Source organism: Ursus arctos, unplaced genomic scaffold (assembly GCF_023065955.2).
Source record: "Ursus arctos isolate Adak ecotype North America unplaced genomic scaffold, UrsArc2.0 scaffold_5, whole genome shotgun sequence".
Taxonomy (NCBI): Eukaryota; Metazoa; Chordata; class Mammalia; order Carnivora; family Ursidae; genus Ursus; species Ursus arctos.
Genome location: NW_026623067.1, coordinates 38,908,300 through 39,030,195, shown reverse-complemented (window position 1 = coordinate 39,030,195; position 121,896 = coordinate 38,908,300). Strand labels below are relative to the sequence as shown.

At 49.6% G+C, this 121,896-nt stretch overlaps 4 protein-coding genes and 2 long non-coding RNA genes across 14 annotated transcripts; 2 read left to right on the top strand and 4 right to left on the bottom strand.

The window, feature by feature from the left end:
* Window positions 1-224: 224 nt before the first annotated feature.
* Window positions 225-17,156, bottom strand: RNF14 (ring finger protein 14). Of its 6 annotated transcripts, none has more exons than XM_048220735.2 (9): window positions 17,074-17,156; window positions 14,260-14,431; window positions 12,527-12,696; window positions 11,313-11,464; window positions 8,036-8,563; window positions 6,940-7,168; window positions 4,307-4,479; window positions 3,209-3,339; window positions 225-1,652 (listed from the first exon to the last, which is right to left on the bottom strand). In XM_048220735.2, the coding sequence occupies exons 3-9, from the start codon at window positions 12,678-12,680 to the stop codon at window positions 1,595-1,597; spliced, it is 1,425 nt and encodes a 474-aa protein (XP_048076692.1). In that variant the 5' UTR covers window positions 12,681-12,696; window positions 14,260-14,431; window positions 17,074-17,156; the 3' UTR covers window positions 225-1,594. The 6 variants fall into 6 exon arrangements, with proteins under 6 accessions (XP_048076692.1, XP_026354817.1, XP_026354818.1 ...); XM_026499032.4 differs by having other exon boundaries at window positions 17,036-17,139; XM_026499033.4 differs by having other exon boundaries at window positions 16,970-17,096.
* A 10,128-nt stretch (window positions 17,157-27,284) lies between these two features.
* PCDH12 (protocadherin 12) lies at window positions 27,285-41,421 on the top strand. Its single transcript, XM_026499042.4, has 5 exons — window positions 27,285-27,487; window positions 27,959-31,236; window positions 34,301-34,398; window positions 36,339-36,490; window positions 40,564-41,421. The coding sequence occupies exons 2-5, from the start codon at window positions 28,357-28,359 to the stop codon at window positions 41,037-41,039; spliced, it is 3,606 nt and encodes a 1,201-aa protein (XP_026354827.1). The 5' UTR covers window positions 27,285-27,487; window positions 27,959-28,356; the 3' UTR covers window positions 41,040-41,421.
* LOC130542716 (uncharacterized) lies at window positions 36,005-40,469 on the bottom strand. The gene is made up of 2 exons (XR_008957451.1): window positions 39,003-40,469; window positions 36,005-36,248 (listed from the first exon to the last, which is right to left on the bottom strand). It is a non-coding gene; the product is annotated as an uncharacterized LOC130542716 (long non-coding RNA).
* Window positions 41,422-46,776: 5,355 nt separating the features above from the next.
* Window positions 46,777-60,380, bottom strand: DELE1 (DAP3 binding cell death enhancer 1). 2 transcript variants are annotated; one of them, XM_026499043.4, is made up of 13 exons: window positions 60,188-60,380; window positions 59,407-59,521; window positions 59,189-59,312; window positions 56,937-57,084; window positions 55,832-55,993; window positions 55,487-55,575; window positions 55,289-55,385; window positions 52,503-52,645; window positions 51,518-51,676; window positions 51,320-51,412; window positions 48,908-49,073; window positions 48,134-48,373; window positions 46,777-47,359 (listed from the first exon to the last, which is right to left on the bottom strand). In XM_026499043.4, the coding sequence occupies exons 1-12, from the start codon at window positions 60,216-60,218 to the stop codon at window positions 48,135-48,137; spliced, it is 1,566 nt and encodes a 521-aa protein (XP_026354828.1). In that variant the 5' UTR covers window positions 60,219-60,380; the 3' UTR covers window positions 46,777-47,359; window position 48,134. The 2 variants fall into 2 exon arrangements, with proteins under 2 accessions (XP_026354828.1, XP_057162942.1); XM_057306959.1 differs by lacking the exon at window positions 51,320-51,412 and having other exon boundaries at window positions 60,188-60,357.
* Window positions 60,381-87,664: 27,284 nt separating this feature from the next.
* PCDH1 (protocadherin 1) lies at window positions 87,665-114,388 on the top strand. 3 transcript variants are annotated; one of them, XM_026499045.4, is made up of 6 exons: window positions 87,665-87,863; window positions 95,850-96,700; window positions 99,835-102,030; window positions 107,254-107,473; window positions 108,492-108,530; window positions 109,685-109,758. In XM_026499045.4, exons 1-5 carry the CDS (start codon window positions 87,824-87,826, stop codon window positions 108,515-108,517), a joined length of 3,333 nt encoding a protein of 1,110 aa, XP_026354830.1. In that variant the 5' UTR covers window positions 87,665-87,823; the 3' UTR covers window positions 108,518-108,530; window positions 109,685-109,758. The 3 variants fall into 3 exon arrangements, with proteins under 3 accessions (XP_026354830.1, XP_026354829.1, XP_057163191.1); XM_026499044.4 differs by lacking the exon at window positions 108,492-108,530 and having other exon boundaries at window positions 109,685-114,388; XM_057307208.1 differs by lacking the exons at window positions 87,665-87,863; window positions 108,492-108,530 and adding an exon at window positions 92,726-94,399 and having other exon boundaries at window positions 109,685-114,388.
* LOC130542748 (uncharacterized) lies at window positions 90,034-93,663 on the bottom strand. The gene is made up of 4 exons (XR_008957526.1): window positions 93,582-93,663; window positions 92,500-92,600; window positions 90,706-90,788; window positions 90,034-90,463 (listed from the first exon to the last, which is right to left on the bottom strand). It is a non-coding gene; the product is annotated as an uncharacterized LOC130542748 (long non-coding RNA).
* Window positions 114,389-121,896: the final 7,508 nt, after the last annotated feature.

Here is a 121,896-nt window from a genome sequence, read left to right as displayed (position 1 = left end):
TAACTTTAGTTCTTATATAAAATGTGCAAAATGAAAGCTCATGAACCATATGGTTCAAAAATATGGGCACTAAAACCTAAGTTCAGTCACGAGTCTGGTTAAGGGAGGAGGTGCTGTTTCATGACTTTTTTCTGCTCACTTTAAGAATATGTGTTACACGCCGTACAGTTTTTAAAAATGTGATCAGTTGCCTTGGAGACAGAATAGCAGGCACTCTGCTCTAATTATAAGACAATTTTTAAATTACTTTTATTTTTAAGATTAAGCAGCCTCATTGACAATCCAGAAACAGTCCTCGCTGACTCTGGATATACACACACATAAAATGGTTAAAAGTGATTCCCCAGTTTTCAATGACACTTTGGGAAAAAAGAACATGTTCACAGCTGCAGCTGTATCCCTCTGTCCTCTTTTTCAAAAAAGTCTTATTTTGCTACCAAGCCATTCACCAAACCATAAGGAAAGACAATTTTTCAAAAAGCCATCAAAACCCAGAAACAGGGATCTAGGAATTAAAATTATCCCCCCAAACAGTGCTGTTACAAAAAAAGGGTAGGAAGCCAAATTTCCGTAGCTCATTAGAGAAGACCTTTAAAAAGAATCCAGAAAATGAGGACTGGAACTACAATGGTGTGGAGTTCAAAATGGAGGTAATTAAAGAAAGTACAGCTTGTTCAACTTGGGAATATATTAGGCTTTCTCTTACTCCAGCAGAAATAAAAATATGAGCTGCTGGAGTTAATATTAAAATCGTCCTTACTGAGGGAAGGCAGGGTAAGAGTGAAGGGAGAGAAGACAGAACAAAAGGTAGCAAAGACAAGTCATCTTGAATCTAGGCTCTACGGCCCAGAAGAGCTGAATGGGACTGAAACTCTTCTGGGCCAATATCATTAAATTCTAGACTTGGCTCAAAACCAGTGGACTGCACACCACTAATAAATACCAGGTGACCCACAGTGTTTATGGCATTAAAAATATTTTTTAAATTATCTATAAATTTCTATTCTGAAAAGCAGTAGATCCAAATGACACTGGGCCATCCAATCAGTTACAGAGTAAAGGGCTTCCTCCAAAGAAAGAATTAACTTGGCAGAAACGTAGGTTCAAAGGAATGTAACACGGAGTTAATGAGATCAGGCTCTCAGTACAATTTTAATAAGGCTTCTTTCTACCCACCCCAGTTATAAGGAGCAGTACTGAGGGGACTCCCACATAATGCCTTAGAGGGATGCTTTCAGATAAAAAGGTCTGTAAGTTTAACTCTTTACTCCTCTCCTCACCTAAAGCTTGGGGAAGAAAATAAATATTTACTTTTTAACTATTCAGAGCTTTGGGCACACTGTAGTATTTAATATTCTCTAGTTTTCATTTTCTGAACCTTTGGCTTATAATTTTCTCTATCTTAAATTGAAAAACATATGAATGTGCCTTAATCAGTAGTACCACACGAAAATATAAACCTTGCTCTTCCACATCTTCTACAAAGGAAGAGTGAATTAATGGTACCCTAAATATCCTGCAAAGTTATCTTGTGTACTAGACAAAAGATTAGGGCAAACCATTCCACTTCCTTATCTTGAGTAGGAGGCGTTAACTAGTCTTCAATCTCATCTTCCCAAATATCTCCATTAACATCCACAGCATGGAACAACCTGGAAGCATAAAATAAGGTACATTTGTAGGCACCTGGGAAACACTTTATCATCTCTTTCTTTCTCTCAAAATTACTCTCTCTACTCTTCTGAAAACATTGTGGATCTTTTCCTTTCCTTTAATCACTACACTGAGGAGGGCTGAAATACGGCTCCCTCTGAACAAGCTGTCTTAAAGTTTACAAGAATAGCCCTTTCAGATCCAGACAAACTCTCTAGGGCCAAGGATTAACAATAATTGGAAATGGGTATCAAAAAACTGATACTCAACGTGTACAGTAAATGGAATTAAGCCAGGACTGGGGAAGTCAAGCAAGCTAGAAGGGGAACTCTTCCAAACCACCGTAACTCTGTTACATATGAATCACTCTACTCTCTGCTTCGTTGTCCTTGCACGCTCCACTGGTATAATGTTTTATAGCTGCCAACTTGTTTTCTTTCCCTATGTTACCTAAAATTGATGCAATTTTCAACATTAGATTTACAGCAGTTCACAGACAGAGCTTGTTTCTTCAATTTCTCTTATAATTTAGTAACACCAGTGATTGTAGATACTAGACAGATGCCTCTTCACAAAGGTCATCAACTAATGCCAAAATCAGAGCTGTTGAAAAACAGGATATTCACACTGTGCCAAGAAATCACCCCAGAGATTACTTACTAACAACAAAAAAGAAAACTGACATTTACAATGGAGCAAACAATAGAATTGACCGGCATACTAACGTGGGACAACCAGACATTATGGATCTACTGTGTTACAATATAAGGTACACATCACCCCTCAGGAAGTATTCTTGTCAAAAATGTAACTCGAAATCTATTCACACTGAGTCTAGAGCTAACTTCCAATTTACAGGAACTAGAGAGGACAGAGAAACTAACTAAAAGACAACAGGGAGAAGCAAAACTCTAGAAAGTACGATGTTCTCTACAGTACGAGTGGCCTGGACTCTCTCAAATGTCAATGTTCCCCTCAACAGATACAAAAAAAGGTGGGCAAAATTCTTGTATATTAAGAGACTGAAGAGACAGAACCAAGTAAAATGTCTGAACTTGATTATATCCTGGTTCAGTAAAAGAGCTTTAAAAGATTTTCTAGGGATATTTGGGAAGTTTTAAACATGTTTATTAGATGATAGTATGCCTTCGTTGTTAAATTTAAGTATTGCTGTTATGTAGAAGAATTTTCTTATCTTAGGAGACAATGTGGAAGTATTGAGAGATAAAGCATCCTATCTCCAACTTAGGATCAAGTACTGGAAAACAAATATGATAAAATACTATCACTTGTTCATTTTGGTAGACGGTATTCTACTAATCATACTCTTTCAACTTTCACCTCTTCTGTAGGTTTGAAAATTTTCACTATAAGAAGTTGAGGAGGATAAAAAAGAAAATATCCAGGTAACATATTTTTCGTCATAAACTCACTTTCTAGAAAATATAAAAGATCATATATGTGAGAAAATGTGTAAGAGAATTCTCTAAATAAAGTGGTCTACAAATGAAGTACCAAAAATTGCTGCTGAGACCAGGGGATGATGTATACATACCGGTTAAAACACGGGGAAGCAGGATCAGTGAAATGTTTATAAGGGTTTGCTCTAGAGAGAGAACCCATGCAAATCCAGCAGAAATATTGCATACAGCCAGTACATGTCATCTTGTTACACCCATCTAATTTCTGGTGGAAAAGATAGAAAGAGAATAATATCAAGGCTATAAAAGCAAAAGAGAAAAGCACATGCCAAAAAGATCGAGTACAACCGTCCCCTAGACATCTTTTTCCCCAGGCAGGCTTGAGTTATACAGGTAACATACTTTAACTATTAAATGCTTTCCTCTGTTGCTTTACAAGCAAAATACAGAAAATATTTGGCAGGTGTACCTACAACTAGATACTTTCCCAAATCTTTTCTGATAAACAGTAGATAGAAACCAAACATGTATATTATAAGCTGAACGTGTAAATTAATATTAAAATGTTTGGATTTAATATGTGTGACTTTAAACTTTTTACACAAATCTAGGTAAACATTTGGTACCAAGTCCTCCATTGTAACACAGGGCTGAAGCATGGCTGACGTGCTTAAACAGAATGCCAGTTTCCTTATAGGGTAACTGGGGAATCACCACCAGCTCCAGTTCAGACATAATGGATTGGAATAGGAGAACCAAATGCAAAGATAAATTCCGACTTTAAAATATATTACGATTTTGCCAAGAAGCAACAGATTTAAATGTCTATTTTGGCTCAGATTAATAGGAAAATGTCTTCATTTCCTAAGTTTATGCTTCGTAAGCAAGTGTGTTAAATTCCAAGATAAATAGTTCTAAGAGGTCAGGCTTGATTTTTTTTTTTTAATCATGTAGAGGAGTTAAGAGTTACTTGTAGCTCCAATAGGCTTCCTCATGACCCATTCAGTTTTGTTACGGATACAATGTGAGAACAATTTTCACTCCATGAAAGCATTTTAAAAACCTAAGTCTACATATACTGAAGATCAAAAACAATATTTAGTAGTGAATTTGCATTTTACAAGTAAGAAGGTTTAATAAATGTGTTTTCTTAGTCATAAAATTAATAGGCTTGTTAAAGCAACCCTAACAAGCCTGTAAGTCTGTCTGCCAAGTCGGGCCCGAACCTTTACCTCTATGGGAGTCCCACAGCACGGGCAGCTCTTTGAGTTCTTTTCTAGCCATTCCTTACTTTCCATCTCTTCCAGTGCCTTCTGAATCACCCTCTTACCATACCTCTGTTCCAAAAATCTTTTATTGGCCTCATCTGCTTGCAGGTACTCATTTCGTAAGTCCATTAATTTCTCTGGAAAGTGAAATGGAAAATTAACTTTTAAACAACTTTGCAAAGCTATCTAAAAACCATTAAAAAATGGTCATAACCTTTGGTTATTCAATAATGCTATTACGGGAACTTTAATCATGAGGAAATAATCCAAAGTACAGTTATATGCATGGAGTTGCATATAACAATGGCAAACAAATTAAATGTCCAAGGGAATAACCACGTGTGAAAGAGCCATTTAATGACATAATATTTAGTTATTAAAAACTTATGAGATGGCTACAACTCAATTAAAATACTCATTACAGAATCCAGAAAAAGGCAGATTTAGGTTATAAGTAGGTAAAAATGACACGTGTACAAATGACAAAGAATGTAAAAGAACGCTCCGGCCAGAGAAGCTGGACTTGCACAAGGTGTTGGAACAAGAGGTCATCTTTTTTGCTGATTCTGACTTACTAATGTTGGCACGTTTGTGCAACTAGTAGCACACAGTTAAAGACTGACTTAGCTAAAAGACACAAAGGTTGAAAGAGACACTGATTTTCCACGAAGTCAGCATCACTCATCATTTGACAGTAACAAGGCCTAACAAATAAACAAAAGCATCTTTGGCTCAAGAGCAAAGACTGTTCAATTCTGTAGATAAAAAAAGTCAGTGACTACAATTTACCACCCGCGGGTCCTGCAAAGTTCCTCCAGTCAACCTTTCCCCCGATATTCTTCAATCTCGCTGCACTGTTCTATTGCTTCACTCAGATGCAGGACAAAGATTATCACTCTAATGTTCTCAAAATAATTGTATTTCATACACTTTACATAGTAGTATCTAATATGTATATAGAGATATACCGATACAGATAGATACAGAAAGAGATTCTTAATTTTGCTGAAGCCCCCAAGCTTCTTTGATTTCTTCCACAAATGCTATGAAACACCTGATACGTGCTTCAGCCTCTCAATGATAAGGTTATAGAAGTCTAAAGCAAAGGCTTCTATTATACTCTGGTAAATTCTCCATCCCATCTGCCCATACGCACTACAAGACTCTGTTCTAGGCAACTGGAAGAATCTAGTCGTTTTCCTCTTAGGGCTACTTTGTTGGAGATAATAACACTCTGCTAACAGGAGCCATTAGTAACTATCCTAATAATGGCATTAACAGCTACCATTTGCATTTTACACAGATTAGCCTGTTGTTCTCAAACTATCCATGGTAAAGGGCCAGTTTTTTCCCCCACCACTCTGTCAAGGACCAAAACTTTTGCAAAATACAATCAAATGAATTATTAGGAAAATTACAAAAAGAAAGAAATATAAGCTTAAATTTTTATTAGATCTGACATAAAATTACTCTGTGAAATCGCTCTAACTTTCTAGCCCTGACACTCCATTTCTTTCTTTATCTTGTCACAGACCAGTGTAACAACAATACAAGTTTGGAGTAGCACTACGATAGTTTATTTGATCCTTAAAATAACCCTATGTAATAGCTATTATCATTACCCCTGTTAGTGTAAGAAAGACTAAGTCATCAAAGTCCAGTTAAACCGAGGTCAGAGGGCTGGTTTCTCAATCCTTATTTAGAACAGAATTACAAACAGCTTTCACCTCCCGTGCCCACTTCAATAAATGGTGGCTCTCTGAAGCACTAAGGGTTGAGGAAGATTCTGAGGCTTTCCTGGACTCAATGATAAAGAACTTGATGACTGATCAGACATATGTGCCATGGTTTGGGGCGCCTGGATGGCTCAGTCGTTAAGCATTTGCCTTCAGCTCAGGTCCCGGGATCGAGCCCCAAGCCCCGCATTGGGAATCCCTGCTCAGCCGGAAGCCTGCTTCTCCCTCTCACATCACCCTACTTGTGTTCCCTCTTTCACTGTCTGTCAAATAAATAAATAAAATCTTAAAAAAAAAAAAAAAAAGACATACGTGCCATGGAAACAAGAGTGGCAGCTAAGACAGTCTGCACTGGCCAACCAGGAGCTGCATTATCCCATGTTCATAGATGGAAATTACCTTGCCATTTCTTCTGTCGTCTTCCCCCGCCCCAGCTATCTCCATGGCTTGTTTCCTTAGTTCCTTCTAGTCTTTATTCAAACTACTTTACCACTGAGGTCTTCCCCTTTATTTCCCTAAGTAAAATCCCAAGCTTCAGAACATTTCATATCCTGTCCTTGCCTTACTTTTCTTCCTCCATAGCACTTACGACCATCTAATATTCTTATTATTTCATTTGCCTGTCTCCACCATTAAAATTTAATTTAAGTTCCATAAGGGTATTTGGTCACTACCGTATCTCCAGAGCCTAGGGCAGTAACTGAAACAAAAGTATCTGTTGAATTAACATTTCTAAATTATAGGATTAAAGAGTTCAAGCTTTTTCTTGGGGTTGTGTGTATGTGTGTGTGTGTGTGTGTGTGTGTGTGTGTGTGTTTGTGTGGAGGGCAGGAGGATCGAGTTCACACAGTTACAACTCACCTGCAGTTACCTTACATGGAGAGACGCCGTGGTAAGTCAATCTGCACAAGGTACAGAAGGCAAAATTGCAACTGGAGCAGATGCCCATGGTGCAGCCAGGCTCCTGCATCACAGGCAACTGGCAGCACGGGCGGGGACAGTACACCACGTCCGCCATCAGGTCCAAGGTGGACTGGAGGAGAAGGCGGTCATAACGGGCAAACAACTCTGTTTCCACTAGCTCTTTGACCTGGAGGGAAATAGAAAACACATAAATGTGAGGATTTCCCAACCAGTTCTGATTCTGAGGAGATCCTTAAAATGCTGGTGCTAACTAGATGCACATGAACTAAAACTCTCTTACTTCAAAATCAAACCAAATGTGGCCAAGTCTATACCTGGACTGAGAGGGTGGCTACATGGTCTACACATGTGTCAAAGCTAAGCCAACTGTACACTTTAAATGGGTACATTTATGGCTTAATAAAGTTGACAAAAAAAGAAATGTCAAACCAAGTATGCTGTCCCTGATTCTGTTAACCATTCCAAGGAATATGCCCTTCGGATCCCAGCCTCACACAAAGGCAGGCTAGTGATTCTCCAAGGTTGATGGGATCCCCTTATATAAACTAAGTAAATCACCAGAATACTTTACAATTACTTTTCTGACACTCATCCCTGCCAAGAACTGCTCATGCCCAGGCCAGCAGAGGAAGCATTTACATTTGGTTCAACAGCTGAGTTAAGACCACGGCATTCTTGGGGCACCTGGGTAGCACAGTTGTTAAGCGTCTGTCTTCGGCTCAGGCCGTGATCCTGGCATTGTGGGATCGAGCCCCACATTAGGCTCCTCCACTGGAAGCCTGCCTCTTCCTCTCCCACTCCCCCTGCTTGTGTTCCCTATCTGGCTGGCTGTCTCTCTGTCAAATAAATAAATAAAATCTTAAAAAAAAAAAAAAAAAAACCACGGCATTCTTGATGGATACACTGAAACTACTTGCGGGCGCGCCCTAAGGCCTCAGGCTGCCCTGATGAGCCCTAACAAGAGAAGTTCCTGAGAAGATGCTCCCTGGTGAAAGAGAATCAGGAGGCAGCTGTGAGCAGAGTAGAGGATTACCTGACCAGGAGTGGCCACCGAAGGGCACTTGGGTTCTGGGCAGTTGAGGCACTGAACTTGGCCATCTCTGATCTGGATTTCAAAGTAGTCCTTTAGACAGGCTTTGCAGTACACATGCCTGCATTCCAAGAAGTACATGCATTCACTACCCAGCTTCTCACAGAAACAGATATTGCACAGGAACAATTTACTGTTAAAGCATTTGATCTGCTGAGCTTGATCGAAGTCCAAGATTTCCTGGATCAGACTCGACAGTGATTCCACATCCTGCACAGCTCTCTCATCCACAGCCTCCTCCTGGTCTGCATCCGATCCAGCAGCTCCTCCAAAATCTAGCTCTGTGTTGGGAGAGGCCTGAGCCGTCCTTCTCTGCATCTTTTTCTGAGAACCCATCTTGAGCTCAAAAGGAGAGACGATATTCAAGTATGCCAGGGTCTCTTCCTTAAGAAACTGCATCCAAGCAAACAGGACCACACTGCCACGGTGTTCTTCCCACAGGTTGTCTAAGTGCTTGCAGAGAGCTGAGAGCTAGGAGAGAGCACAGGAGGGTGCTGGTGAGTGTGGAAAGGTGAAGATACTGTCAACTCCTCACTTCTCTTGCAATCTTTTTAACTTCTAAGTTAAACCCTTACAATTCCTAACATGATTTTTTTACTGCTGTGCTAAACTGCGCTGCAAAGAGCACCGATATTCTTAGCGGAGCACTTCTTACACTATTCAGCAACGTGAGTCACAGCAGAACACACAGTCAGAAGCTAAAAGTAACCTGAAAACGAGAGAAATGGCAAGACTATAGGTTTACATATGAGCCACTGAAATGGAGGATATTTTGTCTTTTCTTTGTTGTTTTAGTATTGCTATGTATCTCATGCAGGAGAAAGAGATGGAGCTCTAAAATGAACTACTTCTATTCCTTTGGAGTCCTAGTCCTGGAGGTACCCTGCATAATGTTAGAAGGAGAGCAGTTTAAAAATCTACTCCAAGTTCTTAATTCTAACTTTTCCAGTCCTATCAAAAAGCCAACTCATGTGAAAGAATCACTAACAGAATCCAACCTCAGAATCCTTGTTAGTCAGATTTACAAGCTGGTTTTAACTAAGCAATCTGGGCTTACATGAGATCCTGGTTAATGGAGGAAGACAGAATGATATGGAACCTGGACATGATTATAAGACCTCAACATGGTTTTGCTGCCATAGGGAAAGCTCACACTTCCTAAGCTAAGCAACCAAAGTTTAAACGACTTCGACTTTTCCTCTTTAGAGGTGGTTTGTTCAATTTGAAAGGGAAATATAAGAGGATTTTCCATTAGAAATGTGAAATATTGGTAAGTAGAGCTCAGGAATTAAGGAGCTTTTCTTTTTAGCTAAACATAAAAAATAAGCCTTCCAGATGCAGACAAATTGTGTAAATTTAAACAAGTGAAAAAGGACCACATTTTCTATTCCTTGCTCTACGTACGGCCATTCACCAAACCCTACATAGGCACAAACATAAACACTTCCTGAACTTAAAAACCTATTGTTAAATATCATGCAAAATACTTTTTCACATTTACATGAATATGCTTCTAAGATCAATCATACTTCTGAGAAACCTGCTGAAATGTGTAAAATGTAATAAATACTAAAAGGGGAGCTCTGACTAGTATTTGAGCCACGAAGTCCAATGAAGAAGCCATTCTCCTCCATCCTCCTTCCTTTTCTAGCCCCTTCTCAAAAGAGGCAGCTGGGGTGCAGGTGAGGTTGGGGGAATTGAAAGAGGAAAAGAATAGGAGGAGACTGTATATGTATATATAGTGGGAGAAACATAATGGAAAATACTATGAGGCTAAACTCACTTCCCTTTTCTGAACCAACCCTGATACAGGGAAACCCAGGACCATGTGTCAACTTCACTATCAACAGGTGAGATTCACAATGACAAGGAATCAGGGCCCAGCAAACAACAAGAATTGAACCAAGAAGGAATATAAGGCCAATTAAAACGTCAATTATATGCACAAGAATTTATCTGATAAAGAATCCTACTGTAATTTCAGCTCTAACACATAAAATAATGAACAACTCTCCTCTCCCCACACTCCCAAAAGCCAGCAGGAAGTCAATGCTACTTGGCTGGAATCTGAAACTGCAACCACACACTCAGTGAATCTGTCCTTGTTTTGTTTTCTCTCTGGAGAAATGAGATTATCAATATCTAAATAATTCAGTCAACTCTCTGTGATCTAAATGTCAAACAGCCTTGATATTCTTGGGCAAATAATCCACTGTCTTGCATGTACTGCCTCGGGCACAGATATCGGAATGTTAGGTAATATTCCTTTTTTATTTGACATGTCTTATCCTTTTTCTAAATTAATTTTGTTTTTAAACCACAAGCTGAATTTTACAAACGCACTCTCATCTGAAAGATTAGACTGGTCAGTGGGGTGGAATGAAAACTCCATGATCAAAAGGGAAAAACTGACAAGCTGTTCCTTAAGGTGAAGTAACTCTGACAGCTTTTGTCTTAATATACATCAGCCTATCAATCTTCATCATGATTTCTAGAAAAGTAGCTGCTATTGATCCATTATCTATCCCAGAGTACTTTATATTAGCTTCAAGTCATATTTATGTCTCAATCAAGAGCCGAGGTTGTTATTAGAAAAGGATATGTAAGCTGGAGGAAACGAAGGCTTCATGATACGAGGTTCCTGAGAGAGGAGATGTAGGAATCATACACATTTCTATTTGTGTGTATTTACATCCATGGGAGACTAGTCAACAATTATTTGTTATTAATACACAGACCTCTAAAAATAAAAGCACTTATTATGGTTACTTAGGAAATGTGTTTATTCTAACTACATCAGCTCAACTTTAGTCCTCCTAATTTCAGTTAAATCTTTCATTTAAGGAATGGATAAGAAACTAAGAAAAAAAAGTAATACCAACATCTAAGGAGAATTAGAAGGACCTTATCGTCTCTATTACAATGCAAATTAAATGGGAAAATAGCAAGATCAGGAAAAAATATATATACTTGATTAAAAATTATTCCTACTGCAATTCATAGTGATTAGTCATCCTAATCATTGCCATTCCTTTCTAAAACATCAAACATTTCCAATTCATTAACATTAGGATTCATGAAGGCAAGGGGGAAAAATTACAAAATCAAAGCCATTTGTTCTTCATGCAATGAATTCAAGATCATCAAGGTAGTCTTCAATTAAAGATGATTTTTTAAAGTTTCTAAAAATGGATAGGAGAAATTAAGTTTCGGGTCTAACCTGAGTTGGTGACAGCCATTTGCCACTAAGTGTGAATGAAGGTGGGGAGGAGGATGGATAATCTGGTGGCAGTTCAAAGTTCAGCACAAGTGGAGGCAGAAAGCAAATGGTGTATTCAAAGCCACCATTCTGGAGACACTCATTTGAATTGCCTGAACCAAAAACAAAGATTAGAAAGAATCAGTTGGTCAACACTTGAGTGTCCATTACTGTTGAGCGGTGCTCAAGAAAGACTAATGCTTTAGTTGAGGGTATAAAAACCCTCCCCCAAAGCACTTTCTATTTCCTAATTTTCACTTCATAGCCACCACCTTAAAAAAAATCTTTCATAAGCTCTTGAGAAATATACTAAGCACCATGAAATTTCTAATGAAGACACATAACTTATTCTCGTATACACTTCTGAGCACAAGTCCTAACACTAATAAGCAAGTAAAACACAATGTTTTCTTTTGTTGTTGTTTTACAGTAGATGATTACAGACGCAATCTAGAGAAAAGGATGTTTATTTCTATTAAAGAGCCATGACCTACTTAGAGCAGCATGTGCCAACCATCTATGAATCATAGTTGGGAGAATTTGTGCCAACACAATGATCTCAGGCTTGAGGGCAAGATACAGCACACACCACTCTCACAATCAAAGTTTCATTTTAAATTATCACACTTACTTTCTTTACTCAATGCCTTTATAGTGGAAACTTTTTGAGAAAGTGTGCACCGAAGTCTTCTGTGAACATTTGTATCAAAAGCAGCAGTTTTTTGTTTTTTTCTGAAGCAAAAGGTCACAGAGTAACAGCATATGTCACAGGTTTATGGTAGTTGAAATGATTCTGGAAACCAAATAGTATTAACAACCACCACGGTACTTTAAAACTTTCCAAGCGTTTTCACATACATTATGTCATTTTCTTTTTTATTATCCCTATTTAACAGCCAATGACTCATAGCTGATAAACTGCTAGTTAGAAGATTAGAATGCATGAAATATGCAGGATAATATCCCAATTCAGTGGTCAAAAGGCGAATCAAATTGAGAACTATTTATCCTCAGTCCAATTTTCAATTAAAACAGAAATATGTGTTCAATCTGTAATACTACCATCTACCACTAATGCCTATAGATACAAGATGACAAATAATTTAGGGTACACTAAGAAATTAAGAATAACCTTTATTTAGCAAAATCTGTTTAAGGGAATATTATTAACTAACCGCTCACAAATATCTTGAAATTTTGTGGCAAGTCCAAATAGATCCTGGTTTCTCCACCTTGGACAGACTCTGCTTTTCTAAATTCATCTCCATCATAAATACTCGCCAGGGCCAGCAATTCATCCTCCTGAGCTTCTCGATCTTCTGACGACATTTAATTTTCTGAGGAGCTGAAGACAATCATTCAAATTAGTTAAGAATAGAAAAGGCACAGAGTTTGGAAAACTCTAGTAGTACAAAAAAAAAAGTAAAGTTCCTCACAAACAACTGCAAAGAATTAATCAATATTCTCACTTTTCTGCTACTAGAAATGACACATCTAATATTCCAGCAGCTTTGCAATAATGACAGCTTTTTCAAAAATGATGGTTGTGGGGACGCCTGGGTGGCTCAGTCGGTTAAGCCTCTGCCTTGGGCTCAGGTCATGATCCCAGGGCTCTGGGATCGAGTCCCAAATCAGGCTCCTTGTTCAGCAGGGAGCCTACTTCTGCCTCTGCCTGCCGCTCCCACCTACTTGTGCTCTCTCTCTCTGGCAAATAAATAAATAAAATATTTTTTTTAAAAATGATGGTTCTAATTGCTGACTTCATCAGGTAGCTATCACTGATTCAGAAAAAAAAGCACAATTTAAAAAATTTTTTTAAAAAGTACAAATCATTGGGGCACCTGGGTGGCATAGTCAGTGAAGCTCCTGACTCTTGGGTTTCAGCTTAGGTAGTGATACCAGGGTTGTGGAATCGAGCCCTGTGTCAGGTTCTAATGTCAGGGTGGAGTCTGTTTGAGTTTCTCCTTCCCTCACCCTCTGCCCCTGCTGCTCAAGCTCTGTCTCTCTGAAATAAATAAATAAATCTTTAAAAAAGGGAAAAAAGGACAAATCACAATTTTGACTTGTCCACGAAACCTAGCAAAGTGCCTTGTTCACAGAAAGATTAAAGTATATGTGATATACTTCCTAAAAATCAATGAATTTCTTAAATGCACAGAAATCTCTAAGGCAGGTTTTCTCAAGCTCGGTACTACTAACGCTTTGGAACAAATCATTCTTTGCAGTGGGAGGCTGTCCTGTGCCCCACAGGATGTGTACCAACATCCCTGGCTTCCACCTACTAGATGCCAACAGCATGCCCCCCAGGGGTGCAGCGGGGGGACCACTCCCAGTTGAGAACACCCTGTTCCAGAGAACATTACAGGGACAGATACTATAGGAGAGGGTTAGATAACTGAGAAGGCAGCAAAGGAGCATTAAATTTTTCAAGTACCATACTTTGTCAAAACAATTTTAAGATTTACCATTATTTCAGGCAAAACTAAGAATAAAAATATGCTGCAATTATGATATAAAATCGATGCTTTTTAAGCACATCAACTGAAAGATGCACCACAATTTCAGATAATGTATATGTGGAAAAATATGTTATGAGAATCTATGAAAATTACTTTATTAAGGCAACAACAAAAAAATTACAGTTCTGTCAATTAAAATACTGGACCATAACTGGATTTGCAAATATGCCCCCTCTCAACTAAAAAAAAAAAATTTTAATTGAAATGCACACAACCGAAAAGTTAGGACATTATAAAAGGTGACACTACAAAATTTGAATAAGTTCATTTAAAATGACTCCGTTTCCAAAAAATATTTTCTTGCCAGCAGCTGATCACGGTTCTGCTTCAGCAGCCTCCCTATCCGAAACAGAACACAGGGACATGTTCCCATTCAGGTAAGTCAGTACCTGTTAGTAACAACCAGAAGAAAAGGATATTAACAATGCAGTCTGTTTTTCAGTTCAGAATCTGGAATTTATGCAAATCCCATTTATCCTCCAGAAGGTGGAGATGAGACCAAGCTGGATAAAAGGCCAAGATCTGGAACTCATACTAGATATACTATAGAAATCCTGCCATCTGCAGAAAAAAAAATACAAAAGATGGTGTTAAGACTCACTCTCCAAATTTAAATTCTGAATTTGTTATTACCACTCACGGCAAACACATCTTAACACACAGTCAAGGCCAATCTACGGCTGCATATTACTTTCTCTAGGAGAGCCTAACTGAGCCACGTGGTTAAAGGGGTACGTGCATGTACCCAGCAATGAGACAAGCCTTATCTGACCGCCTTCAGCCCTGGGAGGAGCCGAGGTGGAATACCAAGGTCATATGTGACGTGAGCACACCAAGTCCCATAACAAACATCTAAATATTTTCCTGGGTTTGCTTTTGTTTTTGTTTCTTCTTTCCTCTTCGGCTTCTTCTATTTCTTCATTTCCTATCCCCCTCCAGTATTTCCTCTCACCTGCTAATGAATTAATCGTGCTAGGGACCCTCAACATTAGGTCAACTTAATCATGAAAGCAAGATATTTAAAACAAAACAATAAAAGCATGCACATGCACGCATGCATACACACTTTTATTTTTTTTTAAAGATTTTATTTATTTATTCAACAGAGATAGAGACAGCCAGCGAGAGAGGGAACACAAGCAGGGGGAGTGGGAGAGGAAGAAGCAGGCTCATAGCGGAGGAGCCTGATGTGGGGCTCGATCCCAGAACGCCGGGATCCCGCCCTGAGCCGAAGGCAGACGCTTAACCGCTGTGCCACCCAGGCGCCCCCTGCATACACACTTTTAAGTTCTATTCTGGAAGTTTTAGAGCCAGATTTCTCAACTGGGAGTAAGGCGGAAGGGGAGGGTGGTCCACAGATGGATTACAGAGAAACCTAAGAACACTATGAAATTATATGCAAAAATATTATATGAAATGGTAATTTTTAAAGCAGATTCTCAGATGTGTGACTCCCAAAGAAGCTAAGAATGAAATTCAGAATCAATTTACATGTATTGAGCACCTACTGTATATTGTATGAGGCCCTTTCACATTATCTTATTTAATTTTAAACAATTTACCATACATAGTACGTGGTGATAACATAATTAAGTTTCTGTTTCTTCCTGTAGGAAGATTTATAAACGGCGTGAAAGATGAATTTATGATTCTGGTTTTAGGTTTGTGCTCTCCATCTTGTCTGCACATTAGAATCACCTGGAGAACCACGTTTTAAACTCTCAATACCCAGGCCATATTCTAGAGCAATTAAATCAAGCATCAGTAGTTATCCAAGCTCTCCAGGTGATTCTTAAGTGCAGCTAGGATTAAGAAACTCTACTCCAAGCAGTGTTTCCAGTAAACAGCTCCTCATGACCTACCCTACCAGACCCCAGCTTCTACAGCTGCCACTTTGTCCCAGTCCCTTAATTCACATGGCAGACCCACATTTCATTTTCATTTTATCCACTCAGCCTTCAAGAGCCACGTCCAAAGCCCCTATTCTATGTAGAAATTTTCGATTACATGTCAAGTCTTTAAAAATCCAGCAAACTTTTTTTTACTGTAACTTTCCTATGACATCATCACATCCCACTTTGCATCATTATAGCATGCTCTGAACTTGGACCACTGGACTGCATTAGCTCCTTAAGGGCAAGGATAAAATCTTTTGCATGTGTGCGTTGTTCTCAGCATCTAGCAGTGCCATCAGTTTGACACTGAGGAAAAAAAAGTAACTGAATGGGTATGAGATGCAGTGTGCTGAAACTGGGGACCAGAATCGTTAAGTTTCAGTGACTGCTCTGCCACATCCCACCAGAAGAAGGATTCACAGTAACACCAAGAAAAGTAACACTTACTGGGCTCTTAGTGTGTGTCAGGCATTGTGCTAAGCCCTTTAAATGCATTAACTCCTGTTAAATTCCCACAACCCCATGAAGCAAGTCCTCTTACTGATTCCATTACACAGATGAGAAAAATGACAGTTTAAGTCCCTTTCAGGCCCAAGGTCACACCGCTAGTATATAACTAAATCTGAGTTCAGACCACTCTCTTTCTTCATCTGTAACCCAGGAACAAGAACAAACCCCGGCGCCATCAGATGAGAGACATCAAGTTTAATATTAGCCTTGGCAAACGGGAGCCTGCTACACTAGGGAGGGAAGCCCTCCTCCGCCGGGTTTCCCTTGGGCCTGGGAAAATCCTACTCATTCTCCCAGGCCACACCGTGCCAACTGCAGAGCTGGGGTCAGCCCGGGCTCCGGAACCAGCCCGCCGCCACGGGTGCCTCCCCCTCTCACCACCAGGCGTGCTGAGTCGTTGTTGGTGCGACTCACCTACAACCCGGGGGCAAGCCCCAGCCTTGCTACCTGCCCCAGCCCTCGGACACAGAGGGCGCTGTACGAACGTGGGAGGTGTGAGCCGGCCCCGGGCGTCCCCAACGAGCAGGGCCTGGACCTTCCCCTTCCTCCTCTGAGCTCCCCAGGGGGCTGGGATCTCAGCCGGGCCCGGCTGGGGACGCCCCGTCCGGGATTTGGGGGGCTCGGGCCCACTGAGCAGTCCCAGCCCGGCCGCTCTTCGCTGCCTCGCGCGCCCGGAACGCGGTCCACACCGTACCTTCCGGCCACCCCTCCGTGCCGGGCCCGAAAGTTCCGCCCTCCGCCCCAGCCCTGGTCCCCTCACCGCCACCGCCGCGCCAGCCTACAGACGCCCGGCTCAACCTGCGCTCTGCACCGCCTCTTCCGTGTTTGGAGCTGTCAGCTGAGCCGGGTGGATCCGGCTGGGGCGGCCCGGGAAAGGGAGGGTTTTGCGCAGCCGCCGTGACCGCCGCGGTCCCTCGGCCGCCCCCTGAAGGATAAAGGCGGCGTTGCCGGCGCGGCCACCGTCACCACCCCGCAACACCCCGCCCTGGAAATTGAGTTGATACAAATGCAGATTCTGTGCCCAGGGGGCTCCTTTCAGTAGTTCTGGGATGGGCCCGGGAATTAAAATAGTGGTCTATCCAAGACAGACACTCCCGTAACAATCCCACATCGGCTCCTCCTCGTAGACTAAGCAAGCCTCCCCCATCCCACATTCTTTCTCAGAAATGCTGCCCATCTTCGTGCTACCTCCTCTCTGAAAGCATTTACCCATTGTTCATATTATAACTAATAACTACCACTTTTATGGAGCAGTTAGGATGCTTCAAGCACTTTGCTAAGTGATTTATGTACATTTTCTCTTTATCTTCACCATAACCTTATGATCTTAGGTACTATTTGTTATTCCCACTTTATTAATGAGGAAATTGAAACGTTCAGGAACTTACCAAAGGGTACATGATTATTGAGGGGCTGAGCGGGAATTAAAATTACATGCCCCCTACCTCACATCATATGCATAAATTAACTCAAAACGGATCAAAGACCTAAATGTAAGAGCTAAAACTGTAAAACTCTTAGAAGAAAATGGAGTAAATCTTCATGAATTTGGATTAGGCAACAGTTTCTTAGATATGAAACCAAAAGCACAAGCAAAAGAAAAAAATAGACAAATTGGACTCAACACAATTAAAAACGTTTGTGCTTCAAACACACTATCAAGAAAGTAAAAAGGCAACCTACAGAATTGGAGTATTTGCAAATCAGTTATCTAATATTCAGGATATATAAGAACTCCTGTAACTCAACAGTAAAAAAGACAAAAAAAAAACAATTTTAAATGTTTTTAGGTTTTATCCATGTTGTAGCATGGGCAAGGGATCTGAATAGACATTTCCCCAAAGAAGATAGACAAATGGTCCAGAAGCACATGAAAAGATGCTCAACATCATTAGTCATCAGGGAAATGCAGATCAAAACCACAAGGAGAAAGCACACTCACTAGGATGGCTATAATAAAAAGACAGATAATAACAAGTATTGGTGAGATTGGGGGAAATTGGAACCCTCATACACTTCTGGGAATGTAAAATGGTGCAGCTGCTCTGGAACACAGTCTGAGGAATTGAACACAATTCCTCAAAAAGTGAAACATAGAGTTACAGTAAGACCTAGCAATTCTACTCCTAGGTGCATACCCAAGAGACTTGAAAACATATGTTCACACAAAAACTTGTAAACAAATACACAACTACATTTGTACATTTGTACCTAAATTATTTGTGTATAGTATACATAAATATTCACTACAGCAGCAGTATTCACAATAGCCAAAAGATAGAAACAACTCACATGTCCATCATTGGATAAATGGATAACCAAAGATGGTACAGCCATACAATGAAATATTATTCTGCTATGAAAAAGGAGTGAAGTACTGATAAATGCAACAACATGGATGAACCTGAAAAACATTATGCCAAGTGAAAGAAGTCAGACACAAAATGCCACATATTGTATAATTTCTGTTATATGAAATGTCCAGAACAGGCAAATCCATAGGAACAGAAAGCAGATTTGTGGCCACTGGAGGCTTAGGCAGGAGTGCATGGGGAAGTGACTGCTAATGGATACGGGGTGACTTTTGGGGGATGAAAATCCTGTGGAATTAGATAGTGATGAAGGTTGCACAATTTTGTGACTATACTAAAAACCACTGGGCTGTACACTTTTAAAGAGTGAATTTTATGATATGTGAATTATCTCAATAAGAAAATTTTAGGTAGTCAGCACTTAAGTGGGATGCTGAAATGTTGGCCCTGGTTCCTGGGAACCATCAAACTAATGTACTCCTAATGATCTAATAAGCTCCTGTGTCCTCTTAATCATATACTTCTCCCGCAAGAAAAGCAACTTGCAGAGTTAGGCCTCTAATCCAAGCCTATAGGATTCTGAAGGTCTTTACCACCCACTGCTGTCCAGGAAGGATTGGCTTCATGGGTCAGCCACCTGTGTAGTCCAACAGGGCCCTGTTCTCAGAAAGCCTCAGACTTAGAAGGCCCCTGCTCCTGGTCTAATGCTCTCCTATGGCCATCTTGAAATTTTTATTTTCGAACAGGAAGCTCTCTATTTTCATTTTGCACTGGGCTCCATAAATTATGTAGCTGGTCCTGCACCCAGGAGAGAAGAAAAACCAAGTGGGTAAATCAAGACATTGAAGGGGCTTACCTGACTGCCACAGAGGGAAAACTTTTGAGATGCAAATACTCCTAATTTCCCATATTGTCACAGACCACAGCCAAACCAGAAACATACTCCTTAAAGACGCAAAGATGGAAGAAGAGTCTCTGAAGCCATTCACTAATACCATAATTCATGTTAAGCAAAGGAAGTAAAACCAAGAGCAAAATGTATGGCAACCCTACCTCTGAGTGTTCACAGGTGAGACCATGAATCCTGCCAGCGACCTCCCAGATGCAAAAAGTGAGGGAGCCTAAGAACCAGCTCGGGAAATTCTCACAAATTGGAGCAGGGGGTGAATTATGACATCATGTCATGACCTCATGTCAGAGGTCACAGGATGGAGGGAATAGAAGAGAGAATTTCAAAGCTGTGTTAATAATTTGGACTAAATATTCAGAGTCCAGTTTTGAGGTCAGGAATGGATAAAGAGAGATTTCTAATGAATTTTGGTTTTAGACTCCATAAAAATAATAGACTTTTGTGTCTTCAGTTTTATGTGCCCATATAGGTTTTTAAATTGAGCTTTCCCCTTGTGCCTAGCCCTCCACTGTGCTGAGCACTTTACACGCATTATCTCATGTATTTTTTTATTTTAGGGCTTTTAAAAAAGATTTGTTTCTTTATTTGAGAGAGAGAGCATGCAGGTGCAGGGAGGGGCAGATGAAGAGAGTCTTCAAGCAGACTCCCCACTGAGAGCAGAGCCTGACATGGGGATCGATCTCACAACCCATGAGATCATGACCTGAGCTGAAACCAAGAGTCGGACACTCAACTGATGGAGCCCACCAGGCACGCCCATGCATTATCTCATTTAAATACCCAGGATCTCATAACTGAGGCAATTTTGTCTCCCCATTTTACAGATGAGGAAAGTGGGGTACTCACGGGTGAAGTGATTTGACTGATGTCATACAGTGGTGACATACAGGATTAGGGCCAGCTCCTCATCAGTTTGACGCTCCCCTGTAGACTATTAGAGAATTGGGTTCGTTGTAGCAGAAATGCAGATAGAACAAAACAGTTCTTGCCTTAAGAATTAAAGGGGAAAACCTGAAGGAAGTCAGGATTAGCTTTTATGACAGAGGAATAGGTGAGAATGAGAATACAGAGGGAAGGAAAGAGACTCACCTCTATGGCCTGTCCCCAAGCACAGTAGATGATGGAGCCTCAGGCTAGAAGAGGATGGGATGTGTGACCTCGATGAGAGGTCAGGACTCATGTATGGCTGGACCGTTGAGTGGAGAAGCAGGAGTGAGACCGAGTCTGCTGGTGATTGGAGGGACCAGCAGCCTTCTCTCAGTGCCTCTACTTGTTCCCATCTATCACCGGGCCGCCAGTGGTTCTTACAGAGACTTTGCTGAGCTCATCCCACCTGCTGGGGGTTCACAGTCTCCTTTTCAATGGCTACCATTCCTGAGCAGCCCTGAAACAAGCCTTGACACCCAGGTGGGTAGCAGGGAGGAAGGAAAAGCCCCGCCCCAACTCTGGGATAGGTGTGGACAGTGGCGAGCCCCACTCTAAGACACAAGTGTCACTGAACTCCCACTAGCATCTTGTCACTGTGTGTTCGCTCACCATGTAGATCTCAAAAGGTTTCTCATCATCACATGGGAATCTGAAAAATTGTTTTTTCTTTCCAACGGGGTCTTCAAGGTCAAAAACAAATTAGGAGCTACTACACTAAAAGGACAATTATAAATAACTAAACCTAAAAGGGCTACCCCCACGTCAGGCCTTACTGTAAATGCTGTGTATTGACTACACTAAACCTTACAGAACCTGAAAACATAGTTAACACCATCATTGTCATTCCTATTTTAAAACTAAGGAAGCTGATAACCGAGCAGGTCAGTGACTTTTCTCTGTCACACAAATGCTCTGAACCCAGGCAGCAGCAGCCCTGAGCCCACATCCTTAACCCCAATGCGATGCTCAGATCAAGTTAATGCTTTGCTTAAGGAAAATGGTTAATTGGGTGTGTGAGGAGAAACAGATCACCTGTGTGACCAGCTTCCCTGGTCAGGGCAGCTCAAATAATACCTCAGGTCATCCCAGGGTTATATAAAAACAGACGCCGAAAGAGGCTTGAGGTGGCTGACAGCATAAAATGTTTTCTGTGCTTCTGATGCAAGGTGAAATTTGATTTACAATAATAGGCACAGAATGATCATGTTTATACTTGCAACCTGGCATTTTATTATTATTCCCCTGAATAACAGTGAAAAGAGTTCTGTAACCCCAAGGTAACACGGCTCTGTAAGAAGGAAAGAGGGCTGAGATTTAGCAGCAGCTGCCATCATCAATCAGTGTGTGGCTGTTTCTCTCAGGGCTCCAGGCTCAACTCCTGGCTGTCATAAACTTATAAAGGGAAGCCCCATGAGAATTTATGTAACGATGGGAAGACTCATTTTCCTTCCTGCAAGAACCTTTCTGAAGCAAGGCAAGAATTAGGCTGATTAGATTCTATGTGAAGAAAGAAAACCGAACCAATGGTTTAGAGGAAAGGAAAATGTGGGTCAACTTCAGCTACTTCCCTTGCCAAAAAAACTGACCTTGTAAATAGAGAAGAACACGCTGAACGCCACCAGATAAATGACTGACTGGATGACCAAATAAGTTAATGAATGAGTGTGATCCAGGCTTCCCCAAGGGTGGTTCTGTCAGTGTGAGAACAGTTCGATCCTGGAGTCACCCAGAAATGCTGAATACATAACAAGGCCAATCAACACAGTCAGCTTCTGAATATTCATGCACAGACGATGCTCCCAGTCAATGTTTGATTTGGGTGTTCACTGATAGATTTTCAAATTCACTGTGTAAATCAAAATTCTAAAGAAGAAGGAAAAGGAGAAGGAGGAGGAGGAAGAGAAGGAGAAGCAGGAGGAAGCAGAGAAGGACGAAGAGAAGGAGAAGAAGGAGGAGGTGGAGAGGGACAGAAGGAAGAGGAGGAAAGAAAACAGAAAAACAGAAGAGAAACTCGTGTTGAGAGTATATTACTTCTGAGTAGGATTACCCAGTAAAAATACACTAAAAAAATTGTCATTGTTTACCTAAAATTCAAGTTTAACTGGCCCTCTATTTTTTTTTTAAGGTTTTATTTCTTTATTTGACAGAGAGAGAGACAGCCAGCGAGAGAGGGAACACAAGCAGGGGGAGTGGGAGAGGAAGAAGCAGGCTCCCAGCGGAGGAGCCTGATGTGGGGCTCGATCCCAGAACCTGGGATCATGCCCTGAGCCGAAGGCAGATGCTTAACGACTGAGCCACCCAGGTGCCCCTGGCACTCTATTTATTTATTTGCTAAATCTGACAACCAATTTCTGGGCTGATAACCCTATGGAGAAGAGAAGGTTGAAGACAGTATCTGGGGACATGTCCATCCCTGGGAGTCAGAAGGAAGGAAAACCAAAGGCAGAATCAGAGAAGCGGACAGAAGAGTCTGCAGAAGTATGGGGGGGGGGGGTGGTAACCAGCTATGCACAGAGCTTCTGCTGAGCAGTGACACAGGCATGAGGGAGAGGCGGCGACTGGGAGGATGTTCAGTAAGAAAGACCTGATGGCTGTAAAGGTTTTGGCCCTCACAGAGTTGCGAGTAGTTCTAAGAAGTTCTAAATCAGTGGTTCTCAACGAGATCGGGGTGGAGATGGGGCGCATGTCAGAGTGTCTTGTGTATCAGAATTAAAATCTATATGCTGGAGGTAGCCCACTTTCCCTCCAAGGTTGGGGAGAAAGACAAAACATACGGGTAACCCTTAGCAACTCAGAATGTGATGTGGGCCAGTTATGGTTACTAAAGCACAAAATAAATTCTGAGTCTCTTCTTGTGTTTTTCTTGAAAATCATGAAGGAGATCCATGGTTCGCAACGATTCAATGGCAAACCCTCGTGTTCACATTACTTCCTTCACGGCCTCCCACCCCGTTCTCTCGTGAACCCCCTCCATAATCTTCTCAGCCTTCATCAATCCCCCTCTCCTACTTTCCTTTTTATTATGCAGTTCAATTAAGGCTCTCTTTTCAGAAAAAACTTCCAATCGACTTCCCCAACTCTGGCCCAAATGAAAGCGGAAGCCTTTTTGAAGGGAGGGTTAGGGGAACAGAGCTGGTAGTTATAAAATTCTCTTTGGCAGGGTGGGAAGGGGGAAAGTATGAATTTTCTTGCTCTGTCCCTAGTAATTGCATAAGTGATGCTGATATCTGGCCCTTTTGAGAGCTACCACTCTTAAGCAAGACAACCAAGAGGCAGAGCCTTTTCATTTCTTGAAAGGCTCAATTTTTTGGCAGATTTCCACCTACAAAGTACATTTTTCTTTCTGCACCGGGCCCAGAAAGAGGTGTTATTGTGTGGGAGTGCACAACTGTCATCTGCCCCAACAAAGACCACAAAGTGCCACATCAGGAGCAGGTGACCCATCTACCTGAGTCTCCCAGTCAGGATTCCTGGCCAGAGGGGCTCTAATTTCAACAAGGCCTTGCTAAAAGAAAGAGGCTGACCTTGGGTGGTCCTGTCACTCTCCCAACAGGAATGATCCCGCACAGGACAAAGCTTCTGAGCTTCACAAGTTGCCCTGGTGATTGCTGGTGACCACGAGGAGCCCGGGAGGTGGCTAGCTAGCTGAGCAGCATGCTCCTAGTGTGGGGCATCATCCTAGCCTTCATCCAGCCGACCTGGGAGTCCCCCCAAGGGTCAGAGTCCCACCTTGCTGGTCTTACCCCTCGAGGATCCTCAGGATGCCAGGCATTTTGAAAAAACCCTGACCCAACCCCACCCCTCCCACTTCATCCCCCACCACTTCCCCAAAGCCAAGGGCCCAAGTGTGAACGACCTCCAGGTTGGTGGGAAGCAAGACTTCCAAACACCAGCCCTGATCCCGCCGTCTTGAAAAAAATTTTTCAGATTTGAGGGAGGCATCCTTAGCTTTTTCCAACCTATTTCAGGGACGAAGCCTCTCCAGACAAAGTCCAGTGACAGCTCTATTCACCCCCTCAACATGTGGCTGACCCCTGCAGCCAGAAAGGAGGAGAGAAAATTACTAAGTGGGGACCTCATGCCCAGAGATTTTTGCCTGAAAAATGTCTGGTACCTTGTTTGCTGGCTTTGGATTCTGCTCCCGATGTGAATAAAACAAACGAACCACAACCATAAAAACTGTCTGTGAAATATAAATCCAAAAACTTTCTTGTGTGGTGCCTGGGTGGCTCAGTCAGTTAAGCGTCTGCCTTCAGCTCAGGTCATGATCCCGGGGTCCTGGGATCGAGCCTTGTGTCAGGCTTTCTGCTCAGTGAGGAGCCTGCTTCTCCTTCTCTGTCTGCCCCTCCCCATTGCTCGTGCTCTCTCTCTCTCTCAAATAAATAAAATCTTAAAATAATAATAAAAAACTTTCTTGTGACCTGGGAGTCCATTTTTTTCATCCATAGTACAGTTAAGGCAACACGCACACAGAGAGCATAAATAGAACAATGTCCTTTCAAGAATATACATATTAACAACACTGGCCAAGTCGTGAATTCCATGATTCCTTCAGTGGGCAGTGGGTCACATTAGGGTTCTCGTGATAAGTGATTGTTGTCGTGTGTCAGCTCCTTCCACTGTGTTCTAGGCAGCAGCTCCACGTATCCACCTCTCTGCCTTTGTGCCTTTCTCTCTGCCTTTGGCCACCAGATGGCATTCTGGAAACATTGTCAGCACCAGAGTTTCCTGCACCAAAGCTCCCCTGCATTACTCCCAACTCCCCTCCCCCTCTCCCTCCTCTGTTTTCTTTCAATCCATTTTCCAGAGCGCAGCCCAGGGGGCTTTCTGGAGGTCCAATCTGGGTGATCTTGGGCAAGTTAGCTAACCCTCTGTGCTCAGCTTCTTTATCCCGATGGCCCAGGTGTAAGGGTGGAACAGGAGGACGTAGGTAAAGCACTCAGGACAAGGCCTGGCGTATAGCTACTGTCCTCATCTTCCTGCTCAGGGCCATTCAAACCTCCCCACGGCCTCCAGAACAAGGTCCATCCTTAGCACGGCACTCCAGGCCCTCCAGGATCTAGCAACCCCTTTTGACACCCCTGGCCTACCTTCCTCCTCCCCACTCTCCACACAGACAGACTCTCTTGAGATTCTGTAAGGAATCAGCTCACTCACCTCCGGCCTTTGTCCACTCTGCTCCCTCTGCCTGTTTTGCCTCTCCCTTGCTCACCCACTTTCCTCCCTGTCTTCAGGATTTGGCCCAGTGCCCTCCATGAGGAGCCTCCCCTGACCGCTAGGCCCAAACACAGAGCCACTGGGCCTCCTTCTTTCCTTTTCCCCGCCCCCTCCACAAGCCACCTGTGGGCCACTTTGTCTTGCTAGCTGCGTTGCACATGATAGCACAAGTAAGGGCCAGAGAGTAAGGTTGCCATGCTGTCACCCAAGGGCAATGAGCACAGGGCCCATCTCTGAGCAGCAGGAGCCTGGGGCCTGTGCTGGCTCCCCTTGAAGCATAGGCAGCACCTGGTCCAAGCCTGGACTGAGGAAGCCCTGGAAAATGAGCTTCCTTGGCCACAGAGGCAGAGAAAACCGTGCAGGGACAGTGGTGCCTGGGTGGTTCAGTTGGTTATGCATCTGCTGATCCCAGGGTCCTGGGATCAGCTACTTGCTCAGCAGGGGGACCTGCTTCTCCCTCTCCCTGCCACTCCCCCTGCTTGTGCTCTCTCTCACTCTATGTCAAATAAATAAATAAAATCTTCAAAAAAAAAAAAGTGAAGAGACAAATGCAAGGTCATCCTCACCATTTGCATCAGAGGCATAACGCCTGGAAAATAACACCAGCTACAATAACACGGAATGGGTACTTTCTCTGTACCAGGCCCTGTGCTGGGGCCCTTAAAGGTACCACCTCACTGAATCCTGACCACAATCTCATGAGGTGGGTGATAGCCACACTTTACAGAGAAGGAAACTGAGGCCCAGGGGGGTTAAGTGACTTGTGCAATGTCTCCAAGCTTGTTGGTGTTCTGTCTCTAGAGCCACACTGTAAGAGGTGGCTCCATGGATTCAGGCCCTTGCTGTAGTTCGACAAGTGACAAGAACAGGAAACCTCCAGGAGTGGAACATGGAGTGAAGGACAGGGCGTGGGAAAGAAAAGATGAGGGGCGGGGAGGGGCACAGATGGCTTTAAGGCCAGGGAGCTCCCTCAGCTGCCCCTGTCCTAATGGCCACAGGCCTACAGGCCAACAGGCCCTGCTGGGGGTTCCCCATGTTCCAATGGGCACCTCCAGCCTCAAGGACTCAGTTGCCAACAGCCACCTAAAGGAAGCTGCCCTTAAATTCCCATGACTTCCAATGTTGTACAAACCTCTACACTCAGCCCGAGGCAGAGTATAAGACCAGGAGTGCGCTGGATGCAGCAAGTGAGGAGAGAAATGAGAAGCCACAAGCCACCTTAAATGCCACCCAAGTGATCCTGGGTCTCACCTCTGTGAGGAGGTGAATGAGGGGAGGGCACACCTGAAAACCTCCACATCCCTAGGAGTGTTGGGGATGGGGAGGCAGTACTGTTCATGGGACTCCATCGTAAACAGCAGTGGGGAGAAAAGAATCAGGGGAAGGGAAGGATAAGGAGAGGAAGGCGTGGGAGAGGGACAAGTATAAAAACCTCTGAGGCAGGGGAGCTGAAGGCTGGGGATTCCCCCAGATAGGGACTCAGGCTGGACCAGATGCAGAGAACAATGGGCCTCCAGGCCGGGGAGCAAGAAGGGAAGGGGGAGGGAAGCCACATGGTCAGGTCAGAGAGATCCCAGCGCTTCAGGAGCCAAGGCCATGGGCACCTTCATGGGTCTGTGTGGGCAGGGACTGCCCCGGGGCCAGTGCAAGAGCCAGAGCTACAAGACGAGACCAGCTATTCAGTTCTCAACACCCACCGCTCACAAAACGTCATTGCCTGTGCCTCTGAGCCAGGACCTGGCCCTTCATGCATCATTTCATTTGTCCTCACAATTTCCTGCTGTGAGAGCTACTATTCTTATCCCCATCCACACTCTAACGATGAAGAGGTGGAAGCCCAGAGAGGGTAAGTGACTCGTCCCACATGACCCAGCTGGTAAATTGCGGAGTCAAGATTTGAACCCAGGCAGTTTGGCTCTGATGGCCACTCTCTTAATCACAGCTGCTTCCTGAGAGACAAAAATGGATGATCAGGGCAGAGTCAGGACTTAGAGGTAGATCAGTATGGGGAAAAGACCGGAATGGGAGAGGAATAATGGGGATATGAGGGAAACAAAGACAGCCTCGGAAAGGAGAGACAGGGAGCATGACATGCCCAGGAGGGGTATCGGCGGCAGGCTCAGGCTCAGGCTCTCTGCCCACTTGCCTACACAGCGGATCCCTTTCCCTCAGGGCTGCCTTGCTTGGATAGCACCTTCCCCTCGGCCTGTCCCAGGAGCCCTGGCCCATCCTCCTCCGTGGCAGGCCCCTCGGGCTTCACGGGAAGCCCTCTTTCTCTAATTGGCATTGAAACTTACAGCCCTCCCTTTTCCTGTAGGTGGGGTTTCCATAGGAAAAAGCTGCTTCTCCATTTCCCCAGCCCAGCAACTGTTTGGAAGTCAGATCCCCACATCCTGCTTAACTGGGTCAAGTCCCTCTTGGACCGGCTCTTGTCCATCATTTACTGAAAGGGACCCACGGGTGCCCCTGTGCGGTGTGTCCTTTGGCAATTTCACTTCATCAGTGCTTGGACCTCTGAGATCTCTTCAGATGAAGATGGCCTTGCCTGGGAATCCTGCTACTTCCATCATCATCTAATTATGGGACGAGGCTGTGACAGCAGGTCTGGGGGCAGGAGAACGGGGCTAATCAAGCCCCTCAGCAAACACTGGAGGACTTGCCTCGCCTTTGAAGAACTGTAGTGCTTTCTGAGGCTGGCCCATTCTGGCGGTAAGCATGATGCGACTTCTGCCACTTCTGCTGGGGCTTTTGGGGTCAGGTGGCTACTTGTTCCTTCCAGGGCACAGTCAGGAAGTGGCCACTCTCACTGTGAAATACCAAGTGGCAGAAGAGGTGCCGTCTGGCACGGTGATAGGGAAGCTGTCCCGGGAACTGGGCTGGGAGGAGAGGCACGGGCAGACGAAGGCTGCCTTCCAGGTCCTGCAGCTGTCTCAGACTCTCCCCATCCAGGTGGATCCTGAGGACGGCCTGCTTAGCACAGGGAGGCGGCTGGACCGAGAACAGCTTTGCCGGCAGCAGGATCCCTGCCTAGTTTCCTTTGACGTGCTTGCCACGGGGGATTTGGCTCTGATCCACGTGGAGATCCAGGTGCTGGACATCAATGACCATGAGCCACAGTTCCCCAAAGGTGAGCAGGAGCTGGAAATCTCTGAGAGTGCCTCTCTGCGCACCCGGATCCCCCTGGACAGAGCCCTGGACCCAGACACTGGCCCCAACACCCTGCACTCTTACACGCTGTCTCCCAGCGAGCACTTTGCCCTGGATGTCATCGTGGGGCCCGATGAGACCAAACATGCAGAACTTGTGGTGGTGAAGGAGCTAGACCGGGAAATCCACTCATTTTTTGATCTGGTGCTAACTGCCTATGACAGTGGGAACCCCCCCAAGTCAGGCACGAGCTTGGTCAAGGTCAATGTCCTGGACTCCAATGACAATAGCCCTGTGTTTGCCGAGAGCTCACTGGCACTAGAAATCCAAGAAGATGCTGCTCCTGGTACCCTCCTCATAAACTTGACTGCCACGGACCCTGACCAAGGCCCCAATGGGGAGGTGGAATTCTTCCTCAGTAAGCATGTGCCTCCAGAGGTGCTGGACACCTTCAGTATCGATGCGAAGACGGGCCAGGTGATTCTGCGTCAACCCCTAGACTACGAAAAGAATCCTGCCTATGAGGTGGATGTCCAGGCAAGGGACCTAGGTCCCAATCCCATCCCAGCCCACTGCAAAGTACTCATCAAGGTTCTGGATGTCAATGACAATGCCCCGAGCATCCACATCACATGGGCCTCCCAGCCATCACTGGTGTCAGAAGCTCTTCCGAAGGATAGTTTCATTGCTCTCGTCATGGCAGATGACTTGGACTCAGGAAACAATGGTCTGGTCCACTGTTGGCTGAGCCAAGAACTGGGCCACTTCAGGCTGAAAAGGACCAACGGCAACACATACATGCTGCTAACCAACACCACACTGGACAGAGAGCAGTGGCCCAAATATACCCTCACTCTGCTGGCTCAAGACCAAGGACTCCAGCCATTATCGGCCAAGAAACAGCTCAGCATTCAGATCAGTGATGCCAACGACAACGCACCTGTGTTTGAGAGGAACAGGTATGAGGTCTCTACTCGGGAGAACAACCTACCTTCTCTTCACCTCATTACCGTCAAGGCTCATGATGCAGACTTGGGCATAAATGGAAAAATCTCATACCGTATCCAGGACTCCCCAATTTCTCACTTGGTAGCTATTGACTCAGACACAGGAGATGTCACTGCTCAGAGGTCACTAGACTATGAACAGATGGCCAGTTTTGAGTTCCGCGTGATTGCAGAGGACAGGGGCCAGCCCCAGCTTGCATCCAGCGTCTCTGTGTGGGTCAGCCTCTTGGATGTCAACGACAATGCCCCAGAGGTGATTCATCCTATACTCAGCGATGGAAAAGCCAGCCTCTCTGTGCTTGTAAATGCCTCCACAGGCCACCTTCTGGTGCCCATTGAAACTCCTAATGGCTTGGGTCCAGCGGGTGCTAACACACCACCACTGACAAGCCACGGTTCCCGGCCATTTCTTTTGGCCACCATCGTAGCAAGAGATGCAGACTCGGGGGCAAATGGAGAGCTCCTCTACAGCATTAGGCATGGGAATGAAGCCCATCTCTTCGTCCTCAGCCCCCACCTGGGGCAGTTGTTCATCAACATTACCAATGCCAGCAGCCTCATTGGGAGTGAGTGGGAGCTGGAGATCGTGGTAGAAGACGGTGGCAGCCCCTCCTTGCAGACCCAAGCACTGTTGAGGGTCTCGTTTGTCACCAGCGTGGATCACTTGAGGGACTTGGCCCGTGAGCCTGGGACCCTGAGCACATCGATGCTGACAGTGATTTGCCTGGTCGTACTGCTGGCCATCTTTGGGTTGATCTTGGCTCTGATCATGTCCATCTGCAGGACGGAGAAGAAAGACAACAGGGCCTACAACTGTCGGGAGGCTGAATCTACCTACCGCCACCAGCCCAAGAGGCCCCAGAAACACATTCAGAAGGCAGATATCCACCTTGTGCCTGTGCTCAGGGGCCAGGCGGATGAGCCTGGCGAAGTCGGGCAGCCCCACAAGGAAGCAGGCAAGGAAGGGATGATGGAAGCAGGCTGGGACCCCTGCCTGCAGGCCCCCTTTCACCTCACGCCTACACTGTATAGAACCCTGCGTAACCAAGGCAACCAGGGAGCACAGGCTGAGAGCCGTGAGGTGCTGCAAGACACTGTCAACCTCCTTTTCAACCATCCCAGGCAGAGGAACGCCTCCCGGGAGAACTTGAACCTTCCTGAGTCCCAGCCTGTGATGGGCCAGCCACGCTCAAGGCCCCCGAAGGTTATGGGCAGCCCCACAGGGAGGCTGCCAGGAGACCCAGGCAGTGAGGAGGCCCCACTGAGTCCACCGGCCTCCTCGGCAACTCTGAGGCGGCAGCCGAATCTCAACAGCAAAGTGACCCCCGAGAAAGAGTCGGGTCCCCGTCAGATCCTGCGGAGCCTGGTCCGGCTATCTGTGGCTGCTTTTGCGGAGCGGAACCCCGTAGAGGAGCTCACGATGGATTCTCCTCCTGTTCAGGTACCGGGGTGTGGGAGGCTCTCTCTGTGGTCACCCCTGGACCCACCATGTCAGACACCCCCATTACCCTTACAGTCATCACATTCATTCCTTAGGCTGTCCAGGGACTTTATGGTACGCTGGATGCAGTGGGGGAGGGCACAGCTCAGGGGTTAACAAAATCTAGCTGTGTGATCCTGGGCATCTTACTAACTGTCTCTGAGCCTTCATTTCCCTATCTATAAAATAGAGATGATGGTAAAAGCATGTGCCTTGCAGAGTTGTCCTGAGGATTTGATCAGTTAATTCCTATAAAGCACGTACTCAGTGTGCCTGGCACAAGAAGACACCCAGCAAAAGGCACGTTTAAGAATACAAGCTTTGGGACAAGGCTGCCTGGGTTCAAATTCTGACTCCACCTCTTCCTAGCTGTGAACCACAGGAATGTTCCTCAGCTTCTCTGTTGAAGATATCTATGTTAATAGCACCCATCTCCTAAATTTGCCTGAAGACGAAATGAGTGCACTTAAAGCCTAGAATAAGGTCCGGCACATAGTCGGCACTCAGCAAATGGTTACAGTGACTTCTGCAAAGCTCTTCGTCTCCCCCTGCCCTCTTCTCATCTGGGCAGCCTTCCTATGAAGCAGGCCAGCATGGGCATCATTGCCCCTGGGCTCGGGGGCTGCATTTGACTTGCCTGAGACTAAGTGTGTTGGCTAGACCTGCAGAACGGGGCAGTGGAAACAACCTCAGAACTTGGGAATCTGATCTGGGTTCAAATTTCAGCGTAGCCACTCAGTAGCTGGGCAACCTTAGGCAAGTCTGTCCAATATCAGAGCCTCATTTTCCTCAAATGGCAATTACGATGCCAAACTTACCCTGTGCTACCTCCCAGGGGTTGAGGATTAAATGGAATAATGAAAGACAAAGCATCTAGTGACCTAGCATTTACTAGACAAAAATGGGAAATCTTTTTCAGAGACGGTACCTGATCTCACACCCATATCCATTCCTCTACACTTCAGATAACTGTCCCTGTGCCAGGCTGCCCACTCCGGGCACATGTCTGTTTGGCCAGGCAGTCAACTCAGGTTTCCTGTGGAGCAAGGACACAGCTTCCTTCCCCCACATCCTCCCCAGGAAGCCACCTGGAGAGAGCCCCACTGCTGTCTTAGGAGTCTTGCCCTGAGCCCTATGTAGCCCCAGAGGTTGCCCAGAGCCATTCATTCGTTCGTTCGTTCGTTCATTCATTCATTCATTCATTCTTCAAATGCTTACTGAGTGAGCTTTAGGAGCCAGACATTGTGCTGTTTGTTGGTGAACAGAGACAGCTGAGAGCAGGAACTGGGGGTGAACTCACTGAGGTGATGGAAAGAAGAGTGCCCGGCTGGGATCAATGTGAGGGTAAGAGGCAACTTACCTAATGCTCATGTTTTTCCAGCAGCACAGTGCCACAGGGAGTCAGATCTGGGTTCAAATTCTAGCCCTGCCACTAACTGATGTGTAGTCCCTCTAAGCCTCACGTTCCACATCTGCAAAATGGGTATGATGGTAACTTTTCCCTAGGGTTATTAGAAGAATTAAATGAGATTATACACCACCCTACAGTTATTAAGTGCTTGTCAAAATATCTATTAATAAATGAATCATAGGGACACCTGGCTGGCTCAGTCAGTGGAGCACGTGACTCTTGATCTTGGGGTCATGGGTTTGAGTCTCACAGTGAGCACAGAGATTACATTAAAAAAAAAAGTTTAAATAAATAAATTATATACTTTCACTCATTTAATCCTTATAACTACAACCACATGGACCTTGTTATTATTCCCTTTTTACTGCTAAGGAAACTGAGGCTCAAAATGCTTAGGTAATTTCTCGAAACCGTCCAGATGAAACTGGGGCAGGGGCAGATTTAGGATTTGAATTCGAGTCTGACTGATTCCACAGTCTGCATTCTAACCATGAAGCCACCGTGAATGGCAGCACTATGCTCAGGCTGTGGCACTCAGGGAGTGTTCCTGAACTATCTATCAGCTAACACTTGGAAGAGTGGCAGGTGCCTTAGGAGGGCTTCTGGACCTGAGTCAGGAAATGAGATGTGCCCTGAGGCAGGCAACTGGGCCCCAGCCCTCTTCCAACTGTCCTCTGAGGTTGGCACTTTCTAGCTGGAGCTGCCCAGAGAGGCTGAGTGGGCCTTCTCCAGGAAGACTGGGGGTAGGCCCAAGAGCCAGAGGCTAAGAATAACAACCCATAGTCCTTGCATTCTCTTTTAAATTCTCAAACCACTGGGTTAATTAATCCTGACCACCCTGTGAAGAAGGCTGGAAGGGTATTTCCAGCTCCAAATTAGAGATGAGGAAACTGAGGTCTGAGTATGTCTAAAAACCTGCCTGACATCACACAAACTAGAAATGACCTTGAACTAGAACTTGGCCTCCCAAGACTTGGTCTGTTGCCTTTGCCTTCACAAGGCCCTGCAGGGTGTCGCCCTGACATCTTGTCCAACCCCTGTCACATTCCCCAGCCTCTCTGAACCTCCACCATCTCCCGGACTTTCAGCCTGCAGTGCCTTCTGTTTTCATTCACACTCTTGTTGAATGAATGAAAGAATGAATAAATGAATGATTGAATGATACCATTTTGCTTTCTCCGCAGCAGAGTCTTGCATCTGGCCCCACCAAAATTGGCTGAGTGTTTGAGTACTGCTGAAGGTGGGGAAATAACTCCTTAAGATAATCCTTATCAAAGTAATAATGGATTTATGATCAGGAAATGCTTTTTTCAGCCCCATCCCACAGATTCCAGCAGGAGCAGGTCACTCGGAATGAGAACGAGGGGTGGGCCCAGGGGGTCCTTCTTCTCTCCCTCAGACACCCAGGTCCTGTGGTGACATGACAAAGCAAGGATCCTGCCTGCACAGGTCCCTGCCTCCGTCACTGTTCACCATCCCCCATCTGATCACACAAACATCTGAAGCTGGAGGAAAGACTATAAAAAGAAAGCGCCGGCATTGAGGGAAACATCCGGCAAGGAAGTGTGCTGGGTCGGAATTGTGTGGAGTCAACAGATTTTTCCTGTCTTGCAGCAAATCTCCCAGCTGCTGTCCTTGCTGCATCAGGGCCAATTCCAGCCCAAACCAAACCACCGGGGAAATAAGTACTTGGCCAAGCCCAGCGGCGGCAGGTAAGCAGCACATGGACCCACAGGCTTCTCAATCCCCCCACCGGCTTGCCTTCACCCCTGGAGCCTCTGTGATCTGAGGAAGAGTGAGCACATCCCAGACAGAGGCCCCCTGGGAGAGCAGCGGACAGCATCCATCCCCCCGTCCCAGGCAGCGTGGTCCTGGAGCAACTGTATTTATAGTATTTACAGGACCCAGAGTCTCTAAGGAAATGACTTCATCCCTGAGGCTCTATCTGTCCCCTGATTGCAGAGGTGCTAGGCTATGGGCTTTAAATGTGTAACTTTCAGCTTTCTTTGTCTTGACCCTTCAACATAATATGAAGGTTCCCTAGCTAAGGACATGAGTGTGTGGGTGTGTTCTTTTGGGCAGTCCTAGAATTAAAGAGAGCCCGAGAGGACATCTAACCTAACTCCTTTTCGTTACAGATGTAGAAACTGGGGCTCTAAGTAGTTTGATACAACCCAGCTATGTTCAACTTGAGCAAGCCAGGTAAATCCTTGGGGCCTCAGTTTCTCACCTGTAAAACAGAGGTCACCACACTTCCTTGCAGTGATGGGGTAAGGACTTAACGATCAGATGTATTTTAAGCCCACAGCCCAGTGACTGGCATATAGAAGGTGTATGACCGATGCTAAGCCCTTTCCTCCTAAAGTGACTTTGTTCAAGGTCACATAGCCAGTGAGTGTCAAAGCTGGGAGCAGCTCGGGGCACCTGACTCTAGGTTTGGTGCTCTTGCCTTGACAAGTCGTAGCTTCTTTTCGGCAAAGATGGTGGGAGTTAGCATAGAGCTGCAGTCAGTGCACACACTCATCAGCCCAGATTTGAATTTTTGCTCTGACACTTAATCCATGGACAAGGTGCATAATTTTCACAAGTCTTGGTTTTCTTATTTGGAAAATGGGAATGATAACAGGAGAACCCCTTACAGAGATGAAAAGTTTAAGGATAAGGTGCATATACCTTGCAAAGCATAAGGCCCGACTCAGAGTAACTAACTGCCTAATAAACGTTAGTTATTGTCATCATCACTTGCAAATTTGCCGCCTCCCTACTGATCCCTTCATGGCAGCAGAAATGGTCACAGAAAAAAAGCAGAAAGGACCCCAGACCTTAAAGCCCTTCTGGGAGCCTTCCCACCCACTGGAATGTGAGGCCAGACCTACCCCCCCACACACACTGAGGCAGTTCCAGGAACTGGCCTCCCCCAGGTGGCAGGCAGGGTCTGTGGGAGGGAGGGGCCAGGGTGGAGACAGCAGGAGTCAGGGAGAGTCTGAGTGGCTTTCTGATGCCTCACCCCAGCTGCATCCTCTTTCGCCCTGCTATGCTGGTCTGGGATTTGGCCTCAAATAGGGAGTAGGGAATATTCAGTCAGTTTGTCCACCAAGTATTTATGAAGCACCTACTATGTGCCAGGCCCTGTTTTGAGCACTGGTGACCGGGGAATGAGACAGACAAAAATTTCTGCTCTCACTGGAGCTCATACTCAGACGGACAGAGGTGGATGGATAGATGGATGGACAGATGACTGCATTGTCTCAGTCAAAGTTACTTACAGTCCGACTCTGGGCCAGGCAATGCAAAGGAATGGGAAGGACAATGGTGAATAATGGTATCAATGCAAACATTGTTTCTTCTATTTGCTGAGTGCTTGTGAGGTGCCAGATCCTAGCTTCTATACAGACACTGTCTCATTTCGCCTGAGACAAAAGACGGGTGTTATTGATTACCTCCATTTTACAGACGAGGCAACAGATGCAAATCAGGCAGGAGGCCTGGGACCGGTAACCCAGGCTGGTCCGAGTCTGAGGGCTGGGCTGCGTATCCACCTCCTCGTGTGGACGGATGAATGCTGGCAGGAGTAGAAGAATGTTCATGAGCAGGAATGAATGAATCAGTGTGTGAACTTCCTCACTGGTGAACCGGCTGGCTTCCTTTGCAGGAGCACCATCCCAGACCCCGATGGCCCAGGTGCCAGGGCTGGTGGCCAGGCAGAACCAGACCAGGAGGAAGGGTGCTCGGATCCTGAGGAGGACCTGTCTGTGAAGCAGCTGCTAGAAGAAGAGCTGTCAAGCCTGTTGGACCCACACACAGGTAAGGACTCCTCAGGATCTCGCTGAGCCTGCTTCTGCCCCCCGCGGTCCCCTCGCATCTCCAGGCGTCAGACTTCTCCACAAGAGAACACAGACATTTTGTTTCTGGGCAGGAATATCAGCAACTTTTTACTTTCCCTAATGCTTCAGACAGTCTTCATTTGTTTAAAGACCAGATTCTACTTCGATGATTCATTTAAAAAATCCTAAGAATAGTAAATGAGCTCTTGGTGTGTGCCAGGTACTAGGAAGCATCTTATACACATTAGCTCAGTTAAGCTTTCAGACTGTCTTTGGAGGTAGATGTTAGGAGCTCCAATTTAGAGAGAAGCAAACTGAGGCTCAGAGAAGTACCACAGCCTGTCCAGAGTCACTCAGCTCATCAGTGACTGAATGCCTGCCTGCCATCAGGAGACCTCCCCTTAATTCCTAAAAAGCTCGTTTGTGTTTCTTTCTTTCTTTTTTTTTTTTTTTTTAAGATTTTATCCATTTATTTGACAGAGAGAGAGCACAAGCAGGGGGATGGGGAGAAGCAGACTCCCCACTGAGCAGGGAGCCTGATGTGGGACTGGATCCCAGGACTCTGGGATCATGACCTGAGCTGAAGGCAGACACTTAACCGTCTGAGCCACCCAGGCGCCCCCCCCCACCCCCGTTTGTGTTTCTTTGGTGGGTTTAAATACCCTTCTATCCTGAGAACTGAATCAACTCTTCAATGTGTTAACATTTCTAACTGAAACCAAAATAATATTTTCTAGAGAAACAATTCGTTTTGACAATAAGTACGTAATCTGGACTTTAATTCAAGAAAGTGCTAGCTGGGGCACCTGGGTGGCTCAGTCAGTTAAGCATCTGACTTTGGCTCAGGTCATGATCTCAGGATCCTGGGATCAATCCTGGCCCTCCCCCCACCTCTGCCTTCAGCGGAGGGTCTGCTTGTGCCTCTGCCCCTCCCCCCACTTGTGCTCCCTCTCTCTGTTTCTCTCTCAAATAAATAAATAAAATCTCTTTAAGAAGTAAAATAAAATAATAAAATAAAATTTAAAAAATTAAAAAAGAATGTGCTAGGTGGACACTGGTCAGCCTCCTTTAGGTCACACACCATACCTCTGTCCATCCCTACACTGTTGTTTTCTGATTCTGTAGTTTAAAAATCTGTTTCTCAACTAGCCATATCCTATGTGCTCCATCTGGCTGCAAACACACTGAAAGTATGGCAGGGACTTCCTTTTCCTTGGTTAAAAAAACATAGCTAACATTTATTGAGAGCTTTCTATGTGCTAGTCCCTGTTCTATGTTCCTCATGAGAAAATCTTATGAGATAGGAATTATTCATTATCACCATTTCATAAAGGAAAAAAACGGAGGGGCAAGGTTGTTTAATAATTTTCCCAAGGTTGTGCAGAAAGTGGTTACTAACATTGGCAATGTGGCTCTAAATTAAAAGTAAGTAAAATTAAATCTAATTAAAATTAAGTCAAATGAAAAATTCAGTTCCTCAGTTATACCAGCCACATTTTAAGCACTCAGTAGCCACATACGGTTAGTGGATATTGCTTTGGACAGCACATATACAGAAAGTTTTGTAGGACAGTATTGTCTAGAATCTGCAACTGTAAGGCCAATACAGTAGCACACATATGAAAATGGCTAGTCACAATCAAGATGTGATAGATGGGGGCCCCTGCCCAGCTTAGTGGCCATTGCACACAACCCCTGATCTCAGGGTCATGAGTTCAAGCTGCACGTTGGGCATAGAGATTACTTTTAAAAGAAAAAAAAAAAAAATCTTGAAAAAAAAATCATCTTCAAGCCCCATGTTGGGCATAGAGCTTACTTAATAAAAATAAAATAAAAAGCATAAAAAAGTGTAACTTATTATTTAAAACAAAGATGTGATAAACATATAAAACACACTTCAGATTTTGAAGACTTCAGGTGAAAAAAGAATGTAAAATATCTCATTAATTTGAAAAATATTCATATTCAGGTGAAATGATAATAAGTTTAAAAATGTTTTACAAACTGATTTCACCTTTTCTTTTTACTTTTTTAACATGCCTCCTAGAAGATTTAAAATGACCTCTATGGCTCACATTAGATCTGTACCAGCCAACTCTGGGCTGGAACCTGTGTGCTCAGCTCCCACATGGTCCTGCTTCTTCACAGCACAGAGGGCATGGAGGATGCTGGCGGATGATGAGGGCAGCAGAGATAGAAAAGCCTGTGCTGCTCACAGGGCAGAGGGCTATTGGTAAGCTTGCTGACCCCAGGGGTCATGGCTGCATCCATCTGATGATGTGATGAGGACAACATTTTAACGGTTGCATGAGCTCAGGGAATGCTCACAGCAACCTGACAAGATGAGTACTACTATTTCACCACTTTATGAGAGACAAAGGAGGCACAGAGAGGTTAAGCAATTTTCCCAAGGTCACACTGCTCATAAATGGCAAAGGTGGGAAATCAAGCCCAGATGAGCCCAGCGTCCACCTGCCTTCGGGTAGACTTACCAACGCTTTTCAGCCATTCTCACACACTCCAGCAATTTTCTCATTCCAAGCTTCATAAGCTCTCTGACCCTGGTACAAAGGCCTGATTCTGTAACCAAAAGAGTTTCAACCTTATTGCCCCCAGAATCTCAGGGAACTAAGGTTTACATTCTCCCAAATGCCCAGGGTTAATATTTATGTTCACTGAGTCATTCAAGAAATGCTCACTAAGTCCCAGGCGTGGGCTGGACCAGGTGGGAAGAGGCCTGCCCTGCCTCACAGCTTCACCCTGACAAGGCAAGACGGAGACTCATTTATCAATATAAACAGCCATTAGCTGTATTTTGGAATAACTGTTCCAAATTACAAAAATAATATTTGGTTAAGGTAGAAAAATGTAGGTAAACGAAGAGAGAATAAATCACTTCTGTCCAGGGGTAATTCAGTTAACATTTTGACATAGTCTTGTATTACATGCAGATTTTAAAGCAGCTCACCTTAGGCAAACATTAAACACATGCTAAAGTGGATGTTGTACCTTTTTTTTTTTCTTAAATGTAGAGTTTCTTAACCATGAGACTTAGCCTTGCTCTCTTTGGCTTGGCCTCTACCATCCGGCCTAGGGCTAGTTTTTTGAGATAGCATTTTTGTTGAAGAGATGGGGGAAAGGAAAAGTGTGATGGTGGCATTAGAGATCTAGGGGACAGTTTTTCATTGCTCCGTCCCCTTCCTGGGGCAGTGCTTAGGCAGACAGCCCCTTCCGAGTCTGCCTCTAGGCCTGGGTTTCCTGCAGCTTGAGAAGCGAAGGTTGGGGAGTTTAGGGCATGGTGACAGCACCGACATTCCTAGGCCTGGGGAAGCCGGAGGCCGCAGGTGTGCACCCGGAGCTCCCTGGAGGAAATGGAGGGAAGCTACGCAGAGAGTGGGGAGGAGGGTACAGGGATATGGGGCTAGAAAGTCATTAGATTTGGGGTCAAATCTGGGCTTGGTTGCCTAGCAGATGGGTGATTCAACTTCTTGGAACTTTGTTTCCTCATCCGTAAAATGGAATAGCGCTCTTTACTTCAAAGGTTTGTGCTGAGGTTAAATGAGAGAATCACATCAATTGCTTGGCGTGGAAGCACTTAATAAATGGTCACTATTACTATGAATAGAAACAGATGGCAGCACCAAGCCAGGAACCCCAGCCTCGGCTAGGAAAAGGGATGTCCCCCCATCCGCAGCTACAAGTGCCCTGAGGGAGTGAAAATCCTGGCTGTACCGCAGTGGGTAGAAGACATCTACCCTGAAACACGGCCGGATCGGGAATTTCTTTCAGAAAGGGCCAATTTCTAATTCTAGGCGTCCTTCCTCCTCGCGCCTCCTCCCCACTCAGATCCTGTGGGTACTTCAGTCGGCAGCCTTCCTGCTCAACGAGCTTCCCTGTCAGGGCCTCTTCCTTCCCGTCCCCCTCTGGCCTCCCCTCTGTCCCCCGCCATTTTCCTTCCCTCCTTTGTCCGGAGCCCTTGCCCACAGCCCCACCCCCGGCTGCCCGGCCCTGCCCTGGGCCCGGGTCTCACTGGCTCCCCTCCTCCCCGTGCAGGCCTGGCCCTGGACCGGCTGAGCGCCCCCGACCCGGCCTGGATGGCGAGGCTCTCTTTGCCCCTCACCACCAACTACCGCGACAACGTGTTCTCACCAGACACTCCGGCCGTAGAGGAGCCGAGGACCTTCCAGACGTTCGGCAAGGCGCCGGGGCCTGAGCTGAGCCTGACAGGCACGCGGCTGGCCAGCACCTTCCTCTCGGAGATGAGCTCGCTGTTGGAAATGCTGCTGGAGCAGCGCTCCGACGTGCCCGTGGAGGCCGCCTCCGAGGTCCTGCGGCGGCTTTCTGTCTGCGGGAGGACCCTCAGTCTGGACCTGGCCACCAGCGGGGCCGCGGGCACGGAAGGACAGGGGGGTCCGGGTGGAAGGAAGGGGGCCGAGGACAGGACTGGCAGCAGCAGCAGCAGCATTGGCAGGGGCCTGTGGATCCAGGAACCAGGGGCCCTGGGAGACGTCAGGGAGCCCAGGCCCTGAGGATCCTGGGACAGGAGCTGCTTTCTAAAATCTTTGAACTCACGGTCCAGAGGTGGCCCAAGAACTTTAGGGTGACCGATGGTGCCCCACAGAGGAGGCAGGGGCCCCACGACTAATAGCTGGCTGATTAAAGCAGCCCCTTGTTAGGGGCTGGCTCTGCCTGTGAATTTATTGGAGGACGGAGACATTTGTGGCTGAAATGAGTGTTTGCTGGCAAAACACGTGTAGAGCACAGAGGGTCAGTCCTCCTGTGGAACAGATGCCCAGGCGTGACCTAAGCAAGAAAGGAAGGCCTCATTGCATACTTGAGGGTGGGGGCTGGATCCTGGGGTGCCAGGCAAAGCTCTCTGACCTACTAATAAAGGAAAAGCACTGGCTCATTCTCCTGTGTGCACCTGTCAAGAGGGGGAGGGAAGAAACACAGAGTGAGGGTTCCTGGTCGCCCATTCCCTGGCAGGAGGGTATGCTGGACCTGGACAGGAGTAGGGCACATGGGTACACAGTGGTCAGTACACAGTGATGAACATATGGACTCTTGACCCCACTTCTCTATTGCTACATTATCAAATAATCTGCTTCTCAGCTGCAAAATTAGGGCTAAGAAAAACCTATTTATAGAATGTTTATGTGAACCAGGCCCTAGGCTTTACACTAAGATTTAATTTAATTTTCCAACAACTCTGGGAGGGAGGTGCTATCCCCATTTCACAGACAAGGACATGAAGCTTGGAGAAGCAGAGGGTCTTGCCCAAGATCAAGGGTAGAGGCAGAGGGGTGCCTGAGTGGTTCAGCTGGTAAAGCATCAGGTCAAGATCTCGGGGTCATGAGATCAAGCCCAGGTGGGGCTACTCATGCTCAGCAGGGTGTCTGCTACTTTCCCTCTCCTTCTGTCCCTCCCCCTGCACATGAATGCTCTCTCACTCTCTCTAAAATAAGTAAATAAATCTTTAAAAAAAAAAAAAAAGTAGGGGGCGCCTGGGTGGCACAGCGGTTAAGCGTCTGCCTTTGGCTCAGGGCGTGATCCCGGCGTTCTGGAATCGAGCCCCACGTCAGGTTCCTCTGCTATGAGCCTGCTTCTTCCTCTCCCACTCCCCCTGCTTGTGTTCCCTCTCTCGCTGGCTGTCTCTGTCTCTGTCGAATAAATAAATAAAATCTTAAAAAAAAAAAAAAAAAAAGTAGAGGCAGAGCCAAGATCTGGAACCAGACTTGACCAACACCAAAACCTATGTCCTTGACCTTGACACTAGACTGCCAGCCAAGGAAAGGAAAGGAAAAGGCCCCACAGGTGAGCTTTTGCTGGTAATGGACTTGTCTGAGTTTCCCTCATGAAACACTGTTGAAAAGAATATTTCTGAAGCTGCTCAGGCCTGCACGGCTCTGCATTTCCAAGCACAAAACAAGAGGGACTTGGATCTGATTTGACGCAGGCCTGGGCCTCTGCAGGCTGCTGTCCTTTCCCAGCGATCAGCCCTTCAGGTACAGAAGTCATCTTTGCAGACCTAGCATTCGTGGGTAAATCTTCCTCTGTCGCAGCAGGTTTGGGCCTGTGAATTCAGGCCCTAGAGGACAGTGTTTGAACTGGGTCTATGAAATCGATAGTGACAGCAGCAAAACTTCCAGGGCAAGAGGGAGCAAAGAAATAGCAAATATTTTTCCAAGGCTCAGCCTTATAATTTTCCTGGAAATTTCCAAGCGGTCATTCAGCCAGCCATTCAGGTTCTCAGTAACATGGAGCTCTCCTCGACACCGAAAGCAAAAATTCCTTTCTGTGCTCCTACTTCTGTCCTCTTTTGGAAGCCAGTACTCATGTTCTCTGTCCACAGAAATGGGCCAATCATATTCCCGACCAAGGATAATGAAAACCATGTAAACTTGGACTCCATGATGGTACCATTATCCTGTTATTCCATGTTACAGATGACGAAAACGAGGCTCCCAAAAGTTAAGGGCTTAAAGAGCAGAGTCTCTGGGTCTCTGATCACCTCACTTCAGTCCCAAGTGATTTCCTTCCAAGATCTGTGACTTTTAAGCTGTTGGGTTCCCCAAGTCAATGAGAGAGGCCAGGGGAGATTAAGCAGGCAGGATCTCCAGCTTGACCAGCCAGGAGACTGACACAAGGCAACACTGATGCATACTTACTTGTTGAATGCATGAATGAATGAATAAATGAATAAATCAATGCTTCAGAGTTCCCTTTTATCTGTATTGGAGCTCCAGCTAAGATGTCATTATAAAGAAAAAAAAAGTTTCCATTATGTGAAATCAAAGTCTAAAAACCACAGAACTAGAATAGACAATGTTGACCGCCACCCCTCCCCCCTCAGTTACTAGGGGATTTTTGATGCAGAGCTGGCGTTGGGAGGGTGGGGAGAAGACAGGATGGGGGAAGACGCCACCTGAGAAACCTGGAACCTAATTAATTAATTAACTAGTTAATTAATTTAAAAAGAAATCTGGAATCATGGCTGTCACCTGGATCGTTGGATATCCTGGATCACTGCTTCACTCCAGTTCGGAAGTCCTTCATCTGTAGACCTCGTGGTTACTAGGCAAATCTTTGGATATAGGCATTTCTCTAGGCAGAAGATAGGAAGTCCTTATTGGGTTCTTGAAGGCACATGTTGACCTATGAAAGGTTATGCTGCACTGGTCTCAGTCAGGCCTCAACCTCCACAAACACATGCAATTTTAGTCATAAGGAGCTAGAACATTATATTGCCAAAGAAAAGGCAAGACTGAGAAGGCTGCCTTGCACAAAGCCACATGGCAGGTGTGTGGCAGGGCTAGGATCTGGATCTGAAATTCGTATGATGTCCTTTTTTTTTTTTTTTTCTAAGATTATATTTATTTATTTGAGAGAGAGAAAGAGCATGAACAGGGCGGGATGGGCAGGGGCAGAAGGAGAAGCAGACTCCCTGCTGAGCAGGGAGCCCAACTCAGGCTCCATCCCAGGACTCTGGGATCATGACCTGAGCCAAAGGCGGCTGCTTAACCAATGGAGCCACCCAGGTGCCTTTAATGTTCTTTTTAATATATCAACAGTTCCTAACCTGGGGTCCATGGTTGGGCTTCAAGATCCACGGATCAGCTGAATTGCATGCAAAATTGGGAGGATGCACACTTTTCTAAGGGAAGGAGTCAGTGCTTTCACCACATTTTCAAAGCAGTCTGTGACCTAAATAAGATGAAGGACCCCTGTGATCCTCTCTGTCGGTCCTTGGTTCTGCCCTGCCCGCAGACCCTCGAGAACTCTCGGGTAGAGCTGTTTCTGTTCTGGGGTAACCGATGTCCAGTCAGCGTGGGGATGTACGTATGTGAGGTCAGTGCTCACGGGCACCATGCAACCCCCTCCTAGCATGAGGACACTCAGCACTTTCCCAGTAACAGGCTGAGAGTGACAGGGGGTATGGTGACAGAATGGAGCGTGCTGAACAGGAGGGTTTACGGAAACTTCTTCGCATCAGCCAAGATGTCAAAGCTGAGACTTCGGACATGCTCAGAACTGTTTTCACCAAGACGGGCTGTGTCCCCTGGGAGACTGAGGGAGCAGGCAAGCCAGCCAGCACTCAGTTAAATGTCGTCTTAATTTGGAAAGCGCAGAGGGACATTTTTTATCAATAGTCAGCCGTTCTCCAGCACGAGGAGTGCGGTGCAGTGCTCACTTGGAGCCTGGGGGCAGCTCAGAGACTGACAGGCAGCCTCCTTGTCTGTCACCCAACTTCAGCTTGGCAGCTCACTGACCCTACCTCTCTTCTGGCTGAAACAAGTGTGAGATGGCAGCCACTACCCATGGGACTCTGGAGAGAACCCAATCCCCGCAGGAAGACAGGAGAGGGAGGGGTTTTAGGCTTGGCCTGGCACATAGTATGCACCCAGAAAATAGGTCAGCCTTGTCCAGCTCCTACTAAGGATGGAGTACAATGTAATGGGTACGGGGAAGAGCAGGGCATGATCAGAAACGTTCATTCAACGAACACTTTTTATTTATTGAGTGAGTACTATGTGTCGGAGTAGCACTGGAAATAGGGGTATACAGAATCGTTCATGCAACAAATATTTAAAGCACCTACTATGTGCTAGCTAGGCTTGGTGCTAGGTGTTGGGTAGAGAGGGGGCGATGCATGAAACCATGTATTCTTTGAATAAATATTTACCGAACATTTACTAAGTACCCTGCACTGTATTAGCACTGAAGATATACTGAATCAAACAGCCTTGTTCCGACTACAGCCTCAGGACTCCCTGAGAACAGCATCACTGGATAAGGAAATTGAAACAGCAGAGAATCACATAAAAGTCTCATTGTTGAGGGCACAAGGTCCCAACTTGGGTCCCCCAGTATCCTAACCCAGGCTGGCCCTCCTGCCAGGGGCCACTTCCCTACCTCCCCCCCCGCCCCTGCATACTGCCTTTCAGGGCATTAATGATGAGTTATTAATAATGGAATTTTAATGGCAAAAGCACAGCAGCGCCTGGGTCTGTGGATGAAACCATCCCCTGGGGCCGTGTGGAGACCGCAGTGACTGCACAGCCAAGGATTTTTGGTCCCTTGACAACAACTCTCTCACGACTCTTCCATCCTTCCTCTCCACAAGGAGCACTTACAAATATCCTACCTCCATGTTTGGCACCCCAGACTGAATCAGTACTTAACCTGTAACGACTGAGGGGGAGGGAGGGCGGCATCTGGTCATCAACACAGGACACCCACAGTCCTGGACATGTATGAATGCCCCCCCCGGGAGGAATCCGGAACCCAAAATGACAGCAGGAAGGGAAGAGGCTAAAGAGTTGGACTCCGCAGGAGGGCAGGAAATGACAGTTTACAGAAGGTGCCTCAGGAAGGTTGACTAGCAATCTGCACAGAGCTGGGCTCTGTGCTCAGCTCAGGCTGGGAAACACTGGGTTAACCAAGTTCTTCACTGCAGGACTTCTTGGAACCTTAAAGATGCTGATGTGCACTGTGAATCTATAAAAGAGGGATGTCTGGTACAGCATTTCCCAAACTTATTTGACCACAGAAACCTTTCTTTTTTTTGCAGAGAGATTAGTGCATTGTACAACCTAAAAACGTAAGCTCTAACCAATGTGTGTATGGAGTCCCTACCGGCATGGGGCCTTGTGCTAAGTGCTGAGGATACCAGAATACAAAGACAGTAAGGTCCCAGATCCCAAGGAGCTATCTGTGGGAGGCAGCTGCATGAGGGGACCAGCATGGGGGTGTGGAAGCCAGTGTGCAGGGCAGCCCTGGAAAGAGAGCAGCAGTCGGGGGGGGGGGGGGGGACGCTGGAGCTGGTGGAAGCCAGTCGTGAGAGGAAGGTGCTGGAAAAGTGTGGCAGGACCCACTAGAGGTTGGGAAGAGAGAGGTGGACAGCATAAAGGGAAATATGGACAACCCTCTCCCGCCCAATTCCTCCCACCTTTCAACTAGCGGGGCTGGGTGCTCTTCCCTATTTGAACAGTTACTAGAGGGTTTGGTCTTCAGTCCTTCCCCCACCCTCACCGCATCTATGCTATTGAATTTGGGCTAACATCCAAAAGCCAGGGAACAGCTATGCACAAATTCAGTAATTGGAGTCATTAGCGTTGACTCAGAAATCATTTTTTCCTAAGTCTCTCTCTTGAAGAAGCTTTTAAGACCCTTCAAATTGGTTAATGGAGAGTTTAGAAATGAGGTTGGAGCCTCAGCTTTCAGCTCCCCCTGCCCAACCCCCAACATACTCAAGGGCAAGAGTGATGAGATAATCCAATATCTATTTTATTAAACTCCCATCCATTTCTGGCATACCCTTCACAAACAAGGATCTCAAAATCTATACTTTCCTGCTGCGAGCCTCCAGGTGCCCAGTCTCCATTCCTCCCTCACGCTGGCCGGACGACAAGAACACTTGCACGTAAAGCTACAGTGTGAACTGGCGCAAAAGAGCCCCGGGCCGGGAGTCAGGGGACCTGGGTCTTCTCCTGGCCTGGTGACTCATAAAGCCACATAACCACGGGCACCACTCTGCCTCCTTGGGCTTCAGTGAGGACCAAGGTCCTTTCTGCAGCAAAATGTCCTACACAGGCTCGGGAGGGTAGAAGGGCAGACACCAATGCCTTTGGTTTACAACTGAGAAAACAATGTAGCGGGTCAGTCACTGCTTCAAGCTGACAGGGCCACGACCTGGGTCTTCACACACTTTCTTCTTTACTGTGCTGGGGCAGGTGCTTAAGGTTCTCTGGGAAGCTGAGTGGGTACCTGGCCTCTGCCCTGGGACTCAAGTTGTGGTATCTCTCTGAGAACCCACAGGCTACCTTCTTTAGGGCTGAAGTGAGAAGGTCTGAAAAAAATCAAGCAGATAGGTCAAGCACGTAGGCAAGAAACTTGTTCCTTCCAACTCAAAGGTGAAATGGGAGATAATCATGAATCCATAGGAGATGACCGAAAGTGAATGTTGGGGCTCATCTTGAGAATGGCCCAATTCAGTGTTCCCTAAATTTTAGCCGTTCACGGAACTAACCTCTTGGTTTTTGCCACCTCTCTGGATCTGTGCTCCCCTTTATCCAATTTCACAACGTTTTTCTTTAAATGGATTATTTATATCTGGAAACCACAATGTGCTAGTCACATTTTTACATTATGTATTAAATATCCAACTCCTGAGAGAGCAAGTACTGAGGACCTAAAATCCTCTTGTGAACCACCAGAGGCACACACATCAGATGTTGGCAAAAACTGATGTAGTCTGAGCCTGAGGAAACTGAGGCATGTGAGGAAATAGGTAAGGGGTTTACTCAAGGTCATAGGCTAAGGTGAGGTCCAGGGTCTCTGGACCTTTCAGCAGAATTTTTCACATGTCACTGAATGAATCCCTTTTGTGCACAGAACCAGAAATCACCGTGAATGTTTCCACTGCTCATCTGGGAGGCTACCAACTAGGGGAAAGGTCAAAGTCATTTATGAGTCATGCACCTGAAATTGCTTGAGAACCTCAGCTCCCACCGGCAAGTCCACCTTGGAAAGGGACAGTGACACCTGTTTTTGTTACCATCCAACCTCTCCGCCCTCCTCCCCAACACCAGTGAGAGGCACCAGTGCCTAGGTCTTATCTCACCTTAGCCAAAACCCAGTCTGACGAGACTCCTTTCCAAGGGGTAGTTGTGCGGGGGGAGAGCCCTGCTGGGGGCTCCGGGGCTGGCTCCGAGACGCCCACTTCTACAGAGGAGGCCAAGGTTCCCTGTGCTCGAGGCGTGTGGGAGGCCGGAGGCTCCTGCCAGCAGAGTATTGAGGCTGTGGAGGGAGGGACTGGAGAAGGACTTCAATCCTCTAACTGCCAGGTCGCTGGGCGCCAGGGCTGTGAGGAGAGGTGAGAGCAGCTCTTACTCATACTGTGAGTTCCTACTTTGGAGCAAGGACTTCATAAAGGACTTAGTTGCCTCTGCCGTTGTTAACCCAGGCCAGCCGGAGTGACTTGTGAGTGAGCAGGACTCTTAGAGCCCTTGAAGGGTAACTCAAGGCAATGAGGCAGTGCTGGGATACCGTCTCCTGGAACATCATCACAGCAGCTACCACTGATTCACAACCTGCTGTGTGCCAGGTTGTGCTAATAAGCCCTCTAGAGCCCTCTCATTTAATCCTTACAACCCAACGCGAGAGGTACCACTGGTACCCTCACTTCCAGAAGTGAAGAACCTAAGGCTCAGAGACACCGAGTCCAAGTTCAGTGACAGAGCGGGGCTTAAAACTCAGGTGTATCTGACTCAAAAAAGCTGTGCTCTTACCCATCATCGGGGCAGGAAATGGCAAGTGGACCAAGTGCTACTGTCACCCCCTTCTCTGTCACTGGTAATCAGGTCACGGGAGGGTACCTGTTGGCTTCAACACACACCTTTACGTGTTGCCTCCATGGAAAAGAGGGTCCGCAACCTCTCCTGGGCAGGTTCATTGCCCAGAGCTGCTGACTGCTGGTAACATCTCACAGCCTCTCCCAGGTTCCTCTGCACACCAAGGCCCTTCTCATAGCAAATTCCCAAGTGGTACCTGCTCTGTGAGTCCTAAAGGGGAAAATGGACAGACACATAGATATGCACACATGCGGGAGTGAACAACTGGAACGCAAAGGCAAGAGGAAGGTGGAGCAGTCAGGCAAGCTGGGGCTTCATCCGTGCAGGTTCGAGGCCCAGTCCTGGCCCCCCCTGTACCAAGGGATCTCAAGTTGAAAAAGCCAGAGGCCCGGAGTTTGCCCAACACAGAGGAGATGGGGATCCTTCTGCCCGGGGAGCTTCGAGCCAGAGCAGCGCGGCGGCTTCTCTCACCGAGGCTAGTGATGAAGGAAGGCAGAAGTGAGGGCCACAGGGAGCAGCCAGTCCAACCACGGGGAACCCGGGAGTCAGGCTCCTACTTCAGCTGAAAGAGCCAGGAGCAAGAGCGGAGGCTAGGCCTCCCAGAGGCCCTGCATGCCTTTCTGAACGTCTGCCCAGGTGCTGCAGAACATACGGTACAGAGAACATTCCTCCTTTGAAAGGTGAAAAGGCTCTGGATCCTCTCTCATCTGAGAACTAGGAGGCAGTAGCAGGTAGGGCTTCGGAGCACAACCTGCAGAGCCGGACGGCCTGGTTTCCAGTCTCGGCTCCACCACCTACTGTGGAGGAACCTCAGGCATGCTGTTCTACGCCTCTGAGCCTCAGTTTCCTCATCTGTAAAGTGGGAAATAACAGTACCTACCTTACTGCATTGTTATGAGGATTATATTCTTTAATACATGAACAGTACTTAGGTTATGTTATTATTTTCATAACTTTAGATACCCACATCATTAATCTCTCCCTCTCTGGTGGATTATTATCCTTATATTCAAGCCTCCAACTCAAAAAAACAAAATACTCAGTTGATTCCCAACCACAGTCCCATTTCTCATCTACCTTCTAGCGTCAAATTTCTGGCCAGAGTTTCTGTAACATGCACGCCAAAGTCTACGTAATAAATATGGTGGACTCACGGCCATAGACCAGCTTCGAACACAGTACCTGACACTCGTAAGGCCAAAACACCCACCCTGCCACACTGCTCAGTACAAACCTACAGAGACACAATTCCTACTGGAGTGGGTGAGTGTGAGGACTGTGCCCAACACCGTGTTACCTAGCATCCCTTTGCACACTTCTTCTAGTGCGCTGGGTGGCTAACGCAGACCAAGGGGCCCCCGGGCAGGTCCAGCACATGAAGAACGTGAGGCTCCCTCAGGAGCCGAGGAAGGCTCTGGGGCTCCATCAAGGAAGGCAGGCACAGAGGCAGTACTGGCTAGTGACGTTGGTCACCTTTTGATGGCAACGACAGGTAACACCGAGTGAAAATAAGAGAGTATTCTGATACCCAGGAGTTCGATGAAGCTATCACTGTGTTGGCCCCAGAACACAGAGGAGCAGCAGCCCCTGCACAGGGCAATTCTAGTCCAGGCACGTGGCTTGCTTTAATCCAGTACTCCTGGTCCTCCAGGAGGCCACCCCCCCAAAAACTCCTGGACAAGTACACTTGAGGAATACAGCAAACCAGAGATGGCTTCTTGGTGATTCGCACAGAGGGACAGCTCTGAGATCTCCTGCACTGAAGACACCTGGTGAGCTCAGTATTTCCAAACCCCTAGGACCATGTTTTCCCTGGTATTACTTATGAACACCCCGTGGAACTGATACTCCGGAGAACACACTGTGGATCGTGCAGGCTGGGTGCCAATGCCCCCCCGACATCTGGCGCCCCCCCAAACTGCTCCGCGTCTTCTGACTTCCCTGCAGCGCACTGCTCGTGAGGCTGCACCTTCCCCGTGCAGCGCCGACCAAGCGCTCGCACACCTGTGACCTCAGGTAGCTTGTGATCCTCACAACCACCACCACCACCACCCCGCGAAGCAGCGGACGGGCGAGGCAGTATTATCGCAGTTTCGGAGACGAGGGAAACAGGGGAACAGGAAGCAACCGGCCGGTACTGCACTGGTCATTGTAACAACCGGCTGTGGAAGAAACCCCGCCTTGGAGCACTGAGTCATTTCTGTGCGGCAGATACTCCTCCCGCGGCTGGTGTGGCGGCACCAGCACCTCTGCAGCCGGGCGTAAGCCAGCTCCCCGCACCACCAGACCCGCCCAGGGCTCGCACAGGCGGTCAGGGACCGTTAAGACTTGAAGCTGGCCCAGTGTGTTCCTGTCCAGCTTCTCGTGTGCACCCCCTGGAGCTTGGTACCAGTTCCCAAATCCCCTCCTTCCTCAGACTCGATCCCCAACATGCTGGGACACTGGAGATTGCCTACCCCGTTGTTGGCTGCGAGCCAAAAGTATTTCACAGCCCTCTGTGCATCCAGGTGTGGCTCCTTGGTGAAAAGCACCCCGAGGAAAGCTTGAGCCTGTGTTCAGGGAGGAAGGTAAAAGGTTATCTCGCTCCCTTCCAGGCCCCACGTGCTCCACGTGCCCAGGAGAGACCCCCCCCCCCCCCCCACCTGGGCACTCACCTCTCTCAGGCCCGAGTCTGCAGCCTGCTTCAGCATGGACACTGCCCTCTGCTGCTTAGGGCCCCCGGCGGAGGCCGGGCCTTGCAGCAGACACCTGGCATAGCGGTACTGAGCCAGGCTGTGGCCCTGGCTGGCAGCCAGCTGGTAGGAAAGGGCTGCCTGGGACAAAGGGAGAGACCCCCAGTCAGTGGGTACCCCTGCAAGCCAGCTTTTCCTTCGAGTGAAATTTGTAAAAATTATTTTAATTAAATAGGACATAATCAATACAAATTAATCAGAAAATACAGAGAAGCCAAAATTTCAAAATACAGATAAATTGAAAATAGAAACCTGAAATTCCAAGAAACTCTGCCTCCTAAAGATCATTCTCTGCTCACCTTTCAGTTTACAGCTTTGCAAATATCTTCCCACACACACACGTATTTATACATACACGTATATACATTCACACACACACATATAAATGCATGTGTGTATAGGGAGAGAGAAACAGAGTGAGAGAGAGAATAACATTCACAATTTTGTAACCTATTTTTTCATTTAACAATACACCAAGAATGTCTTTCTCTGCCAGTAAATATAGGTCTAGTGCATCATTTTAAGACCCACAGAGATATTATTAACCAATTCACTATTGAAGGAACTTCAAATTGCTTCCCTCTTCTTTTTTTGCCTCATATACAATTCTAAGAAATCCGCTCTTGTATATAACACCTCTGTGTACTTATCCTACTTAGAGTGAATTAATCCATTCATCAAGGTGAAGGTCTAGGTCCTGAGGATACAGCTGCAGAGAAGAAAGACAAGGTCCCCGACTCCTTTTGAATCTAAATTCCTAGAAGTCAGGAGCTGCTGCTTTTTCTCTCGTGGCTGAGAGAGAGAAGCTGAACTCTGCCTAAGCCCTGCCCACCGCTCACTTCTGGAGGTCACCTCTGAACAGTGCAGCACGGCGGACAGGCCTGGGGACAGGGAGAGGATGCAGTACCTTGCCAAGGTCCCTGGGGGTGCCTCTGCCATGCTCGTGACACAAGCCCACGTTGTACTGCGCTTTGCTGTAGCCATGGTCTGCCGCCTTCTGGAAGTAAGAAAAGGCTGCCGTGTAGTCCCCATTCCTCATGTTCTCTGTGCCTGTAAGAAAGCACGGAGTAGAAACACAGCTTCCTCTGTGAACTTCCCCACCTCTTTGGCCAGATACTCATAGGCTGCTTTCCTTCTTTTTGGTGCTAGACACTTTGCATGTTTCCATCCTCCGAATGTTTCACTGGTTTGCCAGAGATATCAGTGGGTTCGGTCCTCCTATACAACATCCTCTTCTTGGTGACAGCATCCCGATCTCCCTCCCCCCACCCCATTCCCTGCGATCAGTCAATGTGCTGTGCTCTCCCAACCAATAACTCCCTCACTCAGGAATTGGAATCTTAAACCTGGTTGAGGCATGAGAGAAAACAGCTTTTGCAGGTTTATTCTGACAGCAGCATTCTGAAGACACTGTCCCTAAGTTATTCCCCACCCCGGATGCCAGGAGCTTTCCTGATTCCTGTTCTTTCTGACCCATGGCAAGTCAATATATCCTAATGGATTCCTTCTGTGCTTAAGTTAGCCAGAGTGGGTCTAGGCTGCTTGTTACTAAATGTAACTGGTAACAGCTGATACTGTTAACCCTGCTTTAGGAGGAAATTGTGAGAAAGAATATAAGACAGCTGTGACCTGAACTCAGGGATGTCAGACAGCCAAGCCCATGTTCATCGTATCATCCAAACAAACAAGCAAATGAAAAACAGAGACGGGGCTGGGCACAGCCGAGTTCCCATTCAAACCTTTGCTTGAGCTGTCTCTCCTGCCTGGGGTATCTCTCTGCCTCCACCATCAGGCCTTCCCATCCTGTTTCTCTGGAACCTTCAGACCACACTCAGGCTTTAAACACTCTTTTGGCATTTACTTAATATACAACCCTTTTTCTATGAACTAAACTGTTTCCAGAGTACAAGCCCTGTCTCCTCAATTAGACTGCAAAATCCTGGAGGCAGAAGCAGAAAAAGAATGTAGAAGAAATAACTTTGCATAGGGTGAAAGCTCTATACAAATGCAAAATATGATTATGGCTTATGCTCCCTTTGTGTTCTGCCACACTGCTTAGCATTGCTGAATAAATGAATATATGAATGAAGGAATGGGCAAGAAAATTCTCAGAAGAGACTGCCCATCAAAATCACAAAAAGCTAATGAGCCAGAAGCCAAGTTCCATTCAGCCCGCAGTGAATTAAAGTCACCTCCCTGCTGCCTGAAGATTCGCTGTCCAGGATTCAGAGCCCTCTGTCCTTGAGAAGACTCAAGAGGGCGAAGGATCCCACCCTGTGTCCATTCCCCAAGCTGGCTCCCTGATCCACCTCTCTTCTTTGTCTCCTCTGCCTCTAACCTAAATCAAGACACCATGAGGCTTTGCTATGCCATCAGTAACAGCTTCCACCCAGTCTCCTGTTTCCTCTGGCATCCCTGCCCTCCACGTCTGTCCATACAACAGCCAGAGAAATCTGAAAAAGTAAATCAGATCATGTGACGGCCCCTCCTCCTACTCCAGTGTAAAACCCTCCATTGGCTTCTTATCTCGCTTTGAAAATCCACACTCCTTTGTGGCTCAGAAGGCCTTGCCTGATCTGGCCCCTCTCTGCTTCTCTGACTTCCATCTTTTTCTACTGTCCTGGTGATCTCTAAGTTCCAGCCACACTCACCTTTCTTTTGTTCCTTCAACAAGCAAAACCCAGTGCTGCCTCAGGACCTTTGTACTTGCTCTTCCCTCTGTTTGGAAAGCTCTTTCTCTGGATGGAAACAAGACTGGCTTGCTTTTGTGAGTCAAGCCTTAGTGCAAAGTTCTTCCCATCGGTGAGGACTTCCAAATCCAAAGTTGCTCCTTCCCCAATTCACTGACAAATAGGAGTGTTCCCCTATTTACTCTTCTCTATAACATTTACCACTATCAGAAATTCTCTTATGTTTGCCAATGTACTGTTTTTTTCCCCCCATCCCGATTCATATGTCAGTTCCATGAGAGTAAGGACTCTGTTTTATGAATCACTGTATCCCTAAAACCTAAAATAGGGCCTAGCAAAAGGTGAAATTTGTACTGAATGAATCCCAGCTTCTCACCCATCTGCCCATTATCTGAGTTGCCACATTAAAAGGGCTGAAACTTAGGCCAAGTCACCATGGAGAACAGGACAGATGGTGGAGGGGCACCTGGAGTCTCTGGATATAGGTTCCTGTTTGGGCACCTGAGGGCCTGCTCCAAATCTCAGGAGCCTGCTCTTGCCTAAATGTGTCAGAAAATACAAGGTATCCTCCAAGATTTCTCTTCTCCTTCTTAAATAGGAACAGAATTTTCAGGTAAGCACGTGGTCATTCAGCTAAAGACTATATTTCCCAGTCTCCTCTGCAAGGAGGTGTGGCCATAAGCCTACATTCTGGACAATGATTTGTACAACTTCTAGGTTGGAAAGGAGTGATCCTTTAGCTTTCCCACCTTTACCCTTCCAGAAAAAAGCTATTTGAATAGCCAAACTGGATCTTGAGATGGAAACCAGTTTTAAGAATGGCAGAATCAGGAGGATGGGTCCCTGACACCACTGGGCCACCATGCCAGATTTGGTCTGCTTACCCAGGAGAAAATAAACTCTCTCTTGTTTAAACCACTCCCTACCCTAACTCTGTTTAAGCAACCCCATACCCTTTCCATTTTCCCATCCGCCTGCCTTGATGCAAGGTCCACCCAGTTACCCAGGAAGTTGAAAGCAATGGAAACGGTGAGCTGGAAGAGCTGCTGAATGGAAGTCACAGCCTCCTCGAGGGAAAGAGTTTTTGATTTATCTTGTTCCTGGGGAAGAAATATAAAGACTCATCATGGGACAGTTCATTGGAACTGCCACCTGCCCAGGGGAATGTTACGTGGATCTGGAGGCCAAATCTGAACAATACCTGCTTTTCTCCAGTGGGCTGAGGCTGGGCTGGCTTTGCCCTGGATAGGAAGCTACCGCTGGTGGGCAGGAAGCCGAGATCACTGGGATCTGCAAGGAGAATGGGTGACACCCAGTCAAGGCAAAGGAGAAAGTGTGGTTTCTCCTTTTCTCCCACTGTCCTAATCTCCCCAGCCCCTCTAGCCAGTGCCACTGCTAGGGAACAGAATCATTCCAAAGTGCTCCAGAAAGCAGGGGCCCTAGAGGAATGACAATTCCCTTATCTGGCATATGCAGAGACAAATGTCCATCTGCCCAATTCCCTACCCCCCCTACTTTGGGCTTATTCTAGGAGGTGGAAACATACCTTCCTCAGAGGGACCCTGAAGATCAGATGCCCTCAAGGAGCCGTGTGAAGAGAGGTTCTCGGGCTGAGTGGAGAGTTCCTCCTGGTCCAGCCTGGGTTCCCTGGGGCCAGTATACCTGGGAGCTGGGCCATCAGGGCTGGGGAGGATGTGCCTCTGAAGTGCTGGAAAGACCCAGTAAGTGCAGCCACATCAGAAGGGGATCAGCTCAGTCTGCTCAGGCTTGACTGAGTGTTCTCTGAGGTTTGGGGGAAGAATGGGGAATCTCCTCTGACACCTCCTTCACACGCCTCAACCTCCCTCCTCCATTTCCTTTGCTGGCTTCCATTGGTAGGGGTCCCCATTTATGCTAATCTCCTGCCTTAGGTATAAATCATTCCTCTGCCTGAATTCTTTCAGTAGCAGGGGGGCATCTACCTTATTCACTGTTGTAGCCCCAGCAGCTAACACTTTGTTTGATAATACTGATCATGATTATAATCATAAGAACAAGAACTTAAACTAATACTTACTGGGTACTTACTATGTGCCAGGCACTGTTCTAACTCTTTGACATGTATTAACTCATTTACTCTTCCCAAGAAACATATGAGGTAGGTTTTATTAATTATCCCATTTTATAGATGACAGAACTGAGGCACAGGGAATTTAAAAGTGATTTGTTCAGGGACACAAGACTAGTATGCGACAGCTCTGGGGCTTGAACCCCGACACTAACTCCAGGGCCTTAACTTAGGCTGTCCTGCCTGGGTACCATGGTACATAATAACTATTCAATGAAGATTCACTTATTCATGAATGACTAACCAGAGAATGACCCAACTGGCTGAGGGGTAACCAGGAAGCCACACCCAGGATCTAAAGTAGGCTGGATCCCTGTGGGGCTCCCTCCATGGAAGGTAAGGGGAGGACATGGGAGGATGCTGAGGGGCAGGTGTGGCCCACACCCTGGGTGGATAGAACTTCCTCACATTCCCCTTCCTCTGACTTCAGATAGGAAAGGCAAGGAGCTGCTGATGGCTCTTTTCCTGAGGTGTGTCCAGAGACGCTTCCTGGCCCAGAGAAACTCCCAGCCTAGCCCTCCTGTCCCTGGGACTGAGAACTCACAGGAGTGTGGATGCCACCAGGGAGATGAGAGGAAATGGTCCAGGGGACTGTGCCAAGAGCAGTGCCCTGCTTGCCGAGATCCTGCTGGCAGGGACGACTGGAAGTGGATCTGCTTTGCCAGCTGCAGGGCCAGCACGGCCAGAGTGCCCTGGGAAAGACAGCACGTCAGGAACCCGGCTTTGCACCAGTCACTGCCTTCAGTCTCACCCTTCAGCTCAAACATCACTTCCTCAAGAAGCCTATCCTGACTCCTGGCTGAGGCCAACTAATCCTCTTCCCACACCCAAACTTTCCCTGTAGAGCCCTGGTCACACTGGTACTTAAATAATCACCCTGACAATTATTTAGCTAAGCTCTGTCTTTCCTGTTAGTCTCTAAGCACCATGAGGGCAGGAATCATGTGTGTCTTGCTCACCAATGTATCCCCGGAGCCCAGGAGAGTACTAAGATATAGCACTAATAAATACATGCATGTATTTATTAAATGTATAATAAGTGAATGAATAAATAAAGTCTAAGCAGGCAAAAAGATAATGTGGTAAGCTGGGGCCTGGTCACAAATGCAGTGACAGGTCAGAGTTCCCCATCAGGTTCACTCTCCTTCTCTAGCCTAGGGCACAAGTCTTCTCTTCCCTCTGCCCAAGCCACCCCACCAGAGACACATTCACAGGTACAGGCCTGCTGAAGGTGTCTCGGTGTCTCTTCTCCAACAGGTCTGTAGAAGACCTAAGCTAGCTCCTAGCCCAGTGACTTCTTGGTTTTCCCTGCCCCTTCCTGTGCACACCCAAATACTTATTTATTAGAACAGGCGCTGGGTACACTGGCCAAGACAAGTTACAGTCTCTGTCCTCATGGAGTTTACATTTTCATTGAGGGAGAAACACAAATTTTGAGTACACAGAGAAATAAACAAAATAACTACAAGTTATGCTAAATGCCAAAAAAGAAACAAATCAGGAGTTTTCACAGAGCATAAGAGGGAGGTCTGAGAAAACAGGGCATCAAGGAAAGCCTCTCTGTAGGGGTGATATGTGAACTGAGGCCAGAAGGAAGAAAAGGTGCCAGCATGTAATAACAGGGACATGTATCCACGGCAGTAGGGACAGCTTGTACTCAGGCCCTTTCACATGGTCAATAGTGACAGAGCTGAGGGATAGCATCTGGGCCCCTGGAATCCGGGCCCAGTTTCTAGAAGGATTCACTGTGGAATTGCTCTAGGGCTCAGATCTTTGACAAACTGGGAAAATGCTCTGCTCTCCGGAGTCTGTTATGCCCCTAGTCCACAGCTCCACAGAGAGAAGTGGCCCTGCCACAGAGACATTCCAGGGTCCATTCTGCTGATGACACCAATTTACAATGAGACAACCGATCCTCAGGGAAGTCAAGTTACTTGTCCAAAGTACACAGCATGAAAGTGATAGGGATGAGATGTGACAGAAGCGAGGGTGATGTGTGCAGAACCTGGATGGCAAAGAGTCTGCCTTGTTGGACCTAGTGTTTGCTACTGAGCACCTGACTTTATAGGTCAGAGTTAACAAATATTTTCTGAGCAACTATCATGCACCAGGATCTGTACTAGGTTTTCTCTGTCCCTTCCCGTGCACACCCAAATATTTATTACAACAGGCACTGGGTACACTGGTAAAGACAAGTTACAGTCTCTGTCCCATGGAATTTACATTTTCATTGAGGGAGAAAGACAAAATTCGAGTGCACAGAGAAATAAACAGTAAGCTGTACAGCATAGTAGCTAAGAGCATGAGCTGCAGATAAATATGGTTTCTCTACTTCATAGCTGTATGACCTTGAGCATGTTACTTAAAGTTTCAGAGCCTGAGTTCCCTTATCTATAAAATGGAGGTTATATCTCCCTTGCAAGATTTTTGTATGGATTAAAGATGATAATGCATATACAATATTTACATTAATACATAAAGTGTTAGCTATTTAGTATTCTTCATTGTAAGCTTCATCGAGGCAAAAATAACATCTACCTTGTTCTCCACTGTGTCACTTGTGCCTAACAAAAATGTTCAGAGAAGGTGTTAAACAAATGTTTATTGAATAAAAGGAGAAAGAAGGCAGGGGGAGGGGGAGCAGCAATATCTCACCAAATATGCTCCAATGCCATGGGTTACTCAAATTTTGAGTGTGGAAACAATGATGCCCTAGCTCTTGTTTCTAGGCTGTATTTCCATGCAGGGTCATTCTCATCCACACGAAGGTCAAGGACAGGACTGGGGAAGCCTTACCCATGATATGGCATCCCACAAGGTGTTTGGGGAAACACGGGTAGACATCCACTGGAAGGCATCCTTCCATCCATGAGACCTTGGGCCCCTGTTTGTGCCTGGGCCTGAGCCATGGGGGCCCGACCTAGATGAGGCAAGAAAGGCTATCAAGTTCTATCCCAAGTGTGAGGAGGAGGAGGCCAGAGGAAGAGACGGGTGACAGAATGGGAGTACCTCACCTGTCAAAGCTGGGCACAGGGACTACCAGGTTGGAGGAGGCAGCCTGTGGCCCATCTGGGTTGGTGGACTTGGGGGTCACCCCCCGGAGGCCAGGTCCCAGCAGACGGGGAAGAGCTGTGTAGAACAACAAAGATCAAGCACCTCGACATAAACAGAACTGAGGCAATGGCGGTCCCACCGATCTTCCCTTTGCCATTTGACAGAGCCCCACCCCAAAAACCCAGGAATCACTGGCATCTGCCTCTGCAGTTCTTAAACAAGGACATACAAGGGACTCTTTTGCCTAGTACAGTTTCTAAGGCGCCATCCAGAACCAATTAACCAGGATCATTCAGGGCAAATTTTGAAAATGCTCCCTAGGTGACTCCGAAGTCGTCCCAGGGCTGACAATCACTGTTACAATAAAATTACTGGACTTTCACACACAAACTCTCAATGTTTGACTCTCCGTCTCTAAATCCCGCCTTTTCTCATTGGCTCCGCCTACTCCAGCGGCCCCTACTCATCTTTCATAGACTTCCAGAACCATTTGACTCCTCCCCCTTCCAATAGCTCCACCCATCTCCGTGGCTCTACGCTCCACCCTCTTCCCATGCGCCCCACCCACACCGCGATTCCTGGGACCCCCGACAGGCGGGTGTGGCCACGCCCACTTAGGCCCCGCCTTCCCTCAACTTTAACCCCGCCCGCTACAGCTTCGGCTCAGTCTTCTTGGCCCGTCCTCTTTCTCTAGCTCCAAGTCTCAGCTTCCTCCCGACCCGCGGCTCCGACGTCCCTTACCTCGGCCCAGGAGTCCCGGGAGGCGCCACATGTCGTCGCCAACAGCATAGAGAACTCGTAGTCCAAAGACGGAGGCCAGACCACGAGGCGACGGCTAGAGGGACCGCTGTGGCCCCCTCCGAATGGCCGAGTCCTGAGGAAGCGCTCAGCCAGCCAATTAGAATGGGGCGCAGCCGGAAGGCCGGCGCCGCACGAAAGGAAGTGGGGGTGTGGGCGTCTTTGGGGCTGGCGAGGAGGTGAACTGCGGAAGGACGTGGATGTGGGCCCGACCTCCCCCTGGAGGAGGTGTCGCACGCCGCCCGCCCGAGGGTGGGGAGAGCGCGCAGCGGCGGGGGGTCGCAGGTGGCCGAGCTGAACCGCGTCAGAAACGGGACTGTGCAAAGGCGGGGCTGGGACGGCCTCGGTAGCGCGGGACAGCTTTGCAGACACCGTGGAGACGCGAAAGGGGAACCCTGTTCCCCAGCCCCGCCACTGGACGAGTAACCAGGGCCAGGGGGGGAGGAGAGAAGCCCGTAGTCCGAGCTTTCCCGTCCAGGGCCCGCGACTAGGAGGTGCGGGCCCGGACCGACGGGGTAGGCGATGAAAAAAGGCAGCGTTCTGATTCCGGGGTTCCAGCTCTGGCTCCGCTTTGTGTCACCGTGTCGCCTCCGCACGACCCCTTCCCCTGTCTGGGCCTTATCCTGCGCCATGATAGGATCTAATGGAGTGATCTCGACTAGTCCTTGCTGGCTCCACAGGAACAACCTGAGTTCCTTTAGAAATACCTAAGAGGAGACTCCCCCCACCCCACGCGTCTGTTAATCAAAGCCCTCCTTGGACCTACCCAAAGTTATCTATGCATTATTTTGTGTGGGAGAGAATGGTTCTGCTTTCACCACTCTTGAATCTATAAAATAAAGGAACTTAAATTCAAATGTAAGATGCTTAGACTTCCACCCTCCTCCTTTCCCCCAGGTACATGACTTTTGTTTGGGTGGAAGTCTACACCTGGGGTAACGGTGTACTGGGAACACCTACTTTTAGACCTTGGCGTGTGATAGGATAGTTGTATTTGTTCAACAGTATTTAAGCCATATGGCAGCCACCATCCTAGAATCTGAGAAGACAGATGAGTAAAGAGCGTTTGTGGCCTCCACGGGTACACCGTCCAGTGCTTTAAGAATGGCCTCTGGGATTCCAGAAATGGTTTGTGGAATAGCTTTCTTACTTCCTAGCTTTCTTACTTCCTAACTATGTGTTCTTGGACAGTTTACATAAGCACTTTAAGCTTCAGGTTCTCCATCTATAAAATAGGAGAAAAATACCTCATGAAATTGCTGAGGATTAAATAGTACATTTAAAATGTTTAGCATAGCCCCTAGCCCATAGTGAGAGCCTAATAAATGCAAGTTGCTGTTAATTGCAGTAGTGGAGGAGGTAAGTAGACAAAAACAATAGATATGTCCCAATAGAAGCATGAGTGCTGGGTTATGGGATACTGAGGAAGGATTCAGGAAAGTAGTTGCATTCGAGCTGGACCTTTACATATGAGTGAAGAGTTTGCTAGGTGGAGAAAGGAGAAAGGCATTGCAAGCAGAAAAAAATAAAAAATAAAGGCCGAGGAGTGCAGATATTGGGGAACTATTCAGAGATATCCTTGCTTTGGGATTTGGGGCAGCCACCTTTCATATTCCTTGTGTTGCTGCCTCAAAATAACCAGTGTGCCGGTTTGGCTCTATTCTTCCTCCTGGGACTTGTGCACCTTTCTTCCTGTCAGCCTGTCTGCAGTTCTTTTCGTGCCCCCAGGCACGGCCACATTCAGCTCTTCAGTGACGACTTCCCAACTGTTTGAGCCCTCACTATCCGCTTTTCCCAATTCCTGTAGCACTTAATTTCTTACCACACAATTTAGCAGTAATTATATGTTGTCCTATGATTTAATTATCTCATTTGTGTAAGTCTACTCTCCCCAGTTCTTTCCCTCAGGGGAGGGATGGCATTTTCCCATTTTATGTCCCACATAGAACTTGACAAGAACTGTCAAACAGTGTCTCCTGACTGGACATCTTGTGCTGCTGATGATTACAGACAAGAGCACCAGACCCCAAACAGGGATTTATTGATTTGGGTAGGAACATATTCATTCCACATACAAACACTGAGGGCCCTTCATGTTTGAAGCTAGTTGAAAAACTGTGAAGATAGATGTCTTGTTTCCATGTATAAAATGACATGACGTTTCCTGTCTCTAGAAATCTAAACACTAGCCACTTGTGTGAGGGGTCAATGGCAAGGGCAGCTGGAGATCACCTGTTCAGTGTTGCCCAGAGGAGCACCATCAGAATGACAACTTTCTTCCCCTGCCTTTACCTTCTCTAAAGCCATTGGCCATTTTCTTCTTCAGCTCCCAATGTTGCTCTATGTTGTTGGCTTGTGGCCCAGCCAGTTTGACTCAATCCTTCTACAGAGATAAGCTGTCTAACTTAACATTAGGAACCTACTGCCCAGGGACGCCTGGGTGGCTCAGTCAGTTAAGCGTTTGCCTTCAGCTCAGGTCATGATCCCAGGATCCTGGGATTGAGCCCCGAGTCGGGCTCCCTGCTCATTGGGGAGTCTGCTTATCTCTCTCTTTCTCTCCCTCCGCCTCTCCCCCTGCTCCTGCTCTCTCTCTCAAATAAATAAAGCTTAAAAAAAATGAATGTGGTCCCTGCCCTCACAGAGAAAATAGTCTAGCAGGGCAGACACACTCAGTAGACGAATAAAATTCAACGTGGTGTTTTAGTTAGTGCAGCATAACAAATGCTCTGAAATGTAGTGGCTTAAAACAATTATGTTGTCGGGGCGCCTGGGTGGCTCAGTCGTCGTTAGGCGTCTGCCTTCGGCTCAGGGCGTGATCCTGGCGTTATGGGATCGAGCCCCACATCAGGCTCCTCTGCTGGGAGCCTGCTTCTTCCTCTCCCACTCCCCCTGCTTGTGTTCCCTCTCTCTCTGGCTGTCTCTCTCTCTCTCTGTCAAATGAATAAAAAAAAAAAAAAAAAACAATGATGTTGTTACCTCTCACAGTTCTGTGAATTGACTGGGCTCAGCTGGGTAATTCTGCTGGTCTCACTTCAGGTCTCTCATGAGGTGGCAGTCAGATGGCAGCTGTGGCTGGAGTCCTATGAAGGCTCAACTAGGACACTGGCATGGCTGAGCCTCTTTCCTTCTCCATGTAGTCTCAGGACCTCTCTAGCTGAGAAGCTGAACTTAAATGGTGGCTCAGCTTCTCAATGTACTAAACTGCAAACTGCCAGGCTTCTTAAGCCTTAGGCCTGGAACCTGCCTCTATACTCTGTTGGCTAAAGCAATTCATAGAGTCAGCCCACAATCAGAGGGAAAGACATGTGAGCACAAATACTAGAAAGTGTGGTCTAGTGGGGAAAGTACAAGGTGCTATGAGAACATCTAGGTATGGAAGTCAGGAAGACTTCCTGAAAACAGCAACATCTTAACTGATGAACCTGAATGATGAGGTCTGGGAACTAGCCAGATGAGGAAGGGAAGGGGAAGGAGTTCAGGCAGGGAAAACAGCTGGTACAAAGCCCCAGAGAGGCAAAGAGAGCACAACTTTAGATCAGTGTGGCTGTACCTGGGTGGGGAGTGGAGGTGGGGAGTAGTGGAGGGGGTGGTGTGGGATGATAGTCCTTTAGTCTGGAGAGATAAACAGGGCCAGATCATAAAGTCTTACAAGCCTCCCAAGATGTCTGGACTCTGTCCTGAGGGCATGGGACACCAAGGAAGGAAGCAGGGGCATGATCAGGCCAGAGGGACCCTACAGAGGCTATTGGCTGCTGTGTGGGGGATGGATTGGAGGGGGCTAAATCTTCATTCTCAGCCAGACCCTTCTATCCAGTAACCAATCTCACCTTTGTCACCGAGAAGACTGAGTCATCACCTTAGCACTGATACCAGTTCTTTTTGCTTTTTATTGATGGGAATTTTTTTTTTAAGATTTTATTTTTAAGTACTCTCTGCACTCAACGTGGGGCTTGAACTCACAACCCTGAGATCAAGAGTGGCATGCTCAGGATGCCTGGGTGGTTCAGTCAGTTAAGCGTCTGCCTTCAGCTCAGGTCATGATCCCAGGGTCCTGGGATTGTCTTTGGGCTCCTTGCTCAGTGGGGAGACTACTTCTCCCTCTACCTGCCACTCCCCTTGCTTGTTCTTTCTCTCTCTCCCAAATAAATAAGTAAAATCTTAAAAAAAAAAAAAAAAAGAGTGGCATGCTCTACTGCCTGAGCCAGCGAGGCACCCCTATTAGTGGGAATTTTCTTTATAAAAAAATGCAAGATCCTTTGTACAAGTTTTTTTGGTTTTGTTTTTATTTTAAAAAGAACACACCAGGGGCACCCGGGTGGTTCTATTGGTTGGGCAACCAACTCTTGATTTTGGCTCAGGTCATGATCTCAGGGTTGTGGGATGGAGCCCTGAGTCGGGCTCCACACTCAGCGGGGAGTCTGCTGGAGATTCTCTCCCTCTCCCCTTCCCTCTGCCCCTCCCCGGGTAAAATAATAAACAAACAAACAAACAAACAAATATTTTTAAAAATAAAAAGAACATGTCACAGGAAGCCTGCTACCTGGTAGGATTTGGACATGAGGTTGGCCAGGTGGTCCAACAATTTGTACCTAAGTGTAAAGTGTGTCAAGGAAGAGCTTGCTAAATACAGGGAGCAGACCAGGCTCAGTGGATTTTACCCCTCAGTTAAGTAATGGTTGGTTAAAAGAGTCCCTATTCTAGGAAAAAGTCAAACAGTACCGAAAGGCTTAGAACAAATTACAAAATCTTTTCCCTCAGTTTCCTCATCTGGAAGATGGGAATGACAATTGTAGCCTCCTGGTGAGATAACAGGATATACATTGCCTGGCACATACATGGTCAAAAATGGTGACGATGAAGAAGGTTCAAACTTGAGAGCTGCTGTGAGTATAGCTGTGGATGCTTAGTTGCACGCTGTACAAATAAATGTAAGGCATGAATATGAGTTAGAGGAAATGACAAGAACATAGACTCATTTGGAGAGGTCTGTCTCTTCGCTTTGTTCTAAGGCCAGACTCCTAGTGTTTGCTCTTAGTCCCATTCTCTTCCTGTCTCTTCCAGAACCTTGGCTCTATAATTATCCTGACCCTCATGCCAAAGCATATGTCTCTCTACTAGTTATTTTCTTTCCGCCTATGAAATATACAAGAGCCTTTCCTATCTTGGGGGGAAAATCCTTTATTTGATCCTCCTGCCCTTTTCAGCTACCATTCTGTTTCATTCTCTCTGCTAGATTTCTTAATTAAGTAGCACACATACTGCCTCTCATGACTTCACGACTCCTTTGCTTTTCAGCTTTGTCTCCCAGCTTCCATCACTGTTCTTCTGACACAGCTGTCAGTGCGGTCATCAAAGACCACCTCATTAACCACCAGTGGGCCTTTGCTCAATCAATCTCCTTGGCCCAGAGCACTTGACTCAGTTGACTGTCCACTCCTTAATTCCACATACAAAATCCCCTCATCATCCCACTTTCTTATTTCTGTCAATTGTATCATTTCCCCAAGCCATTCAGGAAAGAAACATTGAACTCAGGGTTGGCTCAACTCCCTTCTCTGCCCTCCCCCACACTAGTTTTGACTTTTACTTGCAAATATTAGAAATTCACTGAAGCTACCTTTCTGGAAAAGTTTTATCAGGATATGGAGGAGTGGGGGGACAATTGTTTGGCTGCAGCCAGAACCCAGGAAAGACCAGGACTGTAGACTTAGGACTCAATCAAGTGAGTCTCCTCTCTCTAGCTTTCTTTCTGGTTTTCTCATGATTTGCATAGATACCCCAAAAGTGCTAAATACTCCCACACCTACCTAGTCCCCAGGAGCCATAAAAAATCACCATCTTTTGCATCAGGCTCTTGAATCTGTCTCCTCTCCAGCTTTCCTTGTACTGCATCTGCCATGTTTGTTAACTCCTGATCATTCTGTGTCTGCCATTGCCTCTTCCTCCTCCTGCCCCAGAGTCTAAGCATTGCCCATGCTTCAGTTCTCTGTCCATTGACCTCTTCTTGAACTCTCTTCTGTGTTGTTGGCTCCTGAAGGAGAGTGGAGTGGTTAAGAGTTTGAATTCCAGAGTCCTAATGGTCTGGAGTCGAATCCCCCACCACTTTCTAGCTGTGCAAACTTGGGAAAGTGACTTTAATATTTGAGCCTAAATTCCTCATCTGTGAAATGGGGATAGTACTGGTACCTTCCTGACAGGGTTGGTGTGAGGATTCACTGAGCAATCACATGTAAAGTGCTTAGTTAGCACCGTGACTGGCACACAGAAAGAACTCAATAAATGGCAACAATTATTAGCCTTACCCTTATTCTTTTTCCTGAGTTCTAGCCTGACATCATCTGCTAGACTTTTCCATTAGATGTTCTGCTGTGACCTCAGATCCACCTGTCAGAATTCACCAGATACTGCTGGAAGATGCGGGTTTCTGAGTGCTGGAGGGTGGGAGGGACCAGAGCAAAGAAGGGTGGTCTCCTTGAATCTTCGAAGGAACCCCCACATAACTTCAGCCAGGCCTCAGTAGAGAAAACTCTAAAGAACAGTTCCCCTATAAGCCTCCAAACCCTTTGCTGGAGGACTCTTAGAATCCAGGAGAGCAGGCAGGGCTGCCATTAAGAGAGCAAATGAAGGATGTGAATCCAACCTTTTTTAAAAAAGCCCCAGGGGTAGTGAGAGGAGCTGTAGCAGGATCAGTGGAGCTTTGAGGTGGGTGTGAAAGGTGAGAACAGCACCCTTAGGGTGCTGAGGCTGACTTAGGCAGGGGCCTTCCTCCAGTGCCGGGATTTGGCAGCACAGAAGCCAGAGGCACTCTTGTTTCTAGCTGAGCTGTTGCAGTTCTCCTTTGCCGCCCTTGTGAACATTCCTCATTAAGCTCAACGTGTGGAGCAGAGTGTACAGCTTTCGCCTGCCCCTCAGCCACTTGCTCCCACCTGCCTCTCTGCTTCTGGGTGGCGGGATTCCTACTGGCAGGAACATGGTGAGTTGTTCTTACCCACTGCAGAAGGGGGTCGTGGGCAAGGAGAGTAACTTCAGAGCTGTTTGCTCTGAGCCAGAGTGGCCAAAGAATTAAGAGCTCTGACTCTAAAGCAGAATGTGCCCCTGGTTTTTTGTTTGTTTGTTTGTTTGTTTGTTTTAACGATTTTATTTATTCGACAGAGAGAGACACAGCGAGAGAGGGAACACCAGCAGGGGGAGTGCGAGAGGGAGAATCAGCTTCCCGCTGAGCAGGGAAGGAAGCCCAATGCGGGGCTCAATCCCAGGACCCTGGGATCACGACCTGAGCCAAAGGCAGACACTTAACGGCTGAGCCATCCAGGCACCCCTGTGCCCTGTTTGAATGCCACTGCTGGAAGGAACTGGTGAAACAGTATAGAAGACTCAAGATTCCCTCTGTCCTCAGGGTCTCACCATCCACCATAGGTTGTTTACAACAAATAGAGGACCCAGGCCAGTCACTGTTCTGGGGCTTGGGGATGCCAAATGAATACAATAGGATGGACTTTTGGCCTCATGGAGCAAACTCGTCCAGGGTGTGGTGGACATGAAACATAACAAAACAGGTGATACATTTCAACTAGGAGCACTGCTAGCAAGGAGAAGCCCAGGCTGCTTTAGGAACATAGAGCAGAAGCTACATCTGGGGGAGGGGAAAATCAGGGAGAGTTTCCTGGATAATGTGACAAGTAAATTCAGGCTCAAAGAAAGGTTAGGCTGGTTTGAAATGGAGGGTGGAAAAGAGAGTTCTAAGCAGATGAAACAGTACATGCAAAGGTCCTGAGGCAGAAGGGAACTAGGCTGTTGGGTGGTTAAAGGCAGCCAGACAAGGTGAATGCAGCCAAAGTTCAGTGATGAAGGCAGGCAGTGGCCTCCTGAAGGCCACAGAGCTAGCAGCATGGATTATGCAGAGCCTTGCAGACTATGATGAGAATTTGAGCCTTTATCCTAATAGTAACAGTGAACATTCAATTTTATGTGTATGAGGGCTGTACTAAGTCTTCACATGGGTTTTCTCATTTGCTTTTCACAAGTCCCCTAGGAAGCTGGTACTTCCCATTTTACTGATAATGAAACCCTGGCCCAGAGAAGTTAAATTGCTCAAAGTCACACAGTTGGCGTGGCAGAGCTGGGATGTGAACCCAAACATCAGGATCCAGGGCCTGCCCTCATAATGCCTGCCTGGCGGCGTCTAAGCGCTCGGCGGCCTTTGATCTGAGCCGCATGTTCCTCGGGCCTGGGTTCCTCTTTCACCAGACGCACGTGCGCATTCTTCCCCCCGTACAACCCCACGCAGAGGTTGGCGCTGGCCACAGGAGCAGCGGGCCGCACCGCGGGAGATGGCAGCCTCAGCTTCGCCCCCGCCCGGCCCCCACCGACGCTACGCGGTGGGCTCGCGCGCGGGCGGCGCGGAGAAGCCGAGCGCGGCCGCAGGGCTGGAGGCCGCGGCGTGTGCGCGCTCGCTCTGCCTGGCGGCTGTGAAATCTGGAGGTAATAGACTCCCCGGAGGCGCGGGGGCGGGGAGCGAGGGGCGCCCCTCCGCGTCCGGCAGGGGGCTCTGTCCGCCCGCGATCCCGGGGCCGAGCGCCGCAGCCCCGCCGCCCAGATCACGTTCCCTCCAGCCTTGAGCGGGGAGAACAGCGTTCATTCCTGATTAAAAATGACTATTTTTTAAATGGGCTTCATTCTTTATTTCTTTCTGTCCTCTCCCAGGGCCAGAAAGAGGCGGCAAGCGACACTGAGAATCCATTCCGAGCGAGCAGCCAAGAGGAGACTCGGCAGCTCCCAGATGTTGATGTTTTGTTTTTTGACATAAATCTTTGCACTCATATGGGAGTTTTCATTGATTCATGTTCCCATCTGCTGAATTTCCTTTTATTTATTTAATATGGCTTTTTGGGGAAATCTTGCTCCGAAGCTCTGGAGGAGCATAAACTGTGGCAACCGCTGCACCCCATCCTCCCTCCTCCGAACCTTGGCTTGTGGGGGATGGGGGGGGGGAGTCAGTGGCACCCTGCAGAAAAGGCTTGCTCCACGTTCTCTTCTTGGGGGACAGGCGCCCTAGGCACATGCTAACGTGACTGTTCCCCTGCTTGGGGCCTGCCCGAGGCTGTAAACCCGAGAAAGAAACAGCATGCGACAGTCAAATCACATTGAGTCTCCGTCCTTCTTCCTGCCCACCCACAGCACCGCGTTCCCTTCAAGCTAAAACACTTACCCTCAGTTTAACAATTTGGAAACCAGGAAACATTCAGCAGTGGAGGTCCGCACGAAATACGTTTCAGTATCTCCTCCTCCTCCCCCGACTGACTCATCCTGCACAACCCCTTCCAGTAGTAATTCTTAGTAAGGAAGAGCTTCAACTTTAGAGTCAGACTACCTGAGTTTGAATCCTGACTCTATGAATTCTTGAGCAAGTAAGCGTCTCTGAGCCTCAGATCCCTCATCTATAAAACGGGCATGACTTCTTTTTCGGATACATTTTGCAAATGAGGAAACTGAGGCTGAGAGTGGTTAAGAGGTTTGCTCAAGTAGAAAAGAACCAGGACACACTTCCAGACCTTTCTCATCCTCATCCTATCTCACCCCCACCCCTTGTCCAGCTGTTCCTTCAAGTTTCCCAGGATAGGCCATCTGCCTGGCAGAAAGGGAGTAACCTCTTTTCCATAAGGCAGAAGAAAAGACTAGAAATTATTGGTTCAGAATGTCTGACACCTTGGAACAGTATCCATTTAAACTTAGAACATAGGCCCAGATATGGAAAGGATTTTGAGGTCCTCTCATCCTGTCTCCTACCTAATCCCTGCAAGCTTCCCTGACAGGTGCAGAGAATTCACCCCCTTACAGGGCAACTGTTCTATTTGAGGAAGCCTCTAGGTATTAGGAGACCCACAGACCACTGAATGGGACCATCTGAGTGTAAGAAACCATGATTACCACAGACCAAGACCCATAAGACCTATTGTTGCTAAGGCCCAAGGCTGTATCTCCGGTCCAGCATAGAATGGAGGTATTACTCCAAGTGTGAGATTTATTGCACAGCACCATCCTTTGTGAAGCACATACTGAATACACATTCCTTCCTGATGTATATCCCATCCGGTCCAAGCTTCTCTACACATGCTACATGGGACTCTCCTCACGGGGCGGGATATGGCTTCATATCTAGGACTCCATGGTTTGCTTCTAAGCGCACCCTGCAATGCCCTTAACCCTTCATCCATACTTGCTATTTTCTGGAAGGCCCATGTGTGGTAAGAAGATATGCTGATATGAATGACAGTCATAAACTTAGTGCAGAGTCAGAAAACTTGACTCTCCCGCTCAGAGAAGACACAGAGGGGAGGAGGACTCTGGGGATGTGGATGAGAGGGGTAAGAGAGGTGAGGAGACAATTGCATCTGAGCAGGCCCCATGTGGGAGGCCCAGGCCTCAGGCTCCAGCCAGTCCCTGAGGCGTCTCACCTACACCCTTGTAGCTACATCATGCCTCCTGCAGTGTGGCTGTGGCCTCAGAAGTCAGCACAGGACATAGTAGGATGGCCCAGGCCCAGCTCAGTGACAGTGAGGGCAGCCATTCTGCTGAGTGTGTGCTCTGAGGCACCGTGGAAGCAGCCAAGAATAAGAGCTGTCACCCAGCCAAAAGTCACTGGCATTAGCCAGAAAGCCAAGAAAACCTGGCCAGGGTCTTTCAGCCAGGAGATGCTAACTGGGGTGTGCACCTCTGAATGCCATGTCCACAGGTCTCAGCACAGAGACTTGTGCCCACGCATGGCCAGGAGCTCCCTAGATGTACCTCCCATGAAGAACCCAGTATGCAGTACTGAAGAAGGCCTTTCCAAACCAGAGTGTGCTGATTTCCACACCAAGGGCTGATAGACTTTGTCATGTGGTAGAAGTCCCAGAGAGAAGGGAATTCAAATGTTGGACTCAGCACACAGACTCTGGATTCTTGGGCTAGAGACACCTTAGGATTTCCCCCCTTTACCCACACACCCCCCCTCACTGCCTTCCAGCCTATCCAATTTAGTAATTCAATTCACCCTCTATCTGCTGAGGACATTCAATGTCCAGGTGCTTTTCAAATGCTGGGGATCTTGCGGTGAATGAGGGAGATATGGGGCCTGCCTCAAGGAGATTATTGTCTAGGGGGAAAGAGGTGCAAGATAATTACAATTATGAAGTGTGTTACAAAAGGAGAGGCTCAGAAATCTATGGGAAAGGATCAAAGAAGTTTAACATAATTTAGTAAAGTTTCTCAAAATATGGTAGCTGGGCCCACTTGCATCAGAAGCACCTGAGGTACTTGTACAAAATTCAGATTCCTAGGCCTCGTGCCAGATGTACTGAGTACAAAGTTCTGAAGTTAGGGCCAGAAATATGCTTTTTTAAATACTGAAGCAAAATTAACTAACATGCAATTAGCCATCTAAGAGTATATGCTCATTAGCATTTGGTACATTCCAAATGTTGTGCTGTCATTACATCTAGTTCCAAAACATTTTCATAATCCCCAGAAGAAACCCCATGCCCATCAAGCAGTCACACCCCATTCCGCCTCCCAACTTCTCCCAGCAATCGCTAATCTGCTTTCTGTCTCTATGGATTTACCTATCCTGGACATTTCATATGAATGAAATCATACTACATGACCTTTTTTTGTCGTCCTTCTTTCATGTAGCATAATGTTTTTGAGGTTCATTCATGTTGTAGCATATATCAGTACTTCATTTCTTCTGATTGATGAATAATATTCCATTATATGGATATGCCACATTGTGTTGATCCATTTATCCATCAGGAGAGATATGTGTTGTTTCCACATTTTGGCTATTGTGAGTATTGTTACTATGGGCATTCTTGTACAAGCATTTAAGTACCTGTTCTCAATTCTCTTGGATATGTATGTAGGAGTGGAATTGCTGGGTCATATGGTAATTCCACGTTTAACTCTTTAAGGAAACACAAAACTGTTTTCCATAGCAGCTCCACCATTTTACATGCTGACTAAGATTGTATGAGGACTCCAATGTTGCTACATCCTTGCCAACCCTTGTTATTTTCCTTTTATTATTGTTGATATTTAAAGATTTTATTTTTACACAATCTCTACATCCATCACGGGGCTCAAATGCACAACCCCAAGATCAAGAGTCGTATACTCTACCAACTGAGCCAGCCAGGCACCCCTATTATTTTTTATTATGGACACTGTAGTGGGTGTGAAGTGGTATCTCATTGTAGTTCTGATTTTCATTTCTCTAATGAGTAATAATGCTTAGCATCTTTTCATGCACTTCTTGGCCATTTATATATCTTCTTTGGAGAAATGTTTATGCAAGTCCTTTGCCCATTTTTAAGTTGGGTTGTCTTTTTGTCATTGAGTTGTAAGAGTTCTTCATATATTCTGTATATGAGAACTTTATCACATATGTGATTTGGGAGGAAAGAAAGAAGAAAAGAAAGAGAAAAATGTCTTCATTTTTTTGATGGTATCCTTTGATGCACAAAAGTTTTAAATTTTGGTAAGTCCAATTTATCCATTTTTTCTTTTATTGCTTGTGCTTTTGGTGTTACATTCAGGAAGCCATTGCCAAACCCTAGGTCACAAAGATTTGCCCTTAAGTTTTCTCCTAAGAGTTTTACAGTTTTAGCTCTTATATTTAGGCCTTCCATTCAAATGGAGTTAATTTTTGTATATAATGTGAAGTAGGGATCCAACTTCATTTTTTTGCTTCTTGTTTTTCCATTTTGTTTTGTTTGTTCATTTTGTTAAGTGGATATCCAGTTGTTCTAGCACTATTTGTTGAAGAGACTATTATTTCTCCATTGGGTGTTCTTGTCAGTCTTGTTGAAATCAGTTGACCATAGATGCATGAATTTATTTCTGGATTCCTAATTCTATTTCATTGATCTATATGTCTGTCTTTATGCCAGTGTTACGCTATTTTGATTACTATAGCTTTGTAGTAAGTTTTGAAATCAGGAAATGCGAGTGGTCCAACTTTGTTCTTTTTCAAGATTGTTTTGGCTATTCAGGGTCCCATGTAATTTCATATGAATTTTAGGATCAGCTTTTCCATTTCTTCACTGAGTCAAAAGCTCTGAAGTTGAGGCCCAGAAATCTGCTATTTAAATTTTTTTTAAGATTTTGTTTTTTTAAGTCATCTCTATATCCAATGTGGGGCTTGAACCTACAACCGCGAGATCAAGAGTCAGATGCTTTGCTGACTGACCAGCCAGGCGCCCCTTTAAATTTTTTTTCATTATGGTAAACACATATAAAATCTATCATCTTAATCATTTCTAAGTTTACAGTTCAATAGTGTTAAGTAAATTCACACTGTTGTACAACTAATCTTTAGAACTTTTTCATCTTGCAAAACTGAAGCTCTATACCCACTAAGCAAAAACTCCTTATTTTTCCCTTCCCACAACCCTTGGCATCTATCCTACTATTTCCAGTCTGTATAAATTTGACTACCCTAGGTATCTTATCTATATAATATCATACAGTATTCTTTCTTCTGTTACTGGCTTATTTCACTTAGGTTCATCCCTGTTGTAGCATGTGTCAGAATTTCCTTCCTTTTTAAGGTTGAATAACATTCCATCATATGTATAGACCATATTTTGTTTAGTCATTCATCCATCAATGAACATTTGCTTCTACTTTTTTGGCTGTTGTGAATGGTGTTGCTATGAACATGGGTGTACAATGATCTCTGAGACCCTGACCCTGTTTTCAATTCTTCTGGGTGTATACCCAGAAGTGAAATTGCTGGATCATATGGTAATTCTATTTTTAATTTTTGGAGAAACCACCGTACTGTTTACCAAAGTGGCCATTTTACATTCCCACCAACAGTACACAGGGTTCCAATTTCTCCACATCCTTGTCAACACTTGTTATTTTCTGTTATTTGGTTTTATAGTGTGAGGTGATATCTCATTGTTATTTTGATTTGCATAGGAATTTGCTTTTTAAAAATAAACTTTTTACTTTGGAATAATCTTAGATTGGCAGAAAAGTTAAAAGATAGTAGAGAGAGTTCCTGTATATCTTTCATTCGGTTTGGTTTCCCCTGATATTATCATCTTACATTAGCATGGTAGTTTGTCAACACTGGAAATCTGCTTTGTAATAAGTGTGCGTGGGTGGCGCACATGTGTTCACACGCACACACACACACACATGCACACACACACACACACAGTGATTCTTATATGCACTAAAGTTTGAGAGCCAGTGATATAGGGGTCAGGAAAGTCCTTCCAGGGACTACATTTCAGCTGTTATTTGAAAGATGCTTATAAGTGAGTTAAGGGAATGGGGTGTGATCCAGGCAGAGGGAACAAATTGTGCTAAAGCCTGGGGGTAGTAATGAACTTGGAGCATCTGAGGATAATCAAAATAGTAATAATAGTAATTTATTGACACCATCTGCCAAGCACTGGTAAGCACTTTAGAACATCATTTAACTTAATTTTTCACAACACTTCTATAAGTGGGGGACATTATCATCTCCATTTTATAGATGAGATAACTGAGACTTGGAGAGAAGTAACTTGCCCAAGGCAACCCAACTATAAAGTGGCAAAGGGAAAATTTGAACTCAGATCTTTCTTTTCCAATTTCTTTTCTCCCACCAGCCCCAGTAAAGTTTAATCATGTGCTTGCAGCAAGAAGCAAAACATCAAACGCATGCCTTTTCCTCCCTTGATCTAGTATTTCCACATTCTTTCCCAAGCTATTCATTCTTTAAGGCCCAGAGAAGTCTTCCCATTCCAGAGCTGTTCCTTACAGTTATTCTCTCACATCGAATTGATGGTTCAATTAATGCATTAATAAAAATAAGTAGCAATAGGAACAATTTGCAATTATATATTTATTTGTGTATTTAATGACTCCCTCTGCCACTAAACTGTCAACCCATGAAGGCAAGATTCCAGACTGGTTCACCTAGTGCCAGTCGGTGCTTACTAAGTATTTATTGAATAAAGGAAGAAAGATAGGAACCCAAATGTTTTGGGGACATTAAATGAGTGAGTTTTATTTTTGAGAAAGAAAATCATTTAAGATAGTAACCATACTGGAGCGCCTGGGTAGCGCAGTGGTTAAGCATCTGCCTTTGGCTCAGGGCGTGATCCCAGCGTTCTGGGTTCGAGCCCCACATCAGGCTCCTCCACTAGGAGCCTGCTTCTTCCTCTCCCGCTCCCCCTGCTTGTGTTCCCCCTCTCTCGCTGGCTCTCTCTCTGTCAAATAAATAAATAAAATCTTAAAAAAAAAAAAAAGATAGTAACCATACTTGATCTCAGGGTAGTGAGTTGAAGCCCCGCGATGGGCTCCTCATGGGACATGGAGCCTACTTAAAAAAAAAAAAAAAGGGTTATTAACCATAGATTCCCCCTCTCTCTCTCTCTCTGGCAAAAACCTCAATCTCGCTTTTCTAACTGTTATATCCCACTGAAAGTGACAGTGGTTTTGATTCCTTGGAAGGAGATATAGAAAAGACATTGGTCTGATCTAACAAACATCTCCTTCCCTGTTGGCCGGTTTGAATACTGAGATGGGGATGAGAAAGTCTCTATTTAAGAATATCAGGGGCGCCTGGATAGCTCAGTCAGTTAAGCGTCTGCTTTTGGCTCAGGTCATGATCCCAGAGTCCTGGGATAGAGCCTTGTGTGAAGCCCCAAGCTGAGCGCTTGTGAAGCCCTGAGCAGGAAGCATGCTTCTCCCTCTCCCTCTGCCACTCTCCCTGCTTGTGCTGTCAAATAACTAAAATCTTTTGAAAAAAAAATGTTATCAGCACACCCAGCTGGTTCAGTTGGTGGTGCATGTGACTCTTGATCTCAGGGTTTTATGGTTGAGCCCCATGTTGGGTGTAGAGGTTACTTAAAAATAAAACCTTTAGGGATGTCTGGGTTGGCTCAGGTCATGATCTCTGGGTCCCAGGATCCTGGGCTCCTGGGACTCCTTGCTCAGCAGGGAGCCTGCTTCTTCCTCTGCCTGCCACTCCCCCTGCTTGTGTGCGCGCTCGCTCTCTCTCTCTGACAAATAAACCTTTAAAAAATATATCATCGAAAAGAAAATAGAACACCATCCTAACAGCTTCAGAAAGTCAACTGTCGGCAAAGAGAGAAGGGGGCAAGTGACCTCCCCGACCCTTTTCCCACCCTAGGGTTCTGCTTTCCACCGCGGCACCGGCACCGGAGAGCTAGCAGAGTGTGCTGCAGGTGAAGGCATAATTGCTCCTCACCTCCCCCGGCTCCCCCAGTGTTAAATTAGCTTTATATCAATATCACATTGGCAGCTGGGATGAATTATTGAAGCTCATTCACTGCAATGGGCCCAGGTTCCACTTGCTTTATGGAATAGAGGTGAATGTGAGCATATTATTCCTGTTTGCCTTGTTGTGGTCAGTACATTTTCAGACTCTTGTTGATGTGAAGGTACTCAGCCCTGACCAGCAGATAATCCCAGCCTCTGTTCCTCATGAGATCAGTAGAGTCAGGGATCGTGGGAGAGAAGGAACGCACAAACATGTCTGCTGGTCCCAAACACACAAAGGCTCTTAATTAGCACAATTTATAGTGTAGTCCCCAAACACCTATTTATAAACACACACCTAATATGCATATACACACATAAGCACATACAATCATCGTTCACACACGTATACGTGCATATGTACATTCAAAGTCTCAAAAAAGGTATGCTCACCGGGAGCCCAGGAACAAGAATATAGAGTGCCAACATTTTAAATACTGACTTTCTAACAGCCTGTGGAAATGTAAAGCCTTGATCCTCCCCCACCTTCAACACCAATGCTTCCCTAGCAGAGCTGGTTATTTTGCCCCTGACACTTGGCAGAGATGGATGATCTGGGATGTCCAAAGTCATGGGCAGGGAGCCCAACTGTTGGGGCTCCTGTGTGCACGTGGGGGAACAGTCTTCCTTCTTTGCCCTCCCCCAGTTCCACTATGAAATGGAGCATCCCTGGATTTAAAGGTATGTTTCTGCTGCTTGGCCCAGATCTCAAAAATTATTAGTTACAGCTCTGCATTTATCCATAGACACCTGCACTGACATTCATGTTCACAAACATGCATTTACACTCCTATACATACACACACACACACACTCACACTCACACTGATGCACACTAATTACCCAGAGATAGGCCTCCTGGCTACATGGTTTGGTTTGAATGTTGTTGAGAAGGCCGCCTGATCGTATCAGCTGGTCACATGTTTCTCAAAAATCCCACCATTAATTATTTACTCCTTTGGGAGTCCCCAGTTGAGAATCAAATACTTCTAGTCAAGACAACACAACATAAAGTTATCATCTAACATTTTGGCAGGAAGTCACTCTGCCCAGGGCACTTCCCCATCCTTGGCTGGCTGACTCTAATCCTCAGGTCTGATCTGGCTTCCTTTTCCTGCTCCCTCTTCCCCGAGACTAACAAGGGAGGTTAAATTCCCCCATTATCCACTCTCATTACTCTCTGACATTTTCCTTGGATGCACCTATTATAACTATAATTAAGTGATTATTTGTATGATTACATTTGTGTAGTTTGTGACCCCATTCAACTGAGTTCCAGTTAGTTAGGGATTGCCTTCCTCTCCGTTCTTTACTGTACCAACAGTACCCAGCATAGTGCCTGGTACATAGTAGATGCTCAGTAAAATTGAAATGGAGCTGGAGGGTTTGGAGAAAGGAGAGAAGGGAAAATTCATAAAAATTCAGAGCGGATGTTCCAAACTGCTTTGATCTTGGGCCTCTGAATATCACCAGTCTCTCCCTTCCTCACTTGTCCAAGTGACACCATGTTCCCCTCCTCCTGGGCTGTGTTAAGATGCCCAATGGAACCACACAGGGACAGCACTAGGATCGAAGGTGACAGACTGCTCAGCCAGAGGGAACAGGCTTGTGGGGCATCCTGGCCTGATTCCCCACTTTTCCAGAATGTGACTAAGAGCTCATATTTCTGGAGCAAGCTTTGCATAAGGAAACTCGTCTTCTTTCTCCTCTTCTTCCTCTTCCCTCCTCCTCCCTCCTTCTCCTCCTCCTTCTTCTTCTTGTTCCCCTTCTTCTTTTTTTTTTTTTTAAGATTTTATTTATTTTTGTGACAGAGAGACAGCCAGCGAGAGAGGGAACACAGCAGGGGAGTGGGAGAGGAAGAAGCAGGCTCCCAGCAGAGGAGCCCGATGTGGGACTCGATCCCGGAACGCCAGGATCACGCCCTGAGCCGAAGGCAAACGCTTAACGACTGCACTACCCAGGCGCCCCTCCCCTTCTTCTTCTTCCCCTCTTCTTCTTCTCATCATTGTTGTTGTTTTTGTCCTCCTCCTCCTCCTCCTCCTCCTCCTCCTCCTCCTCCTCCTCCTTCTTCTTCTCAAGATTTTACTAATTTAAGTAATCTCTACACTGAGCATGGGGCTCGAACTTATGACCCTGAGACCAAGAGTCACATCCTCCTCTGACTAAGCCAGCCAGGCACACCAAGAATCTCCTCCTCTATATGTTTTCTGGTAATTAAGATGGAAGATGTTTGTTGCTGAGAACATATGATCTTGACAGTAATAACAAAAATACTACCAGCTACCATTTATTCGAAGCTTACTATATGCCAGGCACTGGGCTAAGCACCTTATACATATTTATGTATTATCATTTCAATTAATTATCCAACCACCTTGGGAGATAAGTACATATTATTCCTATTTTACAGAAGGGGAACAAGTTCAGAGAGATTAGAATATTGGCCCAAGGTCATACAACTAGGAAGTGGCTAACCCAGGACAGGACTCCTGAGGCCACACTTTTACCCACCAGTATATGTTACCTTCTACTTTAAGCCCATAAGGAGATGCCAGTCTAGTCCTTATTCCTAGACCTTCATACTCACTCCGTAGATGTAAACTGAAGGCATTTATGGACTTGAGACTGACTGGGGACCTTGGAAGCTGCCATTATTTCCTTGTCCCAGAAACTGGACCTGACTCCTGATTCCTGGAGTCATTGAAGAGGAGAGATGCCAAAACATCTGGAATTGCAGGATGAAGCAGATACAGACAGTGGAAGGTGCCAGTTCTTCAGAGTTGCCCAGCAAAACACTCCTGGGCGCAGGCACACCTGCTTGAAAGATGGGCCCACTTTAGTCTTTTTCCTCCATGCTTTTCTTCTTCCAATGGTGATCCTGAGGGCTCATTTTAGAATGATGGTCTTGAAGCAGGTGACAGGTGAGCCGTGTAAGGCCACATAAACCAAAACCAGTCAGTGTATGGGAGGAGCTGCCACTGAACATAGGCCCTCCTTTCCTGGGACTGAGCTCAGGGCCCTAGATCACCACGTACAGCCCCTTGCTGGGAGGGAGAACTGTCTTGGACAGTGCGTCATGGTCTCTTCTTTTCCCCTCTCCTTAGTATACTGTCTTCAGCTTTGTTCCTCCAGGGATTAGCAGAGGCTGAGCTCCATAGTCCAGATCCTGGACCTCATGTGGCTGAGGTTTGGTCTGTCACAGACACTTTCTGGCTCATCCTTTCAATCTGCATTGATCCTGATGTTATCTCCTCTAGTTTGTGAACGCCTAAAGGGCAGAGTCCAATTTAGTTTGAATATGGTCAACTGGCATGCATCCTGTATTCCTACTTTCTTCGACTGTGTTACAGAGACTAGAATGCTGGAATACAAATTTCCCTGACTCCCATACAGTCACTTGTGCGACTGGAAGACAAAAAGGAGGAAGAGGCCTTCTTTCAGCTATTTTGGGCTTTCTGCTGGCAAGCAGGATCCTGTAGACATGGGTTCTCCTGTAACAGCCATTCCAACTTCTTGTCTCTTCTAATTCCTAGATGGCAAATCTCTGGCAATGTGTTCTTCAGTTCAGTTGTTTCAGTGGTGGCGTTTTGAGCTCCATCTTCCTGATCATGGCACACACATAGCTCTCCTGGTATTAGCTTTCTTGTTACAGTTACTATGAGTCTATTCCACAAGTGTTTACATTGTTTTTGTAAGCACTGAATTCCCTATATTAATTTCCTTTCAGTTTAAAATACATAGAGTAGGGGCATCTGGGTGGCTCAGTCAGTTAAGCATCTGCCTTTGGCTCAGGTTGTGATCTCAGGGTCCTGGGATTGAGCCCTGCATCAGGCTCTCTGCTCAGCTGGGAGTCTGCTTCTCCTTCTCCCTCTCCCTCTGTGCTTTCCCTCTCTCTCTCTCAAATAAATACATAAAAATCATTTAAAAAATACATAGAATAGTTTCTGTTTTTGCACTGAACCAAGCCCTCAAAGAGTTGTGAAATGACATCTTGGAAAAACTGGGGAGAAAAGCCAGTATGGTGAAGGGTAGGAAGCCAGTTGAGCAGAGACAAAAATACATTATCATAAATCAGCTTCTCTTACTGACAAACAGCAGGCTTTCCCATTCAGAGTATAACAAAGATAGAGGCAGGGGCAGAGCAGGAAGATAGGTAGGCAAAGAAATAGACTTCTCTTTCAAGGATTGTATGGCTTACATATAGGGGATAGACAAGCAAATAAGCACACAGTTTAAATATGACAGTTTAGGGATGCCTGGGTGGCTCAGTCAGTTATGGGTCTGCCTTCAGCTCAGGTCATGATCCCAGGATCCTGGGATTGAGCCCACATTGGGCTCCTTGCTCAGCGAGGACCCTACTTCTCCCTCTGCCTGCCACTCCCCCTGCTTGTGCTCTCTCTCTCTCTCTCTGACAAATAAATAAATAAAATCTTCAAATATGACAGTTCAGAAGTCTGCTATAGACCAACTGCTGAATGTGAACTCGTGTGTGATGTGTGACCCTTACACACACACACACACACACACACACACACACACACATACACAGAGTATAAACTCAGGATTCTCTCTCCTCATTTGAAAATTCAACCCCTTTATTCCTTATAATGGCCCCAAATGGGATTAAGAATGATGTAGAAGGTGAAAAATGCATGTGTGTTAGGAGGATAAGAATCAAGGTAAAGTGATAAGATTGCAGTGAAAGAAGGAAGAATGAAGTGGGAATAATGAAGGAAGAGCTAGAAGGAGGTGGGAGGGTATAATGACAGTGAACTTAAATTGAAAGGAGGGATGGAGGTGAATGAAGGGGTGTTTTAGGGAAGATAAGCAAGCAAACCAACCTCCTCACTCCTGGATAACTTCATCTCTATTGCACAGTGGCCTGGAAAATACTAGGCATTAGATATATATTTACTGAACTGGAGAACAAAATTAGGGAGGATGGGGGAGGCAAGATCACACAGGATGTGTTTTGTGTATGTTAATAACCACTAACATTTATTAAGTTTACCATGAGCCAGGCACTCTGCTAAGCACTTACATGCCTCATCTTAAATCCACGCAAGCACTCTCTGAGTCAATTATTAAATTATCCCCAATTAGTAGATGAAGAAACTGAGGCTCAGATCATTTAAGTAACTCATCCCAGGTCACACAGGTAGTAAGCGGCAGAATTAGGATTTGAATTCTAACTTGTCTGACTTCAAAACCAGTGTTCATCACCACTACATCATATGTATTCCCCTTTGAGTCAAGGCAGGTCCATGCCTCCCACCTCAGGGCCAAAAGTTTTGTGGGGACCCCAAAGGACATGGTCTCAGACCTGGCCTATAAGAGAGGAGAGGGCTAGCAAAGGAAGGATGGGGGCAGGCGGCTGGGACCAGGCCAGGCCCCCTGTCTGGGGAGGGACCATATTAAAGCCTCATCTACACAACACAAAGAAAAACAATTTGAAACTTAATCATCTCCCAGAATTATGATCCCTCCCCGCAGCAGGGAGCACATTAGCAGAGCTGAGAAATGATAATTCAGCAGCCCCCAACCCAGCAGGGAAGGAAAGAGAGGAGGAGGGAGAGAGCGGGAGGAAAACTGAAACTGAGGCATGGGGAGAGACTGGGGGCAGGGAGAGGGAGGGCCTGACCTCTCATGGTTATTTCTTCTGCCCCAGTTGAAGACAGAATTCCAGGGGAGTGGCCTGGTGGTGCTTAACCCTTCAATTCTGCTAAGATAGGGCAGGGGTCAAGTTGCTCCTCAGGTCAGTTCTCAGCACTAATGTAACCCCATGTGAGAGCTGTACCCAAGCCCACCCAGGCCAGGTGTGGTTTTTCGTCTTGGCCTGAGTGGAGGAGAACTCCCAAGCCCCCATGATCCTGAGCACCCTCCTGTCTGATCAAGGCGAGTCTGAAGTCTGTCAGGACCCAAGGTGCTGGACAGCTCCCAGCCCCAGTAAAGGTTCTCTGGAAGAGAGCAGGAGGGGTGAGGCAGTTCCCACTCAGGAAAACATGAAGGCTGCTGGGAGCTAATGGGGGAAAAGGCTCGGGGTTGTGAAGGGGTCCCGATGGAGATCTGGTGGCGATCTGGAGACTGGTGCCCTGAGGGTAACTTCTCCAGACACATTCCTTCCTTCTGAGTCGAGACCCCCCACTGCCCCCACCACCCCCCAGCCCCAGACAATGGCGCCTTCAGCCCCCAGAAATGAATGGGGCCTTTGAGAGCTGCACGCCACGCCATGGGGTCAGCAGCGGCCACTGGTCCTAGGGCTGCCCAGGCTCCAGAGCTTGGAGCCACTAGGCTTGAGCTAGTATGGAGCTCTTAGAAGAGGGAAGGTATCCTATGGGCCCTGTCTTAAAGAGTGGTGGCTCTGGGAAAGAGTTTCATCCTGGATCAGGCAGTTCCCATTAAAGAAGGATTTTAGGGGGTTGGGGAGAGAGGAATCTCCCTTCCTTTGCCAGGGGAGAACACAGTTGGGTGTCCCCTCCTTAGGAGGCAGCACAGCAAGCTGCGTGGGGACAGAACCTACCAAGCTTTTGTTACTTCCTTTCTCTCTTTCCCAAATCAGGGTCCCACCCTCCCTTTGGACAGGGCTGGCCCTGGGGTCTGGTCCCTCCTCCCTGTTCCTGTCTCCCCTCCCCTTCCCACATTGCACAGACTACCCAGTTTCTATGGAAACAGGCCCAGGATGGCTCTGTCGGGAGGGCAAGGCCAGTACTGCTGAGAGTGGGGGAGGAGGGGGTGGCAGGGGATAGGAATTGAAAGTAAGGAGCAGGAGGTGAGTTCTAGCTATTCCCAGGTGGAGACACAGACCTGTTGAAAACCAAACTTTCACTGTTGGGGGAGAGGACATCAAGAAAAGCAGCCAGAGATATAACTGCATGATGTAACTGAAGCAGAGTCGAGGAGCTCTTCGTTCCTCCAGTTCTCAGTGCTCCAGGGATCTAGAAGGCCCCCTTAGAGGGGAAATGAGTGGGTGAAGAAGGAAGGGAGACAGGTAATACCAAGACCTCTGCCCCTTCCTATTTCACATGAGGCCCTATCATTTTACCTCTCCTGGAGACATCCTCACTTGAGAGAAGGAGGCCCCCAGGAAAGCAGAAGGCTCACAGGAAAGAGGAGTGGAAATTGGAGGGGTGTGGGTGTTCAGGGCTGTTCAGGAATCACCCCTAGGCAGCTAGACCTAGAGGGGGCCAGAGGCCTAGGAGTGTCAGATATTTTTGTGGCATCCCTCCCTAGCACCTCCACTGAGGTGTTGGGCAGAAGGCCTGAAGGCTGTGGCTCCCTCCCCTCCAACCATCCAGTCAGGAGGCTGGGGTATGAAGAGAAGAAAGTAGAGGTGGCCAAGTAGGGGTTGGGAGCAGAGAAGGTGGAAGAAGCCTAAGGAAGGAGGGGTGAGGAGAAAGGTAGTTCAGTGGGTGTAGATGTGTGTGGCTAGGGTGAGTAGGGAACTTCTTAGGGGCTTGACTATCAGCTCCTGGGAAGAGAGCCCCAGCCCTCACACCGTCCCCATGCTCCCCATGCAAACTGCCTATTGGGGAGGGACCACTGGCAGTCCCAGAGTCCTCGGAGAATGTGTTGGGGGGGTCTTTTGGGAAGGGGCCTCCCAGGTTATCAGGAGTTTCAGCAAAGCTTCCCTGTGGAAGGGGGGGAGTGAAAGGGGTCCCTTGGGAGCCTCGGGTCTCCTGGACCTGAGCCATGGGCTCTCTCTTAGCCATAGCCCCTAGCACAGTCGGTTTGGGGTTTGCTTATTTTGGTTATTTTTTGATCAGATATTTTGGCGCTGTGCACACTGCCTCCTGTTGCCATGGCAGCCGTGACAGGGGCTGAGGCACCGTGAGAAAAATACCAAAATTAATGAGTGAGCGAAAGTGCAGCCGAGAGAAAAACAAGGTTAAAAAAAGAGTTAAAACAGTAATGAAAACAGGCTTCCCAGCTCCACAGCAGAGCAGCTGCTGAAGCCTCCCCAGAGCGGCAGCCCCCACCCAGCCTTGGGCTCCTGGCATCTCCCGGACCTCAAGGCAGAACTCGCTTGCCTTCCCCCACCCAGCCAGCCACAAGCGCAGCAACAGACACTCAGAACCATCCCAAGCACAACAGTAGATCAGCTCCAACAGCAGATCAGTCCCATCTCAGGTTGCATGCTGCCTCCCAGAACAGCATCCCAGGGAACAGCTTCTCATCTCCTAGGCAACAGAGCCTGGGCTACGGCCCCCACACAACAGTGGTCCAGCTATATTACTAGGAAATGGCCTCCCAGCTACACTTGAGCTTCAGCGCTATGGCTGCAGGCATAACAGCCTCCCAGCTAGAATCCCGCACACAGTAACAGCACAGCCACAGCCTGGGCAACAGCATCTTAGCTATAGCCAATCCCTGGTATGCTGTCATCACAGCTACAGCTTCAGGACCAATAGCATCCCAGCTACAGTCATATACACAACAGTAGCTTTGCTCTTATCCCAGGTAACAGACTTCCTCCCAGGTACAGGCTCCTAGCAACAGCGTCTCATCTCCTAGGACTTAGGCAATGGCTCCAGCTACAGCTCTACCTATGTCATATTATCGGAGAACTGCTTCCTTGCTATAGCCATTTTCAGGGGTGGCAGCCTTACGCCTATAACTCCAGGCCCAATGGCATTTCAGTTATAGCCCTCCCCTCAAAATGCACACATGAACACACACATGTACACACACACACACACACACACACACACACACACACAGCTTGGTGACAGACCTTCGGTAATCTGGTTGTTGTTCTGACTACAGCTATGCACACCAGAATTGTAGCATTGCAACAGTATTTGAGCTGCCATCAGAAACAACCACCTTTCTGTTACAGTGCCAGGCCCTACAGCACCTAGTCCTCTTAGCCATAGCCCATCCCAGGTACACACATATCACAGCAAGAGCCTAAAGCTACAAGAATACCAACCACTTCCACACATAGCATCCCCTAGGCTCCAATCCCTGGCAACAGTCTCAGCTGGAATCTCAGGCACCATCAGTTTCAGGAGCCCCCAGTGCTCAGTGGTCTACTTGCCAATCAGGTCCCAGTTTGGTATGAGGCCAGGAGCCTGGCTTCTCTCCTCTTCAGATGCCTCCTCCCAGTCCCTGCCCTTTGCCTGCCCTTCCTTCCGGAGGAGACTGTACCACTCATATCTACATTGCCCAGGCTCAGGGCCACCCCCCACCCAGAGCCCAGCCTGGCAGCTGGGGTAGGAGGGGATGGGGAGCAGGGAGAAGAGTAGACACACCCTGTGTTGCTCTGGCCCAGTTCTGCTCCTACCACTTGGTGCAGGATTTGGGTTCGATGGTGGTGGAGCAGGGAGGACGGAGGAGAACATCTGGGAAATTAGCATTTCCTGCCCAGCTCTGCGGCTGCCTATCTTGTTCAGCCCTGAGCAAGGAATGAGAACAGAGGAGCCTTTGAATGGCTCCAAGCAAGCCGACTAGGGAGGGTTTGCTGCAGTGGGCAGTGGGCACATGCTGGGGGCAGGGAGGATGGAGCAGCTCCTCTGTGGAAGATTTCTTCTCTCTGGCCCACTGATTTCTTCCTTGGATCTGTGCTTAATGGTGAGGAGAATGTGAGTTTTGCAGGGGACAGATATCAAGAAGCCACTTACAAGACAGATCCTCCTTTCACTAGCTCACCCCATCTTCCATCGAGAGCCTCTTACCTGGGCTCCTGGGGTTGAGGGCTGGGTGTAAGGGACTAGAACAGGCCCAGGCCCAGAAAGGGGGGCTCTTTGAGGGGGGCTGCTCTGTAAGAGAACTTGGGCAGTCCTTGCTTGCCCCTAGCTGGCCAGAGATACCACCTTACCCTGAAGTGTGTTCCACAGAGAGGTGGATGGGGGTGGGGGAGGAAAGAGACAGGAATAAAAGAGTAGTAAGAATGGGAAAATGGGGGAGGACAGGAAAGAGACAGAGGCTCTGACAAATAGAGGCCCAACTACCAGTCATCCTGTAATAGGCCTTTCCACATCCAGTGCCAGGCCTTGCCAGGGATAGCCTTCCTCATTCTTCTGACCTAGAACACCCTGGCTAGGTCTCTATGTGGCAAAAGGCTGGAGGTCATATTGAAGTGGAGCACTTTGGAGCCCAAGGTACCAAACCCTGAGCGCAGGAAAGGGAGTTCCCAAGCTGCTCAGAGACCTCTAGATGGTGCCAGAGAGCCAGAGCTGAGCTGGAGAAACTGAGAATCGGTGTGAGACACTGCGTGTGACACCGTATGTGACTCGGTGAGTGTGAGAGGGAGCGTGTGGCACTGTGAGGGCGTGTGACACAGGCCGTGACACTGCGCGGCCTCGTGGGGACAGGGACCCTTCTGAGTCTGTGAATGTGTGTATGTCCCTGGTAAGTATGTGGGGCCACAGCTCCATCCCGCCCTGAGGGCAGGTGATGGGGGACCCTCAAAAAGCCCGAGCTCTGGCGTGTCACCTCATTCTCACTCTTGTATATTTCCCCCACCCTCGTTCTAGAGGAGCCCCCGGGTCCCAAGACCCTCCTCCTCCCAAGGTCCCCTCCATAGCCCCACCCCCACGGCTTGCTGCGGCCACCGAGGCTGACCGCTCTGCGGCTTCGGCCAGAGGGGGAGGGGTGGACTTCCCCGGAGCGCAGTGGGAAGGGAGGGCCACACGGGGTGATCTGGGGGTCTGCGCGGCAAGAAGGTGGATGTGGAGAAGCAGATGCCCTCCAGGGAAGAAGGCACTGGGGAAGACATTTCCCCTGCCCGACTTCCCAGGAGGCAGGGTAGGGGACAGGTGTTTGAGTGAGGTTAGGAACGGAATTCAGGAGGGGTCCGAGATGGGGGCTTGGGTGGGATAAGTGCAAGGTGAAGAGCTAGGGAGGGGGACGGCCTGTGTATCCGGGTTCCCGGTAGTGAGGAGATAGCGAAGGGGGGTAGTGGCTTTGGGGAGCGGTGCTCGGGGTCCCCTCCCAGAGGGACCAGAGCGGTCCCGAGCTCCACCTCCCGGCCGGGGTGGGGGGGGGGAGGGCGGGGAGGCGGGAGGGAGGCGGGCAGGCGGGCCAGGAGGGAGGGGGGAGGGAGGGGGCGGGCCGGGCTGTGCGCTCCGCTCGCTGCTGGCTCCGCCGCCGCCGCCGCTGCCGCCGCCGCCGCCTCACACACTCGGGGAGCGGGAGCGCGGCGCGGACGCGAAGCCGCCGGGGCTGCTGTGCCCAGAGCCAGCCGGAGCCGGAGCCTGAACCGCAGCGCCAGCCCGAGCCGTGCCGAGCCGCAGCCCGGGCCGGGGCCGGTGGCGGCTCATGGACAGCAGGGCCGGCGGCCGGCGCTGCCCCGAGGCGGGTAAGGATCCAGTGGCGGTGGAGGCAGCGGCGGCGGCTCCCGGTTGGGAGCGGCCATAGCCGGCGGGAGCTGAGGGAGGGGCGCTCGGCGGAGCGAGGCCACGGGGGCCCAGGCGGTGCTCAGCGCGCCGGGGCTGAGGTGGGGGCGTCTGGGAGCTCGGACCGGGGGTTGAGGTCGGGGCACCCTGGCCTCCAAAGTCCGCGGCGAGAAGCGGAACGAGGAGAGGGGGTGCTGAACCGGACCTCTGCCTCGGCGTCCCGCACCCCCGCGCGTTTGGAGCCGCGGGGAATAAGAGGACTCTAGGAGCGCGCCGAATGGAGGTGGTTGGGGGAAGCGCGCAGCCCCCAGTTTGGGCGGGGGGGCTCCCCGAGGACGAAGCAGGCAAGGACCCTCGTACACAACATACACACACACTTGTTGGGCGACCAGCTCGGATCACCCAGGCGCTTCCAGCTCCCCGCGGGCACCCAGAGGGCCAGAACACGGACATATGTACACGCATACATACATCGGTACATATGTGCACACAGACATACCTCCCGCACACCAGCGCCCACTGGGGCACCGTCACTAGCTCAGAATCCGCTTCAGCGTCTGCACGCTCAGCAGCACGGACGCACAACCCGTGGCCATAACAGAGCAACAGAACACAACCGGGTGTGACATTCGGCGACATGGTCACACAAACACAATCCCGTGCCCTCATGTACGAGTGTCGCGGCCACAGTTCGCAAATGAACACTCAAAACCTACCCTCGCACGTACATATTCCTTTAAGGAACACACCCCAACATAAATTATGTTACCCACTCCTTGGCCAGAGCATAGATGCACAACAGAGGTCTAGCTTGCCCCCCTCGACTGCACCCACATAAACACAACCCCCGTGTCTCAGCACACGCCTTGACGGCACACACCCTAACACAGAAAGTAGAACCTACAGCGGCGCCTCACGGGCGCAAACACAGAATCCATTGCTTCACACATCTTAACACTGGGTGTCACACACACCTTACACCAACAGTGTCACATTACACCTTGCAGCCTGATCACACACACACACACACACACACACACACACACACACACACACAGTCTCTCTCCGTCGGAGGCCAGATTCCGTCCTGGGAAGCCGCGGGGCGGTCGGAGAGCCCCCAGCGTCCCATCATCTTAATCGCGACATTGTTGTTGTGACTATCAGCACCGCGGGAACCCTGGGGGCTGGCCGGACCGGCTTTCCTGCCCGCGTCTCCCCCACCCCAACTCCCGGGCGGGGCCGCCGGGTATTCCCGGAACAGGCTGGACTGGCAGGCCGCGCCATCCCGGCTCCCCTGGGCTTCAAGGCCCTAGGTCCTTTTGCAGAGGGTGCAAGCCTGGGGCGGTGTTTGCGACCCTCTTCGGGTCATTTAGCTGCGTTCTGCGAGCCACCTGGGTCCCCAGCACACCTGGGTCCCGCACACCTGTGTCCCTCTCACACCTGGACGCCCCCTCCGTCGGGTGCCGGCTGCAGGCCAGAGTCGTGTGCGCGGGCAAGGCCCTGGGGCCCGAAGGGAGATCGCGGCACGCGCAGGAGCAGAATTGGTAGGCGAGATGGACTCAGCTACCCTCGGGAGCCCCGATTTCTGGCCTCAGTTTCCCCAGCAATGATTGGCGACTATTTCTTCTAGCTGGAAATATTCGGCGTAGCGTTGAGGTCTTTGAGGATCGAGCGCGGGGCAAAGACCCCTTTCCGGTAGCTGTGAGAGGGTCCGTTTAAGGAGAATGTCCCCACCCGGCCTGGCTCGCCACGCTTTGTGATTCCGGCGCCGGCTCCCTCCCCGCCCCCTCCCGGCGCCCGCTGCTCGGCTCCCGCCGACGCCCGCTTGCTGGGGACCCTAGGCAGAGGGCCGAGATGCGGAGGAGGAGGCATTTCCCGTGGCGGCCCTTCGGGCAGGGGGCACAAGGGGCCCACTGGCAGAGGCACATTCTCACCGCGCCCCCGCCTCACCTTGAGCTCCCGGAGGCCCTATGTCGCTGGGGGGGGGGGGGATGGGGCCGTCCGAGTCCGAGGATGGTGGAGGAACAGCCATCCCCACTCCCCACCCCCACCCCCACACTACTGCGTCCTCTGGGAGGAGACGCCCACGCTCTGGGTGTGTGCGGGGAGTACCCGCTGACCACAGCAGTGTAGACGGGGGCTGCCCCGGCGGCGACGGAGTCCAAGATATAGTGCAGGAAGACGGAGGGAGCCTTCCATTTCCCGCTCTGAGCCAACCTTCGGTAGCTGCCTGGAAAGAGGGCGCTCAGAAGGTGTTCATGACAGCCTAGGGGTGGGGGCTACTTTCTTGATGTGGAGGTCTAGGAGGATTGAAATCTGTAATTACAACTAGAGCAGGGCATGGAATGGAATCAGGGAAGAGGGATGAGAAGGGCCTCCAGAGACAGGTAAGGGTAGTGTAGTAGGGGAGCAGATCTGTTTTCAGTTCTGGCAGCGTTTAGTTTCCCCTCTCTCCCCCAAGCCAATTCCGAGAGGGACTTCAGCTGGAAGAGGGTGTCTTGCTGGTGTGGCATCTTCCTGGCGGAGGGGCTGCTGCTGTGGCTACTTGGTCAGGAGATCTGGGCTAGAGAGAGATGGTGAACTGCTGGAGGAGAGGGGTGGCAGCACCAGGAGAGGGCCTGGGGGTGGGGATAGGAGATGGAGGAGGCCCTTCTGATATGGTAGGGCTGCCCCTACCATGAGCAAGGATAGCCGGTGCTGCAGAGTGAGATTCTTTCAACAACAAATTTAGCACCTGCTCGCTCTATCTGCCAGGGCCCAGAGTGGGTGGTGAGGATGCAGTATAGTGGTAACATACACACCAACCTTGTCTTCATAGGTCTTCCCAACCAGCAGGGGATGGATTCGTTTATTTACTGAACCAGTGAGCACCTAATGTGTGCCTGGTGCTGGAAATAAAATGCTCTGCTCAGTTATTTTATATATATATACTGGTCCTTTACGATATAATCGATCTTAATGCCACAGATCTCATCTCCCAGATAACTTCCACGAGGCAGAATTGATTATTTCCATTTCACGATATGGAAATAGGTTCAGAAAGGTGAAGTCACCTGGCCAAGGTCACATGGTTAGGAAGTGGTGGAGCAAGGGTTTGAACCCCAACATTCTGACTCAAGAATGCAGGTGCCTGGAAGCCCTGCAGAGGCTAATAGAGGGTTGTGAAAGAGAGGGGAGAGGAGCTGAGGGCTGTACACTTGTTCACTGTGGGAAGCCTCTGAATAGCTCCACCCCACACAGCCCTGCTAAGGCTTACCCTGCTCTCCCAGAGGTTGGCTTTGTCCCTTGGTTTTCGTGCCCACAGTGGCAGTGGCTGTTGTGTAACAGTGCAGGGCTAAGGGGGGGTGGTCAGAGCTGACTTGGTCACTGGGACACTGATGGCTGCCTCTGGGTGTTCTAGCATTCAGCAGAAAGTGGACCCTGGTCCCTGAGGTGGGCTGGAAATGAAGGTTCCAGGTGAACCCATACTGCTATCCTCCCCACCCCCTCCAACATGTTGACACAGATGGCAGTTTCCTTGGCCTTCCCTGGACTCTGCCCCCTCATACCTCACTGCTCTCCTCAGGCCTAAGAAGAATGAGTCACTGTGAGTGCTGCAGCTCTGCTTCTCAGGGTCCTGGGTGCCTATGTCACTGGGCAGAGGTGGGGACACCCTTGCCAGGAAGGCAGCCAGGGCCTGGGCAAGGGCAGATAAGGTGCTAATCTCTTCAGAAGCTGCCTCCTGGAACTAATGACTCTCAATAACCAGCCATAACCTGGGCAAAGTTCAGGGATGGTGGGGGCAGGGGTGAGGTGCCTCACTGCTGCTCCTGGCTCTTCTGACTCTTGTCCCTGCATCCTTAGGGCCCCTGGGTGGGGGGAGGGGACAGCTTCAGGCTGGGAGGCTTGGGGTTGTTCAGCCCTTGAACCCTAAGCCCTCTCTCTTTCTTTCCTTGCCAGGCAAGTTTGGCAGCCCAGGGGTGGGGGTGGGGGGCTACTCAGCCAACATATTCTAGCCTCTGTGACTTTTGTGGATTTTCCTTCCCCCTCATCCAGCCTTTCCCCCAAACTCTGGAATGTGAAGAGGTATTCTTATTTCTCAAATCTTGACTCTGCTTACTACTTCTGTGACCTGAGACAGTTCATGATTCTTTCTGAGCCTCAATTTTATCATCTGTACAATGGGGAGCATTGTAATAACAAAGTACCCCTTTCGGAGGGTGGGGATTAGATGGGATATGCAGATGGAGTAAAATCTCAAGGAATGTTAGCTGGGATGATGATGATAATGATGACAGTGATGATGATGGCAAAGGTGACAGAAGAATTTGCACTTCTTTCTCAACTCCAGGGACCCAGTACTTCTTAGAGTTAGTCTTTCCCTGATGGCGCATCCTGTTGCCTCCACCCTGCTGCCTGGGGGTTTCTCCAGGTCCCTCCCCCAGAATCAGAACTCCGGGAGTGGGGGGGGGGGCAAACAATACTCATTTTAAAGGAGCATTTCAGGTGCTTCATGGGCCTTAAAACTTCTTCAACTCTTGGTTTCACTCTGGGTAGCCACGCCTCCAAACCCACGTTCCCCCAAATTCCTACCTCCCAGAAACACCCTTTTCCCCATACCTTCCTGGCCTTGGATATTTCTCTGTGGTTCTCTTTCCACCTCCGAAGTTGTATACCATAATCCTTTCCTGATTCCTCTGCTGGCTGGAGTAAGGGATCTCCTAAGGGTGACAGGGTGAATGAGTGAGACGGAAAAAGAATGTGTATGGGGGCGGGGGGGGGGTGCTTCCTGTGTCTGTGCTGCCTGGGAGGCCTGAGGGGTTAGAGCCCTGGGTTGTGACCCTGGGAGGGGAAAGGATGGGCTTTATCTGTAGCTCTTCGACCTGCTACAAATCAAAGTCACTCTGACTCTGTCAGACCACAGACCTCTGAATTTTTTAGCCAAAATTTGTGAGCATTCGTTTTTCTTGGAAAAATCTGCACCATAGTTTCATAAAATTCATAAAGGGGGCTGTGATCTAAAAAAGGTTAAGAATCCCTGTTCTGGAGAGAGTGAGTGAGGCAAGCAGTCACTGCCTTATTTCTCCTCTGTGTCAGGTTTAGGGTCATTCCCATATAACCCCACCCTGCCAAGACTTATGCATGGAATTGGTGTGCAGAATGATCCATTGTGTGTGTGCCATGGGGGGAAGGCAGGCTAAGGTACCCAGAAGGGAATGAGGTTCTCTGGAGGCAGTCCTTTGGGGCCATGTTTCAGTTGGAACTTGAAAGTAAGATGAGCCTTGTGCCAGGTCCTTTCAGGTAGATGGGAAGTGGCTGGAGGGTGAATCCAAATGGAGCATTAGATAAATTCCTTCTTCCTTTAAAGAGATTAAGATTGCAACTAGGAAGGAGCACAAACACTAATCTGATTAACAGCTTCACCTACGTTGAACACTTTACTGCCAAGGAGTGACCAGGGAGGAGGTGCGGTTTGGGAATGCTACGTGAAGGAAGTGTAGTGTTTGACTTGGTAAGGAACCTGCGTTCACTGAGCATTTGCTGAGAGTCTACGATGGACCTGAACAGAGAAGGATTAAATTTGACCCCAATAGGTTCTTGATGGAGTCAGGGAATTGGGCAAGGAAATAAGCAGGGATCACCCAGAAAGTGCCAGGATAGGCTAAACCTGGGAGCTAAAATAGTCCTTCAGGAGCTCTTACTGAGTGTCTACTGTACACCGGGTCCAGGGCAGGATCCTGAGGATGTAGGAGCAACCAAAGCAGAGGCTCTCCTGTTCTTTGCTCAGTCCTGTAAGAAAGACAATTGATAAATTATTTCCCATATAATAGCTACATAACTACAATTGTAAGTGCTGTGAGGGAGCGTTTGTTGAGTACTTAATGTGTGTGCTAGGCATTTAGCCCATATGAGCTCAAACTCCCTAGGAAATAGGTGGTGGTATTGCCATTTTACAGATAAGGAAACTGAGGCCCTAAATCATTTTCTCCTGCTCAGCACCCAGGAAATGGATAGTTGGGGTTCTCAGACTATCTGATGTCTTCTCCACCCTGATTCCTTACATGTGCCAAATGATTACAACCAAACAAAAATGACAAATAGTCATTGAGTTAGAACTGTTGTGAGCTCCAGGATAGCAGATTGAGTCTATCTTGTAGGCTGCTGTGTCCCAGTTCCCCGGACAGAGCCTCACACATTGTAAGTGCACGGTAAACATTTGTTGAATGCATGTGCCTAGCTTTGTGAACATGCGTGGGTTGGGGCAGGGGAATGAGTGTAGAGAGTCTGGCCCTACCTTCAGGAAGTCTGACATTTGCCCTAAGAGCCAGAGAACACTGGAATAGGTGCACAGTACTGGGGTTGAACAACACAGGCAGGTGGGCGGGTCCAGGCAGCTGTGATTCATTGCCTCGGGATTGGGGCAGACAATAGTGGCTGTGAGTTGGAGAAAGGAGAGGTCACCATGGGCTGGAGAGGCCTGGGAAGGCTTCCTGGGGGATCAGAGCCTGCCTTCAGTGAGGTAGGTGTGGTCTATGACAAGAATGGGTAGGATTTTGGGAGGGGGTAGGTATTTCAGGTACAAGTGGGGAGGTGGGTAAAGGAGAGTGAGCCTGAACCCTCTGCTGAAAAGGCTGGGCTTGACTTTTGATTTGAATAGAGGGGCTGGCCATGGTTTTGTTGGAGAGAAGGAGGGGGTCAAGACTGGGACAATAGCAGGTCTGGCCGGAGTCTGCAAATGCATAGCCTCAAAGCTGGGCGGGGGAGATGGGCAGTAGTGGTTATTGGGGTGATGAGGATGCAGCTTGTGGTTGGCTATGGCATATAGGGCTCCAATTGGAAGGATTTGGGGGTGGGCACAGAGAAGCAGGTCAGAGATGGGACTGGACCAGTCAAAGGGGAAGGGGCCAGGTATGAAATAGGGGCCAGATGTTTGTGGGGAGAGGGGCCAAATAGGAGCCAGATGTTTACTGAGAGACTGGGAGCAGAGCTTGGAGGGGAGTGGTCAGGAACAGGCTGGTGGTGGCATTGGCAACTCTGTCCCTGTTAGACCTGCTGGGCTCACAGTTGCTAAGGACAGGCCAGGGCAGCTCCCAAAGCCAATTCCAGGGCTAGTCAGCCCTGACCACAATCCTGACCCCAGTCTTGACCTCTAAACTTTTCTTCCACACACCTGTCAGTGTCTCCCCTCCCCCCATGGACACAGGGGAGGAAGAGAGGAGGAGGAGTCCTGGGAACCAAGTGGGGGGGCAGTGTGTGTTTGGGGGGAGGTGGGTGGCTAACTCCTACTCTTCAGCTCTAGCTGTTTCCAAGCCTTGACGGGTGCCTAGTTTAAGCTGGCCCTTCATGGGAGCAGGGCCATTGGGCACTCTGGGTGATTACTGTCAGGAAAGAGGGATTTAACATGTCATATCTCATACGCATATACTGACTGGCATCTCAGAACAAAGAGAAATGAGACATCTTCCCGCTCCCTCTAGCCATCCTGAGTGGCCCTCAGTGTGGGATCCAGGGAATATAAGGGGTGCCTGTGTCTCTTTCCTACCACATATGTGGGGGGTGCTTAAGGGCTTACCCTTCCACTTGCTGCCTCTCCGTATCTCAGTATCAGGGTAATTACCATGGGTGACTAAGGCAGGATGCTGGTGAGAAGGAGGTGTTGGGCAAAGCACAGAATAGAGAGCAGGGAGGAGGGAGTGTCAGGAGAGTCAGGGCGTTTCATGGGCGGGAGCTGCTCTAGACCTGTTCCGGGCCCTTACCGGCTCCTCCAGCTGGGGCAGACACTGCTGCTACACCCAGCTGTGAGTGAAACTCAGGGTTCTGGGTTCTGAAATCAGGGCTCTGGGCTGGGGCTAGGCTTTCTTCATGGGATAGTGTATAGATGGCAGAGGGAGAGTCAGGGCCTGGCGTGGGCAACCCTCAGGGCCGGATTCCTCTTCCCTGCTGACCTGTTTTGCCTCTTCTCCTTGCAGCCCTCCTGATTCTAGATCCTTCCAGGATGGGGCCCCTGAGGCCCAGCCCAGGCCCCGGGGGGCAACGGTTGCTGCTGCTGGCACTGCTGCTTCTGCTGGCGGCATCCCCAGGCCATGCCACTCGGGTGGTGTATAAGGTGCCAGAGGAACAGCCACCCAACACCCTCATTGGGAGCCTCGCAGCTGACTATGGTTTTCCAGATGTGGGCCACCTGTACAAACTAGAGGTAGGCGCCCCATACCTGCGGGTGGATGGCAAGACGGGAGACATCTTCACCACTGAGACCTCTATCGACCGCGAGGGGCTCCGTGAATGCCAGAACCAGCTCCCTGGTGAGCCTTGCATCCTGGAGTTTGAGGTGTCTATTACGGACCTCGTGCAGAATGGCAGTCCCCGGCTGTTAGAGGGCCAGATAGAGGTACAGGACATCAATGACAACACTCCCAACTTCGCCTCGCCAGTCATCACGCTACCCATCCCTGAGAATACCAACATCGGCTCACTCTTCCCCATCCCAGTGGCTTCTGACCGTGATGCTGGCCCTAACGGCGTGGCATCCTATGAGCTGCAGGCCGGGCCCGAGGCCCAGGAGCTATTTGGGCTTCAGGTGGCAGAGGACCAGGAGGGGAAGCAACCACAGCTCATCGTAATGGGCAACCTGGACCGGGAGCGCTGGGATTCCTATGACCTCACCATCAAGGTGCAGGATGGTGGCAGCCCCCCACGCGCCAGCAGTGCCCTGCTGCGAGTCACTGTGCTTGACACCAATGACAACGCCCCCAAGTTCGAGCGGCCCTCCTACGAGGCTGAACTGTCTGAGAATAGCCCCATCGGCCACTCGGTCATCCAGGTGAGAGGTCCTTCCATCTAACTGTCAGGGTTCCCACCTTTAGAAATGGGAGCCCAACCCCACCTGGTGAGAGTTCTCTTCACTTAGGGGTAAACTGCCAGGATTCTGTGGTAAGAGCTCTTCTCCCAGCCCCAATCTAGTGAGACCTTCCTATCCCCGCAGGTGATATTATTTTCCTCTACAAAGCTACTTAGTGAGGGGCGCCTGGGGGGCTCAGTCGGTTAAGCGGCTGCCTTCGGCTCAGGTCATGATCCCAGAGTGCTGAGATGGAGCCCCACATTGGGCTCCCTGCTCCGCGGGGAGTCTGCTTCTCCTTCTCCCTCTGCCCACCCTCCCCACTCATGCTCGTGGGCACTCTCTCTCTCTCAAATAAATAAATAAAATCTTAAAAAAAAAAAAAGAAGCAACTTAGTGACATAGCACAGGAACAGCAGTCCCTCCATACCCAAAGCAGACTCAAGTTGGAGAAACTTTGGAGAAGTGAAAGCCCTACCAAGGCCAATGATACCCTCCTCCCCAGCCAGGTGAGCCGAGTTGGAACAAGAACAGTCTCTCCAGAGATGAGAATATCTTCCCAACTACTGGCGCTTCGGCCAGATGAGATTTTCCTGAAGCTAGAGGACAGAGCCTTTCTTTGCCTCTCCCTGACAGTCAGATGAGATTATTTTAGCCAAGTGAGTCCTCAGAGTTCTAGAAAACTGCATTCAGATGTCTGTCTGTACACCAGCTTCCTTCCCTAGGCACAGGGTGCTCATGAGTGTGGGGTGCTTGGCCCAGTGGGGGGTCGGTTGCCTCTGCTGAAGTTCTCAGCACCCCTCTCCATGGGAACTGCCCCAGGGGCTGGGCAGCTTGGTGGGGCCAGGGCCTGGGAGGGAGCAAAGAAAGCGTCCCTGCAGACAGGTGGGCGTATCTCCCGCTGTCATCTCAGCCCTGGCGTCTTGCCAGCTCCAGCTCCTTTCTCCTTCCCCCTGGGCTGAAGCTGTCTGTCTTTGAAGTGAGGGAGCTGAGGAGGGCTCAGCCTGCCCTGCACACCGTTATGGTCCTGGGAAACCCTTCATTCTGTGTCCTTACACTGAAGTGGGGCATGGGGAGGAGATTTAGCCTTTTTTTTAGAGGCTGGTGGACTTGAACATGTGGAAGAGAGTCTGACGAAGAAAAGGGAGACAGACAGTCGGAGATGGTGAATAATAACAGCCTGGGTGCCAGGCACTGTTCTGAACACATTATGTGTATTATGTCATGTAATCCTCACAGTACAAGGTAAGCATTATCCCCATTTCACCGATGGGAAACTGAGCCCACAGAGATTTGGAAACTTGCCTGATCTCACCCAGCTGATGTGTTCACAGCCCACTCTGGCTATGTCCAACAGTCTGGCTTCAAAGCCTGTGCGTGTAGCAGCTACACGCCCTCCCAGTGGGCTGAAGCAGAAGAGCTGGGCAGAGACGGGGCTCGAGAAGGGGCAGAAAAGAGAAGATGGGAAGGAGGGAGAAAGAGCTGAGCAAGGCTGGGAGGGAAACAGGGACAGAAGTGAAGAGTCACAGAGACAAAAGGAGGTAAGATGGCAAGGGAGGTAGATAAGAAGCCAGGTGACCAGTCTGGAGACAGGGAGAAGTGGGAATCATAACAAAAAGGTAGGTGACAGAGAGATAGACTGGGGGCAGGGCAGGTGATGAGAAGAAACAGAGTTTGGCTCTCACAGGGTTGAACAGGGCCCGGGATAGCTGGGATGTCCTGCCCAGGTGTCTCCACTGTTGAAAAAGTCCTGGTTCCCGACAGGAAGGAGAGGAGACTAGCAGTGGTTTGAGACCGTGCTAGATGCAGTGCCCTGCACTGTGTTAGCACTGACTTTCAGAGATGGACAGGTGGATGGGTGGATGAAAAGGGGCATAAATGCTATTTAGGGAGCACTTGCCATGTACCAGGCAGCGTTAGGCATTTTTACAAGTATTATTTAATTCTCACCACAGCCCTGTGAAATAGGTTCTATTATTATCCCATTTTATACATTTGTAGACTGAGGCTTGGGGTAATTGAGTAATTGGCCCAAGGTCACATAGTTAGGAAATGGTAGAGCTGGGATTTGAACCCAGGACTCTTCTGCGGTGCTCCTCAGAGATTCTGCCAAGTTATATCTGTCCTGTCCTCCCCGTTTGCCCACACACACCCACCCCTACTGCCAGCACATTCTGCCTGACTGTGACGTAATTCCAGCCCTCTGTTTCTCCCTGACCAGTGGTACCTCATGGCCATTCCCACCAGGTTCCTGCTGCCCCATCACACCCATGTTTGTATAGACTTGGGTCGAGTGTGCACTGGCGTTGGCGTGGGAGGGCGTGCCCACTGCAAAGGGACAGACAGTTCATTGTTTGATGCTGGGATCCCAGCCCGCTGCCAGCAGGCTCTGTGGCCTGCACCAACCCCTCCCTCTCGGCCGCAGGCTCAGCCGCCCAGATTCCTCAAGTTGGTGCCTAGCCAGCGCCAGCCAGGGGAGAAGAAGCTGCTGAAACAGGTTTCCCCGGTTTGAGAGAGCAGTGGCCTGGCAGGCTCCTTCTGACCCATATCCCTGCCTGGCTGCTTTCAAAAGAAATCCCCTCACCTGTGGCCTCCAGGTGGGCATGTGGGTCTCCACTCAGGCGCAAACACACATGTGCACAAACACATACCTTCTCACATATTAGCATACACTCCCAGTCTCAGAACACATGTAGATGCAGACATGCGTATTACGCACGTGTGTCATGCAGACATGCCACTTCTACTCCTCACACCTTGGGTTGAAGGTCACTGTAACTGGGTGGAAAGGCTGCCCCGGTTGCTAGTTGGATCCTCATCCCCATATTTGGGCACAGTAGTACAGGAATGGAAAGCAGAGTTGAATGGTGCCCCGTCCCAGCTCTACTAGTTGCTTGTAACACGGTTGAGGATTTGCAGGTTGCGTCTGTGCTCCTCAGGGAAAGAGATCAGTACTTTCTGCCACATGTCAGGGTTGGGAAAAGGGCAGTCTATGTGCCACTTTTGGAAAGGGTGCCGCATTGGATGAATTGTATCTGCCATGCTCATTGCATCCCTTAATTTGCTATCCCGGGACTAATGCATCCCCGTTTCCCATTCTTTCCTCCCCTGCCCTGTAGGTGAAGGCCAACGACTCGGACCAAGGTGCCAACGCGGAGATCGACTACACATTCCACCAGGCGCCTGAGGTGGTGAGGCGTCTTCTGCGACTGGACAGGAACACTGGACTTATCACTGTGCAGGGCCCCGTGGATCGTGAGGACCTAAGTACCCTGCGCTTCTCAGTGCTCGCCAAGGACCGAGGCACCAACCCCAAGAGTGCCCGTGCCCAAGTGGTGGTGACGGTGAAGGACATGAACGACAATGCCCCCACCATTGAGATCCGGGGCATAGGGTTGGTGACCCATCAAGACGGGATGGCTAATATCTCAGAGGATGTGGCAGAGGAGACAGCTGTGGCCCTGGTGCAGGTATCTGACCGAGATGAGGGAGAGAATGCAGCTGTCACCTGTGTGGTGGCAAATGATGTGCCCTTTCAGCTACGCCAGGCCAGTGAGACGGGAAGTGACAGCAAAAAGAAGTACTTCCTGCAGACCACCACTCCGCTCGACTACGAGAAGGTCAAAGACTACACCATAGAGATTGTGGCTGTGGACTCTGGCAACCCCCCGCTCTCCAGCACCAATTCCCTCAAGGTACAGGTGGTGGATGTCAATGACAATGCCCCTGTCTTCACCCAGAGCGTCACTGAGGTCGCCTTCCCAGAAAACAACAAGCCAGGTGAAGTGGTCGCCGAAGTCACGGCCAGCGATGCCGACTCGGGCTCCAATGCGGAGCTGGTTTACTCTCTGGAGCCTGAGCCAGCTGCCAAGGGCCTCTTCACCATCTCACCTGACACTGGGGAGATCCGGGTGAAGACATCCCTTGATCGGGAACAGCGGGACAGTTATGAGTTAAAGGTGGTGGCAGCTGACCGGGGCAGCCCCAGCCTGCAGGGCACAGCCACCGTCCTTGTCAATGTGCTGGACTGCAATGACAATGACCCCAAGTTTATGCTGAGTGGCTACAACTTCTCAGTGATGGAGAACATGCCGGCGCTGAGTCCAGTGGGCATGGTGACTGTCATTGATGGGGACAAAGGGGAGAATGCCCGGGTACAGCTCACGGTGGAGCAGGACAATGGTGACTTTGTTATCCAAAATGGTACGGGCACCATCCTCTCCAGCCTGAGCTTTGATCGGGAGCATCAAAGCACCTATACCTTCCAGCTGAAGGCGGTGGATGGCGGTGTCCCGCCTCGCTCAGCTTACGTCGGCGTCACCATCAATGTGCTGGATGAGAATGACAATGCGCCCTTTATCACCGCCCCTTCCAACACCTCCCACCAGCTGTTGACCCCCCAGACGCGTCTTGGTGAGACGGTCAGCCAGGTGACAGCTGAGGACATTGACTCCGGTGTCAATGCTGAGTTGACCTACAGCATCGCTGGTGGCAACCCTTATGGACTCTTCCAGATTGGGTCACATTCGGGTGCCATCACCCTCGAGAAGGAGATTGAGCGGCGCCACCACGGGCTGCACCGTCTGGTGGTGAAAGTCAGTGACCGTGGCAAGCCCCCACGCTATGGCACGGCCTTGGTCCACCTTTATGTCAATGAGACCCTGGCCAACCGCACGCTTTTGGAGACCCTGCTGGGCCACAGCTTGGACACGCCCCTGGACATCGACATCGCTGGGGATCCAGAATACGAGCGCTCCAAGCAACGTGGCAACATCCTCTTTGGTGTGGTGGCCGGTGTTGTGGCCGTGGCCTTGCTCATTGCCCTGGCAGTGCTTGTGCGCTACTGCCGGCAGCGGGAGGCCAAGAGTGGCTACCAGGCCGGTAAGAAGGAGACCAAGGACCTGTATGCCCCCAAGCCCAGCAGCAAAGCCTCCAAGGGAAACAAAAGCAAGGGCAAGAAGAGCAAGTCCCCGAAGCCCGTGAAGCCAGTGGAAGATGAGGATGAGGCTGGGCTGCAGAAATCCCTCAAGTTCAACCTGATGAGTGATGCCCCCGGAGACAGCCCCCGCATCCACCTGCCCCTCAACTACCCACCGGGCAGCCCTGACCTGGGCCGCCACTACCGCTCTAATTCCCCGCTGCCTTCCATCCAGCTGCAGCCCCAGTCACCCTCGGCCTCCAAGAAGCACCAGGTGGTGCAGGACCTGCCACCCGCAAACACATTTGTGGGCACTGGTGACACCACGTCCACAGGCTCTGAGCAGTACTCCGACTACAGCTACCGCACCAACCCCCCCAAATACCCCAGCAAGCAGGTAGGCCAGCCCTTGCGGCTCAGCACACCCCGGCCCCTACCCCACCCCTACCATGGGGCCATCTGGACCGAGGTATGGGAGTGACAGCAGGCGTATCATACCTGTGGGCTCATCACCCTGTAGGGGCCAATCCAAGCCAGTGGTGGGAGGTGGGACCAAAGATCTGGGGATGCCGGGGCCTTGGTGATGACCCTGCTGCCTTGCCCAGGCACAGACGGTTAGGCTGAGTGAAAATTGAGGGAGGGTGTGCTCTGTGGCATTCTCCTCCTTGCCCCCTCCCCACTGGGAGAGGCCTGTGACCGTCAATTCCCGAGACGCTGAGACAGCTGCTGGGTCTTGCCAGTGGGGGCTGATGGGCAGGTGAGCAGAAGGGTTGGAGGCAGAAGGGGAGAAGGGAAGTAAAGAAGTCTACTCCAAACCTGGGTCTCTAGCTGAGACCACCCAATGGTGCTTCTCTAGAAGGGAACAGGGAGACTGTGGTTCTATTGGGTAACTGGGTAGGGACTCTGTCAGGGAGGGGTGGGGCCTCCCTATTTGGGCCTTCTGTATGTGCTATGTTAGCCTCTTCCCCACCCCAGGCTCCTGGGGCTGGGCCCTGGCTCCCCTTCCCCAGTCCCAAACACTTATCCCTGACAATAAAGTTCTCTATTTTTGGAGTTTTGGTTTCTTATTTTCCTGGAACTGAGAGAAGGAGTGAGAGAGACTGGAAACGGCCCTTTGTCCTTAGGTCCCTACCCAATTTCCGCATCCCTTCTCTTTGCCCCTTCCTACTTCCTAGACCTGCCCTCTACCCCAACCCTGTCTTCATTTACCATCGTCCCATCTCCCCCCACATCTGGCAATGTATCCCGTCACTCTGTGTTTGTGAGGCCTTCCCCCCAGGAATGACATCCTTCACCAAGAAAGGGCAGGTGCACCCAAGTGAGATGCACCCAGGTCCTGCCCTTTGTCCACTGGCTGAGACTTGACCCTTCCAATCTGCTCACACTGAGCAGCCCATGACAGCGCTCCGGCCGGGGCACCTGGTGAGGGTGAAGTGCAGCCCGCCCACCTCAGGTGAAGGCAGAGAAGCCCTTGATTACACCCGCCACCCTCCCTCAGGGCAAGACCTTCCCAAGTCCCTTTCTCAGCTTCTTCATCCCAACATCACTCAATGCCCAGCAATTAATGGACCCTGCCCTGCGTGTCCCCGCCATGATCACCAGCCTGGGCTACTGGGAGGGAAGGCCCAGGGAGGGGGAGGGAATCCTCAAGTTCTTGGGCTTGGCCTGCTCTGGATCCCCACTCTTAGGGTGCTCCCTTCTGAGGCTGAGGGACCCTGGTCCTGCCCCTCCTCCCTTCCCTTCCTTCAGCTCCTTGCTCTGGCCACCTTGGACTGCTGGCTCTCACTCACTCTCTCTCTCTCCGTCTCTCACTTCTTGCTCTCCTGGGTCTGCCCTGTCTCTGGCTGTGCCTGAGGGGCACTGGGGCTAAAGCCTGGGTGAGAGGCCTCGGGTCCTGGGGGAGTGTCTGAGGCCAGAGGCAACGTGTCTCCATGGCGACTGAAGAGGCTTGAGACACTCCCAGGAGGTCCAAGGCGCCAGCTCTCTGCCCTGATTCCATCCACAAACTCCCCAATGCCCTGGGGGTACCCCCGAAGTAAACACTCCTGGGGGCTTTGGAGGAGTGGGGCGTGGGCAAGTGAAATCTAGTTGCATTTCATTTCTCCTGGACAAATAAGCATCTCTGGGGGGACCACCAGCAACGCCTGACCAACCATTCTTTCTCTTTTGTTCCCATCCTTGCTGCCGCCAGGTCGCTCGCTCTTCTATTCCTTCAGCCTCTTCATCTCTTTTTCTTCCCCAGGATCTGAGGGATTATCCCTTACTCAGCTGCAGCCCAACACATCCATGGAGCCACATTGAACACCTCCCAACATTCAGACACAACCAAACCACAACACCATTGTTATCATCAAAACACATAGGCCAAGATCCTACTGTGTCATCAGCATGGTACTAGACCCTGAGGGGAAATGGTCATATTCGTATGAGATACACGAGTAAAAAGTTGAGGCAATTGAGCATCTTAAAGGTGGAGTGGAAAGTGCCATAGTGAAGCATTTCCCAGCTTGTTCCACTATTCCTTCTGCTGCTACTAGGTGCTTCTTTTTCTTTTTTTTTTTTTTTTTTAGTCCTTACACCATACTCAGCACTTTATGTGAATTAGCTCATTCGATGCTCATAACTCTTTGTGACATAAGTCGTTATAATGCTCATTTTCCAGAAGTGAAAACTGGTTAGTGGTGGAGTCAGAATTCAAACACAAAGCATCAGGAAATCTGATTCCCAGAGTCTGCTGTTATCCACAGTGCTTTACAAGAGGGGTCCCCTAATTAAGTCAGTTTGGGGAGTAAGAGATGCACTATCACATTAGCCTATTAGAGGCTCTGCGAAGCCTGCAAGAAAGAGGGGGGACTTTGTTAGACTTTGTATAACTCTGGTTTTCCAAATTTATTTGACCTTAGTGCCCCCTCCCTTTCTTTGAGGAACACAGTATGGAAAAACCTGCATGGGACATGGGAGTGGGTGCCTGGAAGGAAAATGTCAGATTTGAGCCAGCTCTTCAGTGATGAGCAGGAGTTGGGCAGGAGGTTCAACCGAGTGAGCCAGCTCCTGAGGCAGGAGTGAGCATGGCCAAGTTGGGGACAGGGAGAGGGCAGAAAGGGGAGCGTTAGGGCTGGAGTGGAGGGTATAGGAGAGAGCTGAGAGATGCGACCGGAAGAACTCAAGGTTGTAGAGTACACAGATCCCTCGCCTAAAGTTCCTTAACAGGAAATGGGAGCCCCTGAAAGCTTATGAGTTTTGGATGAACTGAGTTTTAGAAAGTTCACCAGAGCATATGGTGGATATAAATGGGGTAGAGGTGAAGGTACAGGATGGAAACTCTAAGGGCTGGACTAAGATGGTGGCCATGGGGACAATGGATGATGGATGGATTTGGCTAAACTTGGGGAGAAACGACCTCTAGGACTCAAAGGATGATTGGATATAGGGTAGGGATTTGGGGGAATGAGTATGACAGCTCCCAGGATTCCCAGATGGGAATTCTGTGCCTGGGTGATGGCATAGTGACGAAATCATTGCCCATGCAGAAGCTGATTGAAGAGAAAGAAGAATTTGGTTTCAGACTTGTTGAATCTGAAGGACCAGCAGGGACAGCCAATAGGAAGTACTCAGCAAATGTCTAAAGCTTCAGGACTAGAGTCAGAGAGATTTTGGATCTAGGCTTTCTAAGATCTGATAGTGATAGAATTATAGGGAATGTTTAGGGTTGAGTATGCCCCAACCCTCCATTTTACAGGAAAAAAAAAAAAAATCATAGGAAAAAAAGCCCAAGTGACACGCCTAGTAGGCAGGAATGAACTTTGGATTACCAGGTATAGGTTTTTGGGGGAGGGAGAGCTGCTGGCTATCATCTCGGAGAGAACTTGGAAGAGAAGCACCTGCCAACCAGACTGCCCGGTGCCTCACAGACCCCTCCTGGAGACTGTTCACCGCAACCAGGTGGACGATGCTCCTTTACGACATCCCAGCCCCAGGTCAATTTTGGGGACCTCGTCTTTCATCACCCAGACCCTTTGGTGTTTTGGATCACAACACGAATCCTAAGAAGGGTTGCCTATTCCTGAAGATGAGGTGGGAGCCAAGATGGAAAGGCAGTTCTGAGACACCTTCCAACAGCTTAAGAGCTCCTCATCCTGAGAGCCTCCCCCACCCCAGCTGCCTTGAATGGAATGAAGATTGTGATGGATTGGGAGGTATCAGGGGGATGGGTCTGTAAACCCAGGATCCCCCCATTCTGGCCCTCCTGATAAGCTCCTATTGAGGGCTTTAGAGTAAAGACAAAGCACCAGTGATGTCTTAGAGGATTGGAGGGAGCCTGGAGACTCAGCAGCAATAGGGCCTTGGCCTGAGCTGTTCCCACCCCTGGCTTCCAGAGGCCCTGGGTCTATGCCCTCCATAACTCCTAACTTCTGGATGGCAGGAAAATCAGTGGCAGTCCCAGGTGGGTGTTTGGGTGACTGGTTGGTTGTGCCAAGTGCCAAGCTGAGGCTGCCAGGTTCCTGGGAGGATCGTTAACCCATGGCAGAGGCACAGGGCTGTTGGCTGGGAGCAGCCTGTCCCAGTTCTACTGCCCCCACCCCAACCCCCAGTCCAAGCTTGTAAGTCCTGGCTCCACCAAGCCGCGGCCCCTCCCAGAAGCTCCTTCCTATTTGCTAGAAGGAGTCTCCCTTTGAGGCCAGCCTTCCTAATTCCTGATGGATGCCAGGCCCCTCCCCCTATGCCCAGGTCGCCCTGGGCCCTGCCCTCTACAATTAATACTCTGTTTCCTGATCTGGAGGATGGGGGAGTTTCCATTGTTCTGCTTCCTCACCCCCAAGAGGCCCCGTTTTGTTATCGTTTTGTTATCGGGGCTCCCTTTCCTTCTTCCCTCCCACTTTTTTCCACTCCCAGGCCTCTCTGGAGGGGCATGAAGTGGGGACAAAGGGGCTCCAGTGGGAGGGGAAGCAGCAGGGAGTCCTGAGGCTGCCTACACCATCAAGCAGGAGGGGTAGGAACAGAGGATCAGAAAGACATTGGGATCTCATTTGGATGGAAGCAATGGGAAGTTAAAGAGCAATGAGACAGGTGAGGAGCTGAAGTTCAGGGGTGCTATTTGGAAATTAGGGAACTGTACTGGTATTGGTGAGCTGTTTTGGAATGAGGAGTTAATACTGCTTTAAGGAAGCTGTTCTAGAAATTGGAAGCTTGCTTGTGATTGAGGCTATGCTGGAATTAGGGGAGTTGGCTGGTATTGTGCTATTCTGGTGTGGGCTGTTCTGGAATTAAAGGCTGTGCCAATACTGGGAAGCTGTGCTGTGACGAGTGGTTGTACTGGATTAGGCTTACTGTGGTGGCCTGGGGGCTAAAATAACACTGGGGCCTGTGCTGTGGTGGGACTTGCAGTGTGTGGTCTTGGCTCTCCTGGGAGCTGTCCCAGAATTAAGGGGCAGTCCTCTATTGGGTCTGTGCTTTCTTGGGGGTTCTGCTATGCTAGGGGGCTGGGCCTCTTCTCTGTTGCTGCTGAGGCCTGGGGGACTGGGAGCTCTGGGGCGGGCCTGGCTGGGGCTGGGGGTCGCTCTGGTGGTGGGCCCCCCGGGGCAGGCTGGCCTGCCAGCAGTGACACTCCTTCTCCCTGCAGTTACCTCACCGACGCGTCACCTTCTCCGCCACCAGTCAGGCCCAAGAGCTGCAGGACCCATCCCAGCACAGTTATTACGACAGTGGCCTGGAGGAGTCCGAGACGCCATCCAGCAAGTCATCCTCGGGACCCCGACTCGGCCCCCTGGCTCTGCCTGAGGACCACTATGAGCGCACCACCCCTGATGGCAGCATAGGAGAGATGGAGCACCCCGAGAACGGTGAGGAGCATCAGCACGCTCAGGGCACCCCGGGAATGGGTAGAAGCTGAGAATGGCGATGAGACTTTAACAATAGCCTCCGTTTATTGAGCTCTTGCGTGTTCAGCGGCGGTCACTGTGCTGAGCGCTTTCAGCTGTATATTCATTTAATCCTCACAACCACTCTGATCTGAGAACTTTACTGTTCTCTTTACAGTGCAGGAACTTGAGACCCAGACAGGTTGAGTCACTTATCCAAAGTAAGACTCAGGAAGTGACAGACCTGGGAGAGATTCGAACCCAGGCTTCTCTGACTCTGAAGACCTTGCATTCAGCACCACATCATACTGCCTTCCAGGGAACAGGGACCGGGAGGACGGTGGCTAGAGGGCTCAGGCAGTGGTGAGGGAAGCTTGAGGGAACCTTGAGGTCATGAAGGTCTCTTAATGGGGTCAGAGGGCCTTGAGAAAGGGGAGGGTCCCCCGGATGCTATGAGGAGCTCAGAAAAGGGTATGGTGATCCCCTGAGGGGAGGAGCCCGAGAGGGTCTGGCTGAGGAAAGGGAGTGGGGAGGTCTGGGGAGGCGAAAGGCATGTCTGGGAGAGGCTTGAAGGGTGATGGCAGAAGGAAGGTCTGGGCCAGAGCAGAGATCAGTGTGGGAACGGATAGTGGGTGTGCTTTCAAAATGTGTGTGTGTGTGTGTGTGTGTGTGGTACGTATGCGTGCGTGCACGGGCACGCGCGCGCATGTGTGTGTGTGTGTGTGAGTGTGAAGGCATCCATGGTACCCTCTGCAGGGGGAGAATGAATAAGCTTCCCCTTGGGACTGAAAGACTCTCCAGCTTGGAGCTGTCCTTGGGTCTTGCCCCCTCCCTCAGTCTAAACTGCCCCCCCCAAAAGATGAAAAGGTCCACTCCCCACCCCTCAGGCACAGGACGCTTGTCTAACATCCCAGGCCTTAGGTCTCAGAGTGCCCTCCACCCCACCCTGTCCCTCCATGCTCTATCTCATGCCCGTCTCGTCCTTTTTGTGCCCGCGCAGAGCCGGCTGGCCGGAGCAGGCCCTGAGGCGGAGTGCCAGGTATGTGGGAGCTGCTCTGGGGTCTGGGGTCTGTGGGACTTGGCCCAGCACCCAGCCCCGCCCACCCAGTGCCCTTGCTCTTCTCCATGCCAAGTTGGGTCCCCCAACCCTGAGCTGAAGAGCCTTGGTGCTTTGAGGGTTAATGACAGAGCTGTCCCCTCCTCACCTTGCACTGGCAGGAGGCCAAGCCAGGGTGGGTGGTATCAGGGGAGCCCCTGCCCCAGGCAATGCTGCTCAGTCCTGTCCCTGAGGGAGGGTCACCGCCTGGTACTGTCCCTGAGCAAGGGCGGGACGGGCAACTATGACAGGAAGTGCTCATGGCCCAGCCGTTCCCATGGAGACCCCCGCTGCCCAGCAACCGCACCGGCTACTGATGTCAGGCGGCCAACTCCTGTTCCCGTGGGTGTTCTGGGCAGGGAGCCGGGGCTAGGCCAGGGGTGGTGGTTGGCATAGGGGGCTGGAGTAAGGTGGGGAGGGGTTGCATGAGTATGCTTGTGAGTATGTGGGTGTGTGCTTCTATGTGAACTCCCCACACAGAAGCTCATCCCTCTCCCTGGCTTTAAAGCAGGGCCTCACTGTGCTGGGGCAAGGTGGGGTTCCAGGATAGCTGGCAGCATGGTGAGGTGTGAGGGGGTTCAGAAGGAAGATGAAGATGCCCAGTGTAGATTTGTGTGTCCATGCCTATCTGAGGATAAGTGTGTGTATGTGTGTGTTTGTGTATATGTGTGTATGGTGACTGACAGAGATCTTGTACCTTTAAATGAGGATGGGGGTTTCCTCACCCCTAAGGGTAGATTTGCTTCTTTCAGCCTGTCTGGAGATAGATGAGGGAGTGCGTAGACGGGTTGTGTGTTTGTGCACCTGTCTGAGGGCAGATCTGGTGGGTGTGTTGATAGGAGAGCTGGAGGGTGGCTGAGGATGGAGGTACGTATCTATTCAAGGATAGACTGCAGGAGAGCGAAGAGCCGGCGGTGGGTGGTAGGAGGCTGAGTGTCTATTTGCGGGTGTGTATGCCTGCGAACTCAGTGGGCAAACGGGGCATGCACCCCTGTTCTGAGGCAGGGCATAGGTGCCTATGGGAAGCCACGGAGTGGAGCTTCGCAATGTTACTCTGCCTGAAGACTGAAGACCGTCCTCCCCATTCTCTCGTGCAGACCTGCGCCCTTTGCCTGATGTTGCCATGACAGGCACATGTACCCAGGAGTGCAGTGAGTTTGGCCACTCCGACACGTGCTGGATGCCTGGCCAGTCATCTCCCAGCCGCCGGACCAAGAGCAGCGCCCTCAAACTCTCCACCTTCGTGCCTTACCAGGACCGAGGAGGGCAGGAGCCTGTGGGCGCCGGCAGCCCCAGCCCCCCGGAAGACCGGAACACCAAAACGGCCCCCGTGCGCCTCCTGCCCTCCTACAGTGCCTTCTCCCACAGTAGCCATGATTCCTGCAAGGACTCGGCCACCTTGGAGGAAATCCCCCTGACCCAGACCTCGGACTTCCCACCTGCAGCCACACCGGCATCTGCCCAGACAGCCAAGCGCGAGATCTACCTGTGAGCCCCCTTCTGGCCGGTGGCCATGCCCCTCCCCCAGCCACCGGCCAGGTCCCAAATGGGCCCATTCCAGGGTCCTGCTCCTGACCCCTTCAGCGTGGACTTCCCAGCCAGGGCCCCAAGTGGGGGTGAGTACTGGCCTCATGACCACGCAGGCCCTTCCCCCAAGCAGGGTCCAGGTCCTCTCTCCTCACTTCATCCCCCAGCCCCTGGGAGCCCTTCTTCCCCTTTATGGGGCTCCCCCCAGCTGGTGCCCAAGAGGGCTCCTCTACAATGACTAGGCTCCCTTCCCTTGACTTCTAGGGAGCACCCCCTCACTTGGGCAGATGGTGGAGTCAAGGGTGGGCCACACACTTTTAACTCATTGTTTCCCACATGGCCGACCAGGGCAGAGACAGGATGTCCCCATTCCAGCCCTGCTTCAGGGCTGAACTGGGGAGCCCCTCTCCCTGGGAACTCCCAGAGGAAACTCTTGACTGCCAGGGGCTCCCTGAAGGGCTTTTGTTACCAAAGGTGGGGTGGGGATGGGGGTGGGAGTGGGGTGGAGGCCTTGTCTTCCTATACTGCTCCTGGGCTGGCCCACCTGCCTGCCACATGCCCATGCCTGATCCCATCCGGGCACCCCCCTTCCCTGCTGGTCATGCAGTGTCTGTATATAAGGACCTTGGAATGATGTCCCCATTTCTGCCTGATTTGCAACTTTTCTTGTTGATGTTGTGTTGTCTTGGGGGACCCCTCTGGGGAGGGGAGGCTGCCCTGTGCCCCCTTCTCCCTGCCGCAGTGCCCCCCACCCAGGCCTCTACTGTTCCATGTTGTAAATACCCCTGGGGCCGTAGTGGGATGGGGGTGCAGGCCAGGGAAACAATGGGTGGGTGGGGGTGGGGATGGGGGTAACATTCGCCTATCAGCAGAGCTGGGCTTTTATTTAATTTTTTTTAAAAATACAAATCTCTATTTTTTTGGAACTGTTGCGCTGTGCCCTGGGGGGGGATCCCCGCTCAGGCTGGCCCCCCCCCACATCCAGATGAGCATCACAGAGGGGCCCTGAGGCTGTGGGGGGCAGCTGGACAGGGGTGGGATGACTGTGCCTCTGGCCTGGTTGGGTGAGTTGGGAGCAGGAAGGTTTGCTCAAGGGGTGGCTGGTTGCTGCCTCTAATAGCGGGAACCTGCACCCTGCCCCCTCCCTGCCCCCCACCCCCCAGCCCCTGCCATGACTGACCCGTCAGCCTGTAAAACCACCATTGCCTTGATCTCAGGGGGTGGGAAGGGCTGCCTCAGGGCACCCTGGGCTCCAGGCCCCCTTCTTCCAGTTGGGCTTCCCTTTGCCAGGGTCAGGGGTCCCCTGGGGGAGGGGGTGGGGAGATTGGGGGGCAGAGAAGCCCAGTCAGCCATGATGAGGTGGGATTCCTCTCTGCACCTCAGGGGGCCAGGGTGTGAGGGGCATCCTGCAGAGCCCTCATCTCCCACTGCGGCCATCTCAAACCCTCAGTCCCTCTTCCTTCCAGAAACCCCCCACTGCCTTGGCCCATACCTCTCCAGCTCCCCAGGGGCCCAGGCTGGGAGGCTGGAGACTCAGGGTATGGCCCTTGCTTGACTTAGTCTAAGCTTGGGGGGCGGCCCAAGGGTGGGAGGGGTGGGTACAGGCTGCTGGGTCGTCTGGTGCCTTTGGGAGCTGTGCTGCTGGGGTCTTGACTCCTGTAACCCCAGAGACCCCACTCCACCTCGGGAAAGCCAGGGGCCTGAAGAATCACCCTATTCTCTGCTCCTTGCCCCTAACTTGGCTTGGGGTAACAGTGCTGGGAAGGAGAGCATTGTTAGGCTGGTAGCCTCAGCATACACAGCCCTTCTATTGAGGGCAGAGGGTAGAGTGGGCTGGGGTGGCAGCAACCAGGTCTGGGGGTTGGCCAAAGGCTCCTTTCCCTGGGGGAGGCCCAGAAGTGGGCTGGGGGCTTGATGAAGAGACAGCCCCCTTCCCCCTGCACAAACAGGGCAGGTGCAATAGTGGTAGAGTTGGTAAACATGATGTGCCCAGCTGGTGGGGCAGTGGCCTCAAGGGCTATCCTAGGTCCTGGAGGTCAGGATTCTGGCAAGAAGATTGTATGAGGCCCATTTGCTTGGTGGAGAGGGTGGTCCAGACAGGAGGCATTCCTGGAGTCAGTGGACTCCCCTGGAAGCCCCTGGTGGCCTGGGCACCCTGCCCTGGTCTTGGAGACCCCTGAACACTGAGTGGAAGGGCAGAGGAGCATTTTGCACAATGGAGAAGCCAGAAGGAAGGGGGTAGCTCAGATCGCTGGGAGGGCTGAGAAGCACAGAGGAGCCCTTCCTACAGGCGAAGGCAGAGTCCCAGCCCCCTGGTTGGGGTCAGGGCTCTGAATCTGTCACCACCTGGGCACTCGAGAGGTGAAACCAAAGGTGGGCAGGGGATGGGTGACAGCACTGGGGACCACCACTATTGGTCCTAGGTCTGTGAAGCCCTTCCCCAATGCCTTGTGTCGCGTACAGTTTTATGTACAAATAGGCGACATTTGGCCAGAGGAGACCCCCCCTCAAACCCAGCCTGACCCAGTCAGTGTCTTCCTAGAGGGGACCTAGTTGGTCCCCAACCCCCTACTTCAGAGCATGTCTCTTGGTAGGGGGAGGGTATATGGGGACATATTTCTCTCCTGGGGTCCCTGAAGTGTGTCTCACATCCCTGGGGGAGGGTCTCCGGGGCATCTCTCACCTCCGGGGGCTCCCTAGGCCCTATCTCTCCCTTTGGGAGTCTCTGGAGGGACATGTATTCCCTCTGGGGACCATGGGAGCATGTCTCCCCCCTACCCAGGCTCTCTGGGGAGCCTGTTTTCCTCCCAGGGTTCCTGGGAGTACTTAAGGCATGTCAGTCTTGGGCCATCTCTCTTCCCAGGGAAGGGGGCTATCTCTGAAGCATGTCTGGGAAGGGATGTTTCTGGCCCTCCCTGTATCTCTCCTCTGGGGGTGTCTCTGACCTGCAGCACTTTGGGATGAGACTGGGCAGCTCTGAGTTGTCTTTTCTCCTGAAGGCTCTGGGATACCTCTCTCCTGAGGATCCGGCCTCTGGAGCCATTTCCTCCCTGGGTGTGGGCTATCTCCTGGTGTTGGGAAAGCTTATGTTGGCCATGAGAAAGTCTCTTAGGGGGCGTCTCCACGCGGGACTTCTCTGGGAGGGGGGACTGTGTCTCGCCCATGGGGTTCCCGGGCGGGTTTGTCTGCCCTGGGGAGAGGGAGACTGTGTCTCCTCGGGTTATCTGAGTGGGGAGGGGGGCCGTGTCTCTCTCGTGTGTTGGGGGGTGGGGTTCGGGGGGGGGGGGTTGGGGCTCGTCGGGTGCCCACACTGGGGTCGTGTTTCTCTTGGTTCGTGCCACTTCCCACCGCCTCGCTCCTCCCGGGAAGGGCCCCCGCCCCACCCCCACTCCCCCCCACCCCGCCCCATCCCTGGCGCTGCGAGCACAATCCCGTTGATTTGTAATGATTTCTGTCTCTTTCTGTCTTTCTCTTTCTCTGACCTCCCCCCTCCCCCGCCGCGAGCATGCGCAGGCACCGCCCCTACCCCCTCCGGTTCGGTTCGTTTCCGGTTTGTTTGCTGAGCTGTCAATGGAAGACCCGTGTAATTATTCCCGAGCTTTACAATAAAAGTGTGAAAACCGGACCCCACCTCACTTCTTCCGGGCCCTCAGGCCTGCGTCCCGGGGACACTGGGGGCTAAGTCTGGGGTAGAGGCCTTGGAGGGGGCCAGAGGACGCGGCCGAGTGCAGAGCGACCGAGACCCATTGGGATTAACCGGTGCCACTCTGGAATGGCGGGCAAAAGAATGCAGTCCGAGGACAGACATCTACCCCGTGCGTGTCAGAGTGCCTCCCTCCCTCAACCGATGCGCTGTGCCCGACCCGCAGGGCCCCACCCGGAGCTGAGGTTCGGTCTAGGGATGGAGGGGGAGCGCCGAGGAGCGCTGGGGAAGGGTACGCTGTGCTGCTGCCTTCTTCCGAGGGGCTGGTATCCTTTACTGTTCCCCTTTCTTTTGGGAACAAGTATGAATTGCGGAACTGAAGGGAGAAGGGGCGGGAGACATCTGTCGGTCGCTCTCTGCCACGCTCAGGAACCGGGGTTGGAGGTCGATTTAGGGGACCTGGAAAGGTCTCACCCTCGTCTCGGACTGTGTTCCCCTCCCCCTGCTTCCGGGCCCGAGCGGCCCCGGCCTCCTCCGTCCGGCTCCCGAGTAAACACCGGCTCGAGAGAGGTCGAAGAACAGAGACCGGATCAGCCGGTTTCCCGGCCCCGCCTCCCGGGGCGCCCCTCCCCCCGCCGCGTGCTTCCGCTCGGCCCGCGTTCCCCCTACCCCCGCCCGCACCGAGTGGGCCTGGCTCCTCGACCCCGAGGTCGGTTCAGCGGCTGGGATTAGCCGAGCGCAGGGACTAATCCTGGATGAGCCTCCGTGTAAACCCGGATCGACCGCGGGTACAGCGGAGGTCTCAGGCGCCCCTTCATCCACTCCTATACGCGGGGCTTCGCAGGGCCTGCGCCCCCCTCCCCCCGCCCCAGGTCTCCTTACTACATTCAGAGACCTGTGGTTGGATCTGCTGTGAGGGATGGCCTGGTGGGGAAGAGGGGTAAGAAGGAGGCACCACCAAGATCAGTCTTTAATCTGGTGTTCCAGAGCCGGGCGGGGGGAAGCGACGAAGGGCTGAGGCCCCTTTGGCAGCCTCTGAATCAGATCAGCTGTCCAGTTCAGTGAGCAACCCACGGGCCCCCCACCAATCCTCCAGTTAAAGAATCACAAACCCTCCTATCTGACCCGGGTGACCAGCTCCTAACCTTGAGGGGTCACTTGATCAGAGGAGGCAGTGAATCAACAGGACCTCACATCATCCCCACCCCTGACTTGGCCAGACAGCTGGGCATAAGGGGCTCCCGTTAAGGCCTAGACCTGAAAAAGATGTCAGGGTTCAAGAGACGTGGGTATCCTGACCCTGGCCAGTTCTGTAAACATTTCCTGAACCTCTCCCTTGTGCCTGCCCAGCACAAGGTACTGGGACACCCCAAGAATGACACACAGTCTCTATGGGAAAGGCAGACAGGTAAATAAAAACCATATCAGGTGTTCAGCCCTGCCCTGAGCTGTAAATTCAGGCTGGAGAGCTAAAGGAGGTGCCTCCTCCAGTAGAGTCCAGAAGGCTTCCTGGAAGGGGTGGTGCCAGAGCTGAGTTACCAAGGACAGATCTGGCCGGAGGCAGTTGTGTGTGCAAGGGCCTGGGGTAGGAGGAGAAAGTTGCTCAGGAGAGCAGGTAAAATTTGAGAGGAAGGCAGGGGGGCAGAACTAGAAGGACCTCCTAGTCAACCTAAGGAGGGAAAGCGGAGCCATTGAGAGATTCTAAGCCTCTGAAAGAAAAGGTCACATTCACATTCTTCACAGGTTTTCACTGTCCTCCACGCTTCTCCGCACAGGTTTCTCTGGGGATGCCTAGGTTGGGAGTGGAGACACACCCTCAGACTAACAGGAAGAGGAGCCAGGTGCACTGTAGGTTAGGAAAGATGGTCCCCACCTCCTTCCCTCACACCTGGTATCAGAGACCTACAAGAGAAATCCGGCTGTACTGCTTCCTACTGGTAGTACCTTGGGCAGCTGACTGTGCCTTTGTTTCTTCATCTGTAAAATGGGGATAACAATGCTTATCATCGTGGAAGATTCTTGTGGGGCTTCAGTGAAACAAAGTGTCCATTCTTTTATTGAACACATATTTAATACCTATTATGTGGTAGGCCCTGTGCCAGGTGCTGGCATTGCAGCCCTGAATTAGACAGGCATGATCCCTACGGTCTCTTGGAACTTCCATTCCAGTAGAGAAGACAGACAATAAACAAACAAACAAATGAGATAATTACAGATTGTGTTAAAGTGCTGTGAAGGAAACAAACAGTGGGACATGAAGGAGGATGACTGGAGGTGGGGGAAAGAAAGGGGCTGCCTTACTCACTGTGGCCCGGGAAGCTTCTCCCACGACACCTGAAGATGTAGAGCTCAGAACAGAGCACTCCAGACTCAGGAAATTGGGGCTGCTGAGGCCCTGGGATGGGAGACGAGAAAGGAGTTAGCCTGATTCCTCTAAGATGGTAAGCTTCCTGAGGACAGGAACCTAGGTCTCTTACCTCTCCCACCCTTCTGGACAAATACAGAGTAAGGTAAATAGAAATGGAGGGGATTATCCGGCTTGGTGGGCCATCCTTCCCCCCATCCAGGCCCTGGAGTGGTCTTGGGGGGTTGCTGGCCTCATCAGTAGGTCATCTGCACAGCTTAATCTGCACTCCAGCTGTTCTGTACAGGAAAGGCCTCTCTGCCCACCCCTGCTCCTTTCCCAGGGTTCCCGGTCCTTTCCTCGGACAGGAGGGGCAGGTTGGGACCCCTCCAGAATCTGCCAATCCAGAGCCTGGACTGAGCAGAGCTGCAGGGGCTGAGGGAGAGGATGTGTCCCTGATGAATACGGTCCAGTGTTTTAGGATCATTGGGGTCTTTTGGAGTCTCCCTCTTGGCCTGGGTCTCCCTTTAGGGAGAACTGCAAGAAAGATTTCTTGCACATGGATACGTTTCACACACATTCCCCCCCCCCCCCCCCCCGCTAATGCTGCGGAGCGCACACAGCTCCTCTCACACACACACTCACCATCCAGCTGCACACTGAGTCTCCATGGCAACCAGTAGGCCTGGTCCATGGATGTTAGCAATAAGTGCCAGAGGAAGAGAAGAGAGAGGGAGAGACAGAGGAGAAACATCAGAAATAAAGAGACTCAGAAAGACAGCCTCCTGAGGAGGACTCCAGACTTTCCTTACAATCCCTGTCAGAGAGGCTTGAATGGACACAGGGCCTGAGGATGGAAGGGCTCAAGGTGGGGACTAGAGAGTGGGCCGGGGGCTGTCTGGACACAGGTAATGGGGACACAGTGGGCACTGAGGGAGGAGCAGAATCGGGGAAACTTGAGTGGCAGTCTGGAGTCTTGGGCTAAGAATACTTGGTCTGGGTAAAATATGAGGGGGGTGGATGGAGGTGGGAGACTTGGGGGAGCTCCTTTCCCTTCTTCCCGGCCTAATTGGCTGTTCAGGCTGAAACCGCCTCTTAGTCACTTAGTCTAATTAGAATTGTTCCAGAGAAGACAATGGGGGAGGGGAAGGAGAAGCTAGGGTGTGAAGGGGGAAGGGTGGGTGGAGACAGAGCTGGGGGGTGGGGGGTGGGGAGTAGGAGTTCCTTCGGTGACCTTCCATCCATTCCCTCACCATCCAGTGGGTGGGCTGTGCTCTAACTGTCCAGGTTGTGGGTCAGTGTCCATCCCAGCCCTCTGTCCCCAGTACTCTCTCAAATGCCCCTGCATTCTGCTCCGGCCTGAGTCTCTGTCTGTCTCTTGCTCTACCACTCACTCTCTCTCTCTCTGGCTCCCCCTCTTTATCTCCTCATCTTCCTTTTCCCCTTTCCTCAAGGTCTCCCAAACTCTGGCCAATAATATTTGTCTAATAAACAGGTAAAGTAGTTAGGAATTCTGGCTGGGGCTGAATCAGGGGAAGGGGGAGCAGGGAGAGGGGATTATATTGAGAGCAGTCTCATCTTCTGGGAGTAAGAGGGAATGGGACAGACACTGCCTGATATGCCTCTCCAGTCTCTCTCTCTCTCTCTGTCTCTCTCTCTCTCTCTCACACACACACACACACCACACACCACACACCTCTCTTCCCCCCCTCACCCCTAGGTGAGACCTAGTTGGAGTATGTAGGAGCTTGGCTTCTGGAGCTGGACTGTCTGGGCTGCCTTAGACAAGTTACTTAACGTCTCTGAGCATCAGTTTCTCTAGCTATGAAGTGGGGATAATAAATCCTAAATTTGTATTTAAGGCGATGGTGCATGTAACTGGCTTAGCACAATAAATTGTAAGTGCTCAATAAATGCTGGACTGTCTGGGCTGCCTTAGACAAGTTACTTAACGTCTCTGAGCATCAGTTTCTCTAGCTATGAAGTGGGGATAATAAATCCTAAATTTGTATTTAAGGCGATGGTGCATGTAACTGGCTTAGCACAATAAATTGTAAGTGCTCAATAAATGCTGGACTGTCTGGGCTGCCTTAGACAAGTTACTTAACCTCTCTGAGCATCAGTTTCTCTAGCTATGAAATGGGGATAATAAATCCTAAATTTGGATTTAAGGCGATGGTGCATGTAACTGGCTTAGCACAATAAATTATAAGTGTTCAATAAATGCAGCTTTTCTCACTCCCACACTCCTTTCCTCTCCCTCCTGGGGCCAGGACATCTGCATCTTCCTTCCATACTCCCTCCCTATTCTGCTTCCCCAGTCTTTCAGGCTGAAAATGACCTCTCAGTTCCTAGACTCGCCTTCCTGGCCTGCTCCCCAGGCTACACAGGGCAGGGCGTGGTGTGTGAGAAGGTAGGCTTAGATCTTGCCCCCTGGCCACAGGGTTAGGAGGACTGTCCTCCAGTGGGGGGTCCAGCCTTCCCTTCTCTGCAGGACTCAAAGAGGAGGAAATGGGACAGCCATAAATGATGTAGGGGAAGTGTACTTGCTGAGGGGGACAATAAGGGATGAGCCATGTCCAGAAACCTAAATATTTCATGGGGCTGCAGCACTGGGAAGGGCAAAGTCCCCGAGCTGTGTTTGCGAATGTGCTCGCAGCTCCGCGTGGCTTGGAGCCTGTCCACATGCCCGCGCCCTCTGCACGTGCTCCAACCCTCAAAGTGCTGCACTCACAGAAAATTGCCCCCACGAACCCCTTCCTGGTCACGATCTCTCCAAACCCCCCTCAGCACACGCAGATTTTCTTTCTTACGGCTGTAGCAGTTTGTGCAAGTTTGAGGCTGTATTGTGAAATGGTCATGCTTTTCTTGCCCATTCAGTTTCTTCTTTAGATCCCCCAAGGACAGGTGCCCTTGCCCCTCACCTCCTCAGCATGATCAGGAGAGCCCAGTAGTTGGAAAGAGCTGGTGGGGTGGGAGCAGGGGCAGCGGGCGTGGGGGTGGCCGGGAGGAGGTCTGAGGAGGTTGACGGAGGAAGAAGGGATCTATTAGAGCAGGTGGGAAAGGGTGGATGGCAGCAGGGTCTCCTGGCTTCTGTGTCCACTGCTTACAGATGAGCTGGGAGACTGCCTCTGCCAAATCTCTGCCTCCAGGTGGCCCCTGTTCTCCACTCTCTCTGACCCTTCTCCAGACTCCATTTCTAAGTAGGGGATTAGAAGGTGCCCTTGGAGTCTCTGTCACAGCTCCCCTTTTGTTCCTTTCCTTGACCTTATCCCAGTCTGTCATCATTTCATTTGTTTATGTGTTCAATTTCTGTCTCTTCCACTAGAATAAAAGCTTGCAGGGGCAAGAATCTTGTTTAACTTATTTATCACCACTCAAAATGTTTGCTGAATAAATGAATGAATGAATGAATGAATGAGAGGAAATCTGCTTGGGGATTCTGTAGCAACAGCATGAAAAGGGAGCCAGAGGGTGGGCAGGCGGGTGGGCCACAGGTGAGTAGGGATATAGGCCATGAGGACTGAACAGCAGAGGGCAGAAGGAGGTGTGGGAGGCGGGGGAATGTGTGGGATGGGGGGATGAGGAGGAGATGGGGGCGCTGAAGTGGAAGAGGTGGGTGTGTGAGAAGGGAGCTGGGTTGGAGACAGATGGAGCTAGACCCAAGATGCATGGGATTTGGGGGAAGGCATCCAGACTCCCAGAGGGGCTAGAGGCAGGGGATTTGGGGCAGGAGGAGGTCAAGCTTGGACTAGGGAGCCAAGGACAGGGTGTGCTGTCAGCAAGGCTGTGCTTGGAATTTGGGTCTGGGGCTAGAATGGGTAGAGTGTAGAAACTCACCAGGAACAGCTGAGCCTGGCAGTTTCCCAGGGCTTTCTGGTGCCATCGCTGTCCCTCTGACCCACCCTTACCCCCAAATCTGGCCCAGATGCCCAGCTTCAGTTCCCCTCCCCTTACCCTTCTAGGCCCATAAACAGGAAATGCCCCAGGGTGGGCTGGCCAGTGCTTCCCTCTGAGAGGGAGCCTGGGATACTCCTGAGTGGGGGTGGGGTGCACAGAGCCAGCAGAGAGGTCTTAACCCTTTGATTACCCATGTTATACCCAGGGAGGCCCCTTTCGAAGCCTCCACCCTCCCAAACCAAAGGTGACAGCAAAATTCACTCATGAGCTTTAAGCCCCCACGGGAAGCAAGGGATGAAGGAGGAATTCTCTCACAGGGCTCTGCCCGGTCCCTTGTCCCTCTCCCCAGCCCAGAGGCTTCCTGAGAAGGCAGGCAAGGGACAGGGGTGGTAGCCAGGGTGAGGATGAAGAGACTCCCATCAGAATGACAGTGTCTCCCCCAGAATTGGCCAGAGTGGCTGTGTGTTACCAGGGGAGTGGGGGATCTCGGAGGTGCACACCTGCAGTGGTTGTCATGGCAACCTGACTTGGCTCCCAAGAGGGTGGCCTCTCCCCCAAAGCCCTGTGCAGCCTGGAACTCAAGAGTGGAGACACATGCGCGCGCATGCGCGCGCGCGCGCGCGCGCACACACACACACACACACACACACACACACAGGGCTTTGCAGAACTCTATTTCTGAGAGAGGCCTATCATCTTCCTCTGTCTTCTCTCTACTTCCCTGGGTGAGGCCGAGTGAGACCAGGGATGGCGCCAAGACAAGAGGATGTGCTGGGGCCGGCGGGGGCGGGGGGGGGGGGAGGGGGGGGCTCTGCAATGGGTGTGTGTGCTCTCAAGTGTGTTTCTGTACGGGTCAGTGTGCAGTGTGCCTGGGGCGCTGTCCCAGCCTATGTAGAGGACACACGTTGTACTCAACTGACCCACCCCCAGTCCCAAAGCCAGACCACACAGAGGATGGATTTGGGAGGGAGATGATTATTAAGAAAGACAACAATAATCACAGTTAACCTTAACTGAGAGCTTATTAAATTCCAGCTATGTGACTGTAGTGAGCATTTTCATGTGATCCTCACAGCAACTCTACAAGGTAGGAATTATCAGCCCCATTTACAGATAAGAAAAATGAGATTCTAAGAGGTTAAGTAAGTTGCTCCAGGTCCAGGAGCTGGAAAGAGACAGGACAAGATTCTGCAGGAGGGGAGGATAGAGGTGCCAGCCACTGAGGCCACGAGTCCTGTCCCTGGGCTCCACCGGACACTCATGCTCACGTGCTCCCCTGCTCCTCAGCAGGGCAGCTCTGGTACCATGCCAAGAGGCAGGACTTGGGAGCCCCAGATTGTGGTGCCTGCCCGGCCTGGGCTGGGGCAGCTGAGGGCACCTGTGAGGGTGTGGGGACGCTAAGCAGCGGGCATTGTGATTGGCACGAGCCAGGGGAGCGGCTGGCAGCCTTGCTCCTGGTAAACACGAGGAGAGGTTACTTCACAAGGAAACAGTAATTAACTTTAATTAGCACCTTGCATCTCGGAATATTATTAACATCTCAATTTCTCTAATCAAGGCAGCAGGAGAGGGGCGGCATCTGCCTTGCGGACTCCTTCCTGGCCGTGCTCCCTGGCTTGGCATGGTTCCTGCCAGGCCCCCACCCGTTGGATGGCACCCAGGAGCACCTCCTCAGAGGCAGGTTGCCAAGGGGAGCTGGGGAGTAAGGGGACCTGGACTGAGAGGGCAGAGAGAACAGGTCCAGGCCAGGGACATGGGAGCCAGCGCCAGCAGCAACAGGGCAGGAGGACAGGGGGCAGGGCTCTTTGTGTGGCCTCCTTATCCTTCCAAGAAGACCATCCACACCAAAAGCAGGGCTAGGCTGGTGTCCCCTGTTCCAGAGACAGGCCCCTGTG

Excerpts from the sequence above, each read along its gene's own strand:
- PCDH1 (XM_026499044.4), top strand. The coding sequence starts at position 87,824 with ATGGACAGCAGGGCCGGCGGCCGGCGCTGCCCCGAGGCGG. Across the intron at positions 87,864-95,849 it reads CCGGCGCTGCCCCGAGGCGG|CCCTCCTGATTCTAGATCCT; the intron begins GTAAGGATCCAG and ends TTCTCCTTGCAG. Across the intron at positions 107,474-109,684 it reads GATGGAGCACCCCGAGAACG|ACCTGCGCCCTTTGCCTGAT; the intron begins GTGAGGAGCATC and ends TCTCTCGTGCAG.
- DELE1 (XM_026499043.4), bottom strand. The coding sequence starts at position 60,218 with ATGTGGCGCCTCCCGGGACTCCTGGGCCGAG. Across the intron at positions 52,646-55,288 it reads CATTGCTTTCAACTTCCTGG|GCACAGAGAACATGAGGAAT; the intron begins GTAACTGGGTGG and ends GCTTTCTTACAG. Across the intron at positions 51,677-52,502 it reads CCCCCAGGGACCTTGGCAAG|GCAGCCCTTTCCTACCAGCT; the intron begins GTACTGCATCCT and ends CCTTTGTCCCAG.
- PCDH12 (XM_026499042.4), top strand. The coding sequence starts at position 28,357 with ATGATGCGACTTCTGCCACTTCTGCTGGGGCTTTTGGGGTCAGGTGGC. Across the intron at positions 34,399-36,338 it reads GCCAAGCCCAGCGGCGGCAG|GAGCACCATCCCAGACCCCG; the intron begins GTAAGCAGCACA and ends CTTCCTTTGCAG. Across the intron at positions 36,491-40,563 it reads CCTGTTGGACCCACACACAG|GCCTGGCCCTGGACCGGCTG; the intron begins GTAAGGACTCCT and ends CTCCCCGTGCAG.
- RNF14 (XM_048220735.2), bottom strand. The coding sequence starts at position 12,680 with ATGTCGTCAGAAGATCGAGAAGCTCAGGAGGATGAATTGCTGGCCCTG. Across the intron at positions 8,564-11,312 it reads AATGGCTGTCACCAACTCAG|CTCTCAGCTCTCTGCAAGCA; the intron begins GTTAGACCCGAA and ends GCTCTCTCCTAG. Across the intron at positions 4,480-6,939 it reads TCCATGTAAGGTAACTGCAG|AGAAATTAATGGACTTACGA; the intron begins GTGAGTTGTAAC and ends TTCACTTTCCAG.